The following is a 144,179-nucleotide window of genomic DNA, read 5'->3' as shown; positions in this document are numbered from 1 at the left end:
AGATATCATATATAAAGGCTAGATGTCTTGTTCGATGGAGCCGGACGTCCGCACATGTCGGCCATCTTGCTACGGGGCATCTCGCTCACCCATAACATTGTGTTGTAGTGGTAAATAACCATAACTTGCTCAATTGTCAACCGATTTTTAAACAATCTGGTTTGTTATAAACGTCAGAGATGTAGTTATGACACTGCATAAATTATTCATTTTTTTTAGAAAATAACATAATTATTCATAAGTATGCAGTGTCATATCTACATGTCTGACGTTTATAACAAACCAAACCGTTTAAAAATCGGTTGAAAATTGAGCAAGTTATGGTTATTTACCACTACCAACACAATGTTATGGGTGAGCGAGCTGCCCTGTAGCAAGATGGCCGCCATGTGCAGACATTCGTCTCCGTTGGCCGGCAACGCAGACGAGACATCTAGTCTTTATTATGATATCTATGGTTTTTCCTGCTGTGTTTCTTGGTGTTGTCCTGATCTCCTGAGCCTTGTGTAAGCTTCCTTGTGTTTTGGTCCTCGTGTTCTTGACTTTCTAGTTTTGTGTTTAACTCCTTTAGTGTTTTGTGTTTGTCTAGTTTAAGCCTCTTTTATATTAAATACTCTTTTTGTTAACTACCTCCGATCCTGGGTCCATCTAATTCCACCGATCCTGACACGTTGGGCTAATTCCAGTCAGGAAGCATGCAGATACGACCGGACAGGGAGAATGGCGTTGAAAGCGGCGGGACAGGGACCGACCACATGGGACCGGACCCGGTATTCACTCAGGCCCGGTGAAATCAATGCAGCCATTTCCCTCAGAACACCAAAACCTGCGAGCTGCAGAAAGCATTTCTCTCTGAGGGGAGAGTCCCTCTTTCAAGGCTTCACTTCTCTCTGTGAATCCATTCAAATTCAACAATAAAAGCCCAAAATCCGTCCCCCACAGATACATGAGGACACCCCCCACGGGCCGATGAGGGAGAGAAATCTTTCAGTGCCAGTGTTGCTTCATGCAATCAAATTTTCCCACTTCTCACCGCCTCCTGCGATGGAGACGCTCACTAAAAGAAAATCACAACGTTAGCTCGGCCCTTGCAGTGCAAATAAAGGCGTTGGAGGTTCCAGGCTGGAGGGATGCGCTTCAAAGTGTGTTGATCTGCACAATATCTTCCAGATTGAAACCAGCCTGAAGCCACCTACTGTTCTCTACTGGGGTTTAACTTGAATTTTTACGTTTACAGGGTCATTTAGATTCTGAGGCGCAGAACAATCCCTTGATGTTCTCCGTGAAACACACAAATAAGTTAGATGAAATAGGTCTGATTGTTGTTGAGGCCTTACATTTGTTTTATATAAAATCAGAGTGATGGATGATCAGCAGCTTCCTTTAGTCAAAGTAATCTGATTCATGATCGTAGGCAGAAGTTTTAACATCTCTGGCAGAATATTGCTTCTTTCTCAGAGAAGTGAAAACTGCAGAGAGTTCATACGTGACCCGTGGAAGCTTCATATCCTGAGCAGATCTCCACCTGCTGTGCTGACATTCAAACTCTCTTCTCAGGCCTGGATTAAACCCAGTGTTTATTTCTTCTAAAGTAAATGTGTGTTATATATAGGGTTGCAAAATTCCGGGAATATTCAAAGTTGGAAACTTTCCATGGGAAAATACGGGAATTAACGGGAATTAACGGGAATAAACTGGAAATTTTGTGGATAATTTACACTAACTGTATTTACCTTGTCATATACAGATATAAATATAAACATTTTGTTTTGTCATAGGCTGATTTGAGCCCTGAGGAAACTTTGGGCACTTGACTATATGCTTCTGCATCGTTGTGTCATTCTTAACATAGGTCTTTGCACAGTATTTGCAAATGTACACAGCCTTTCCTTCTACATTGGATGGGGTGAAATATCTCCACACATGAGAGAGTGCACGTGGCATTGTTCTGTAGAATAAGATGAGAAAAAAGTTTGTAAAAAAACACTAATGCAATGCCAGAGATATCAATAGTTAGCCAAACAATTGGAATCGTCTGTAAACATATTTTACAATTGATGGATAAATGAATGGAAATAGGCTAGATGAACAGATGAACAATCCTCAATCAGCATGCTAATATATTTATTAATATATAAAAGTATTAGTGGAGGTGAGGGGCTCAGAGAGTGACGAGGGGGAAGGTAGTGTCACCTTTTTGGGGGAGTTCGGGGACTAGGTAAGATCTAGATATGGCTTCATAAAAGAAATTCTGCTCAGCACAAAAGTCGGGTTTAACATCAACTTCAAACTCTGAACCCACTCATCCCCTGACTTCATGATCCGTATTACCCACACTCCTGAGCAAGACCCTGAGATACTTGAACTCATTTGAGGCAGCTCCCTCCTGGTGCAAAAATCTGTTCTCTAAATATATATCCCTCATTATGAGAGGACAGAGTGGACACTGTAATTATCGGGTCAGTCAGCGGGACGTGATATTCCAGCTCTCACGGGCAGAGACCAGGGGAAACGGTAGGGGTGAAAAGTGAAAATGAAGAGATTAAAAAGGGGGAAAGTAAAGAAAGGTGGAGAAACTATTTTTGAGGGTCTAGAGCAGGGTTTTCAACCGCGGGGTCCGCGGCCCCCTGGTGGACCGCGACGGTATTGCAGAGGGTCGGCGAAATTCGCTTTGATATTTCAACACATTTCCAGATTACTCTTAAATATCGTGAAAAATATCTAAAATGAGAAAAATATGTCTAAAATATTATAAAGGTGCTGGTGATCATAAGGTTAAACTTAAGTATAGGCCTCAATTGCACGTGTGATATTGTATGAGTTTCATTTGTGACATATTCTGCATTACTTTGTCATCTTCCCTCTTCAGTTGTAGCCCCAGTTTATGTTGATTGTTATTGATCACCGTTACTTTAACGTTCTCTCAACATGTCAGCTACATGTTTGTACATTTAAGTCATGAACGTTATATATTGATGTACATATGGTTCTGAGATGCAGTACAACTACAAACTGCATTTGAATTTTGTTTTCAATACTTAAGCACTGAAAATCAACCGTTTTTGTTGTTTTTTTACACAGATTTTTCTAGATTTGTTTGAGGTTTTTAAATAAAACCAACATGGAAAACCAGATGTTAAAACTTCCTTCTATCCACATGCACACACACACACACACGTAGGCACATCAGTGGTCCGCGGATTACTTTCTAGTCAGAATGGTCCCTGGGACAAAACCAGTTGAAAACCCCTGGTCTAGAGGAGGATGCAGTCGTGCAGCAGGGAGAATAAGAAGCAGGATAGCAGGATGAAAAGAGGCATGGGAAGATGGAGAGAGAGAAGAGGAAACATTACAAGTGGAATGACAGTGATGAAGAGATTGAGGACAGAAACAGGAAGAGTCGAGCAGTGAGCGTAATTTGTGAGACCACTGTGGAGCTTAATTGAAAACGGAGGGTTCTACGTCACTTACAGATCTCGCTGGTGCACAATTTAGTTTGTTCCCGGGCTGAGGGAAGTAGCAGGAGCAGCCAAAGAAAGTGAATGACTTGACGTGTTGCCTGTCAGGTTGTGCAGATGAAGACTGTAATCTGGAGCGGCCCGATGGCGCGTTGCACTTCCTGATCGTCCCCACCGGCTGGACAATTACCTTCAATTACAGCGAGCTGACCAGCAGGCCTGGAAGTAATTGGCACATGGCAAAAGCTTTCAACCACTCTTCTTTATTAAATTGAAACGCTAATGTAACATTACATTGGCTTTTGCCATTAGGCCTCTAAACCAGCCCTGGCTCTTTCTATTCTAATGGCTCCGTTGCTCACTGGGTTTTTCACGGATCTGCTCATAAATAAAAATGGAGCGAGCTTCTCTCCGGCTCCACGTCGCTCTCATTACATCGCCCCGGTCCTCGGAGTTGTGTGGGATGTAATGGGTCGAAGTGAAGTGTTGTTTAACTGTTGTTACTTCCCATCAGACGCCAGCTGCATCTCTAACAATCCTCCTTTAATACGACCCGCTCGCCTTCCCGCTGTAAACGAGCTCCAGCGAAGTGAGGCTGAGCCGCCAGGGGAGACGTTTCCAGACGCCTGGAGATTCTTCATATATTCCAGACATCTCAACAACAGGATCCATGCATGTGATGAGTCGTGTCCCAGCCCTCCACTCCACTCAGCCTGTGAGTTGTAAAGGGCATCGTCGTCAAACAGGTTGTTTGTGAGACAGCAACAAACCTCCAGAGCTGGTTGAGCACCGCTGTCATAAAGTGAAATATACAATATATTGTTCCTGAAAGTTACATCATACAACAGCAGCTGGATTAAAACTAGTTTGGTAGTTCACTGACTTGTTATATATTCACCTAATCCATCAAAAGTATTTGACAAAGCCAACGAGGCCAATCAAGCGCTAATATTATATAATTAATGTTAATAATTCATCATCTTTAAATATCGCCATTAAATCCCTGTTATTTCATCCTTAATTCATGTTTTCATCATCTCCTCGGTTTCTCTCCTGATCACAGAGGCAGGAAATGATCTGATACTTTCATCCTCTCAGCTTCTCCCTCGGGGCGATATTAAAGTTTCATCACGTGTAATAAGAAGTGATTTCAAAAGGGTGACGTCACGTATAGGGAAGGTGAAGGGTTCGAGCTGAGCAGCGTCTCAGGAGCAGAGTGACATCATCTCAGTGTTCATCAGAAACAACAGCACCAGGGAGAATAAACCTCTGATCAGCAGCCAGGAGTTAAAGATGTTCTTGTGTCCTGCTGGTCTGTAACTAGGTAACTTCTGATCCAGGATCTGAAACCAGAACCTCAGTATCTGCCTGTGCGTCGCTGGGATCCAGCTGTGACAGGCAATTTAAGGCCAAAGGCTCAGATTAATAGTGTCTCATCCACCGTTTGGCACGTTATCAATCTTATCTCAAATCAAAGTCTCCAGTGAAACTCTCCCTGGACACGTGTTGCCTGTTGAATTGATCTGCTCAGGCTCGTCTCGATTTCTCTTCTGTTTCCATGCGAACGCTGACGCAACGAGCGGGGGGGAGGAGAGAAAACACTCAAAGTGCCACGACCTTGGATGAGCGACAAGGTGGAAACATGTTTATTTACAGACGTGCTAATCATTCATCATCTCAAAGGAGACATGTTCTGCTCATACTCAGGGAGATAGTTTTAACTGGTGTTATGACTTGTAGAGTTTTTCATACTTGTTTGGAAAAGACATCACTTTGCCTCAGACTGTCCATCGCTGCAGCTCCTCTTTTCAGCCTCTGTCTCAAACACTCTCTCTTTGTGCTGTTTACTGCATTAACCATGAATGTTGGTATACTGGTAATTCAAAAGTCTAGAATTTAAAAACTGTCTTCCGTGAGTTTGAAATACCGAAAAAAAAACACCTACTGTAATTTGTGAATTCAGAGAGATTATATCAAAAATTTAGAAACTTGTTGATTTCTCAATCTGAACATTTCCATATTTACAATCCAGACTTGCTATGCTGGCGTGTTTCCGTTGGCTTAACCATAAAATTCAAAATAAACTAGTCTACCAAAACTTAAACAGGTTTTATTTAATAAATTTAATTCCTGTATCATATTCTCAGGATTTGAGTTGTGTTATTTATCTTCAATGGGAGCGTTAGCACAATCATTGTGTGTTTGGTTTTTGACACCAAAAAATAAAATGCAAATAGCAGAGACATCACCTTTGTTGAGCTGAGAGAAATTTGAAAGTACAATGAGTTTAATTTGATGGTGTTAATTTATTCAGATCTGAATGAACATGCTACAGAGCCTCCAACACACTGAATTACATACCTGTGAACCTGAGATGTGAAAAAACACCTGAAGGGTTAGAAAGGAAGATTCCAAGGCCAGAGGGCGAATTGACAGAAAACTGGTTGTAATGTGTTAAACACCAAACCAGTCTGAGGAGCTCGAACTGGGAGCCCATCTGTCAGGACTGTACCTGGGGCTTTGGAACGAGGTAAAGCAGAACATCGCTCGGAGCCCTGAGCTGAGAGAAGACCCCAGAGAGCGGTTGATCACTTCAGTCCTCGGAAACAACAAATCTGTGACAACCCCCTTAAATCCAAGAGGCTGCACAGACATCATAATTGGAAACATGGCCCATGATACAAGCATTCTGCCAATAGTTTATAATATTTAGAGGTCAGAATATCCTAATGTGTGTGGGATGGGGGTTTGGTTTGTACTTGACCTTTACTTCATCACTCTCATTTATGTATATGCACAATATGTCCCTGATTGGAATGATGAGGTTGGATTTCGGGCCCTTGAAACAGAAACCCAAAGAATCCTCAAAGTCAAGAAATCCCCAAACTAAACTATGAGTGTTAACAAAGGGTTGTTATAAAGTCCTCTACTAGTACTCCCCTACTATAATAGATGATGTTTTCTTAACACTTGACATCTATTGCACTTCTGTCCGTCCTGGGAGAGGGATCCTCACATGTGTCTCTCTGAGGTTTCTACATATTTTTACCTGTGAAAAGGGTTTTTAGTAGTTTGTCCTGACTCTTGTTGAGGGTTAAGGACAGAGGATGTCTCACCATGTTAAAGCCCCATGAGACGAATTGTGATTTGTGAATGTGGGCTATACAAATAAAACTTGATTGATTGATACTGGGGACGATTATGGAAATATTTTTGTTTGGGGAACATGACTTTTTGCTTATCTATCAAGTATATTGAGATATCAGAATCAGAAGGTATTTAATGCCAAATAGGTTTACACCTACCTGGAATTTGCTCTGGTTATTGGTGCATACAATGATCATAGAAACATAAAAACACAATAAATACAACACACATAAGAAAAACAATAAAAAACAATATATATATAAAAATATATAAATGATAAAAGATATAAAAAGTGAAATGCAAAATGCATACTGGATATGGGAAAACTTTGACCTGCTCTTGAGGAAAAGGAAGGGAATCTTTAAAAGTCTGCAAGGTCCATACAGTACTGGTAAAAACATCAACTTACCCCCAATGACACCAGAACCAGTACAGAAATTGAAGTTGGCACGTTTCTGGTCATAATTCTGATCCAGAACTGAGAAATTAAACTTCTGGCAAACACAGCTCGACTCACTTCATTTGTTTTAAACTCTCCACAGACGTCGGCTCTAATTCTCTACAACCAGAGGTTAAATCAATGTAGTCTTTGCCGCTGTCAAATTCTCACATCTGCAAATGCAATTATTTCAGTGAAAGGGAAAAAAAAAATCCTGCTTTTTCCGACGAGCGCATTTTCACAATTATTGTTCGGTCATCGAGGTTTGTTTTGACGTCCGCAGGTCGTGAGACACAGAGCGCTGGTTTCACCCTCTGTGATTTCCCCTGTGAATTCAGATCCATAGGAAATGATACGACTTGACAGCTGCGTCCCTCTGTTTGATTTAATCAACTCACTGTTTCATTATTGATTCAAGTAGCTGACCCATAAAGGTTAATAAAAGAACTCTAATCCAAACAGTTGGGACAGAAAACTCATCCCGTGTCAGCACTTGTACAAATGATCACTGACCTTTGTGATAAAGGAAAGTTATTTCACTTTTAATATATGAGTTATATCTTATGTTCACATCTTATCACCATGTTGTGTGTTTTCAAAGTAAAACATCAACATTAATTACTTTGTTTTGCCGTAATTATGTTTATTCTCCCTTTTGCTAATGATGCTTGTTTCTTTCCAATAAACTTTCTTTATCACTCTATCACTTTATCACCTTGTCTTAACTCAACAAACTTTATACCTTAAGAATAAAGAAGGTACATCGCTCAGGTGTCCTTAGGTAGCACTGCAGTTAAACAAAACGATAAAGAGAAATGATTCCATTTGATTTGCATTCCTGTATTTTCAGGCTACAAAAAAAAGGAGTAAATAAGACAGATTTTACCCGACAGAGTAAAAAGATCCAATTAAATTAATTGGCTGTTTGTTTCACACCTTTTTTCTCCTGGTTTTCACGAGACAGAAGGTGGCGGCGTGTCACAGGCTGTTACCTCTAAATATGCTCAGCTTCATATCTGTCTAATTGGACACTCCTGGGGACCTTTGAATACATCGCAGATATGTTATTCTTATTTCTCTCGTATAACTGTTTCACACAATCGTAAAAAACTATCCCCTGGCTCTTCCTGTTTCTTGCTCTTCGATCTCGCCGTCGTTCTATTGGCTGATAACTAATTACGGGGAAATGGGTTTCTGTGGCACATGCTGAGGGATTCGATTGTTGCCTTAGTGGCTGTGTGTTTGTGATGTTTCACGACAACGGCATCTGACAAAACATGTTAAAAAGTCAAAATGATAATAATAATAAGCTGACATGTTTGACTCACTCATGTTTTATTCAGTTCCTCTTTTATTCACTTCTGCGCTGATTGAAATCCTCCTTTTATTTTGCGTTGTTGTTTGTTTTCAAATTGAAGACAAAGGTATTTTTGTGTTTCTTGTTCACGCGGCTACAGAAGTGTCACTCGGAGGAAACGTGAGGATGAAAATCTGACGGCTTTTGACTTGTTTTCGATGTTCAGAGCAGAACCACAGCCTCCTTTGTGCTGAAGTGTCGTCGTCGAGCAGGAGAACAAAGTCAAGACGACTGAGACTCAGCACATTGTGTCACAACACAACTCTGCAGTGCACAGCGCTGGACACGACAATTACTGAACTGTGTTGTTAAAAAACACCATTAAGCCATTTGTGAGGCAGAGAATAATAATTACGGCTATAATTGTTTTTAAATTATTTGTTTTTTGGTCTTTTTTTAAGTTAAGCTTCTGCATCTATAGTGTTTCTCAGACTGGAGGAAATATAATTGCCTCATCTTCGTCATGAAAGGGTCCAGGTTGTGTTTATTAGCAGCAAATTGCACACGTACGTGACAAAACAGAACTCACAACTGTAGCGGTCCAATAACACAACTTTCTGTGTGTTAAACATGAGACTGAAATATTGACAGGAAGTCCAGACGTCTCATTTTGTCGTCCCTGTACATTTATTCACCTCTTATTGAGGATTTAAAATGTCTAAACAACTCAAACAAAGATTTTAAAGGTCGTCTGTTAGAATGTGAAGCAATTAACATGTTTTAATTGTTTTCTAAACGTAACTGATTCAAAATTTAACCTTCCTGAACTTTGTCTGTCGACTATATCAGCATCTAAACTGATTCCTTTGTCAGAAAGTTGGGACACATCTTCTTCCCTGTGAACAGAAAATAAACCTGAAATCCGTCTTTTTCACCTCGTTTTTATTGCATCAGATAACTAATTACAACCAAACTTATTGTTAAAATGAACCTACCATCTTTGAGAACATTTATTAAACTGTCTTTTTTAGTTTGGTCCATTTCTCAAACAAGGGTTTTGATGGCTGCAAACACTTGGTTTGAAACCAGTGGACCCAACCACCATATGAAGTACTTACTGGGTGTTGAGGTTGAGAAAGTACTTTTCAGAGATTGGCTTAAAGCTTTTATGGCAAATAAAATCTCCCACACGTACCTCAGGGGATAATTTCAACTTAATAGCAAAATGCCAGCAAGGTGGAAGAGTCATGAATGCACCTATTACCAAAACCACGAACCAGTGATGGCAGAGATGAAGAGGGAAGTGACCTCACGAGCAGAAACCTGTTGTCCCCGTCCAGCAACACCTCATGAACCCGGTTCTACTTCCTGCTGGTGTTGGCCGGTCCCTGGTCCACCGGGTCCACCGGGTCGGCCCCTCAGCCACAGCGCCGGCTGCGTTTCCATCAGAGGACTCAGGCGGATTCATGACTAATGACGAGGAGCCGCTGTGAGAGCCGGGGAGCGGGAGCAGGTCGGAAATTACTCCAGTCTCTTATTACTCACATAAAAGTGGGACGAGTTTCAATTACATGCACCTCGGGATCCGTGGAAGTAGGAGAGCGAGTGGTGGTGTTGCACTTCCTCTTCGCTGCTTCCTGTGGCCACAGAAACACATTCGAAACCGGTTGATGTTGTGACGCTCGCGGAAAAAAGAAATTACAGAAAACCGTTATTTTCATCTAAATTCTAAATGCAACTCGGCCTTTTTCTCATCTCGGTGCAACAGCTCGAATGGACTCGTGTGTTTGTGCATGAGTGGACAGGATGGGAATTTCCCGTCCGGAGTTAAGCTCGCCTGATGCGTCCACGTGAACTGGAAACGGTTTCATCTGCAATTAATCATCGTGTCCAACCCGGTGCACGGGCGGGAGGAAATGAACGTTGTTGGTATTCTGCGTGTGCGAACACACGTCCGGAGTCCTCTTCAGCGCCCGACACTCTAATGAAAATAAAACAGCATTGTCAAACCAACATCCCTGAGAGTCCCCGGCGTGATCGTAAATCACCAGCAGAGAAGAAGAAGTGCTATTATCTTTCCATTGTAGCCATGCACCCGGCCATGGATGTTATTTTATAATTCCACCCGGCACGACCGTGGTGAATTTATTCCATCATGCTGCCGTGAGCGTGTGCGAGTCTCGGTTGTGTGTTTGTGTGCAGATCTGTGTGCACACAAATGCTTTTAAGGTTTATCAGCTGCTGCTGCTGCTGCCTGAGTTCCTCTCCGACCGGAGATAAAGCTCCGGGGCCTCTGGGCTCAAAGCCCCCCCGCCTCACTGCAGTGCAGGAGCTGGTTGTCATTCAGACTCGATGGCAGGAGGCGGAGAGGAGGCACGCAGGGTTAGATTCATAGCAAGAAACGGAGCTTATATCAGTGAGAGGAAATTGTGCATGTAAGAGTGTTGTGTTCATGCAGTTTACACACGTGAGCGATTGTGTGTGTGTGTGATGCACTGGTTACTAGGGACGGGAATCAGCAGGGACCTCCCGATACGATACTATCACGATACTTAGGTGGCGATACGATATGTATTGCGATTCGATATTACGATTTCCTGGGATTTCTTTTGGTTATTTTTTTTTTTTAAATACTGGACGATGGAAAAATGTTGAATCAAACCTTCAAATACAACAGTCAAATTCACTTAGAGCTTTACAAGTTTTATTTCACATATTAACATTAACTTAATCACTGCCGGGCAGCCAATAGAGAACATAAATAAAAATGTGCCCTATTATTGTATAGCCCCTGTAGACTGCACACAAACTGACAGATTAAGAAATGTAAGCCACTTAGGCTACTTTTAAACAATAAATAAAAGGTAAATTAAATAGAATGAATAAAAGTTTACTTAAAATATAAACTTTGAAATAAACAAAAAGTAGGCTTTTGTTGTTTGCATGTAGGCGATGCAAAGCTAGTGCTTGGGTATGTTTAGATTATTGTGCAAAAACAAGAGCTGGTCAACAGGCTCTGGGGTGATGTTGCCCCCCCCATATATCCCCCCCCCGGTATAAACCAATATATATGTTTATTCACAAAAATCGCGATTTGTAACTGAATCGATTTTTCCCCCCATCCCTAGTGGTTACAGGTTAGTGTTGTTTCAGGTGGAGGAGCAGAGAATAGGAAGCAGAGAGAGAAGGAAGGTTTTCAGGTATTTTGAGGGATTTGTACCCAGCGCCCGCCCCCCCCCCTTTCCTCCTCTGTCTCTCATTCCTCATTCCCCATCGCTCTCCAGACTGATGAATGCCATTCTGCTCTGAAAGCCTCCTCCTCCTCTGCACTCATATAATCAAGGATAATTTCACCTTTCAAAAAGTCCTTGAGCAGCTTGTGTAACTCAGACCACTGGTTTCTCATGTTTTTGTATTTTTTTTGCTGATGTCCTTGCAGGAAAATGGTTGATACAGTTTTCAATGAAGCAGCTTACATGCAAACAAAAGCTGACCTCGAGTGACAGTACTGTAAAAAAAAACAAGTACTCATGTTGAAGTGGGAGTAGTCACAGAATTGGAGTTCAAAAATATCCTCAGTGAGTTAAAGTTCCTGTCCTGACATCGATTCACCCCTGAAGAACTCATCTGTTCCTCAAAATTAACATATTTGAATCCATTTCTTTTTCCCCTTCATGGCCTCAGAGTGATTCGATGATTCGCCTCTTCTGATATTCGCTGATCAATGAATATGCAGGAGCCTCCTCCCACCTCCTCCCACCTCCTCCCACCTCTCAGCTGCTCGCCCGCAGCTCCGACTCACACCGGAGATCGGTCGGACATATTGGAACCCAGAGTGAAGCCAACTGACTAAACTGGTTCCCTGTGACGCTTTATAATTACACTGATATTTCACCGGTCATTACAATAAAAAACACGTTTAATAATTCATCTTTAATATGGGATTTGCTCATTTTCTGTTCTGTCATCCATCCCAATCCCTGCAGTTTGAATCCTGACTCTGAGTGTCCAGTAGTTCTGTGTGGAGTTCAGTGCCTTGCTTAAGGGAAACTCAACTATTCACTTTACCCAGAGTTGCACACTCATCATCAGATACTTGTCTCCCTCTGTGTGTGTGTGTGTGTTATTCCACCTAAGTGACCGGCTCATGAGCTCTTGCTGGTAGGAATCCGATGCCCTAGGGTCAGGTTATAATAAGATGACACTCTCTACCTCTGTGCCTCTTCCCCTTCAGTAATTCCTTCTGACATCACCCGGGCGCTTCCCCACTCTGCCGCTATTCCTCCATCTTGCCTGGAGAAGCAGGCGGGACTGCTGAGCGCCCGTTGGAATGTCAAAGATGGACCCGCGTGTCGCCTTCAGCTGTGGGGGGGGTTTCACGATGAGGAGAGTGCTTTCTAACGACAATAAGAACGAAGGCCGCTGCCAGAAATGCAGAGTGCTTGGCTTCTTATTTGAATAACTCGCCGTGCTTTTTAAACTGAAGCGGTCTGTGCAGGGAGCCAGATGTTTGCCACGGGCTTTTTCTCTCTAACCGGAAAAAAAAACAAACTCTGAATACGCCATGAGAAACAGCTCAGCGTGATTCCACACTTTTACTTTCTTATTACCTGCAGGCAGCCAAACAAAAGAGAGTGACGTGCAACGGAACACGAAATGCAAATACGATTCTGGCCGGTCATGTAATTATTTAAAAATGTCCACTCTATTTTTTCTCTCTGCTCAAATATGAAGTGCAGTACTGTAAAAGCCAGGTTTAATGGGGTCTGGGGGACGATAACAGCGGTGGACAAATGGATTTCTAAGCAAAACAGCCTCCTCCTATGTTTACCAGAGCACAGGAAGCACAGAGAGATAGAGAAACGCTGGCGTGTGGTTCAGAGAGCGTGATGAGAAACCACGTCAGGAGCAGGAGACACGAGAGGAGACAGAAAGTGGCTCCACACTGTGAGAAGTCTCGGCTCCACCTGGTCCCAGCTCTTCACGCCCTGAACTGGAAAAAAGAAACAGCAACGGCCTCATGATGAAGAGACAGCGTGAAGGCTGAGCCGCTGCAAAGTGTTTCCATCGTGAGGAGTCGGCCCAGGGTCCCAGTCAGGATGGGTTTTTCTAAATAGTCTTTGTCTCCAGATGTGCGTGTACACATGCTCCTTGTGTTGTGTCTTTTATGCTGCGTTCACTTAGAGGATTACGTAGGACTCGCTGTCCTCTTTTCAAAAGGTTGGTCCGTGTTCCAGAGAGAAGCTTTGTCCCTCTGCTGCTCAGAGCGTCCTGGTTATTATAGTTCTACGTTTTTTCAGTTTTCAAGTAGTCGTCAGGTTCAGCAGCAGAAACAAGGACAATCTTAACAAATATTATAAATCCAGACCATGAGATACAAATAATAATATGATAAGAAGAATGAAGCTTTGAGGAGCAGAAATGTTTGTCAAATTAAACTATTCTGAAATGGCCTTGTTGAAAAAAGTCGGTACATTCTTATTGATATTCCATTTTATATTTTCAATGTCTGCCTTTATTCTGAAGTACAGATGATTCCAGATGTTGCCTGTTTTAACCTTGTGTAAATAAGCAACTTAAGACTTTCTGCAGCTTTTTGTGACTAAAGCAGAACTTGATATTTTGTTAAAACTTTAATTTAAAACAATATCCTACAAACCACTAGAAAGTATTTGTCTGCACCTGGTGAAAACTGGTTTCCCTTTGATTTTCCCTTTTATCATCCATCCATCTCATCTCCTTTTGGCTCCTCCCTTTCTCATTTAAGCCATAAATCCCATAATGCTTTGAGAGGTGCCTTACCCGCATTCCATAGAAAACTTAAAAAATCTAAAAAGTTCAGTCTAATATTCAAGTGTTTTGACTTTTATCTGATAAGAGTAAACTCAGTAAATGTCAGAACAGTCTTAGAAAACTCACTAAACTCACTGCAAGACACTTTTTCCATTTCAAGACTTTTCTTTCATGCTGATTGCATAAATCATCTGCAGATATAAGGCGAGATGTAAAAATGAACCAGAATCTAAAGATCTTAGATGGAATTTGACATGTAGAATTGGATTTTCACATGTTTAAAAACTCGAATCTCTAAGATTATCGTAAATCTGAGTATTTTCTTTTCGAATGTACTTTAAAGTAGTAAAATATTTATTTATTTTGGATTTTCTGAACATTGGTACAGTATAATCTTGTATTATTAATAACTGTGCTGTTCAACTGAAGATTCAGACTTTGAAAAAGATGTGTGACTTATCTTTTCTTTTTCTTTGTCGTCCGCTCCCGTGTTCCAACACCTCTCTCTCTCCTCTCTCTCCTCTCTCTCTCCTCTCTCTCTCTTCTCTCTCCTCTCTCTCTCCTCTCTCCTCTCTCCTCTCTCTCCTCTCTCCTCTCTCCTCTCTCTCCTCTCTCTCTCCTCTATCCTCTCTCTCTCCTCTCTCTCCTCTCTCTCCTCTCTCCTCTCTCTCCTCTCTCCCCTCTCTCCTCTCTCTCCTCTCTCTCTCTCTCCTCTCTCCTCTCTCTCCTCTCTCTCCTCTCCCTCCTCTCTCTTCTCTCTCTCCTCTCTCCTCTCTCCTCTCTCCTCTCTCCTCTCTCCTCTCTCCTCCCTCCTTTGCTCTCCTCTCTCTCCTCATTCTCTCCTCTCTCTTCTCTCTCCTCTCTCTTCTCTCTCTCCTCTCTCTCCTCTCTCTCCTCTCTCTCCTCTCTCTCCTCTCTCTCCTCTCTCTCTCCCTCCTCTCTCTCCTCTCTCCTCTCTCCTCTCTCCTCTCTCTCTCCTCTCTCTCTCCTCTCTCTCCTCTCTCTCCTCTCTCTCCTCTCGCAGCCTCAGACATTTGGACGAGTTCACCTCAGTCCAACAGACGACTGTCATTAGTGAAACACAATCTGTGCCAGAGTCCCCAACACACTGAGATCAGCAGCAGATTCTCAAACAGATTTCTGTCCCTGTCAGATATGACATGTCAGAGCCCCCCCCCCCCCCAACCCCCCCTGTCACTGTCACTGACCTCTTACTCATCAGGTTAACACATTCTGAGCTGTGTCATTTTAAATGTCTGTCATGTCAGTCTGTGGTTAGAGAATCATCGAGTGTGAGCGACTGAAAGACTTCAGGAAATGAACGAGTTATTAATTTGCCCTTTGCACAGACGTCGTCCTGCTACAGTGAAGTAACCTCCCGTGAATTAACAATATTAATATTACTGCAATATCGTTGATGACAATTTAGGCAACTTTAATCATCTCAAGTTGGCAAATAACCCTGAGGTTGCAGATTGCATTGCATTGTGGGACTGAGCAATGTTTCACACTAAATGTTGTGTGTCTGTATGTGTGTGTGTGTGTCTGTGTGTGTCTGTGTGAGTGTGTGTGGATGTGTGGCCCACGTATTAATCATGTAAATCTTATTACACTGTCACATTAAGTTTCGGATAAGGTTAGGCTTAGATTAAGTCCCCAGGAAATGAATGTACGTCAATGGAGAACTGTGTGTGTCTGCGTGTGTGTGTGTGTGTGTGTGTGTGTGTGTGTGTGTGTGTGTGGGCTTTTTAAGTCCCTTCTCTAAATGTGGAAACCATCTTGTCCTCGTGCAAAAACCAAGAATCCATCCATCTTCCCGTTATGAGGCTCCGCAGGACAATAAAATCAAAGTGCAATGAGCAGACGCAGCTCTTCACTCGTAATTAATTTTCCCGACTCTGAGGCTTCGAGGGAGAAGAGAAAAAAGAAAATGGGAGGAAAAGTCCTCGAGAGCCTTGTCAGGATTATAATTCCTCCTCAGACGCTCAACAAAGAAAAGCTCCTGAAGCTTTATTCTGACGGTCTGCGTCTCAGTGTGTGGACAGACCTGCTCCACCTGATGGACAATGAGCAGCTGTAATTAGATTGACATTTCCTGCTAATAGCACGAGCCTGTGTAATTGCTTGTTGTTGTGAATTGTGATGTTAAGTGTGCGATGCTGGAGGAGCGTGCGTGAGGTAAGGCAGCGATTTTTAAATTCAACAAATTGTGTAAAATGAACTGATCGATGAGATTTTTATAAGCGGTTCATTTATGTCAAAGCAGGAGTGACAGATATAATATGACGGGTTCAGAGAGTTCTCTATAGCGTTGTCCTGGAGGAGTGATAATAGTCTGAGGAGATTGGATGACTGGTAATAAAGAGGTGAGACCAGATTCAAACCTCTGGTGTCAGTGGGAGTGTTTTATTCATAATGGGTGATTCCTCGGTGCATTTATTACACAGATCATCACTTTCACATGACTGGAGTCAATGAATGAGACAGAGAGAGACATAAAGGTGGAGGAGAGATGGCGAAGGAGGAAAAGAGCCAAGTTAAATTACATTTTATATCAAATATAATGTGTTTCCTTATTAATTTGTGTATATATTTAAAACAGTAAAATTCAGGATTATATAGTGAAGCACGCTCTTCTTCACTTCTTCCTCCTGATGAAGTGAACAGGTCTGAGGACAAGAGCAGGAGAGAAGGAATCGTTCAAACTGCGAGTGACCAGATGATTTCTCTCCGTCCCTGGTTACGCATCAGTTGTGTACTTATGAACCATAATGCACCGCAGGTCTGCAGACACACACTTCTCCCGACGGTGATGCTGCACTTCTTCCCTGAGTCACGCACACAACCCTCCTGAGTGCTGCTGTTTCTGGACCACACACACACACACACACACACACACACACACAAACACACACACACACACACACACTCAGGAATCACATTTCAAACTTGACACCCTGTCACCCTCCATGCTGTTGTGTCCCGCTGAGGCCTCTGTCAGCCGTGACTGACAGGACGACGGGTGGGGGGGGGGACGCTGTTATGAGTCATGCCTGGATTGGTGGCCTGGCGGCACCACACCTGGATACCCCCCCGGCTGCCAGCCCAACAACAAGCTGCAACAACAAACCAAAGACAAAAAGGGAACGCAAGTAGAAGGTTTTGATTGGACTTAGGTCCAAAGCCACAGAGCTTTTTGGTGTAGATCAGGGGTTTTCAACCGGTGGTCCGCGGCCCCCTGGTGGTCTGCGATGGCTTTGCAGGGGGTCCGCAAAAGTCGCTTTGATATTTCAACTAGGGCTGGGCAAGTTAACTCGTTTTAACTCTATTGTTTATCCGCCAATTATTTTCTTTTTTCCTGTTCTGCAGCAGTCAGCAACAGACTTTCACAAAATAAAAGCCTGACTTTCACAATAAAACAATAAATAATCAAACCTGAGTTAATGCGAGATAAAATAATTAATCGAGTTAACTCATCACTTGAGTTAACTCGATTGAAACGAGTTAACTTGCCCAGCCCTAATTTCAACACATTTCCAGATTACTCTTGAATATCGTGAAAAATATCTAAAATAAGAAAAATATGTCTAAAATAATATAAAGGTGCTGGTGATCATGAGGTTAAACTTAAGTAGGCCTCAATTGCTCGTGTGATATTGTATGATTATCATTTGTGACATATTCTGCATTACTTTGTCATCTTCCCTCTTCAGTTGTAGCCCCAGTTTATGTTGATTGTTATTGATCAACGTTACTTTAACGTTCTCTCAACATGTCAGCTACATGTCTGCACATTTAAGTCATGAACGTTATATATTGATGTACATATGGTTCTGAGATGCAGTACAACTATAAACTGCATTTTAATTTTGTTTATAATTCTTAAGCACTGAAAATCAACCGTTTTTGTTGTTTTTTCACAGATTTTTCTTTATGTGTTTGAGGTTTTTGAAATAAAACCAACATGGAAAACCAAATGTTAAAACTTCCTTAGGCACGCGTGTGAGTAGGCACATCAGTGGGTCGCGGATTACTTTCTAGTCAGAATGCTGGTCCCTGGGACAAAACCTGTTTAAAACCCCTGGTGTAGATGATGGGATTAAAGGAATATTCTGTGTAATATATCTAGTCAGTAAGCCTCAGTGATTGTTGTTCACACACGACCCGGCAGCTTCCAGCAGTGAGACGGTGATGTGTGTTTACGTTGTTTAGACTCGTCACTGTCACACAAACAGAACTACACACTCAGGGTCTCAGCTCTGACAGCCGCAGGATTCAGGAACATCGCTGTGAACTCGACAGAAAGGTTGACTAAAGGAATCCAGCTCCAGACGCACAAACACTACAACACACTTACAGATGAAATACAATGAAATACTCATCAGGTTAACACATTCTGAGCTGTGTCATTTTAAATGTCTGTCATGTCAGAGTCATTAATTTGCTCTTTGCACAGAAGTCGTCTGCAACAATGAAGTAACAATACATCTCTCTTACTGCAATATCGTTGATGACAATTTATGCAAGTTTAATCATCTCAAGTTGGCAAATAACCCTGAGATTGCACATCTATTGCATTGTGGGTCTACGTATGAGCCATGTTTCACACTAAATGATGTGTGTCTGTGTGTGTGTGTGTGTGTGTGTGTGTGGCCCACGTATTAATCATGTAAATCTTATTACACTGTCATATTAAGTCCATACAACACACTAACAGATGAAATTCAATGAAACTCGTAATCAGAGTTTATCATTTTGGAGCCTGACTGGTCTTTTTGAATCGATCATAATCCACAAAATGAACATCAGCCGCAAAGAAGAAGACTTGAAAACATTCGATTGAGACATAAACTCCTCAGGAAAATGTCTCCTGACTTTTTAAATCAGATGAGAAGTGGAGTCAGTTCTTATCACAGAGCTCCACAGAGTCGAGAGAATATAGAGATTTTCAGATTTGGCTTCACTTCCCGGATCCAGAGTCTTCATCCATCTTCCTCTCCAGCCTGTGATGTGTTCACATAACCGACTGTAGCACCGCCGGCCAAGAAACCCGCAGCTGTGAGCTCATTAGTTTTCGATCCGCGCAGACATGTTGGCAAACGCCGAACATGGTCACCTTGTTCACTTGTTTATTACCGAGAGGAGAAGTTGGCTCGGCCGTAAGTTCTTGGGGCGACTTCGCCGATCGGCGGCCAATCACGGAGCAGCAGCTGAACGTACAGTGAGAGACGAGCCCTGACCCGGTGACAGTCACCTGGCCGAGCCCCCGGGACTCAGATGCTGCTGATCCAATCACCTCATCCACATGGCAGCCCACTTCCCCTCACCTTGTCACCTTGTCCTTGCACACACACACACACACACACACACACACACACAGACACACACACAGTCTCCAGAACTTGTTGTACCCCAGCTGGGACCGGAGACACCCAGACACAGCTCACTGGAGCAGGGACCAAACCAGCACCTGCTGCCTGGCTGGGAGAACACACACACACACACACACACACACACACACACACACACACACACACACACACACACACACACACACACACACACACACACACACACACACACACACACACCATACACTCATGATCTGAACTGTTTTGTCTCTGAGGTTTTGTTTTAAAGTGAATTCTCTGCCCTCCTTCATGAAATGACCTTCACTTGTGCATTAGGTCCTTTTGTTTTTCCCTCTCTTTCATTCTCTCATTCCTCTGGTTTGTCTTCTTGCTCTATTCGGTCTCTTTTCACTTACATAGATAATAAACATCTATCTATAGATAATACACATCTATGCTCAAGTCCAGTCCAATGATTTTAACAGTTTTTGAGGCTGTGACTTGCAAATAGAGATCAAATCTGAGGATTGGGAGCAAATCACTACTCAGAGGCTTGAGAAAACACCAGAGAATATATATATATATGATGTGGGATGTGTCTACAGATACTTGACAGTGATTGGTTTGAGTGGTATAACGACCAGTATCACCACAACAGGTCAGGCTCAGAACCACAAACTAGTTAAAATACATCAAATGAACGTCCTCAACTTCCTGCACCTGGTTCTGAGAATCTGAATAATCCAACAAAGTGTTTGATTCCAGCTGAGTCATCTTCCACATCTGTTGTTTTGGACTAAACTGGAAAGTCTGAGCGTTCAGACTAAACGAGTTGAACATGAAAACAACCAAAGACACAAAAGGTCAATTTCAAAGTCTCTGACAGAACACGACACACACTGTAGATTCAGTCAAACTCCGACCATTCGTTTCCAGGCTGTAGTTAATACAGGAGAATTACCATGGGTGGGAGGTGTGTGTGGATATCCGCTGGCACAATCTTTGTTTGCATTTGTGAGACCTGTGGAGATTTTATTTATTAATTTCTCCCTGGTTCTTCCTGATCTAACAGCAGAGAGGAAGTGTGGGCGGAGGCCGAGCTCCACGGAACAGATCCGGGCCGAGAGCCAAACTGATTTACTACAAGTTCCATGTTCAATCGCTTGAGCCTCAGTGGCCTCAGGAAAAAGCCGTTTCCCGAATAAAATCGTTGGAAAAAAGGAAGGTGAATAAATCTGTCGTGAGTCACGCAAATATGATGCTAATGTTTTCCTTAATCTATTTGGTCGGAGAGTCCAGAGGAGCTGTATGAGTCTTTAATCCTGTTCATGTGTGTGGGAAGCAGCAAGTGGAACTGGTTCCTCTGAGTCCTGCTCCCACTTAGATAATGGATCACATTAAGGAGACAAAGGATTATTTAACCACTTAACCACTGACCTCCAGGGGCAACAACTCACCTTCATAAATACTGCTTCATATGTCTGGAGTTCTCTTTGGATCAGATTCATCATGTCACAAAATTTTATTACAGAAAAGAAAGAAATAGAACAGAAGTTATGATCTGAACTGAGCATTCCATCGTCTCCTGCATCGCTTCCTATGAAACTCTTTAGTAGAACAGGAAAACAAGGAAAACTACAATATAAAAAACGCTATTACTTCACAGAATGTAAATGTATGCAATGAAAACATGTTGGTCATAAACATAATGTCAAAAATGGCGTTTCATTGTCTTGTGCCCATTTTAGAAAGATGTCACCCATTCATGCTAAGTGTCTCAAATTGAGATGAGATACGTTCTGCATCTTGTTGGCTCGATGCTTGGTATTTTAGTTTGTGTAACATATCTTTATTTATTTAACTGAAGAGAAGACGACTCTCATTAAAAGAAAAGATAAATAATGGGATAAATTAACATGCAGGTCGATGCTGCAAAGCCTTGTAAATATGTTTAGTTTTTAAAACGATTTCTTAACAACTCTCCTCTGATAATGTCGGTCTGTTCTGGTTCTGAATCCCCGGCTTCGCGGCCAAAGACGCCCTCACCATGTCTGTGAGGGAAGCATTTGAATTGGAGATGGTGAATCGCGGAGGCATGGCGACACCACATCTGCTGCCCCCCCTTCTCGGTCCATTTTTAGCTCATTACAGACCCCAAGCTTTCCTGGCTACTGTGATAGTCACAGTCAGTGGTCCGAGGAGGAGGCTGGTCCTGCTGAGTGCATGTGTCAGTGCATCCGGCACAACTGCACAGTGCTGCTGTAAAGAAAAACACCGAAATACAAGAAAAACCCATCGGATGAGATTACAGAAGAAAGTCGCTTCAAAACGATTGGAAAAGTTGTTGCTAGAGGAAAAAATATCATGAACAGTCAAAGAACAGATAAAAGTTAGTTTAAACTTAGCGTTAAGGACAAAGGGGCGTAGCCTTCTGTCCGGAGTCTGTGTTCATTTCATCTTTATCTGTGGACACGTTATGAAAGTTTACGGTAAAAAAATTAAATGGACCAGTACCATAAGAAATCGTGGAAATGCAGAGTAGCTAATATTTCAAATGAGACGATCATAGGACATGAGGAACACATTTCAACAATGGCCAAACTTTTTGAGGACAGATTTGGCAAGTTGGTGAGAAACTACATGCGAATATATGATGTTTCTTTCCTTCACGTCCTTTTACTTTCGTGTTATAACCTCGAAAAGTTTGTTGTTGTGATAAACTCTCGACTGTTGCTGCCCTCTAGTGGATAAATCGTTTAACAACCAAGCTATGTGGGCAGTTTTGAAAAGGACGCACGTCAGAATAAAGGAACTCGTGACCAACAAGAGGAAAAGTTGGACGTTCTCCTCTGCAGAGATCAGCGATCACCTTCTGACAAAGGCACCGAATTAGCCTCCTGGAAATCACAGCTGCGAGTAAATGAGGATGTCACTGTAACAGTAGAACATCCTGCTGGTCATTTTCTAATAATAGAGGTGATAGAATAAATCTTAGTGTCCAGATACAGTACGACCGCTGTCCTGATCGGGAGACACTGCATTCATCACTGCAGCATGAAGAGAACTTTCTCCCTCTGGGGCCGTTCATGCTCTGATGTGGTAATTTAGGTTTCTCCAGTGAATGATGTCCAACCTTCTCTTTCACCTGAGCTTTGCTTCAGCTTCTGGATATTATACTGGAATGTTATTTCACAATATTTTTTACCTCTGATGAACAGCAGTCATTTTTATAGATGAAGCTTCTGATTTTAAATTACCCTAAAGCTAATCTGCTTTGAACCACAGGACACAAGGCAGCATGCAGATTTAGTTAAAGAGTTGCTTCCGTAGAACAAACTTCTTAATTCAATTGAACTTGTGGTAGAAATATTTCCAAACTTTTGAGTTCATTCCTCCAAAAGAAGCAAAAAAACAAATAAATGAATAAAGAGACTCACGAATTAGATCAAAATCTAAGAAATGTTATTTTTCTGAACCAAAAGTCAATTTCATTATTCTGTCGTTATCTTCTGTCTTTCGTTTTTAACTTCTGTTGGGCAGAATTGGAAGTTGCAATTAAAACAGAAATGAAAACACGTCATAGATGAACCAAACACAACTAATGACTATTGAAAATCTTTTCTTAGCTTTTATTTTGTGTGTTACTGATTTAAATTGATTTAAGTAAATTGGCTGAACTTTCTTTTTAGATATAAGAGGACACAGGCCGGTTGAGGAAGAAATACCTAAAGCCTGATATTCAAATGATTTAACCACACAGATATTATGACCTCACCTTACATATACTGACAGTGAGGATCCATATCGATGAATTCATGATTTAGCATAAGTGTCGTCATTCCCTAACGAGCCGTACAAGCAGCAGACAATATGTGTTTGTCTCCTTAAAAGCCATCAGTGTAATTTAAATTAAAAAAATCTATAATAAACCAAATGACGACACTCAGGTTTGAGTTTTGAGCCGTGCCCAGTCTGAGCCAGAGGAGCCTTCATGGGAGGCTCCTGATTGGCTGCATGTAAACTCCTATTTCTTCTGCATCATTATTTGACAGAATCTCAGGGACGTGTCCGTCCACTCGTCTCTTTGCAGCTTCCAACTAACTAACGACACCGTGACTGTTCTTTAAAGTGGAAACTCCGTTGACTCCTGGAAGCTGCTGGCATCCGGCCGCCCCGTTGTGTCATATGTCACCTGTGTGCTGGAGCAGGGCCGGTGTAGGATGGAGCTAATGGGGAGGAAGGTCTGCGCCGAGGCATTACTGCCCGTTAAATGCATTGCAAAAGAACAAGTCATTATTGAACAATAGAGCTAATGGAACCTTTAGGGCGCGCTATCGATCAGCCAGCTGCCACTCTCACAGACTAATGTGATCATTAATTCAGCCGTAGCCGGGGAAAAAAATAAGAAATCATACCGTGCCAGTGGCGTGGCACTTACTCCTCCGACGCCTTTTGAGAGAGTTTATGAGAAGGACACCTTCCGACAACACGTTTCCATTTGTGAGGCTGCGGTGAAAGCTGCATGCTAGGTGAACGCTATTTATACCTCGTGTTCACGGGAGAGAGCGGCTCGGGATGAAAGGGCGGCCGCTGCTCCTGCATGGTGAAATGGTTCCGATAATGGGATGGAGGGGATGCAACTGAACTTTGGACAGGGACTAGAGAAGGTGAGAGGTGGGTGTGAATAGAGAGTGAAGGGGGAGGAGAAGAGAGAAGAGGTGAGAATCAGTCTGACAAAAGAGAGAAGCAGCTAAGAGCAGTTTCATCGTGGGGACAAAGGGAGAGAAAAGTATAGGGACCGGAGAAACTTCAACCTCTGAAGACTCAGGTTTCCAAAGATCCTGGAGACATGGAACTGAATGGAAAGCAATTTGACATTGAAAATATAAAGAAATATCCAATATGTGAACATTTAAACTGACATTTTGATGTGACTTTCAGTATTTGAAATGGAGACGTCAGGAGGAATAAATTAAACTTGTTAATAGTTTTTGTCCCAGTTTGACCGAGTTAAATATGTATTTGTTCAGAAAGAAGCTGAAAACAGGAGCTGTCTCCTTTGAGTTTTAAGAACATGTGACTCTTTGTTCTAGTCCATGTTCACTGAGGAGGTGGTCAAGAGATTGTGTCACATCCGATCTCGTCCCTCTGGCTACAAGGAGATGAGATTATTATTTAATTTCGCATAAAAATAAGAGTCACGTTCCTCCTGATCTGTTTCCTCCTCCGACTCTGACGTGAATCGTGGATAACGCCGAATACGTCTCCATCACTCAGGATGTCTGTCCGTCCCTCGGTCTGTTAGTCTGACAGTTCATCACAGAGTGTGTGAGTCCTGCTCCGTGTTTCTCTCTGATAGTCTTTTGAAAATGATTTACACGCTGAACTTTCAACCAAATGTCTGTGTCTCTGTCCCTGTGATCGTCCAGCTGGTCCATGCGAGTCAACCCCGGCCTCTGCCAGCCTCGCCACCCGGTGACACTGATCCCTCTCACTTAGTCATTATCTGGGCAGATACGCCCCAGGCCTGGATGACTCCTCTGTCCTCCTCCGGTTGCTCTTTCTTTCCTCTTCTCTCCATCGTCATCTCTTCACCTCCCTGTTCTCTCCCTCTTCCTCGCAGCACAGACCCGGTTCTCTAATGTTTTCTAGACGGACGTAAACACAGATGGTAAAAACGCGACCTCTGCTAAAGCACATGTGAACTTGTCATTGGATAAATAATTTAGCAGGAAGTGAAATTTATATGCTCGTGTGTTTTTTTTTGGACATTTATAAAGTTTTTGTTGGAAGTGACAAAAATGTAACGTGAATTTACGACATGTGAAACATAAACTATGTAATAAACTTCTTTATAAGCAGATGTGGTTTTAGGAGATTTCACATGTGAAAGGATATCTTGCAAACACGATCACTTCGGGGAAACAAGGAACATAAAATCTGATTTATAGCGAGCAGGACCGAAAAGCTGATGACAGACTTGGAAAGAAGTGAAGCAAAGAAAAATGATAAAATAAACAGGTTTACAGTCACTGGTAAGCAAACAATGTCCATAAATCTAAAACTAGAAATCAAGAGGGAAACACGCAAAACTTAAAAACTCAAATAGCAGTAAAGGGAAACACAGAGGAAACTGAACATAAAGACTTAGGAGAAGGAGACTAAATACACAAGGAAGGTAGAGATGATTGAGCACAGGTGAAAATCACAGAGGAGGGAAATACCACAAATACAGGAACTAAGCGATAGACACACAAGGTAAGAAGCTTAGAAATAAAACAGGAATTAACTTATACATTATCCAAATGATAAATGTTTTGCCAGAACAATAAGAAACAGCCGCAGTCTGGACCTTGAAAAGCTGCATAATAAACTTCACCAACTCATTTCTACTTTTCCATCAAATAAACTTTGCTTCAAATTCTGTGAAGAAAAAATAATAATCCAGCTTTTATTTTCCACTTAAGTGCAGCACCAGGTAACGCTTTTACCTTAAAATCTTTAAATATGGTAAACGGTCTGAACTTAATTAGCACTTTTCTAGTCTGGATCACCACTCTGAGCACTTACAGGTTATTACCAGCCACACATTCATGCTTTCAGGGTTCAGTTATTTTACCCAGTACCTTCTGCATGCAGATTGGGAAGATTGGGATCAAACCGCCGAACTGTTCGACCTTCTGGTTAGAGGACAACCGCTCTACCCGCTCAACCACAGACGCCTTAGAATAGCATCTTCAGAATTAGTGTAGAACAAGTGCAGTGTCTTTTCTAAATATCTCTGTTTCTCTCAGATATTCAGCAAAGAAACTTTAAAAACAAAAAGAATCCTAAACAAAATTTTGTGAATTGTCACAGCGGCAAATAGGAATCAGAAAGCCGGGGATCCTGGGTAATATCCAGCGTTCAGTTGCGTTTCAGTTCAGTTAGTGGAACTAGTTTATTTTGTCTCTACATTAAAACTATTTCCTCGCCCGGACACGGAGCCCAACATAATTAAATCCCCCCGTTTGTCTGCAGAGGGCGCTGTTGCTCAGTAAAAGTCACATGATGTTGCTTTAACTCCATGTTTCTCCTTCAGTTTCCCGGTGTCCTGTAGCTGTGAACACTTTGTCACTGTCTTGGTTTTACTGGGACACATAAACACAACTCGTTAAGCTCGTTAGTAACAATCAATCAAAAAAGTCGTCTGTGAAAAATTCTGCCTGTGCAGAGAATTATATTAATGTATTGTCCTATATATATATATATATCTTTTTATGTTATATTTTCTCTTATACAGTCCCCACTTTCTCCTTTCTTTATAAATGAGGCACATTAGATGTGTGTACGTTTGAGTTCACAGGTTTTTACTCTTCTCCTCTTGTTGTTTGTCCAATATCTCTCCGTCTCTCCCGCTCCTCCTTGCTTTTCGCTAACAGAATTACACAGATAACAGTCCTCGAGAGGGTGCTTGTTCCCACACAGATGAATAGGCAGGCAACCCGGCAACAGATTCACCTCCTCCTGTTCCTACTTCAGAGCAAACAACAAACAAGAAACCAGAAGAAGAATCCTCTCAGCGTCCCGGCGCAGGTTTGATCAAGGCTGCTTCTGACTTTATCAGGCCCACGGGTGCTTTTACTTTCCCTCAGCTCCGTATACCTCCTCTTCAAACTGCACGCTCCTGAAAGAATTAGCAACCTGCAATAACAGAGCGCCGGGGCTGAGAGCTACGGTCTGCTACACAGCGTCAGCTCCACACCCGCTGCTCGGCTGCTTATAAATCTCCTAATAAACATCTGGGTTTTCTATAACGAGGAGGGGAGGTGACACCAGATACTCCCTGTGACACCGGGGCCTTAAGGACACCTAGAAACAACTTAGTGCTTTTTCCACTGGTGTAGACGTGCATGAAAGTCCCGGTGTTACCGAGCTGGAGGTTTATTTGGGAAACTGGCACCGTGTTTCCACACACCTTTGGCCCCGGCTCCCCAGCAGAATTACCTTGTATATACAAGTTAAACCTAAAGCGTATATAGAGCCTGTACCTTTACCTGCTTTTATCAATTACGCCGTGTAACACAATATTTGTGCGCTTCTGGGGATTCGCTGAAAAAACCTATAGCATGGCCTAACCCTGAACTGGAGATTTCTGTTCCCTTCACGAGCGTCTGTCAGCGGTGAATAGCTGGAGTGTGTGTCTGTGCGCTGAGAGCTGGATTACAAATACACCGACTGACATATTAGCTGGTGACAGGATCCATGTCAGGGCGCCGGTTTACGCTTCCAAGGCCGCTGATCCCTGTGCCTGACTGAAAGTGGGTTTACAGGACCCAGGGACCTGGAGTGTTCCAACGTGACACGCTAATGGCTTTATATGTTTAAACGGTGCACGCTCTGGCATTTCGCTGCATGAGGACTATCTGCTAGATCTGACAAGTGGATTCCCCGGAGGACAGATAAGAGCCAATTTGTTAGTCCTGCAGGATTAACTACGCCTCTGCTCTGGATCGTGGCCTTGGCTTCAGAAGTGAAGGACAGAATCCAGCTGTTGGCCTCAGCCTGGGAGTCCGACCACGCGGTGGAGGATGCAATCGCAGATTACGACCGATTACTCATCGATCTAACTTTGTTCCATCGCAGCTTTATTCTGCCCGAGCAGCCGTGACACCCAGAAGTTTGCAGGTTGGACTCAGACGACAGCCCGAGGGTTTGGGTGAAGTGAGAGCTGAACTTCAAACCTCCTTCGGGAATGTTGCTCCTGGCTGCGTTTCCAGCCGAGGCCCATCTGTGGAAATGTGATTATGTTCACTATGTGGGGCTCACATGAGAAATTCACACAGAGACACATTAGTTATGCTTTATGTCATAAACGACGACTGAAAAGCTGCAAAAATCCCCAAAACAAATGAAAGGATCGAGTTATTTCCAAGCAAAACCTTGTTTCTTCTAATTCTGACGAATCAGGAAACCTGCGAACACTGACTCATGATGTACGAACATATTTCCGTGGAGTCGTCTGTCTGTACGTCTGTCAACAGCGTCGTGGAGGTGACCTGTTTTCATCCATTACCTCCCAGACTCAAAGGTAAACACGAGTCTGATTAATCCAAATCAAGAACAGGACATCTTTCTTTTCTTTTCTCCTCAAACAGGAAAAGTTCAAAGTTTCTCTCTCTCCTCATTTATCGACGTAGCGGCTCAGTTTCTTTCCTTTCTGCCAATCCGCCCGACTCGGCACCTTCTCTTCCTGTCCAAGGACGCTTGTGGTTTTTCGAACAGTGGGTAAAGGTCTAGTATTGCCCCTCTGCACCTCTGATTTATGTGGAACGTGGGGTTTTAGTGGATGAATATTAAAACACAGCCGCCTCATTGGCTGCCAGCAATAACAGGCTGACTGGTTTCCTCTGTACGGTTGCTTTCCTTGCAAAGAGGCTTCTGGGACAGCGAGGCCAGCGGAGTCACAATCTGGATAGGATGGAATAATCATAACAATCATCATCACGAGGAGCGGTTCCCATGTGAATGCATTGGTTTTCTAAAACAGAGACAAAAGAGAGAAATGCAAACATGGCTCAGTCCGAACTGGAGCAAGGACGCGACCTCGGGGTCAAAGACAGAGCTTCACCTGAGGAGAGAGGAGACTTGGACGAGGAGGGTTTCCTGTTCCGAGGGGTTTCCTGTTCCTGGCTCCAGAGTCACGCTGACTGTCTTTGTCATCGTCCTTCAACGAGAGGCTGAAACCGACGCGTTCCCGTGGCGATACAGAACGAGTCGACCTCTCGACCTCCTGCAGCCGAGCAGCGTGGTCGTGTGTGTACGGAGTCGAGTGAAGATAGATAGATAGATAGATAGATAGATAGATAGATAGATAGATAGATAGATAGATAGATAGATAGATAGATAGATAGATAGATAGATAGATAGATAGATAGATAGATAGATAGATAGATAGATAGATAGATAGATAGATAGATAGATAGATAGATAGATAGATAGATAGATAGATAGATAGATAGATAGATAGATAGATAGATAGATAGATAGATAGATAGATAGATAGATAGATAGATAGATAGATAGATAGATAGATAGATAGATAGATGGATGGATGGATGGATGGATGGATGCATAGATAGACAGATAGATAGATAGATAAATAGATAGATAGATAGATAGATAGATAGATAGATAGATAGATAGATAGATAGATAGATAGATAGATAGATAGATAGATAGATAGATAGATAGATAGATAGATAGATAGATAGATAGATAGATAGATAGATAGATAGATAGATAGATAGATAGATAGATAGATAGATAGATAGATAGATAGATGGATGGATGGATGGATGGATGGATGGATGGATGGATGGATAGATAGATAGATAGATAGATAGACAGATAGATAAATAGAAAGATAGATAGATAGATAGATAGATAGATAGATAGATAGATAGATAGATAGATAGATAGATAGATAGATAGATAGATAGATAGATAGATAGATAGATAGATAGATAGATAGATAGATAGATGGATGGATGGATAGATAGATAGATAGATAGATAGATAGATAGATAGATAGATAGATAGATAGATAGATAGATAGATAGATAGATAGATAGATAGATAGATAGATAGATAGATAGATAGATAGATAGATAGATAGATAGATAGATAGATAGATAGATAGATAGATAGATAGATAGATAGATAGATAGATAGATAGATAGATAGATAGATAGATAGATAGATAGATAGATAGATAGATAGATAGATAGATAGATAGATAGATAGATACTTTATTAATCCCGTGGGAAATTCAGGTCATCCAGTAGCTTATACATTTATACACTTATACACCTCACTGACAAACATACATAAATCACAGAAACATAGGGACAACATATAACAGACACATGAATGGGTCTGACACTATGGTAAAGAAAAACAGTGATTGTCTCAGTGTCAGTAGGAAAGTGTTATTGTGTTGCTGGAGTGGATAGTACAAAAAATATATATATTAAAACAAACAAGAAAACTAAAAAATATATATATAAGTATAAAAGAGAATATGTAAATTCTGTGCATGGGGCTAGTATAGAGGAATAGGCTGTTACATCTCTGGCTGCAGGACAGACGTCTTTGCTAAATCAGCAAAACTGTGATGAATGTGAAGCTATTGTTGACATTTAACGTTTGTTAGCTACCTGGCTTGGATTCTTCTTCACTGGAGTCTCCACTTCCTCCCACTATGCAGAAATGAAGCAAAATGATCCTGGATACGAAAGATACCGAGTCGATGATGCCTCCTCCACGTTAACAGATGGGACATGCACCTAACCAAAGAGTCAGTGGGCTGCAATGATCTGGTTCTTTTTTCTTACTCCACCCTGGCAGATTTAGAATTTTCCAACTTGTTGTCTTCAGACCCTTCGGATAAGTGCATAGAAGCAAATCATCAAACTTTTAGCAGCTCCCCCGGGAGCCGCAAAAGACTTAATGAAATCTTTATGACACTCGATGTTCAACCGATTCGATCAAGTTCCACTTCAGCTCAGGGTTTGTTTTGGTCTGAAACTCCATTCAGGGAAAAGTCATGCAGCCAAGACATTCAGGCTGTTCCAGGTGTGGACAAACGTCTCTAGAGGAGAAAATTATGAGTTCCTTGGATTCACATTTCACATTCCCCTCCAGATTATGTCTACGACTGCAATGTCTACCTTTTATGCATATGTACTGTAACACCTGCAGAGGTTGTGGTTTAAGAAAGAACATTTTACATCTTTTGCATCTTTGTGCCTAGAAGCAGCTCCCCAGTCCTTCTCACCTCCAGCTGATTGCGACTGAAATCACAGAATCAGGACTCTGTGTGACGCGGGGGGGAAAAACAGCAACATTTCCAAACCAACATATCTCTTTCAGAACACCGTGACTGTTTTCACAGCGAGTGCTTCTAAAAATGAACCGAACCCCCGATGATAAAAACAAAGAGGCCAGAAATGAAAGATCAAGTTCTCTTTGTTTTACCTCCGGGAACCTGATCTGTTGATGGTCAGAAGTGCTTCAGCCACCAATAACTGTTTAAGAGTTTGTGTTGGCAAAGAGCTGAAACCCAAGACGGCTTCACAGAATATAACAATGTCAAGTAAGGTAGAAGATTAGAATCTTGTGGTAAAATAGGATATGTTTATAAACCACAGACTCGGGATATTAGTGTAAATATACTGCATCTATTTTAAATATCTGCTGGAGGGTTGTGTGAAGGGCATTTTCAACTGTTGAGGAATGAGTGACCTTTAACTGCAATCTGGAAAGAATAAGATATATTTAAAGATATATGGACAATTCTTTAAATTAAAACAACAAGACCGATGTTATATATAATAATTAAACTCACTGGTAGCCGTCAGCTGTTCTTTCCTTCCTCTGTTAATATCAGTTATCATAATGGATCATGGTTATTAATTGGTATTTACCAGGTAACGTAAATAAAACTTGAATACATCTGTGAACATGAACATCTGCAAGGGGTTGTGAAGACCACAACTCCCATGATGCATCACTGCTTAACCACATAATCAAACTAGGTGTGTTGTCATGGATTTGATTCATAGTCCTCTAGCGGCTGAAATTACATATTGTACATTTAAGTGTCCAGACAAATGTCGAAGCCCCGAGAGGCTGCAGAGCGGCCGAGGATTCTCTTACACATAATGTTTTCTAAATATAAAGATATTGTTCAGTGTAGCGTTAAATAAATAATAAGCAATCGAGAACCCCACATTCCTGAAGCCGATATGTGCGGGTTGTAGCTGCTGTGCGCGAGGGTGGATGCACTTTAGGGATTATGGGGTGTAAACACATACCTACCCTGGTTTACATGCCAGCTGGCCTGAGGCATGTGAGCTACACTGGAACACATTTAACAAAGACTGCTCCAAATCCCTGTGCACCTGAACACTGGAGCCTGTGGAGCAACAGCAGGATTATCAATAAGACAAATATGCTGACAGCCGTGAGGTAGAGGTCATTCATTACACATGTGTGCAGGCGCAGGCCTTCAACACACAGGTACGTGTATAGTTTGCTTCCCACATCCGTTCTGTCGCCGGAGGGGAACGAGATGTGCCTTCATCTCCTGCCTCATTAGTCTTGCATATTATATATATACACACACACATGTATTTATAAATGCACATACGCGTGTAGAGTAGCTCACACTGGGATGTTGCTGCTTGTTACCAGGACACAAAGATCTCGAACAATCCAAGAAAATACACAAATAAGTGTGAAGTGCTTCTCTCGTCTCTCCGCCAGCCAGTGCAATGCATGATGGTAGATTTTGCTCGTTTAGCCACGATCGGCTGTTCTCTGCTTTTCCCGATGCATTGTGGGAAACAACGAGTGCACGAAATACGCTTCACTAAACATGCAAAGTGGACGAACTCAGCGTACAGTGCATTGCAGTGATTAGCGAGTGATTTGGGACGCGGCCCAGGAAAGATTACTTATTATTTAGGGAACAATATCAAAGCTCTATGATGTCAGCATCCGTTGGACTTGTTCTTGTTGCCTCAGTAATCAGGGGCAGATGCTGCAGTAATGAGGCCAGTCTGTCGACAGCTGTGGGGAGTCGCTCCATAAACGCAGCTGATTGATCGCTTCACTTTGTCACCGGTCTAATCAGCTTCAGATACGTTGACATGAGCACGTGTGTGTGTGGTTGTGGTCCGGCTCCACTGCCATACGTCCGATTAAAGGGACTCTTACCTTTGTTGCATTTTTACACTTTTTGTGGATAAGGTTAAATTGGTATTAATAAGGTAATGACACTCTAAAATGCAAGACAGACCCACCAGGAGTTAAAGCAAACAATTATTTCACTCTCGTAATATTTAGTGAAAACTTCAACCAATAAAATTCTTCGGACCGAAGGACCTTATTGGCCGACAGACCTGTCTGTTTGCTGCATGGAAACAGACAGGAAGCCCGTCTGCTTCTTCTGGCGCATTCGGGCCCGCGTCATCAAGGCGCGTCCTCAACTAGAGGGTTTGTTTTGATTCCACGGCAGACAGTAGCGAGTAGCGACCGTAGCGACCGTAGCGACTGACGATGGCAGACCAAAGTGGTCCACGGCGTACTGAAGCAGCCGCTCCCAGGGGGAAAAACAAAAGAAAAAACACCGCGGATGGGAACGAGGGGGTGGGGCATTGGAGGAAGGCGGGATGATTCGAATGTGCTGTAATTCTCAAATGCAACAAAGGTAAGAGTCCCTTTAAAGGCCAAAACAACACATTGTTAAACAAAATGTCCGTCTACCGGAGCAGCGACAGCTTCTCTCTCTGTTTCCTTGGATCCTCTGTGACCTCACATTTATTCACCAACACCTCCAGCAGCACGTCTACCACTCTCACCGTATTAACATCTGTTTACGTGAGTGTTGTCTCCGTTGTGCGCTACCAGAACGAGAGGTGGTAATGGAAAGGCCGGGAGTTTGATATAAATATCTTTTCATTTCAGTCACAAGACAAATTCAGCAGCAAACGTCAGACTCATAGTTCTAATTGACTTTGGTAACTTATATAAAGTATAAAGTAAAGCATCACACGGAGGTGTTCAGATGAGGACAGGCTCCACTTGACAAACAGCTGATTAGTTTGTGTGTGTGTGTGTTTCTGTCAGTCAACTGAGGACAAGACTGTGTCCCCAGTTCAAAGCTGAAATTGGGGACACAGTGTGTCTTCATGCAGTTTGTCAATATGTCCCAGCCCCGGTCTGTCCTCTAATCAAAGAGGGTGGAACCTTTTTACGATTTCTAAAAAGCATCCTTCGCAGACCGTACTAAATTATTGAACATATCGAGTCTCTCTCTAATGTATTAGCTGCAAGTGTCTTCTGCTGGGCGTCTGATGTCAGATGGTAGTGATGATGGTGCTAATCGAAGATGCGGTCTCCAGGTTTAGGGTCCGAGAGTCTTTCTGCAAGAATCAATTGATTTCATATAAACTGATTCCACGATTCACGGCTTTGGAAACAAAACAAAAGAATGGGGTCAGACTTGGTTACATTTTCTCTCCACATTTCAGCCCTGTTCATCATTGAATGCTTTCTTAACAGTTGCCATGTTTCCTGTTAGCCATGACATGTAGCGTGACCAGTAGGATCCTGCCTGAAGGAGGAGCTAGTCTACTGTTCATTGCTGCCATGAGAATCGTCTTTGTCCTGTCCTGAGTACCATGTCTTGTATTTCTGAAGTGTCTCGCTGGCCGGATCAGATTGTCTCAGGGGCGGTTCCCAGTCGGGGGGGCTGGATGTTCTCTCCACCCCTGCTCTGCGATGTTGGCTTCACGTAGTTAAACATCAGGTGATTCCAAGTACAGGCTAAATGAAATTATCTAATGTCATTACCATTTTTTTCCACATAACTTATAAAATAATTTGACCCAAAACTATGTTGAATACCTCAGAAAGAAGGAGGGGTTTGCAGCGGGGGGGTTTTGTGCCCACAGTGAGTCCCAAAGCTATTGTTCCACTTATGAGAGAATTCCTGAGCTCATGTGCTTTCCTGCTGTTCCTCTGCTCGGTGATTTCCCTGCTGCACAGCTGTAATCAGTCATATGATGTTCCCACTTCCTTGATAGACCACAAAACACCACTTTGCATAATGCCTGGAAAAAATCTCTGAAAGAGACGGAAAATGTTTATTTATTGTCCTGCCGGTGGATTCAGGGTCATTTGAATCATTATAACATAATGTTGGTCAGAAATGAATACTCTCAATGGTCGGAGAAGGAAATTGTTCACTTCATATTGTCTGGTTGCCTTCATGTGTTCTCTACCGTTATTATTGTTTTAGACTTTTGGATTTCTGTTTTCTGAGTGTTATATGTCATATTAGCAATTAGGATACAGCTGTATTTTATAATTATTTAGACTGATTTGACTTTTGTCAGCCGGTGGATTCAGGGTCATTTTAATCATTATAACATAATGTTGATTAAATGAATAGTCTCAATGGTCGGAGATGGAAATTATTCACTTCATATTGTTTTGTTGTCTTCATGTGTTCTCTACCGTTATTATCGTTTTAGATTTTTGGATTTCTGTCTTCTAATAACCATCAAGTCAGGTTAGGTTAGTGTTATATGTAATATTATCAATTCAAATTCTGCTGTATTTTACAATTATTTAGACTGATTTGACTATTTTATGCGTTTAGCTTGAATAAGTTCATGCACATTAAGTCACTGGATTTGCTCAGTCAGCAGAAATATTTTTTGGGACTGTAATTGCTGAATAACAGTAAATTAACATTCAATCTACATGAATCTAAAACAGATAATAGAATCACATTTTTATATTATTTGGCCAAATAGAAACGTGTAAATATATACTATATTAAGTCTCAATGATGGAGCCTTTGGGAACTAATGAGAACATAATAATGTATGTTCTCATTATGTTAAAGAAAAACAATCGAACATATTTACTGATGGAAATAAGTTGCATATAGACATAATTTCCAAAGGGGACGAAGGCAAAGTGTTTGATTGATGGACTGTCACATCCTGACAACGACCTCGTACTTTATAAAATACAACTGTAGTAATTATAATTATTTAACTTAATTTGAATTTTGTCTGCATTCAGCTTGAATAAGTTCATGCACATCAAGTCACTGGATTTGCTCAGTGGCTAGAGATAGTTCTTGGGACTGTAATTGCTTAATAACAGTTAATTAACATTTGTATCTACATGAATCTATAATAGATAATATAATCAAATATTGTATTATTTGGCCCTAATAGAAACTTGTATATTTAAATAAAAAGGCCCAATGATTGAGCCTTGGGGAACTAATGAGAACATTATAATGTATGTTCTCATTATGTTAAAGAAAAACAATCAAACATATTTACTGATGGAAATAAGTTGCATATAAATATAATTTCCAAAGGGGACGAAGGCAAAGTGTTTGATTGATGGGCTGTCACATCCTGACAACGACCTCGTCCTTCAGCTCTGACACAGGAGATATATTTATTCACATCACTGAGAGAAAAAAAAAAGTTCTTACATTTTCAAAAATAGCTTCAACAATTATCTTTCAACCCCTCGTACTTAATTCCCTGTTTAATTCTTACCTTTACCAGATTAATCTCCAGCCATATATTTAACTAAATTTGCAAACCCATTAATTACTAGTCGTCTGATCCTATTAATTTTCTCATCTCAGAAACAGTTTGAGGTAAAAAAACTAAAAAAACAACAACAAAGCGATAACATCTGAGGCGTTCACATTAAACAGAAATAACAATATCCGTCACAATATTTAATGATTTTGCATCTTTAATTTGCAAAAGTCATTAGTGGTGTGATGTGCCTGCTGTGCTGAGGTGTCAGCAGTGAGTATGCAAACCATGTTGTGTATCAGTCTTTGAACAGTGTGTTGTGTCTCTGCACGCCACCAGCTGAGCTGCACATCCACTGCCAGCATCAAGTCCCAGTACGGCCTTGTGTGTCTGTGTGTGTGTGTGTGTCTATTTCTGTGTGTGTGTGTGTGTGTGTCTCTTTGTGTAAGCCACTGTTTATCATTAGGCCTTGGTAGACAACTCAATATGTTTGCGGTGGTTGACATCTCTGTTGATGGGCCCTGAGGTGATCATGTGATACTGTTTTACTGTTTGTGTGCATTTGTAGTTCAATCCCCCCCCCCCCCTCCACACCCACACATACACACACACACACACAGACACACACTCTGTGATTCTGTTTTATCAACACACAGACAAACTACTGGGTTCAGTTCCAGGAGGAAACAAGAGCCACACAATCAAGTGATGAGCCACACACATTAAAAACATTAAAAACATTATGTAATATCGTTGTTTATATTCCATATGGTTGTTTTTAGTAGCATAAACCTTTTAATAATACTAATCATATTTACCAGAATTTCAAAATAAAGTTCTGTCCCTTCACTGTAAAGTGTATGGATATTTTCCAACTTTATAGATGTGTGCACTTATATATTTACCATTGTATTAATTCATCGACTAATTTTAATTGTAGGATAAGTAGGTACTTATGAGTAGGAACTCTGATACTACAATGAAAACACATTCCAACATTTAAATAAATACTTTGAATATTTGTCTAACCAACTCATTTCTAACTCACTAGAATCTGAACATTCCAAGTTGTTCTAAGAAACGATATCCTGGAAGATTTTCAGCTCCATGAAGATCCAATAAATATTTCATTAAAGTCAGGTACAAGTAATTAAACATCAGGATCCGGGTAATTCACTTAGTTCCAATTGTGATACGATATTGTGTTTTCTCCCTGCTTTGTTAAAAGAAGCTTTATAATCAAATTACTTCTTTTTATTGGATCACATCAAGTTAGAAACATTAATATCCAAGATTAAAAGGTTTATTGTACTGAAGCCTTATCTCCACAGCTTGCTTGTTTTCTGTAACTAAATCTTTGAGTTCAGAGTCTTGGTGATATTTAGATGTGAAGCTTTGATTGGCCTGGTCTCCATCTCTGCAGCTTCCACACCCTTGTGATGACTTCATGTGAAAAAGCCCCTACTGGCTTCTTCAATAATGTCATCATCCGGTGAATACCAGATTTTTCAGGAAGACAAAACTGGACGAATACAAATGTCTCAGGATGAGAAAGAGGAGCCACTAACGAAGCAGATGAAGATGTCCACTTGGAAAGACGAGAAGATTTGAGAGCTTTTTAAAATAAGGGTTGTGATACACGTCATGTCCGGCGTCCTGCTGCTCTACTCAGGCTCCGCCCCCTCGCCATTGTGAACAAGTCTGACCCGGAGAATCTCCTGCTGCTTCTTCACATAAGAAGAAGTTTGTAGGACTTAAATGTGCCTGTTGACCAGAATGAATACATTGCTCAGTATCTGCAGAATCTATAAAGAAGAAACACTTTTAACCTAATTAACCATTTTAACCAGCTTAACCAGATGAGCCAGTGTTGCCTTGGCAGCTGGTTTCTGCTGCTGGACGCTGGCCCCATGCGGAGAGGAGGGGTCACCGAGTGAATCCGGATTGTGGGAAGCACCTGATTGGGTGGAAACGTGCATTAGTGTTAGGGTCGAGTAAACTTTTCAAATTGGGACGAGCCGCAGCTTAGGCTTCAATCACCGGGATGTAAAACGTAACCAGTGTCCTCTCACGGAGCTAAGGAGAGCCGTGCCACGACCTCTGACCCCTGCTGCGCCAGAGGTCGCCACGCTCATGCGGAATTAAGAGCTATTAACTCCGAGGTCATTGCTAATGAGGACCCCTGTCTGGACGTCCCAGCACAGCTCCGTCTGTGGAATGCGGACGCCGGCTCATGTGCTCGGTGAGGAGTTCGCACCACCAGCTCTCGTGACGCAGGATAAGGTGACAAAACATTAACACAACACACTGAGGCATGTTGGAGGGTGTGGGGAGAGATTTAAGTCATTAGAAACAGAAGTTGGCGGTGATACAGTTCAACAACAGGCTTTTGTTCAGGGTGATGTTTTTGTTTTTCATCCTCACGCTGGATTTCCTTTAAATCCGCTGTTTCCCGGCAGCAGATGTGCCCTAAAGCGTTTGGTGACCTCTGACCTCGGCTGTAGTGATATCATCAGGTCCACATCTCCCTTAAACCAGAAATAAGAATAAGAATAATAACACCATACAAGTATTTTAACAATACTTAATACATACAATACAAATAAAATACAATAATAGGTCTAAATGTTGTATTAAATGTTGATACAGGTAAGTTTTAAACAAATCAGCAGATATTTAATTCATACACTTCATGAAACACCTGTAACCATTATGAAAACCATAAAGAGGAACATAAATATTGAATCATTTGTTTTTCACATGAACTTTAATCGTCCATTTCTGATTCGACCTCTCTGACCTCACAGCTGAATCATCTGATCATTATTTTCATTCAGTTTTTGATTAACTCCTCATTTCTTTCCTCCCCTCCGGGTCTGAAGAGGTGGGGGGGGGTGGAATTAGACGATTGTTTTTTCTGTTTGTGCTGTGATCTCACGCCAGCCTGTGACGCTCGTGCTCAGGCACCAGGAGGCGCTGCAGCCAGGTCACACGGGGTCAGTTAGTTTGAGGACTATGGGATGAGAATGATGTCAACTCGTGTGAAGCTCTGCTGTTGTTTCAGAGACGAGAGACATGAACACTGGACGTCACAGTTACATATTATTATTAAATAATATACATAAATGCAATAAATTGATGCATTGACAAATAAAATATCTTAATTCCGCTTAATTACCCTTAAAAGAAAACTACTGATTGGTGAATTTGTTATTTACTCTTCTGTTGTATAAAAACAGCAGTGAAACAAAATCACAGCCTGGTATCAAACCATCACCACCACCACCCCCCCGCTCCGGCCATGAGATAAGTCACTGTTTACATTCCTCTGTTTTCAGATGATTAAGGTTGATTAGCTTAAGTTTGTGAACTTAGCTTATCTGAACCAACACGGTGGGAGAGAGGAGAGGAGGTTTGTGATTTCTGCTCCTGTCACTCATTCCGATACAGAGACGTAAGAGACTGTGAACACAGCCGAGTCAGGACGGGCATTTAAAACATAAAGACACAGAACGAGTCTTATTCCAACGTGTGAAACAGTTTTTAGGATGATCTAGAATTGTGTCCTCGTGATGCTGACATTTCATTTAATTAACTTTTCTACCCAGCAGCGTTTGAAAAGGCTTTTAAATGTTTTTTCTCCTCACACATTCTGCTAGAAATGTGTGAAATTGAATTTTAAAAAGTAAGATTTAATGGCTCCTCTTACATTTGTTATTTCAGCTGTGTTGCGAGTGTAATGAAAATCCAGACGAGACTTCAGACACTCACATGTGCACTTCATCATATATAAACTGTACGTGTCTCTTTTGGCCGGATCACAAATCTAATTACAATCTCGTCCCCGGCCGCATGGAGATCAGAATCGGGCCTCCCACACTCCAGAGGAGGGTCGGAGCCTGGGGCGGCTTAATCCAAACACCAGAAGAAGAACTTTTGTAGTTTTAGTTACAATGAGAAGCATTAAAAAATCATCAGTCAGTTAACAAGTACACATAAAGAAACACAAAGACACGAATGACTTGTATTTATGAGCTCAGAGTGAAATACAAGTTTTACTGTATAATTTCCAAACTTCCACTGACCTAAACTTGCACAATCAAATGTGACTTCAGTATACAAACTTTCAGAAGTTGTCCGCTAGTTGTGCTTGTTGTGTGAAATGTTCCCCTGGTCCCTGGGAACCAGACGTGTCAGTTACGCTGCAGCAGACTCGTTTCGCTTCTAAACAAAAAACACACACAACCTCAGCTCGGTGAAGCTTCCTGGTCCGATCGCTCCGATCCAGGCGGTTGATTCAGAGTCGGTCTGTAAACTCATCACACGACAGGAAGATTCGTCCACGATATCTGTTTTTGGATCAGTCTCGGATCGACAAGGGTCCTCACGACCGTCAGGAGCTTCTTCTGGTCTGAGACCAACATGAGAGACAAGATCTCTGGAAAAACAATAATAATTTGGTAATATTTGTGTTTGAATGTGTGATGTCCCCCTGCTATAACCCCTCCAAATCAGCACCTTTGCATATTTGCACAATTCACACAATTGAACTATTGTCACACAATTGAACTGTTGTTGCTCTATTTTTCTTAAGCTTGAGCTGTATATATATATAATTTTTAGATATATACATTTTATTTTCTATTTTAAATTTTTGATATTCTATTTTATAGATAGATAGATAGCTTACTTTATTCATCCCCGAAGGGAAATTAAGTCGTCATAGCAGCCGGTATATTTGAATACAATACAATAGAATAAAATAAAAAATACTGAGGTAGAAAGAATAAAAACAGAAACATAATAAAACAGATAAATAGGTAGATAAGGTGCAGTGGCAAGATGATGGTAATATATTTTATTCTATTTTATACTATTTCTATTTTATTTTAATTTTTTTTACTTGTGCATTGCTAGAAGAGAGCCTGCGACTCAAGCATTTCATTGCCAGCGACTGCTTAATGTTATTGTTGTGCATTTGATAATAAAAATCTTGAATCTTGAATCTTGAATCTTGAATCTTGAATCTTGAATCTTGAATCTTGAATCTTGAATCTTGAATCTTGAATCTTGAATCTTGGGGCAGGAGTCTGTCTCCGGGTCCTGGGACGGCTCTGACCAGCGTGTGTCATCAGTGGATCTGCTGCTGCTGCTGAACCTGTGACAGTTGCCTCATAATGGATCGCTGGCGTGGTAGAGTAAACAGTCCGGGGCGCGATCTGTGTGCAGGCGAGGTCACACCTTCTGATTTATTGCCTCAATGATAAATCACCTCCTCTCTCATGGAGGAGGTCACTGTCAGATCCTCTTGACTGAGCAGGATCTGTGGATTCAGCTGTGGCCTCCTGACCTGTGGACGGGCCGGAGCTTCAGTGCCAGTCACAGACTCCTCTTACTCCATGTCACTCATCTCCTCCCGCGCCTCCTCTAAACCTTTCCCTCCCTGCGCCTCCTCCTCCTGCTCGACTACACTGAATCCTCCATCTATCTTGTGCTCCTCGTTCTCGTGTTCCTTGTCCTCCCTTCACCCCGACATGTCTTTGTCCTCCTGCTTTTTATTTCTCCTCCACTTTCTGTCTCAGATTTCGCAGAAAACCTCGTTGCCCTCTCCATCATTCTGATGCTTCTACTCTTTCAGCGTTTAACCTTCTCCTCTTCTCCTCTTCCACTTCTCACTCCCTCTCACCTCTCGCTGCTCCTTCTCCTGTCATTGCTCATCCTCTCTCCCCAGTAACAGGTAGTAATGGTGTCATTTCCCTCTTCTTCTTTCTGTCGTATCATACAGATGCATATGTGCACGTTGAGAGTTAGGAACATATTTTTATACCTTTTATATATTTTTATATAGATATGTTTATGTCTAAATAAATGCTACCTTGTATAGATACTAGAAAAAGTGAGTAAATAAGAAGTGAATAGTGAGTAAATATATATTGTTTTTTTTATTATTATTATTGTTTTTCTTATGTGTGGTGTATTTATTGTGCTATTATGTTTCTATGTTCATTGTATGCACCAATAACAAGAGCAAATTCCAGGTAGGTGTAAATCTACTGGGCAATAAATACCTTCTGATTCTGATCTGATTCTAATATTTGAGAACTTTTTATCATCAACAATGATTTTGGCAAATTAACCACTAATTATAGTTTAAAAACAACTAGTGAGTTACTTTTTAAAAGCCTCAGATCTCTTGTCAATGCTCCCGCTCTTCTATATTGAGCCTGTGACACGGACTAGGACACAACAACTGTGAAATGTGTCTGTGGTTGTGCCTATTATCAGTGTGATGAAGTAAGCAGTGGAACAATAAAACACAACTGACATGTTGTGATAGGCCTATTTATTGTCGCCTCAGCAGGAGTTTAAATCAAGCACCGAGTCAGTAATAGAGTTTTGCTGTGTGAGATGAATAACAACTGATTCTCAGACATTTACCAGCTTCTTCAGAAGATTATAATTATGCTGGAGAATGTGGAGAATGGCTGAATACATATTTGTGTCCTTGACTTTGTTCCCAGGATAAAAACCTGGTGTAACTCGGACTGTCGACCGATGTGTGTGATTGGAAAAATGCTTATTGACCGAGTCAGAATCGAGTGGAATCGAGTGATGGGTCATTTGTCTGCTGGAGTCTGTCTCTGTCCATTTCACAGGAGACAGAATTGATTTACCTCATTATTAAAGTAATTAGTTACACTACTAGTCATTACTATAAAAGTAGGGGGTTACTATACAACAGACAAACCCAACGCGGCCCTGTTTATATTATCTGTTATTGTATTTTCTTGTTTTCATCCAAGTCCTGAACGGCTTATTGATAGAATTTCTTCGTTTGAGACAGAATATTTTTTAAAACCAAGGCAGAATTTGTAAAATAGTTCAGCTAGATGTGAAATAACCTAAAACCTGATCGTCCAAATGCCTCCAAATTCTAGAGAATGTGATAAAAACATATTCTTGGATCCACAACTTTGTCCAGATCTCTGCCAAAATCAAATCAAATCAAATCAAATCAAATCAATTCAAATCAAATTGTATTTGTATAGCCCATATTTACAAATCACAATTTGTCTCATAAGACTTAACAAGTTGTGACATGCTCTGTCCTTAACCCTCAATAAGATAACCACCAAATTTAATGATTTCTTTCTTAGACAATGTTACATCCTTTGCCCTTATTGTGTGGAAATCCATACACTAGTTATTGTCTAATCCTGCTGACAGACTCACAAACACACACAGTGGTGCAAACTGTGAGTGTCATTCCATGATCAATGTGGCTGATCAGCTGATCTCTGTGTCTGTGACGGGAAGGAATCACTGTGGAGATCTGTGTTTGTGTTCCTGCTTCAGTTTCATGCAACATACGTGATTGTATTGGTATGTGTGTGTGTGTGTGTGTCTGTGTGTGTGTGTGTGTATCACCGGACCCTGTCATTCGATTACAGGTCACACTAATCTAATCATCCAGCTGTGCGCTCAGTGAGCATGTGTTTATGAAGGAACTGTAGTCCCAGTGAACGCCGACCTCGGTCTGTCAACACGTTACCTTTTGCTCAATGACAAGCTGAGTCTGGAGCGACTGATAGCTGCCGGCTGGTTCCCAGACTGATGACTGAGGGAGAGAGAGAGAGAGAGAGCGGCCTCTGCTTCAGCCCGGGCACCTCGATGCAGACGTTTAAACACGAGGTCACGCCCGGCCTCCCGTGCACGCTGCACCACGCACATCTGCATCTGGAGAGCTGGAGGACGTCCAGGTGTGACTGAGGACGGAGGCGTCCCTGAGATAAAGCTGTTATCAGTGAGACTTACGGGACAAGCGACTCGCCGCTGCTCCCTGAAACCACATCGACAGGAAACGTGTTCTCCCTCAGATGAACTGGGAGGCGTTTTCCTCGGCTTTATCATTCTGGGCCACGGCTTGTGACGGGTTCAGCGGCTGATACAGATTTTCTCAGGCTCAATCCACCGAGCGGCTTGAGGTTTAAAAAAAAAAAAAACGATCAATACTTTTCATTTTTAACACAGAGGCAATATCGAGCGTCTGAAACGGGCTCTTCAGCGACTCTCTCCGCCGCGATAAGAGGCGTATTATTTTAATCATCATCATCATCTTTCATTTGCTCCTCTCTTATCTGTCGCAAGAAAACGGTTTGAGAGAAGGCGGCAATAAGAAAAAGCTTTCGGGAGCAAACGGCAAAACCAGTGGACTCACCTCTGAACCATTCACTTCTTATTCTGTTGAATTCAAGCCGCAGCTAATGGGATGACATGCTGATGCTAGGTTGTGAAATCACAGATTTAATTAAAAACCCTTTTTCACCGTGTTCCACCCCCGACTAATCATGCAACCACTGCTTCTAATACCAGTAATTGCAGCTGCAGTTACACTCTACAGAGAGAAGTGAATGTTGTGTAAGTGGCTGTTGTGTTCAGGAGCATTGATTCACTCCCAAGTCTTGTGGTTTTTTACTTGCTGCTAACAGGCCACATCACAAACGGGGTGCACGGGCGTGTTAGGGTGCGGTCTCGCATATTTTGCATTTCCCGTGAGGAGCGTGGAAATAAAAGCTCACATGGAAAAACTTCCTGAGTCCAGGTCCCAGATGAACCAGAGCAGGTCCATGGAACTAATGTCACAGTTATTTAGATTCTGTATCGAATAAAGATGGAGTCTTCACGTCCTCCTGGAAACGTTTGGAGACAAAGTCTGTGCCGCAGTGATCGTGATGCAGAGCCGCCCTCGACCAATCACGAGCCAGTCTCCTCCGTCTGTTTTTTAGTTTCAGGTCCATGTCCCGGCTGCTAACATGGAGGAGATCCAGATGACAACTCGAGCTGCTGCTGAACTTTGACCTGCAAATGAGGAACAACGTCAGTTTGAACCATCCGATGTAATAACAGAGAGGCCACAAGACAATGTAATGGTCATATTATCATAAGTAAATTATCAAACGCATGTATTCATAACCACACACACACACACACACATGATGCAGCCGTAATGTCCCAGAGAACAATGCTCTGATCATGTTTCCGCAGCCTGATGTGAATCACCAGAGTCTGGTTCCATCACAGTTTGTCAGGAGCCACAGAAACAATGGAAACTGCTTATTGGAATTTTATTCATTGACCAAATTGGCAGAAGAAATACAAACCATATTCATGAAGTGGCAATAAGAGACGGAGGCAATACAAAGTTAATGGCCGTGCTTGCGCAGCAGGGCTTATTGTTTCTCTGGTGTAATAGACTCTCAAGGAGAAAGTATTTCTCAGAACTGGTCCTAATGCTCACAGAAAATCACATAATTATTCTGATAGATGGAACCGGCTCGGGTGCTTTTGCATTTTTCTTGAATTTAATGTTTTCATGGTCTCATAAGTACCAGATAAACTAAAAGCTATTTTTTGTCCTACACTCTTAAATGTCTGTTAAATTTTTCTTGTAAAAAGTTGCATGTTTTTTCACAGCTCATAGTCATTATTCAACTGGTTTAACATCTATTTCAAGTGTTTCTCTCCGTTGTAATATAATTAAAATAAAGAACAAACACCTTACTGTTAGTTGCATCATATATTATGGTTATATGCACATTTAAAAGAGCTACAGTATAAAATAAAGTGTATAACCAGCATATTTGAGTTGGATATTGAAAAGAACTGGGTCTGAACAACTGGTTTTAACCGATGGCTGCCGGGTAATATTATCGATCTTTGTGTTGGTGTTGTATTGATCCAGATTGGTTCAATTCTGACCCAGTTATGTTCAGTGTGTACACTAACACCGGAAGATAGTGTATCAATAACTTTAACTTTCATATCGTTCATTGAGCTGCTATATGAGGATTTTCTGTTTCGTTCTGTCATTGTGTATTTACCATATTTATGTTTCTGGCTGTTGACTGAACAAAGTGAAAAACCTGGTTATTTATTATTACATTAAACCACAATTTCATGCAAGATTTGATTCCTCAAATAATGATTTGTTGCAGCCTTACAAAACCATATTTAAGTGCAATACAGATTTTTATTTAATTTGTATTTATGTGATGAAGAGCCCTGGAGAAAAGAACATTTTAGAATAGAAGTGACAAAAACATTCCTGGATCTGCCTCTTTGTCTGGATTCAATCAGAAGCTCTCGAGTCGTCCTGCTGACGAACAAACAACCGGTCAGGGGTGAGAACATAACCTCCTCGTAAAAGTTCTATTCAATAAAACAATTTGCTTACTGTGAAAATCACTGAATTGAGCACTTTGGAGGTAGTTATTAAAGTAAAGACAAACTTTTTAGTTCTACTTCGCAGTGTTTTGTGACAGGAGCCACTGAGCAGGTTGCACTATAGCTGCGTGAACATTTCTTTGTGAAGCTTCAACAGAAAGACAAAGAAAAGTCTTTCAGCTCCACAGCCTCTTTATGAAGAAGACAAATATAATGGAGTCGCCGCTGAGTCGTGACTGAGGCGCCGCTTATACAGGCGAGACAAGAAATACACAAGACGGTTAAGGAGAATTGCAACTGCAGGGGCGAGGACTGTAATTTGGCCCCTTTGTTTTCTTAAAGGTGACAATAGAGACTGATTGTGTCAGTTTAAGCATCATCTTCATCGTCTGGTTGCGTCTCGACCTCGTCTTCATCGCTCCGAAAGAAAACCTTTCGACTCTGGAGGCAGAAGAAGTTGCCGCTCGGCTGTTTTCTCCTTTGTTTTTTCATGACAAGTTTACAATAAGCAGACGCCTCGGTCCCTGGACCACTGATTACCTTGAGCTATCACCGCTGCTCCCATTCAACCTTCATGGTGTGACACAAACCAGAGGCCGAGAGGAATTCACTCACGCTGTGGAGGAATCCTGCAGGTAAATGTCAAAGTCAAACGTTTCTCTGCTAGTAGAAGGGAAAGAAAGAAGAAGTGTATTTATAGATTGATGAACATGTTCTTTTGAAACATTCGCTTTCTGTCCAGTTTAAAGATAACGTCGCCCAGAGGAGTCCTGCTCTTCCTCCTTTAAAAACAAATGACCCCGGCTTCCAGCCCCTCACAGATTCAACCAGTAATCCTCACTGACAGTTCACCAGCGAGAGCTTTCACGACTGGGAAGGAGATTAACTAAACAAATACATCACCTTCGGAGGCTAAATCTGTCTTCAAGGAGACTGGTGAGAGAAGCGTCTCTGCGCCGGGGAATAAAGACCAGGACTGAGGCGAAGGTGTCGGTTTGTGTCACTTGGAAATCACACATTTCATCTTCACAGCCAATCCCTCTGTCACTCACCGTTGAAGCGTCCTTGAGCGTAAGCTGAAGAAAAAACATATTTTTCTGCCGGGGGAGCTTCCACACCTCTGGTTTACACATGACCTTTCTTTCTGACAATACAGGGGAATGAATAAAAGCGAGCTCGCACCTTATCACCCTGAGATGGAGCGTTGAGGTAAAATGCAAAGAGACATGTGATGGTTTCTTCCTCTCGTGTCATATATTGGTTCTGAAAGGTTAAAAAGCCTTAAGTCTGGGATGAAGGGTGAAAAGACAGATTCTGAAAGTTCTACAACGCAGCAAAACATGTTAGAAAATGTAAACTGTATTGTGTGATGCAACTGTTGAACAACTGAACAACTGAACAGCTGAAGTCATTTTCTATGTTCTTCTTGCAGAAATCTCAGTTGATGATATATATTTAAATAAGTGTTTGATAATTCAAAATACGCTTTATGTTACAGTCTCTGCTTCCTGCTGTCAGGAAGAGCAAATAATGGGTTTTTCAATCAGATGCAGAGCTCTCACTCGACACCCTTCGCTTGCACTCGAAATCTGAGCGATGTTCCACCTCTGCACAGAAGTGGCCGTGAGTGTGAGGAGAAGAGCTGAAGCTGAAGAGCAGGAAATCCATCTAAAGAAATCCAAGGACAAGCAGAGGCTGTTGGAAGCTCAGGGTTTTGAGTGACAAATCTAAAGGCACTGATTCTCAGAACGACTTGATTCATTTACTCGTTGCTGATTGGTTAACACCTTGTGACGCACCCACCACACGGGGAAACCACGCCCCTCGAAGCCTCTTGGCACACATTTTGAGCAAACATGTTGTTCAACGTGTAAACTTCCAGCATCAGAGTCGTCATGGTGATTGTTATCTGTTCAGTGGGAACAGGAATCGAAGACTTCAGGTAAACACGATAGTTTCCTGCGATGCTTTGTTGTCGTCCCGCTTTTTCCCTCTTTTATATTTGTTTTTCAAAATCAAACCAACCTGTATCACGTCTCTTCTCTTTATTGTGTTCCAGCGTCGTCACCTATAAAAGACTCCACTCATTTCCTCTGGGAGTCGAGCAAATTGCTTCTTGTTTTCCTTCTCGTATCTTTTCTCCTCCTCGCGCAGATAAATGCTCTTTCAATTTTGTTCGCATGGGTTTGTCTTCACAGGACGTTTACGATGATCAGAAATCATCTGCTTTTGTTTTATGAAAAAGAAGCACAACTCTATATATATATATATATATATATATAAAACACTATATATACCTCTATTTTGAAGGCCTCTCACTAACCAAAGCACTGGAGGGAAGTCTCTGCCTCCTGATGTCACTCCTGCTGCACTTGTGTCTGAATAAAGACCCTAAAAATTCTACGTGAGTAAGAAAATGTCCAGGTGCTTAGATTTGGTTTCACCCACTGTTGGAGGTAATTGAAAAATAGCACCGTTAGTGCTCAGACACTAATTAGGGCACTTACCGCCTGCTTATACAGTGTTAGATTACATTGCTTAATAGAAAATCCAGAGGAGCCAACATACATAAAGGTGTCTGTCTGAAAAGTTGTAGATTTTTATTATCTGATTGTAGCTTTCCTCCGGGTTGAGGAAACGGCGAAATGAGCCGAATAAAGTGTGGAACTCTAACAAGCGACAGAAAAAGAGCTGCGATGCTGGAGGAGGAGAAAAGACGATGAAGAAAGAGAAGTGGAAACGAAGGAAGTGAACCTCAGAACAGTTCACACGATTGAGAGTGATCGTTCAAAAGCAACAGACGGGTATTTACTTCTAGTGGGTGAGTAAGTGGGTTGTATTGTTTCTTGTGTTCAGATTAAAGCTCTTACGTACAAGATGGAATAAGTGAAGGAGCAGATATTTTAGCAGCTGTCTCTCTCTCTCTCTCTCTCTCTCTCCACTCAGCCCTGCCTGTGCCGCTCGGCCGAGCCGGCACACAGACGCCATGTGATCCATCAGAACCAGACCCGGCCAAGGCAGCGTCACCTCAGCACCACACTTCTCCGCAGGCTGTCTGCTAATTAGGAGCGGCAGAGAGTTGTGGAGAAGCTGAGCTGTAATAACGTCTACAAGTCATGCATGAGCGCCCGATGCGGAGCGGTGATATTTTAGCCGGAGCTCGTTGAGGGGAAGTTTAAATTCGCCCGGTATATCAAAAAGTTTGGCTCTAAAACAAGAGGTAACTTCCACCGGGAGAAACACAGAGTTAGAATGAAACATGAAAGTTAGGAGCAGTTGTCATTGTCGTTGATGAAATGTGGACTAAAGACACCAACACTTATTTATTGTCAACACTAGATCCGAAAGGGAAATTCTCCTCATCACGTCCCAGTTGTGTTTATTGATCGAAAGAAACCAGATGACCAACCCGGTCTATAATCACTGAAGAGACATCGGTGGAGATTTTATTTAAATAATAAGCTCGTTCTTTGAGTTCGTAAACTTCACGATGCCAGAAGAAGAACAAAATAAAGGGATGAGAGCACAGGAAGTAACCGTGTTGTTAATACAGGGTGGTAGCAAATATTTAAACTGTAACCTGGCAGAACTGTTTTTGTATTTGGGCGTAATTTCTGAATGTATATATAAAAAAAAAAACTACAGTATTATGTTGAATACAGGTGTTGCTACATTATGCATTTTACTTTGAAATCAACATCCTGTCACATCTACGGGAGACAAAAACAGTTATAGGGACCATGCATCATCAGATTTAAGACATATATCACATTTGTCACTTTTATATGTGCATGAGTACATCTACTTCCTGGAGAGGTGCCGGTAAACGCCGATGACTTTCAGGTGATCCTCGGCGTGACGTCATCGACAGTTTCACGATGATTCGCTCGCTCCCAGGATGCATTGCAGGATTCCCTGGTCTAGAGCCACAGACGCACTCTAAAAAAACTGACAGCTCATGTTTAAATTAGAATCTGAATCCACGTTAAAGTTCCTCGGCTTTATGCTAAATGTGAATCACATGAGGTTGATTGTTAAATTGATGCTCTTTCCCTTCAGGCAGCACAGAGGCGTTTCAGCTGGATCCTGTCGGTGTCTTGATTCTGACGTTCAGAATGAGACTGAGCTCTAAACATCATTATTGTGATGGGATGATGTCTCACGTCTCAAAGCTGTTTCCTTCTCACTGTAGGTGAAATCTGCAATCGCTGCTTGAGTGCTGTACTTTAAACTATACGGCCCGAAACACTTAGATTTTATGATCTTTTACGACGGCATTCCAAAAACCATCCACATTAATTTGCAGCTTTAATCGGCTTCACTCTCTTCCGAGGGTTTTCCAACACATTCTGGAGCCTGGTGCAGGACTTTACTTCCATTAAAACCTGAGTGAGTTCGTTCACTGGCTGATGGATCCCAGCGTGCAGGTCATCGCATGAGGCTCCAAGTCAAGTTCCTCCACATTAAACTGGGAGATGCTTTTGTTTATGGGCTGATTCATACGATTTTTGGGATGGACTCATGATGCAGAAGAAGGTTTATTAACAATAATACAAAATAAATGTTCTGGTCTTGATGAGGATCTGGTCCTAAGAGGCACAAACTTTGACAAACAGACAAAAGTTTAGAATCGCAGATGTGTCTCGGTGTGAATTTCTATGCATAGCTTTCGTCAGCAGTTCTGAATAAAACATACGGAAAAAATTCAATCTACAAACTGCTCAAGGCAAAATTATTGGTTCACAGATTCAGTTTTTAAGAATGTTTTGACTTGTCTCCTCGATCTCGACTGTGACGCTGGAATCATTCGTCATTTATATGAAAAAATATTCAAAGGTTCATTGAAGATGCATTTTTATTAAGAAAGAATTCAATGTGAAACTTTTTAAAAGACACTTGACGCAGGAAAATATATCACGACCCTGAATTATTAATCCACTCACAAAACTGAACCTTTGTTTCTTATGTCTTGACGTTAACTTTAGTTGTATTAACTTTAATATACAGTAAAACCTTTTTAACTGCTCTTTTTCTTACCTTTGGGTTTTGGATATTATATTTATACAATTTTTAAATGTTCTTTTCAAGCTTTTAGTTTATAGAAAAAGTAAAGTGTCATATTTTATCATGTGTTTTCATCAATATAACTTAAAGAGTTTCATTTTCACACGGACTCAGCCAGAGGGGGGGGGATCAGATATCTGAGTTGGACGATGTATTACCCCCCCGATCCCCTTTACAGAGACCTGTCAAGGTGTCGACCTGCCAACACATGATCCCCACCCCCCCCAAACCCCCCCCAGCCCTTCTACCTCATTCATCCCACGGAGACACATGAGCTGATGAATCCGTTTCCATCGTTGGCGTCAGATCCATTCCCCCCCCCCCGATGTCTTGTTATGATCAAGTACCCACTTCGGCTTAAAATGCCTCAGATCAGAGGCTAATGAATAAAAACTGGCTAAGCTAATATCCAGACGTTTTCATTCGATGAACTAAATGGAGCGAGAGCCGCTCGTACGATTCATCGCTCGGACGGAGGAGAAGCAACTCGAAATGGTCGTTCTCTCTCTCTCTCTCTCTCTCTCTCTCTCTCTCTTTGTCTACAGGTGCCACGGGCGGCCCGAGGGCTTTTTATTATGTTTCTCAAGTGGAGCCAAGACCTGCGCTCAATACATATGTTAATCTCCATCTTTCTTTATTCCTCTCCCCAAATCTCATCTCGACTCCTGCAGTTTTTAAAAATGAGCTTATTCCACACGGGCAGAATTGTGTTATGAGAACGGGGGGGTTGGAGGATTGAGAGGGCAATAAGGGCGGATCGATAAGTATCTCCAGCTCCCTGAGGCGGACTCGGCTGTGATTTGGATGAGACCCTCTCGTTCAGTGGGAGCCGCTGACAGCTCGGTCTGTTCCAGGATCTGGATCCAGGCGGCAGAGCCACTGATCCTGGGTCAGACCCGCTCACCTCTCTGTGAACTGTATGAATCAGTGCCGTGCACAGATCCTCTCGAGGGGCCGAGGGGAGACTGATGAAGGGCCACGTCTCCCGCCTGCTATTCAGTCCCATTGTCACATGAGAAAAGGCCTCTGAGGAAACCACAGGGGGGGGGGGTTGGCTCATTGAGCAGACACTTGGTTTGGTCACTGGGACACTTTGGGAGACGAAAGGGTGATTGAGTCTCGGGTCAACTAGATGAATATTGTTGATCTGCCACAGGCGCACTTTGATGGACTCGGCTGTTTAGATTCACTAGAACGGTTATTTGATTACTTCAAGGAAACAAAAGTTGACCAAAGGGCATCCAGGCTGATTAGAAGAGCAACTTAATTGACCAAAGGTTGCACATTACTCTCCTGGAGGTTCAAGTTGGTTGAGCACCATGTCACGTGGGTCAACCAGGAAGACCCCAGAGGCCCCCGGGGCACTTGGGTCCACTAGAGCGGCACTTGAGATGAGTGGAAGAGCCAATCGATGGAGGCTGCATTGTGGTTTCCCTTCTTTTCACGTGCTCGGCCAATCACGAGTCAATCTCGGGCGTCAATCGTGATGTTTCACCTCATATTCATAGCTTCAAATAACTCATCAAAACCGAACTTATCAGAAGAAGGAAGCGGCTCAGGGGGAGTATCCAGACCCTTTATTCATCCAGCACTTCATGGTTTGTTAGTATAACTTGGAGACACTTACAGGGACGTGATCTGTGTCCTCGGGTCGACAGAGACAACACTTGGATCGGTTGGAGACATTTTTGTGATGTTATGTCATTTTAGTTTGTTATTTCTGTCTCTGGTTTTTCTGTTTCCTGTTTTATTTGTGGTCTTGTGTTCCTTGGGTGTTGTCTCTGTCTTCATTTCCTGTCTGGGTGATTGTCTTCCCAATTCCTCATGTGTTGCACCTGTGGCTAATCACCCCTGCCTTCCCTGTGTCTCTTTATAAGCTTCTGTGTTCCCCTTTGTCCCTTGTCGGGTTGTACTCGTTTTCATACGTCGTCATATATGGTTTGTCTGTTCTGCTGTCTCGTCAGCTTTCACGTCCTGGATCCTTTGTGTTTTCCGTGCGCCTTGTCGCTAGGATATGATCCATGTTGTGTTCCTGTTTCCCTCCAGTGTCCCATGTTAGCGTGTTATGTTTTGTTTGTGTCCTGTTTTAGGACTTTTGTTACATCAAATTACCTTTATTTTATCACCTCTGCATCTGGGTCCATCTCTCCCTTAAAAAACCGTGACAATTTGTGGTGAACCAGAGGGACGAGAAGGTCGAGTTGAGTGAACTCAGGGTGACTGGGGGTCCAGGGGAATCTGGACTGACGGCTCTGAGCGACCCGACAGGCACTCGGGTCTGACCACAGGTGCACTTCACCGATCACAAGGTCACAACGGGACGGATGCTCAGGCCGAGTAAAGAGCCACTCGGGGGTAATTTGGAAAGGGCAAAGGTGGGCGGCCCAACAGAAGGAAACTCAGGGCCACCCAAGTCCAGATTGGGCTGTGAACAAACCTGAAGCACGAAAAACCTGGAAGATAAAGGCCACAAGAAGGGGCACTTCATCTTCAACTCCCCACCCCCCCTCTGTGCACGGCACTGGTATGAATGTACAGATCTGGTGAGAACCTCCCCCATCAACATAGCTGGCATTCCAGTGTCAGCGGTGTTTAGTTTGAACGACTCTAAGCAGAGCGAGCTCCACGGGTCACAGGCGTTACTTACCTCCACGCAGGGAAACAGCGCTAAGACAACATGCAGGGAGGGGCGGAGCTAACTTCTCCATGAAAACACATGAAGGGTGTGTGTGTGTGTGAGTGCCCGACCCTGCACACACTCTCTGGCCTTTGTATGCAAGTGTGAGCTTGTGTATTTGTGTTTGCAGAGGTCATGTATACAAAAAGAGTTCAACCAGGTGCCACACACACACACACACACACACACAGACCCACAAGTGCAGATTCGACAGGAATAACTCGGACCTCCCACGACTTTCAGCGACCGAGTTGTCATCGTGCATCTTCCTCAACCCCCCCCCCCTGTCCAACTCCTCTTTCACTTTAACTTGTGTATTTTTCCATCATGGCTGAATCTTGTATTAGAGGCTATTCCTCTTCTTTCTTTTTTAACTTCTTTTTATTTCCTTTTATCGAATACAGTCATACAGTACATCGTTCTTAACATGAAATTAGGTGCCTCGGGTACAAGTCTTAGGTTAGATAGATAGATAGATAGATAGAGTACTTTATTCATCCCCGAAGGGAAATTAAGTTGTCATAGCAGCCGGTATATTTGAATACAATAAAATACAATACAATAGAATAAAATTAAAAATATTGAGGTAGAAAGAATAAAAAACAGAAGCACAAGATAAAATACAATAAAATAGGTAGATAAGGTGCATTGGCAAGATGATGGTAAAAGTTGGGGTTAACTGTCCATGTATGTCTCGGGTCTAAGCCATCATGATCCAGGTACATCAGAATTAAGTTATTGATTAGCATTGTCCACAAACACAGTACATCTGACATAGCATTACATCAAGACAATATTCTGAGATAGCATGGCCTGCAGATGTCCATTGCTTAAAAGGTAAAACAAAGAGAAAACAAAAGCAATATATATATATTTTGCTCATATCAGATGGAAGTGTAGAGGAATCGGGGACCAGTTGTTTTTAAAAACCTCTGTTTTCAGTTGTAATAGTGCAGTCAAGTGTTCCATCCTGATGCTCTTCCTCTTCTGACCTCGACACCTCGGTCCTGAGGCCGGCGCTGCAGGAGCCAGCAGCTGGGAAGCTTCTCGCTGGAGTTTCAGACGGAGCGATGGAGAAGGAGAGGCGGAGGAATGAAGCGCTCCCTCGGGGGAGAGATAAACATTTACTTTTCCATGAGGGCGACGGTAATCGCATTACAAGCAGCGGAAAACAAAAAGAAAAAGAGAAGGAAGTGGAAGGAAGTGGAATGGGACAGAAAGGGAAGTACACGTCTCATCAGGCTGTTTATGATGCAGAATTTATTCCAATTACAGAACAGAGCTTGTTACACATGTGATCATAACCAGCAGCAGACATAGATCTGTAGCCGGGGTGAGTTCCTGCAACAACCTGTGGGTTTGAATAAGAGAGAATAACAATAGCGAGCTTTGATTGGTTTAAAATGAAAAGTTTAATATCGGCTCAGTCTGATCTCATTTGGAAGAAATTGATTGCAATTTGTTTTGCATCTGATAAAACGTCCGTTAACAGAATCCTAACCAGAGCAGATGTAACTTTACTTTGACCTTGACATTTATGATGAATTGATAATGTGACTGTCAAGCTGCTGCAACAAAACAAGATCGAAGAGGGCGACTCCACTGAGAGAAGTGAGTCTATTAGAGAATGATTTATGACGTCTGTAAACATTTGCCAAAGGAGTTTATGTCTCAATCTCAAGTTTCAAGTCTTCTTCAATACAACATCATGTTCATTCAGTAATTTATGATCCATTTTGGGAACTAAATTAAATGAATACAAACATTCTGACAAAGAACCAGACGGAGGAAAATGTAGAAATCTGACATAAACACATTTTTAATTGATATCACATTCATATGGTAATGCTACAAATTCTGCAATCTGTATATATAAAGAAAAGAAAAACATAAACAACACTTTAGAGGTTTAACTATTTGTAAAGCTATTTCATCTCCTATTATACATTATTATTATTCAGCCCTGGGTAATAATTGTGAGCAACAAAAAGAAAAACACATTTAGAGAAAAGTAGTTTGTGTTTTCAGAAATATCAATGGATTTATTACAGATCCTTTTCTTCATCCTCTTCTCCTTAATTTCTCTGCTGTTTTGTATTATTTGGTCTTTGGACAAAAAAAAACAAAAAAAAAGATTTATTCTCCTCACATTAACATCAACAGATCTTTGTTGAAGTCTTCAGAAATTAATACACAAAACAATAACAACTGGAGAGGGTGCAGCGAGACAACAGAAACAATTTGTTCTTGGCCCGAGTTTAGTTAGGAATATTGAAATGGATTTTTTTTTCTGGGCAGAGCCACAATCTGTTTACCAGCTGCTGATGGAGGAGGAGGAGGGGTGTGCGTGTGCGTGTGTGTGTGTGGGGGGGGGGGTTGTGATGTCTGTGTCACAACGTAAACACACAAAACACCAAAAATCTGAACAACCTGCAGCTAAAACTGTGATTTACTCTACATATAGCACGCTCATTCATCATGTGCGTGTGTGTGTGTCCGTGTGTGTGTGTGTGTGTCTGTGTGTGTGTGTGTGTGTGTGTGAGACTCATAAGGCCATGAGAAACATTAGAATGCGCGGCAGTGTGTTGTGCTCGCAGCCCCACTGACCCTAATTTATAATGACTCCATTGTCTTGGGGGACACAGACAGATATCAGCCATAAATGAAGTAGGACAGGCACTTTAGCTGCTGAGATGAGGTGATTATAGCTCGTGGATTAGTCTGCTGCCTGGGCGAGGTGATGATCAGCCACACGCACACACACACTGAGACAGACACACACACACACAAGTTCACATGCAAGGGGTTGTATCTGCTCATGGATGCAGTGACAGGTCACACGCGTGTACCCAGTGACCTCACCACCACACCCAAACAAACACAGTGTGTGCACAGGGTTTACTGTAACGCCCGGTGGAAGATGATTATGATGCTGTCGATCCTCAGTGATTTGAGGAAGTGTGTGTGTGTGTGTGTGGGTCTGTGTGCGTGTGTGTGTAACAGAGAGGGTTTCATGACGTCACCGGTGAAAACAGGTTTATTTCAGGAACTCAGGTTTCTTAAGTTTAAATCAAGCTATTTTCAGATGTTTGCTGTAGTTCATCTTCTACATGTAGAAGCAGCCGGAGAATGTTCCGGGTCAGACTCGCCAAATCATAACTTTATATGTTCATTATTTTATATTTTTTGTAGTGGGTATAGGAGAACACTCATATATACGGGACTTGAATCTCTGATGTCATGATGACAAGCAGCCGCAGACGGACAAACAGAGATCAGTGAGTTTGTCTCGTGTCCAAACCTGAGCTCACTTCAGTTTGTACCGAAACCTTTTTCTGAAGTTTAATAGCCGATGTAGTTATTCTTTATGCTAAATGTTTAAAATATCCTGTGTCTCCCAGTCGAACTCTGACCTCTAACCTGCTCATGGAAACTTGAATCTGCTTCAGTTGGTAAATATTTTTACAATTGAAGCCTGTTTCTCTGCTGCAACTTTATGAAACACTCGTCGGCTGTAATCGTTTTTAGAGCAGAACCCATCTGTGGATCCATTCAACTCCGTGAGTCCTTTATGTTTTTCATATTAACGGTGAATCAAACTGGGATGAAACCAGCGAGCTCCACCTGCCCAGCTGCAAACTACAGTTAGAGAACATCGAGCAGCTACAGAGCCTGAACTACAGGAAGATAACACAGAACACAAATACTATACAAGTTGAACAGCACCTTGGTATTTTCTTTATTTAAATGTCATCTTGTAGCCACATTTATCCCATTTTTCATGTTTCATTGATTTCAATCATTTGCTTCTACTGTGTGTTTTACTTTGAAGGTAGTTTGTGCTTAAACTTGTAAATATAAATGTATTATAATGTGAATACAACAACAACAGTAAAGGAGGATGTGTATTTACAGCACCACATTGTTTGTGCTCCTCCATCAACCATCTGGACGTTAAAGATATGAGCACATCCATCTTCAGAACCTCTTTATTGAAACCTATTGCCTTGAGTTTACTCAGCAGCATCTAATGATCCACTGTGATGCTGTTTGCACCTCTTAGCTCCCGTGCTGCTAAGTCACAGGCAATAAAGTATTTGATGTGGTATCAACCCGTCGCCCTTTTCTCTTACACTTCATTCCAGAGCTTGTGTCCTGCTGAAATAAAAAAGATTCACCTCATTACGAGAGGAATTACCCCGACTCGTCCCTTATAGAAGCTGTTTCACTTCATTGCTCCACGAGTCCCGACACTGTGTGCACGCAGCGGGCGTATCAGGGGCCAAACAGATGGAGAGGAGCCGTGGAGCCGGCGTGATGGAGTTCACTGAGCCTGCTCCGGTGGAATAAATCAGGCTGTTTGTGAACAGAAGCCACCGTTTGAGGAGACTGTTCAGTGTCTCCATAAAGTTTACAGCCCTGCAGCCTGAGCCCAGACCAGCTTCCCCAGTGGTACTGTTGTTACGATGGAGGATTAGCTCCACGACCGGGCCTGAGCTTCATGCGTCTCTGCACCGACTCACTAATGGAGCATCTCCCTGGTCCACCCAGCTGGTGTTTATACAGACTGAATACTTCATATTCCTCTATCTTAACACCCAGCAGAGGATAGAACTGCCTCCTCTTTAATGAGCAGGGCGTTAAATTCCCACAGAGACTCGTTGTGTGACCTCGAGATGATTTCAGACGTGACCTCTGGAGCATGTTTGCCGAATTGGGTCCAGAGTTTCTGCGTAGTTTGTCTTTCACACATGAACAACACAGCAGGAGATTCTCCGAGCATTCATTGCAATAGTAGAAACTTAAAATATTAATATTAACCAACCCTAACCCTCTGGAGAATAACCAGGGATCTCTCAGATCCGTCTGAAAACAGCTTCAGACAGTGATTTTCCTTTTTAAATAGACTTTATTTAGTGACACAGATTGATTTCACACAGGCCTACATATGCAAAAAGCTGGGAGGGAAACTTGGTAGAACCTCCTCATGATCGATTAAAGATAATAACAGTCAACCGATACCATTATGATCAATTATAAGGTGATTACATGCCACTGCTTAATCTTAGTCTTTTAAGTTCGGTTATCATTTATCTGAAGACAGTGTCACTAACTGCAGTTTGATGCAAAACTCCAGCACAACTTGAAAACTTGGCCTGTTTTCCTTTGAAAACACAGTGAGATATTACAGATTTAAAATTAACATCAAAGTTAAAACCAGAAAACTTAATTAAAGCCCCCAAAACATCTTGTGACAGCAACATCTGACAGTTTGGCTGCATTTTCCAATGGTCACTATTTAATGACTCTCACTGAAAGAAACCAGCCACATGATGTCTCTTTTTAATTTCAGATATGCTTTTACTGCATATATCTTTAGTACATTCTTGGTATTCAGAAATTTTCTATGTGCTTATTGGGGGGTTATAGGAAGTCAACACTGAGTTAGAGGAAGATCTTTTTTGCAGGAGGTGTTTAAAACCATTCATAAAATCTCCATATATGTAGTTTCTTGCTTGTCCTCTTGATTTAATCCATCTCAAACCTCCTCTAATCCACACTGCTTATCTTTCAATACTGTGATTTGTAATACTATGGTTTTTAATCTATGGTTAATGATATTATGGTTTATAATATGGGTTTCCCACGACCACCACTACGTGGCGCAGTGAGTCCTGCTGCCTCTGCAGATCTCCAGCCCTGGAACCTGCAGGAGACTCAGTTCCATCAGGACTGGGAGCTGAGTTGAATCTGTGGCCAATAAAAGTGCTGAGGACATGAAAGCTGATGTTGTGCATGACCATAAACTTCTGTGGTTATTAAGTGCAGAGTGGAAATATTGTTTCCAAAAAACAACTGGAAGCTGATCCAGATGAGCCTCCTGTCAGCACACTGGTTTCTCTCCCAGTCAAAACCAGTGTCCTGCAACCGGTTGGAGCTATAGAATCAATGTGAGTCAACTCGTAAACTTGGTTCATTTGCAAAAGGAAACGTTTCAAGACAAATTACCGTAACTGGACAAATGTTCGAAAAAGGGAAAACTTGGACAAATTGGAGCTTGTGATGGATTTGACTTTAACCGGTGGAAGGAGGCTCGTTCTGCGGCGTGTTGATGAGATGAAGTGGGATCACTGGGATGTGTGGCTCGGCCTGGGAAGCTCGGATACCCCCCCCCCCCCCCCCACTCCCCCACCCCAGGAGGAGGGCTGTTGTTTCTGTAAGTGAAACGCCCGTCATTCAAAATCCAAAGCCAACTGAGATCCGTGCGCAACCGTGAAACTGCACACTGCAAGAAGTGAGACAAACCTCCTCCTGGAGTAAAAACTAAAACCTGTCTGTCTCTTCAGGAGGACATGAGTCTTCTCATACGTGTGAACAACATGAGGAACATCTGCATCAAACCAGCCAACTGACAGAATGAGACCCAACACATTAAGAAGAGACTTAGAAACATTACACCCCAATCACATGCATCATCGTTGTAACAAAGTGATTTATTTTTTCTCTATTTTTGAAAAAGGTTCAGACCGATGGAGGAAAGTAGTGATAAATGTCACCAAAAGTACTTCAATTAAGTTGAATTTAAGCACAATTTAAAGAGATTAACAGAAATGAATGAGGTTAACTTAGTTTAACCTCAGTTGACAAGTCACCAGAGTTACTTTTACTTTTACACACAACAACACACACACACAGCTGTTTTCCTTGTTAATGAATATTAACGGTCACCGCCTATTCCAGAAAATCTCTGCACCTTAGCACTGTACGTGCCCATAACTCTCTCACTGTATATATTGTTTCGTTTTATATTGTTTTATATATATTTTTTTATTTATATATGTATATATATTGTTGTTTAATGTCTGATTGTTATTTGTGTGCACCAACCACACCAAGGCAATTTCCTGTATGTGAAAATACACTTGGCAATTAAAAGAATTCTGATTCTGATTCTGATGCTTTAATATATCTGTTTCCTACCATCAATGTTGTGAAAATCATTGTTTATTATTATTGTGAGGAATAATTAACATTGACGTGATCAGACAGTCTCTTCACATTTATTATTATTATTAATATTAAAAGGTGTCAAACAAGTAGCCCTTCTTCGCACTACTCAGTACCTTCGATTAGCTCTCAGTCTCAAACAGGTTGGTGACCCCTGCTTTAGAGAAACCAGCTCCAGGGATTTGAAGACTCCTCTGCATAAGACTTTTTAACTCCTCTGAACTGCAATAACTCCACCAAACCAGCACCCTGGCATATTTGCATATTTGCATATTTGCACCAGCACCGTAATAAGCATATTTGAATATTTGCACTACTGCACAAATTGAACTATTGTTGTTTTATCAGAATCAGAATCAGAATCAGAAAGTATTTATTGCCAAGTAGGTTTACACCTACCTGGAATTTGCTCTGGTTATTGGTGCATACAATGAACATAGAAACATAAAAACACAATAAATACACCACACATAAGAAAAACAATAATAATAATAAAAAAACAATATATATTTACTCACTCTTTACTTCTTATTTACTCACTTTTTCTAATATTTATACAAGGTAGCATTTATTTAGACAAATATATCTATATAAAAAGATATAAAAGATATAAAAAGTGAAGTAAAAGGTGAAATGCACAATGCAAAAAGCAAAACAGTGAACAGTGTCAATTTTTCTCTTCATCTGTAAAGATATATATTTAGATATATATATTTTATTTTCTATTTTTAATTTTTGATATTTTATTCTATTTTATTCTATTTTATACTATTTCTATATATATATATATTTTTTTTTTGGTTGAAATTACTGAGCATTGCTTATAGAGAGCCTGTGACCCAAGTATTTCATTGCCATGTTATCTCTGTGCATTTGACAGTATAAAAATCTTGAATCTTGAATCTTGAATCTTGATTTCTTGCAGCGTGCTCCGGCTGGCACGGTGGGGGGGTGGTGGAGCTGGAGGAGGAGGAGGAGGAGGTGGAGGAGGAGGAGGAGGAGGAGGAGGAGGAGTGGGGGGGTTGGTCTGTGGGAGCATGGCCGCAGCAGCAGCAGCAGCAGATCGCTGATTCCTCCACATTCACACAGCACCTCGGACCGGAGCTGGAGCGGCTCGTCCGGACTGATCCTCCCCGGTGACGGAGCTCTACGCACGGCGGAGAAAAGGTTCCATTCCCCCGGAGAGTGTTCGTGTTGCTCCGCGGGAGAGGAGCGAGAGGAGCGGGTTCCACCGGAGCTGCTGCTGCGGGGAAAGAGCGTCTTCTTTCCGGCGTCTTGGTGGCACAGATCCCGGGTCGGACACGGAGGAGACGCCGGGACTGTGTCTTCGCTCCGGTTGCCTTTTTTTAAACATTAATATCTTGGAACATTTATCCTGTGTTTTGTTGTTTTTTATAATATTTTTTACTTCTGTGGACACACGTCGCTTTCTCTCCGGGAGACTGAGCGAGTTGGAGAAAGTGTTGATCCGGGGGAAGGACGCGCTCTCCCCGGGTCCCGGTGGATGTTCCTCCCGGTTCCCCCGGTTCCACAGAACTGATTCTTCCTCCAAGTGAAGGGACACGATCTGAACAAGTTTCCACAGGGAGATTTTCAACATAATATTGGTGTTTGCTTCTAAAAAACACCCGAGGAAGGAGCTGCACCTGTGGACTCTCATCCCGGCGTTTCACCGCCACATCCCCGCAGAACCAGGACCAGAACCAGGAGGTACCGGGTCCACTACCGGGACTTCCAGTGCCACTATGCCGCAGGTGGACATGCTCCTCTTCCTCCTGCTCCTCCTCATCGGGGTGTGTGTGCACGGCCAGGACCCGGCTTCCAAGGTGGTGTCCGACCGATACGCCGTCAACTGGAACCGGACCAACCCCAAGTAAGTGCCTCGATCGCCCGCTTGCTCCTCCGGGACACACCGGTCCTCTGGAGCTCCTTCTCCCCGGGGCTCCAGTCCCCTCTCTGCCCGGGGGACGCTGCTCTCTGCCCGGTGGAGTCTGGTTGTGTGAACCTCTAGAAATCAAACTGCTCAAAGCAAAACCTCCACTTTACATGTGCACATTTATTTTTTAATAAATATCATTTAATTGCATATATTTCTCTAAATGCTTCTCACGTTGGAACATTTTGCTCTGAATCACCACATTTATAAACTGGCTCCCCGGGTCCTGCCCTCGGTTCCCGGTTCCTCTGGTCACCGGCTGATTATTGTGATGACTGATATTTAATAATGCTGACTCATCTTTTTAATCAGGTGTGTTTATGATTCACATATGATACTGGAACAACGCAGGTTTCCGCAGCTTTTTTACGCGCTATTACGCATTAATAACACTCGGGTTCTGATGGTGGAAACAGGAGCATGTGGACGCACCAGGAGCTTGAGAGATGTTCTCCTGCTGGGATGAGATGATGCTGGTTCGCTCCCAGTCTTCTCCCAGTCGATTAGAACTGACAGAGTTGTGTTTTTGTGCCAAAGCTCCCGCAGCCTCCTCCTGATCCAGCGGGAGCCTGGAGATATGAATGCCAAGTTATGTCGAGGTTATGCCGCTTATTATCTGTGGGAGCATCTCGGTGACACACTGCTCCGCAATCATCTGCTGATAAAGTGAATTCCTCTTGTGTTGGTTGAGTAGAATCCTGCAGTTGGAGAAGTCTGGTTTCTGCCTGGTTCTAATTATCACAAGTTTTCTGCAGAAACTTTTTGGATTTGAGCCCAGATTCCTCCAGTGTGGATACAAAAGTGACATTACTCCTCCCTGGGTGACTCAGTGGCTCCTGAGCTTAGTGATACACTGTGCGTGTGTCTGTGTGTGTGTGTGTGTGTGTGTGTCACATAATTGTTGTACTTGGCCAGCAGTGCCATCATTTACCAGTATTAGCCTCCACCACAGTTTCTGGGTGAGTCCAAAAAATATGCACAACATTTGTTTTCAGAGGTGAGAAACTGGTTGGTTGGGCTTCGGTTGCTGTGTGTGTGTGTGTGTGTGTGTTGTGTAGCAGCGCCCCAGTGGAAGTGTGTGTTCACAGGGTTTATTGTGCGTGGAGGAGTGGAACTGACAGGATGTTAATGACACAGATGCAAATGTGCTGCTGGTGTGGAACATGAAAGGCTGAAGGTTCCTGATCGGGATCATCACACAGATATCTGAGGCTGATAAGTCCCACTGGCATTGGAAGATCTATATTTACAAAACAATCATTGGGCGACTGCCACGATATCTCTCCTCTCTCAGCAGCTGGAATTGTAATACCCACAATACCTGCTCCCAGAGCCGGCTTTCATGATATCTGCCTGGTGTTAACACTAACTTGGGGAAGCTGCTTTCTGTTATAAGGCAATGAGGTCCAAAAATCTTTAAGGTCTCATGTACAGCTGACTTCTCCTCTAGTGATTGTAACTGCTAGTTGACTTGGCCATAGTATTTTATACTGACACATTTTTTTTTTAAACCTTGTATTATATTATAATATAATATAAACTTGAATACAGGCTCAAGGCCCACAGAGAAAAAAAACAACAACAATACATACAATCAATACATTACATCAAAATATACAGGGAAAGAAGGGCTAAAAAAGGCCAGTGTTCCCAGATCCTGGATGTGTATTTGACAGAGGGTCTGTCATAATAAGATCAATAATAAAATTTGTAGAGCGGTCCAGCCGACTCATAAACTTAAAAGTGAGGTTCCTCAGCAAGGCCATGCAGGTGGTTCGACCCATGTTACAAAACATCTCACTGGCTCTAGTACTCCTGGGTTTCTTCAGGAGTATATCCAAGACAGTCATTATAGGTATAGGTATGTATATATATATGCATATTTCATTTTTTATTCTTATTTATTCAATGTATCAACTCTTTATTGTTCCCTCGGCACTCGGGTCTTATTCCTCAATGTGTTTTCCGAGGCTTAAATAAATATTCATCACTCTCAGGCTGCAGGTTGTTGTTCTCTTCAAACAGTTCCCAGTTCCCAAGTCTGGTTTCTTGGTTGCCAAGTGTCCCCTCCACCCCCCCACTCCCTCCACTCCCTCCACCCCTCCGCCCGGCCCACCCGGCCCACGCTGGGGCAGACAATAAGGGGGTCCACAGGGGTATTTCAGCCGCGGCCAGGACCCAGCGTGGCGCCCGGCCTTGTGAGAGATCCACACATGCTGAGGTCACACACTCGCTGGTAACCAGGCGAGTCGCAGGGTTAAGCAGCACAGAGGGGACCGTTGTCAGGGTCACAACCGGGGCAGTACCGCCGGCGGCCTTGGGGGCCCGGTGACGGCCCCCTGATCCCCCCCACCCCCCCTTTGTCTGGGCAGAATGCAGAGGCTAAATAAATGAGTAACTCTAAATGACTGTCTCCTTTTTCTCATTCATGACTTTAATCTAAACCTGACCCGGGCCCTGGATCCCCACTGGTTAATGGAACCATTCTCGGTATTTGAGCCCTGGGAACCTGCTGTGGTACAGTCCCAACTTCCAGATGAGCCTCTTACCCCCCCCAAACCCCCCCTCCTCCTCCTCCTCCTCCTCCTATTTGACCAAAGTATAGGAGAACTGGCTTTCAGAGCAGCAGTTCATACTCAGCCATTCATGAAATCCTCTACAGGAGCCGCGGAATTGAAAAGGGAAGTGAATCGTGAAATATGGAAATGCGTTTGACATTTTCATGTTTTTCTGTTGTTTCAGTCGGGGACAGAAAAAGAGCCTTTTTTGTAATTTAGATAAACGTTTGTTCATGTTTGCTGTGCTTTCATCTCCGTGCTCTGATGCTTGTTGCTGATTGGGCCTGGGAGCGGTGCGGGCGGGGGGGATTCAGAGCCCAGAGGACTAAGAGAAGTCTGGAGTTTGAAAAGCTTCCACGGTGACAGCGAGTAGCTCTGTGCTCCGAGAAGCTACTTAATGGAATTAAATGAAACTCCTGTATCAGAGAGTCTGTTTAGAAACCTGTAGAAGCACATTTCCCAGTAATTACTCTCGGTTTCTAACGACTAACCAACAAAAAAACACCTTAAACGGCCTCAGACGACTGTGGTGCTTTGAGTAGAGTCTCCTCAGAATCAGATCATTAGAGCAGGTTTTCAACTGGTTTTGTCCCAGGGACCAGCATTCTGACTAGAAAGTGCCTAAGGAAGTTTTAACATTTGGTTTTCCATGTTGGTTTTATTTAAAAACCTCAAACAAATCTAGAAAAATCTGTGAAAAAACAACAAAAACGGTAGATTTTCAGTGCTTAAGAATTGAAAACAAAATTAAAATGCAGTTTGTAGTTGCACTGCATCTCAGATCCATATGAACATCAATATATAATGTTCATGACTTAAATGTACAGACATGTAGCTGACATGTTAAGAGAAGGTTAAAGTAACGGTGATCAATAACAATCATCATAAACTGGGGCTACAACTGAAGAGGGAAGATGACAAAGTAATGCAGAATATGTCACAAATGATAATCATACAATATCACACAAACAATGAGGCCTACTTAAGTTTAACCTCATGATCACCAGCACCTTTATATTATTTTAGACATATTTTTCTTATTTTAGATATTTTTCACGATATTCACTAGTAATCTGGAAATGTGTTGAAATATCAAAGCAAATTTTGCGGACCCCCTGCAAAGCCATCGCGGACCACCAGGGGGCCGCGGACCCCCGGTTGAAAACCCCTGCATTAGAGTGCAAGCGAGGCTGGAAACTGGGAGGAATCCAGGGTTCGGATCTAATCATGAAAAAATGTGATTCACCCAAAATCTGTTCAGAGGTCGAGGCGGAAAAAAGTCTCTGTTTTGTCTGTTGTGCACTCGTGTGGTTTCCACTGCTGGCTGAGGAATGAAGAGTAATGTGTAGCATCCGCGATATTGTTTTTAGTTTATACAACAGCAAATCATAACATATGTTATCTCAAGGCTCTTTGCAGAAGATGGACTGAGACCTGATGGGATTTTACATGGAAATTAAATCTTCTCTTCTCTGCTCATAGAAGCACAAAGAGATTCATCAGGAGCTGGTTTCACTTCATATGAAGGCAGATAATTATCAGGGTTGAAAGGTTATAATAACTACTGGTTACATGCACCAAGGACATTCTGGTTGTGTGTTTGCAGGATTATGCAAAATCTGTACAGACGATTTTTTATTGAAACTTGGTATAAGGTCGAGCTGTGAGTCAAGGGAGGATTCACACAACTGAGATCTTTATGAAAAGATATGTGGCGTGTGTGGAGGACTTCTATTGTACATACATTCAATTAGGTGCAGATCTGGGTAATGAACTGAATATATCTGATCTCAATACATCTATATTCAATATGAGGATTATGTGGCTCAGCTGATACAATAGAGTGTCTGACGTCTGTCTGGAGGAGGTGCAGCAGCAGGACATCTTGTCCCATTGAACTGTAACAGTGGAAACTGGTTTGTTGCAGTGGAAGAATCCTTTGTTTATGACTTTTTGACCTTTATTACCTCACATCTGTCTGCTCAGTAAAAAGATAGAAACTTATAATAAAAGGCTATGTGGCAAAACAAAAATGTAGTGGTAGACACAACGTATTTTCAGAAATTGCAATAACAGAGTGTAACTGCTGTTATAATGCAGCGAGGGTCATATTGACAGAAATCAATAAATGGTTAGTAAATTATGAATAAAGTCTTTAGAGTGTGAAGTAGTATTAACTACCTGATAATATCTGAATTCTAACATAATAATAAACACTTTATTAATCATTATTTAACATTAGTTACAACTTAATGTGGCACATAGAAAAATATAAATGTTGATTTTGACATACACGATCAATACTAACTGATTTATGATCTATAAAGTATAAATAAACAATATCGATGAAGCCATTAATGACTTACAAACTTTTAATGTTAAAAATATGTCTGTGTCTAGATTCAGACCCATTAAAAGAACATGAAACACGCTTCTTGTTTAGCACGTGAAGCCTCATTAGCGGATTAATTAATCATTAATAAAGTCATGGTGAGAGTTTACAAAGCCGGCGTTAAGTCGGGTTTGTACATAAGTGGCTTTAGAGCCATGAAATCAGAGACCTGGGGAAGAAAAGCTGCAGCTTCTCGTGGTGGAGACGTCATGTGAGGAGAAATGAGTCACAGATGTTCCCTGTCAGAAAGCGAATGATGGAATCAAGTGTGCGAGTCGGGTATTTACCGCCGCTCTGACAAGGAGCCGTTAGTGACTCTGCTGCTCACCAGCTCTTTAGCTGCTTCATTAAAACCCGCCCGGGTCCAGATGGTCGGCACGCGGGCGGTGCCGCGGCCCGAGGTGTTTATTTGTTGCTGATAGGTGGGATCAGCGGAGAATCAGGGGCCGGGTTCCGTCCCTAATCTCCCGAGCTGTTTGTGTCTCGGCCGCCATGGAAACCGATACCTCTCGTCATCAAAGCAGCTCATTGGGTGGGACTAAGGACCTGACAGCTGGGGGGGGGGGGAGAGGGATCCCAGGATCCAGGGAGAGCAGCGTCACCCCAGGGGTTTCCTCTAAGCTCTGATAATGCTCCTCCAAAGCTTTCCCCAGCAGATGCAACATATTTCTCCAGAAGACTCAAACCATCTTCTCTGCGTCGTCTTTTCATGTTTGGTTGAAACGTGGTTATTGACTTTAAAGATCCCTCATCTGATCCAGACCTTCTCCTCTGCTGATCCAGACCTTCTTCTCCCTCACGGGTTCTTTCTGGCCGAGGTGATTGCTCACGAAGCTTCATGACTCTCGACACTCGTGCTCATTTCTTCTCAAAGCAGAATAACCTCCACTATTTGCTTTTTCTAACACTGCTCTCTTTTTAATCTCCACTTAAAGAAACAATGCTCCGTTTTCCACTCGGTGGTGAGCTGGTGTTGTGATAGTTTCCCAGTGGCTTTGTGAGTTTCCCAGTTTGCATTGTTCCCAGTGTTTACCCTCGCTCGCCCCTCTCTGCCTCTCCCCTCTGCTCCCTGCTGCTCGGTTCCGCTCGGATTAAAAACCGACACAAAAAGGCAACCGCGTCCAAATATTGACCGGGTCCCAGGACTGCAGCTCGCTCCCAGCGCCCGGCGCACACGGCCTGAAAGACGCCATTGTTCCCGCCCGGTGCTCAGCGGCCCAACGCCGTCTCTCAGCTCTGCAGAGAGGAGACGGGAGAGAGAGAGAGAGAGTCTGGAGAGAGAGAGAGTGCATATGTTATCCGAGGTGCGGCTGGTGGGTCTGCAACAGGAGGGGTGACACAGTCCTGAGGGGGGGCGGGAGAAACTTCCGCATTAGAGGCCAGAGGCTACAGGGTCCCGGGGTGGGTGGGGTCAGAACCAGTGTTCCCCCCCCACCCCGAGGAAGTGTCAATCTCTGACGGCATCAAAGAGAGTTGACTGGAGGTGGTTTCCTTCAGGAAGCATCAGACTGAGGATGAGAGGCTTTTTATCTCAGGTTGACCTTTTACTACTAAGTGCCCGAGCATTAAGTCCCCCCCCCCCCCTGCAGCAGTATAGTCTCTCAGCGCACCAAGTGAAGGAGAATCACATCCCAGATATGATCTCAAAGTATTTCACGTACTCAATTGTACTTTACAGAATGAAGTTAAAAGAACGAACAGTTGCAGCAGGACAATTAAGCAGTGTTTTCCGCCAGGGGCTATGTGTGGGTGGGGTGGGGTGGTGGTGGGGGGGGGGTTAGGGTCAGTTGTCCTGTGGGGACGCCCGTCATTCCTCGCGCTCTCTACGACCCCCGGCCTGCAGAGAGAAGCCGCCCGGACCCTCCCTCCCTCCCGCTCCGCTGCGACTAATAAGGCCGCAGGTCCTCAGGCTGATTGACAGGAACTAGCGTCAGGAGGCTGCTAATAAGTGCGGCGGGTTTATTGGTTCACGGCAATAATTCTCTGCACCGTGGATTCGGCACATGTTACCGTGTGCTCCGATAACTGTGAAGACTGGTTCGCAGTTTACGATGCATTCTGCACCACGGGAATATCCAAGTTTCCAAAAAGTGACCCAGGTTAGAATGATTAAACTGAAGTTAGCTATAAGAAGAATTTTCTATAAATTTGTTAGTATCTTGCAAGAAGATTACAGAACAAGTCAATTCAAGAATTTTACTAAAATCACGTCTCAGTATCTTGAAATAAGGCTGAATACATTAAATTGCTTCATTGTGGATATGATATCTGTTGTTCCTTTGCTTGTTTTATTTTGAAGATTTTACAATTAATACATTTGAGCCCTAAAATCTTGTTTTCCTGAATCAGAGACCAAATCATTCCCTGTGATTTTCTGCCAGTATCAAGGAAGAACTCAACTGTTTGGAGACAAATGAACCTAGACGTTAGAAAAGCAAATTATTTTCTTCAAATTACAAGAATGTTCCAAGTCTCAGTGTCTTGGAAGGATTTTTTAAAACAAAATCCCCCAAAATGACTCTGTCCTGATTTAGAGAAACGGGAGAAGTAGCTGGAGCAGAAGGATCATCTCATCAGAATCAAACACAACGAACTTTCCTTCAGGATTTTCTTTTAGATTGTGGAAAACCTTCTCTTTGGAAAGTAGCATTTCTTCCAGTTGTGTTAAGATCATGAAACAGAAAGTGACCCGATGAGATGCTTTGTGTGGAGGTCAGATTCTGTGTGTTTGGCTTCCTGTGTTTGATATGCGCGACAGTCAGTGGATTAGCTGAGGCCTAATCTCACAGTCTCACTCGGCTGCACAGAGGTTCACTTTTCTGCTGTTTTAATCTTAGTGGGGTTTTTTGTGTGTGTGTGTGTGTGTGTGCTGTTTAAATGTGAGTGGTGAAATGGCATCCCCTGTGTCTTTGTAGGCACCGGTGAGGGTATTAGCAAAGAGGCTCTAAGGGGCTTAAGAGGTCAGCCTTCCCTTTGTGTGGAGACACAAAACACTTCCTGTGGGACCCTTCACCCCTCTCTGTTCTTCTCTCAGAAAGCCAGGGCCTGCCTGACCATTCACATTAATCAGTCTTAGCTCCTAATGACTGCAGTAAAGCTTCTGAAAAGTGCCTCCAAAACGCTCCTAAAGAGCCACTAAGCCGCTAACAGCCCGGGCATGAGTGCCGCTGCTCGCCGGGCAGCGCACCGTGTCGGGGGGGTGGCAGGGCGGGGGGGTGGCGGCGGGTTCTACGTTCCAAACGGCCTTAAAAACGGTGAAAGTGAAGTTTAGATGGTTTGTCAGGAGCTGCTTCGGGAGCCGGAGCCAAAGAAAACCCGGCAACTGCTTCTCGAGTTGCATCTAAAAGGTTTCTGGTCGAGAATTCACGGGAAAAAAATGAGGAAAGTTATATTGTGAAGCTTAATGTGTCATAAAGGAGAAAATGACTTGATTGCATGGAAAGAATTGAAGGTTTTGATTCCTGGTTCGACTCCGAGCCGAGCAGAGGATTTACTGCACAGATTCTGGAGAATGTCTGGAGAGTTGGGTTTGGAGATTTTGCGGAATCAGTCTTTCACAACAACGTGAATATGTCCGCAGCATTCAGGCGAGGGGCGGAGTCTTAAGAGAGCAGCGGGAGGCGGGACATGACCTTTTCTTCCAGAGTAGGTCAGGGTTGTAGAACGTCCTCGTCTTTCCAATTTGCCGTCGGCATCTTCTACGTGTTTGTCTTCTTCCAGCTGCATTCTCACAGAGACCCAGTCTGACATTTTCTCTGGAAAATTACAGGAAAATGTCCGTACTTCAGTGCAGGTCTGAAAACAGCTTTCGTCTGTTTCCTGTCTCGTCGTCTTTATCTCCGTCAAAACATAGTCAAAGAAATCTATAATAAAATATTGAATAACAGAGTGAAAACGTCTCTGGAGATCTTTAGGGTTTTATTTGGGGTTAAATATCGTCAGTTGAACCTGCTCAGCTTTGACTCGGCCTGTGATGTCACTCGTTCTACTCTGTGAACATGTGCTCCGTCTCTCCTGCTTTGAGACAAATGGAGTTAATGAGGAATCTGGCACATCAGTGGATTGGAATCATTTGTGATTCCACGGCTGAAATGTAAATACAACCTTGATAAAGAGCAAATGTGATCACTCTGACAGTCCGGGGCCAAACCTCCGAGTAAATGTTTCTGGAACTATATTTGGGTCAGTGCGGCTTTGGATCGAGGCCCGAGACTCGAAGTATGCACCTCCTCATCAGGCCCGACGTTTCCTGATCTTAAACGGCTGCTGACTTTGAGTTTCTCTGTGTATCTTGGAAGAAATTAGACAAAGCTGATGTGTGAGCGGATTACTTTTCCACTGAATCACTTGTGATTCACAGAGCGATAAAGTTCCCTGAGCTGAACACACGATCCCCAGTTTGTTCTCGTAGCCGCGGAGACGCAGCAGAACGTCTCCGATGAAGCAAAACATGCCGTCGCTGCTTCTCTAATTGCTTTTGTTTCTCCAGTTCAAATGTCTCGTGTAATGGTTCGGGTATGAGCGTTTATCTGATGATGGTTTGGAGCTGTGCTTCTCACACCACAACACAGGAGAAGTTTCGGCTTGTTTTGCCTCTTTCAGAATCCTGCGGTGGGGGGATATTGAAACGAGCCCAGTGTTATTTATCTCCGGGTGAGGAGCGGCTTGTTGTTCCCTGAACTCGGTGTGACTTTGCGGGACCCTTCGTGTGGCTCCCGGCGCCGCCGAGACCCAAAGTGTTTCCTCCTGCTGGATTTCTGCTCACTCGGTGCTTTGGGACACATTCAATATTAAAAACGCTGTTTGTGATCTCACGATAGCGCCTGGACAAACCTTCACACGCAACCAGGAGAAATCCAGGTCAGGACCGCCATGACTTTAATAGAGAGAGGTCGACGTGGTGTCGGCTTCTCTTTTTTTCCTCCTGAAGTTCTCTCCTGGCCCGTGCTGCTTCGCTGATGAGCGGCTGAGATTAAATAGTTTTGGGTATTTTATCATCCTGCAACTTAAGCTGCCGGGTCATTAATTGAATTCTCAGACTGCCAAGATCCGAACACTTCCCACTGACGGACTTCTCCCGTCTCGCCGGTTCTCTGGCGTGTGTGGCGGAGCGGGAGGCGCAGGCAGCCATTTTCCAAAATTTGACTCCATTTTGTTTCAGGGAATAAAAGTAGGTTACGAATCCTGGGGATGTCACATGAGCAGTTTATGATCTTTCTGATCTAATGAAAATCTTCTCGTGAAGTTATTGACGTCTGTGGTAGAAATCATTCCTGTCTGCTGCTCCTTTTGTTTTTTCAGAGATTTTCCTCAAGCTCGAAAAAAGTCTGTCAGAGAATTTCAGTTATTCTGAAATCTGATCAGCTTATTTAAATATTTTATTCATTTCTTTAATCCTTTTTGTTCACGCTGCTGCACTGAGCTGTGGCCTGAGATTCATAACTCTTTCTAGAAATTAGAAAATAAAATCTGTTTTTATTTCTATTTGAAACAAGTTTTTCGTTTGCAAAAATTTAAATTTCTTGATTCTCATTTATTGCAGAAAAAAATATAAAGGTCTGCATTTCTGAAAATGTAAATCATCATTCTAACTGTGTGGCAACTTCATATTCTAAAACCTGGACAGGTTGATCAATGAAGGCAAAAAATACTGCAAAAATACCTTAGTCAAATTAGTTACATTTTTGTTTTCCACAAATAAATCTGCAATTGGCGACGAGATTCCCTAAAACTATCATAAAAATCTTGCTGCTGAAACATAATCCAACCACGACACTTGATGCGTAATAAGCAATAAAGTTGTAAAACTATAAAACTGGAGTTAAAGTAAATTTGACTGTGTAGTTTTTTGTCCAGTTTTCAAACTTCTTTGAACAAGTCGAACTTCTTGAGTTTTCTCTTGACAGATGTTTGAGTTTCACTCTTCAGACTCCTCCCCTTCTGTAAAATAAACAAAACAGGACTAATGACCTTGAAACAAGATCAATAATCAAACTCAATTGTGTTTTGATTTATGATTACTAAAATAAGCTTGTAGGGCCTTGCTGAATCAGGCCCTTTGACCCACTAACACAATGCTGATGGGACGAGCGGCCTTGTGTTTGTTGATGGCGTGTGCCGCCGCCGCCGCCACCGCCCCATACGAGCCGGTGCGGCGGTGCTCATATCAGTGGTCGCGGCGGCCGCGCGGTGGGAGCACACGGGCAGACGCTGCGAGCGCTCCAGCCGATGATCCCCTTTTATGTCTTGGCTCCATCAGGGCCCTGAGTTATTCTAGTGCATAATTGATGGAGGAGTTAGAATAGCAGAAGTAATGCGATGAGAGGGTGCAGCCAGGCGGAGCGAGGGATCGCGTGCGCCGGGCTGCAAACATTGCAGGGGACGAGAGGAGGGCATCTGGCGTAACAGGTCCCAGGGCTGAGTTGACACAGAATATGTCACCGGCTCGGCCAATCGCAGCGCTCCCCCTTCTCCGCCAATGAGGCGGCTCCACTTGAGAGGAGTACTACGTCCTCGTGAATCGGTGGAAAAGAGACTCTTCGGGTTGTTAGTGTTTCTCGCAGCCTCTTATTTAAAAAGGCCCTTAAGCTCCAGTTGAATCTTTGTAAACTTCAGATTATTCACTTTTTTTACTGGAAATTCCACTCTGACTTCAAAGCAGTGTTGTAAATCACCTCGGGGTTTTTCCTCTTGTCCTCCCTCAGAAGGTTTTCTTTGTCCCCTGGTGCGTCCTCTGCGGTATCAGCAGTGACAGGGTGGATATCACACCTAGACGAGCAGCTACAAAGAGAAGCTAATGGCCCAACAAGTCCGTATTGTCTGTTTAACAAAAGCTACAAGGTCACAGATAACCTGGCCCGTCCCGCTTCAGAGAGACGAGCAACTCCGAGGGAACAAATAAAACTCTATAATAAAAGGCGACAGGTTTCACCCTCCGTCTCCCTCCTGTCATTAATTATTTTAATTTGTATATTCAAGAAGCTAGTGAAGCTAAATCCACTCCCTACAACTTCACAGGAATAAAATTTGACTTTAGATTTGGACTGAAGATTGAATAGTTGCATTTTCTTTACATTTTTGGATGTAAAATATTTGCTTAATATACATTTGAGTGGTTATTTTACGTAAATATTTACGATTCAATACAAACAATTTTTTTAGAAATGCCCTTTTACCCGAGTCAATCGCTTTTTTCGTAATTTAATTCTACATTTTTATAACAAATACAACACAGCACTTCAAAAAAAAAATCCCCTTTAAGTCGTGTATTTTTAGTCATTTCTAGTCATTTTATCTCTAATTCAATCTGCAAACTGTATTTTCCTGGAAATAAAATCTCCCGCTGGTGGAAAATCCCCTCGCTCCCGGTGCAGCTCGACAGACGAACAGTAACGGGAGTCAGTATCTTGAAATACAACAATATGAAGTTACAATACAACAAGAAATACTTAGATTTAAACTTAGATTTTTGCTGAAACGCGACCTAATTTCAACAAGAAAAACTGAACTTCACTTATTTTAAATATGGTTTTACAGTGTAAAAAAGAGTGATGTGCGCAGAAATATCAACTTACAAAACACTTTTATTTCCTATTCCACAAAAAACATGTCTCACACACACAGTGTTTGTCGTGTTTCAGTTAGTTTTGTGTTTTTGTGCAAAAATGTGCACAGCTAATGTGATTTTGTTAAAATTTCATGGGCAGAGAAAGTGTTCTTATAATTATCTGTCCAGCGTAATGAGAACAGTGAGGTGTGCAGACCTGTGTGTGTCTATGTGTGTCTGTTTGTGTGTCTGTGTGTGTGTGCAGACAGTAGCCGGTGTTTGAAGTCGGCTCTCGAACACAGACCTGTCCAGCGGAGCACTTAGAGGCCACTGGACCGGGACTGTGCCTATTAAGATCATAAAATCTGGCTCATAAAGAAGTTTTATTTGTTTCCTGAGTGTGCCGGCTGCTTAGGTTTCCATCAGAAGTCTTTATGGCTCACTGCTCATATTTCTGTCTCTGGATGGAGGTGATATTAAGTTTTACTGGACTTTCAGTTGCAGGAACCTTGTCACCAAAAGTTCACCAGTGAGTTTTTTTGGTTAATGACCATTTTTTCCCTTCTAACCGCAGTTTGATTCTGAGCGATAAATATTTCTGTCGTGAGGTGTGATTTTACGGCAGGTGTTTTATTTCGGCGTCACCGTGAATTAGTTCAATTTATAGTTAAATACCGGAATCAGTTGTAAATTATCCCGCAAAAGAATGTTTTTTAATAAATATAACCATAGATTTTATATCTGCATAAATATCCTTACATATACCTTGATATTCAATTCATCTGACATACGTGATACATACCCATTTTTATAAATATATATTTTTATTCATAGTTACAAAAACTATTTAGATTTCGTGTTTCAAATTTTCTTTAAATTAAATCTTATTTTAAATGTGTTTTAAATTTTTTAGCATATCGTGTAAATGTGTAACTAAGTATGTACGAATATTAAAGATACTTGATCGTTATACTACTAAAAAAAATACTCCATTAAAAATACATTTAATATTAGTGTTTCAGATATTTTATTGTTATTCATTTGTCATTCTTAATACCTCTTTATCAAAAATAGCATTTCTTACTTCCAAACTTTCTTCAAAGCTAATAATATTTAAAATGTTATAAAATCTAAGCATACACGTTAGAATTTTTAATCATATTTTATTTTTTAAAGTAAAACTCTTTACTTCCATTCAATCTGCTATATTTAGCCTAATATACAGTATTAATGTTAGTATAATCACATGGATGTATTATTTTTATGTACACGTCAAATATGAAATTACTTTTACCAATGTGTATAATTACATTACAGTTACATTGAGTTAAACATTAAACGTATTTAATGAATTTGAATCTTGAATATTGACTTTTACGTACAGAATTGATGAAATAAAAACAAATTGTAAAAGGAAAAAAATCCAAATAAACATGTGCAATAAATGAAATTGCCTCGTATCGGCCAGAATTGTATTTATTTTAATTTTTTTAAATTGCTTGATCATTTTTGGCATTGGAGCAGTTGTAGTTTTGAAAGTTAAACTAATCCTCAGTCCTGTGACTTGAGTTTCTCATAAATTAAGGGATCAAATAGTAAATTGTAGGACGTGCAGCCACTAGCGGGTAGAACCCGGCTCTGAAGCCGCCGTGTGGCGCCGGCGCCGGGTTCCACTCGTGTCGCTTTCCCTCAGTTTCACACATTTCAGCCTTTTTGATAACAAGCCTGAATAAAAGGGACGAATTGATCGAAAGGAGAGAAACACACGGGCCCTGATGTGTGGAAGTTGAATTCCTGTGACTCCCGTGGGTCACGTGGTCCAGAAGAAGAAGAAGTGCTGGTGAGGTCTAGACACGCGATACACGGGGGGGTTGAGGAACACGCCGGCGGAGACGTCACGCACGTTTACCATCCACCAACCCACTCCGGTGTGGAGGCAGGCCTGCTCTGGAGTTTGCCCAGCAACCCAGTGGTGTAGTGGGAGAAGTGGTGTTGTGGTGCAGCTTCACGGGTTGACACACTTCCCGACTTGTCCAATCAGAATATACATTGTTTCCTGATCATACAGATGTAATACAATAGATTTAAGTTTAGTTTGACGCCAATCATTTAATAGTTATTCCCTCTTTGAACTTTGACTTTGAGGAGAAACTCTGCAGCAGCTCAAAGGTCTTTAAACATTCGGTGAAAATTGTGTCTTTAGTCATTTGGGGCCAAAAAAAAGTGTTTCCAGAAAAATTAGGTTACAAATCCTCCGTCCTACAGTGAAGAGGATATGCTAATTCACCCCCCCCCCACCCCCGACCCCCCCTCCCTATCCCACCGCAACACCACCACCATGAAAAGAAGAAGAAATCAGGGGGTTTGTCCTCCCGGAAAAAAAGTCACCAATCAGACCTAACCCATTACGGCGTGGCAGCCAATGAGGCGTGGAGCAGCTGCGCCTCCATTGGCCGGCTGAGCGCAGATCACCAGAACTGTGCCAGATACACCAGGGTAGAAATAACCCAGAATCCCTGTTGCCTGGAGGGAGTGGAGCTCTGACTGCAGCGTGCCGGATCCACGCTGCAGCAGCCGGCTGCTTCGAACTGGGGGATGTGAAGTTAAATGCCAACAACTATCTGAATAAATCACTATCAGTATGTTCTCCATGCATCGGGGCAAGGACACACACACACACACACACACACACACACACACACACACACACAACCACACACACACACACAGAGATACAGTGTCCACCACAGTGTAAATGTTAGAAGGTCACAGGGAAGCTGACATTGCTTTCGTGCTCGCTCATTATCTTTCTTTACTTCGTGCTTCTTACTCATTTTACAGTCACTCTCAGTTTAATATTTCATACAGAAAACCACAAATATTTGTTATAATCTCACAATTTGCATGTAGGAACTATTTTAATGTGTAAATGGGACTAAACATGGAAAAGAAATCCTCTAAATTCGATGTAGTGCAACAAAAATGTAAATATAACTGCAAACCTGTGTTGTAGCACTTCATCTATCTATCTATCTATCTATCTATCTATCTATCTATCTATCTATCTATCTATCTATCTATCTATCTATCTATCTATCTATCTATCTATCTATCTATCTATCTATCTATCTATCTATCTATCTATCTATCTATCTATCTATCTATCTATCTATCTATCTATCTATATATATATATATCTATCTATCTATCTATATATATATATATATATATCTTTCTATATATCTGTCCATATATCTATCTATCTATCCATATAGCTATCTATCTATCTATCCATATATCTATCTAATGGACATATCTGTATCTGCGTTCATGTTTGCTGATATAATTTATATAAAATATCTTTTTTTCTCAATTCAAGTTCTATATTTTCGGTTGTATTTGCGTTTTCTTTTCATTTATTGTTATTTATCGAAGGTTAAACTGTAAAATATGAAGCCTTAATTACATTTTTTTTGTTACAAAGGTTTGATTCCGACATCTTAGGAATCATTTTCAAATTTTCTTTATACATCTGCTGATATTTAAGGATAAAAAATGTCTTCCTCCCTCACGTCGGCCTCGGTCTGTCTTCACGAACAATACCGTGAATGTTCCTTTAAAGAACCGGGCGGTGTATCACCTGATCTAAATGTCATAGTACACGCAGCTCAGGTTCTCTCCGTTGATCCCGCTCTGCTCTCCCAGGCCTCCAGATGTGCGTCATCCAGCTGCTGACTCCTGCTGCTCTGCTCTCAGATACCAGAAGAGCGATTCATCTTTCTCACGTTTCACAGCTTTCCTCCTGAAACCGACACTTTCCCTCCCCGGCCGCTCAGCTCTGAGTTTTCCTGCTCTCGGCCTCTTCCTCCCTGTGAGAGACGCTCGACCGCTGGACTCTGCTCGTTGGCTGCGATCGGAGCGAAGACACTTTTTCTCGATTTATTCGTGAGTCGGAGTCGATTCCTCCTCTGCGTCTTTTAGAGAAAATCGCTTGGCTGCACAGAACGAGGTTCAGATGCTGCACAGATGAACGCCGGTGCTTTGGTGACTTGAATTTGGCGATGTGCTCTGTGGTCGCCGACACACACGTTTAATCTGGTGTGGAAAATGAGTCTGCAGACTTTGGGGAGACAGAGTGATGGAGCACACACATACTTTTAACACACATTACACACAGCGGCCATGCATGCCTGCACACCGAAGCAAACACACACACACACACACACACACACAGATGCAGACTTGTGAGCAGGGTGTCGTATATTCATCCTGTAAGTCAGCTGTTTGATCATAATTTGTGATTAATCAGCCATGAGAGCTTTTGTATTAAGTGCAGCTTTTCATGTCGGAGTAATTGCAGCCTAATCCGTCTGGCCTTTCCCGAATGCTTTCTAGTTTAGCGGAGCAGATGACACCGAGCAGGGTGGTGGCAGGGGGGGGTGGGGGGGGGGGGCGACGCTGGTCTCTGATGGTTCCACAGCCGGGAAGTCGCTGGTTTTTTTTTCTCGTCCCAGTTTGTGTGTCCAACGAATTCCTGCTTCACGGATGAATTGTTTTGTCTCGGAAGGTTTTTTTTTTTTCATTCCTCGTCTGAGTTTCGACTTGTGACAGTTTGTGATTTCTAGTTAATTTGAGGAGGTGAGGAGCCTGAACTCTCCTGTGTCTGTTATTTAACGGCTCAGTTGTGTGGGAAGACGTCGGGGAAACCAGAATATTCACTTAAGATGCTTGTTATCGGCTCCAGCTCCTCCTGCAACCCTCAGAAGGATCAGGGGTAGAGAGGATGTAATATATATTTTAATACAAAGTTAATCCTAAACTACATTTTGAACCCTGGGCTCACGAATCCGAGGTTTAAATCAGTTAAACGATGATTCCTGTACCTTCCCTCGTCATGTTTCCTTCTCTTGTGTTTACTCTACATCGTCTTTCTTTCCAAAGCAAATCAATTTGAGACTCAGTTATGATACTAAACCACATCGAGTCCCATCTACTCTCCAGAAATTTGTAAAGCTCCCTCGTGAATTCACAGTTAAGGCAAATTCATAGTTTGCTGATGGTCCTTGTGACGTAAATGGCGCCGTTCACCCGAGTCTCCACGTGCACCAACATCTGTGACCTGAACCGAATGGAACAGTGGGCATGTAAAGACGTCGGGGAACCAGAATATTCAGTTAAGATGCTTGTTATCGGCTCCATTTCCTCTTGCAACCCTCAGAAGGATCAGCGGTAGAGAGGATGGACGGATGGATGTTATATATATTTTAATACAAAGTTAATCCTAAACTACATTTTTGAACCCTGGGCTCACGAATCCGAGGTTTAAATCGTATTAACTCGGATCCACATGGGTAAAATCTGTAAAAAAACACAAACGATGATTCCTCTTCCTTCTCTCGTGTTTACTCTACATTGTCTTTCTTTCCAAGGCAAATCAATTTGAGACTCACTTACAATATAAAACCACGTAGAGTCCCATCTAATCCAGAAATTTGTAAACTACATTTTGAACCCTGGGCTTACGAATCCAAGGTTTAAATCAGTTAAACGATGATTCCTGTTCCTTCCCTCGTCGTGTTTCCTTCTCTCGTGTTTACTCTACATCGTCTTTCTTTCCAAGACAAATCAATTTGAAACTCACTTACAATATAAAACCACGTCGAGTCCCATCTACTCTCCACATCATTCACAGTTCAGGCAAATTCATAGTTTGCCGATGCTCCTTGTGTCGTTCACCCGAGGCTCCACGTGCACCAACATCTGGGACCTGACCCGAATGGAACAGTGGGCATGTACGTGGGACTTGAACCAGTTCGTGGACAGTGTGGTCAACCCTTCAGAATCCAGATGTTCCCTCAGAGCAGGATCTCAAACATATGTTGGTTTCTTTCTCTGTTGCATATCACTGCAGGTTGAATAACACCTGCACACGTTCCTCTATGTGTCTGAAACATCCTCATGAAGATCCCTGCCACTAAAAGGCCTCACTCTGCCCCCCCACCCCTCCCACCATGGTCTGGCCCTGGGCTCACTGCTCCCTCCCCACAAATGTTCCTCCTCCTGCCCCTTTGTTCCGCTCCAGAATGGAGTTGACGCGTGTGAAACCGAACGTGATACCAGGGGCCCGAGAGTTCATTATTCGCCGCTGTTCTCACGGAGCGAGTGAAAAATCACCTCTTTGTGCCGGGGGAAGAAAAGAGGCTTCCTCTGACCTCATGGCTGCGCCGTGTAATGTCAAAGGGCCCCGAGGTTTGTGCGGTGTAGCCACACCCACTCTGTTGTGGAGCCGCCGTGGAATCCGACCAGGGTTCCCCCGGTCCATGAGAGAGAGGGAGAGTGAGAGAGAGGGAGAGAGAGGGAGAAGCAGCCTCTTGTAAACAAATGTTTGGATCCCACATGTACACCACACTAATTGGACCTTGGCTCCTCTGAGGATTCCTTTTTTCTCTTCCAAATCCGAATAGTGCATTTTCTGCATTCTCTGCTCACTGTCTCCTTCAGACCACACTCACTCTCCAATTAGGCTCCTTCTTCTTCTTCTAACGGACATGTTAAAGATTTCCTGCTCGCCACCGTCGCTCTGTGCAGCATCAGACCAGTGGAAATTATAGGTTTTATCCACTTCGGGCTCAGTCTCTCTTCTGCTACAGGCTCGGTTCAGACCTGGCATTCATTCCACATCGTCCTGGGTGATCCCATCACGCACGGACTTCACAGATAAAGGTGTGAATGCAGCCAAGATGCTTAGAACGTGCAGGGATCCGACTGCTCAGACCACACAGGGCCACTTTCCCTCAGAAGCATTTATGCACATGGATGTAATCTGAAGTTCTTCGTCATTTGTACGTCAGCTAGCTTTGTCCAGAATATCTGAAATAGAGACAACGTGAAACATCTTATTTGGCTTTGAACACGTCAGGGAAAAGACCCAGTCTGAGTTATTTTGATATCTTCCCCTTTTTCAAGTTTCTAAGGCACCAGATGTGACAAAAGGCTGCCAACACCTTGGTGATGTTAGTATGAACAAGGATTATTATGGAGCTAAACGCTTGTGGATGAAGATCATTTTAGTTTTAAAACACTCTTTTAGTCAGAAAACCCGTGAGTTCGGAGGAAACCGGATCAGGTGTGAACATTGCACCGAGCCAGTGACCTGATCCAGATCAAACACGTCTCTGCTCCGGGCTGAACGCTAACAGATGACTGGAGCCAGCTGCCTATCAGGTGCTCATTAGAGCTGTGGGTGGTATGTTCATCTGCACATGTCTGTAGTTATGAGCTCCAGTTTGGGCCCAATACCATGATTGAGAGGACATTGTGACGTTGGTGAGGGTTAAGACTTGGTTCTAAACCTACCTTTTTCTTCTCAAGTGATATTTTTCCATTATTAAGATCTGTAAATCTTCATTTTGTCCCACAAACCAGCCAATGAATCAATTATATAAACCAGCTGAAGATACTGTATAAAAAGATAATTTAGATTTATTCTAGCTCATCAATCTGCCCTCAATCATTCATGTATTATATTTTATACTCTTTCGACTCTTAGTCTTTGAAAAAACAAACATAATTAAGAATCCTTTTTGCAGCAGATGTAAAACAACATGAAACTTTCCATCTTATATTCTTGTTTTTCAAAGCCGACGTTAATTTAACATCAAGTGGATTTTTTCTTCTGGGGTTTTTTTCGCGCAGTAAAATCCTTTAATTCCCCCCCCCCCCCCCCCCACTGATCTCATTTCATCTTCAAACTACCTCTTTATGTCGTGGAGACACTGGAAGTCGTTTCTAGAGAAGCAGTGAAAAAAACCCATTAAGCGTTTTCCATCTGCTGTAACACAACTGGACTTTGAAGATCGTCCTCACACACGAGCGTGACCTGAAAATGAATTCAGCAGCTGTCGTCAAATCCTGCGTTTTGTTTCCCGTTCTGACTTCAAACTTCAAACCCGTGTTGTTCCCTTTGTTTTTTAAGACAGTGACTCATTTCTAGAACATTCTTTGACGCAACAGGACCCGGTCACTTTGCTCGGTGACACGCCTCGGCGGCTCGAGACCTTCTGATGCGTTTCCAGCCTCTGGTTCACAACCGTGTGATATACGAGCGTGTGCTTTAATCACTCGTAATCACGCCAGCGCTCAGCCACTCAGCCGGCGCTCTCCTGAGGTCGGTCTTGGACGCCGCTCCGATGTTCCATCCAGCTCCTCCCGTCCTCTCCCACCTCTCCCAGCTCGCGGCGCCTTGTTAGCCAGGAATGTGGAGACGCCGTGTTTCTGCTAAAGGAAACCTTCATGGGAAAAACGCTGCTTCTTCTGTAGGAGGAAGAACCGTTAATGGATTAAGTGGCTGCAGTTTTCCCGCCCGGGGGCCAAAGCCTCCATCGTACCCCAGTTTATTCAACCTGGACCCCCCCCACCACCCCCTCCTCTGACTGGCTAATAGCCGCGGCTAGCGTATAGCTCAGCTTTAGACCCTGGTCCGCTGCCATGAACTTGGCTTTCCTGCCCCTCTTCACCCCATTCATGTCAGCAGGCCCTGGCGTTCTGGTCGGGTCTTTTAAGTGTGTTCGCTCTGGCCGGCGATGAAAGGAGTCGAGGGAACACGGGATCTTAAATCACTTAATGAGGGGAGACAGGCAACGCTTTTGTCCGGCTTGTTCTGGAGCTGCGTCCGGCCAAAGGCCTCTAACGGGCTCTGACACCTCGCTCGGCTGTGTGTGTCTGTGTGTGTGTGTGTGTGTGTGTGTGTGTGTGTGTGTTGCTGCATCACCCGCATCCGCACAACTCCTTGTTCTACATCTCAGCATTTTATTCCCGTTTCCTCACCGGCTCGGCTTCGCTTATTCGGTCTCAGCGTATCTTGTGTGTGCGGGCGGCTGGGAGGGATATTTGTGTGTGTGGTGAGGGTTAAGTGGGGGGGGGGGGGGGGGGGGGGCGGAGGGAGGCTGTGACGGTGACGAGGACCCGGCTGCTCCCTGCGGGTGTTTGGCCTCGGCCTTCACTTAGCATGTGCTGACGGAGCCGGAGCATGACGGGAAAACCCAGAGAGAGAAATAAATAAACAAGTGGCAGCGGCAGAGTTTCCCGTTTGCACTTTCTTTCTCTGCTGAGCTAATGAACAACACACAGTTCTATATTAGTAGTAACAATACTCTCTGTGCATACTGTAATCCCTATTAACAATGGATTTCATTTATTCAATATGGACCAAAACACCATCTCTTTAACCCCCATGTTATAAAAGGAGGTTTACTTGATTCATAGTCTGGACTTGGAGCTTCTCTTTGGTTTTTCTCGCCCAGTTCGGTGGTTTGTGTTTGATTATGGTTTTGATTCATGATTGGTGAAACTCCACCAGAGACGTTTATTCACTCATGAACTCTGCAGACGATGAGGTCAGACATGTATAAACTCTAAACACGTGTAAATGCCACGGAGAGGATCACAGGCTGGTGTTTACAGTTCACCAGCATCGACCTGCATCACCCGAGGATCTGTAATCTCCTCATCTCTGTGGTTGACTCCTCGTTGTCTTCATAATGTCTGAAAGCAGGAACTTGTCTTTATTTTTGAGTCATGTTCAAAAACCAGACTACATTTAAGTAATTTACATTTGTATTTATACAGTTCCACAACATACATTATCTCAAGGCACTTTACATTAGTCAGGTCTAGACTTTTCCCTGATAAGATTGAAGATCGGGGTCAGTTTTAAAAAGCGGTGATGTCACAGACCAGGAAACCCCCCCCCACCTCCCCTCACCTCCTCCATCCTCCCTCCAGCCCCTCTCTCTCTCTCTCTCTCTCTCTCTCTCTCTCTCTCTCTCTCTCTCTCTCACCTCCTCCAGCCTCCTGATGAGCTCCACCTCTCACTCCATAACTCACTCACTCCATTTTCACTTGCTGCTCTTACCACTCTCCCACGTTCTCCCCCCCCCCCAGCTCCCCCCCACTTCCCTTCCTCCCCTGTTTCCCTGTGAAATTTCCTACTAGGTGCGTATTAGCGCCGGGACTTTTTTGCTTTGACACTTGTCCTGCTCTCTCTCTCTCTCCCTCCCTCTCTCTCTCACTCACTCATTGTCTCTTGCCATCTTCCACCATCTCCCTCCTCTCTGTCTTTTTGCACATGCTGCACACACACACACTCACATTTCACACATGCCCGCACCCCCACTGACGAGCTGGCAGGCTTGTGTTGGGTTACAGGACGCCACCCTTCACTGACTCTCCTCCGTCCAACGTGTGCAAAGGAGTTTGGTGAACTCGTCTTCATCAGAACCGGAGCTGTTTCCCGGAGGCCGGCGTTCGGGCTCTGGCTCCAAACCAGCCCGGGATGAACTATTAACATATCAGCTGTAAACAGTTGTTTTCTGCAGGAGCGGTTTTGCATGTGTGTATCGTTGGTGTGTGTCTGTGTGTGTGTGTGTTGGTGCTGCTCTCTAAAAAAGCCAAGACTTACACACCGTTCTCAGTTTAGCGTCACCGCAGCCGCTTCTGGGCTGTTAGACCTCACTGTTCCTTTCAGCTGGCTTGGGTCCGCTTCCTTTCACACTCGTCCAAAACAAGAAGAATGCCATGAAGTTCCCATGGTAAATCACACTCACATTTACATTTCAGGCCTCATCCAGAATGCAATGAATACCACGGGAGAGGCTGTATTCACAACCACAGCAGCTGCATCACAACACAAAAAAAACATAACTTTCTGCTCTGGTGTTGCCATCGGTAAGAGTGAAAGGTTTTTAAAAGAAAAGTTTATTCTCCTTTTCGAGGATCGGATTTACAACCTGGTGAAGTTGTGCATGAAAACAGAAAACCCTTCTGATATAAAAGCTCCAGATGAAAGATTTTATTCACCGTATTTGCCTTTAATTTTGGAATCGGTCATTCAGCCATTTTCTTGCAATATTTGTGATGCAGAAAGTAGAAGTGCCTAAATTTAAAGTTATCAAACCAGATCGGACGAGTATTAGTTCAGTTGAGAGATTATTCATCAGCAAATATAGGAAAAGCAAATAGAAAGGGATGAAATGTAAAAATTTACATATCGAGTCCCATCTTATCTAAACAAGTCACTGGCTTTTCTCCCAAAACTAAACTTACCTGAGTTAAATGTCTGTTAACACTTGAGTGAGGTGCAACCTTATGCAGACGATGAACCATTATTTATTTCTATTGTAGAATCATGAAATATTGTCATTGAAATACACGAAGAAGCTGTTTTAAGCTCTGTTTTGTTAAAAGTGGTGGAAACATGGACCAAAAGGTGATTATCTGAAATGAATGTTATATATACAACACCATGCAAAAGCCAATGTTGTTTAATTAAAGACATTTCAACGTTTAGGTTAAAATCAGGGTCTATTTATTTAAACACTTTATTTAGACTCATACTTGACATAGACATGTTATGTCAAAGTATTTCTACTCTCTGAAGTTTGTGTCACTCGTGATTTACATTAGATTTTTAAACATTGACATCATTGTCAGAATCATATATTTCTCCTAATTTGGTTTCAGACCAGAACACATTTACAGTGTAAAATATATTTACACTGAATTAAAGCTTTAAAGCAAATACTATTTCAACTTAATAGCAGAATTGTTATCATCTGCTGCTGCCAACTCTTTTCTGATGCTAAGATTTCATTTGAACATCTTGTATTTCTTTGGCCATTATGAATAAATTACTCCTCTTAATAGGCCCCAGACTTAGAGATGTAGAAGTTGTTTAACACAGTAACTCAAGGAACTTTATTTTTAGTAAACTCATAAAGTAGAATAATGTTTTTTTCTTTTATTCACAGTAAAACGATTCCGATCTTGATGGAAATGCTCGACAACTCGTTTCTAAAACATCCTAACACGTTGAAATAAACAAACACAAACACAGATGGAAATCACCGGTGCACTTTTCACGAGTCCTTCGGGATGTTTACTCCACTAAATGCAAAGTTTGGGTCCAGAAGACAAATACATACCAACCCGACCACAGCTCAGCCGAGTGGCTGCCGAGGAACAAATCCTGTTTCCAGAGCCTGGGAGTTGTTTGCCAAGCGGCTCTCTGCCTGCGCTGCCACATCTGTGCCCACTCAGAGTTCCCCTGCTGATTTCTCCTCCACAACACATGTAGATATGTTTTCAATCTCCCCGGCTCAAATACAATAAGATCATGATTTTTATCAGTTTTCTCTCCAATCCGTTCAAGCTGGGATTTTCCCCGGCTTTCATACTCGAGGTTCTGTGAAAACATTCAGCAGTTTTGACTTGGAGGGTCTGAAACGACCGAGTTGGCAGCGGCGCTGAGCTCTGCAGCACTTGGGTAAATATGGATCCGTGCTTGTGCGACCAGACTACAAAAAGACATGTGTACTTTGCTCTGCAGCGGCTTTGCAGGCCGGCTGAATGGGGGGGGGCGGCTCGCTGGGACGGGCGAGCATGAGAAACCTCTGACATGAAAGCCATCGTCCGCTCACCAAGGAAATTCTGCTGACACCTAATCACAAAAAAAGAGAGAAGTGGAAAAAAAAAAGAAATCTCGGCGGGTTATCTGGAGGGAGCGTAACCTTTGTGACACTGATAGGATTCTACACAAAAGACGGAGCTTTGCTTGTGCTCGCTGCACAAACACAACTTCGACAACTGTTTCTTTTTTCCCGAGCAGCTTTCTTCGGAGCGTGTGAAGCAGCCGAGGTGATGGATGTCACGTTGCCCTCTGTCGCGGCTCCACTCGCCTCAATGGAGCTTCCTGAGACCTGAGTGGAATTGATGGGGAAACGAACCCAGATCTAAAACAACCTATAGACTCTTGTCTGTTCCTTTTCTCGGCCTGGATGTCGAGGTCGGACTGGAAGTCAACCAGTGAAACCATTAAACTTTTAAACATTGACATCATTGTCAGAATCATATATTTCTCCTAATTTGGTTTCAGACCAGAACTCATTTACAGTATAGAATATATTTACGTTAAATTAAAGCTTTAAAGCAAATACTATTTCAACTTAATAGCAGAATTGTTATTGTCTGCTGTTGCCAACTCTTTTCTGAGGCAAAGATTTAATTTCATTTCATTTCTTTGGCCATTATGAATAAATTACTCGTCTTAATAGGGCCCCAGACTTAGAGATGTAGAAGTTGTTTAACCCAGTCTCTCTCTTCTTCTCTGTAAAACACCTCAGCGTCTGTGTGTCTCCTCACCTCACGGGGGGGTTTTCCTCATGTCAGGCCGAACACGGGATTCTCTTTAACCCTTGAGCAGCTGAAAGCTCCTCTCGACCCAGACAGACACACAACTGTTTGTTTTATTTTACTATCTATGGAAAGAGTCTATTCCTGGTCGAGGTGTGAGTCCAGGATGATGAGGTGTTTAAATCAGGGGGATGAGGGTCGACCTCAGGGCTCTGGGGCGCCGCCCACTCTGTCTGGACCCCCGAGGGACCGGGTTTCACTTTGTCCTGGTCGAGAGACGTGAAAGAAGTCAGTACAAATACGTTCTATGAGTTATTATAGGTGGAGTTTTTAAATTTTAGAGACATTTCCCGTTCTATAAGATTCGTACGTCGCACAATTGTATTTCATGTTGTAGATTTGCATGTTTTTAATGGTGTTGTGACCTCGGCTGATGTGGACGATGTGTATTCATTTGGTGTCAGCTTTGACCTACATATTTGCACTTGTGTGTCTGTGCATGTGTTGTGTGTGTAACGACTTGTTGTGTGTTGATCACAGCGATCAGTCTGAGATCTGGTTTATCAGTCGAGTTGAGAGATTATTCATCAGCAAATATAGGAAAAGCAAATAGAAAGGGATGAAATGTAAGAATTTACATATCGAATCCCATCTTATCCAAACAAGCCACTGGCTTTTCTAACAAAACTAAACTTACCTGAGTTAAACGTCTTTTAACACTTGAGTGAGGTGCAACCGTATGCAGACGATGAACCGTTATTTATACAGACAAACAGGAAGCTCCTCACCACACTCCAGTCTCGATGTGAACAGATGATGTTACTGGAGGTTTTTTCTGGTAGTTTCTTCCTTCTCGTTGTATTACATCGTGATATTTTGTGGTGTTATCCTACAACGTTGCAGGAGAGATTACCTGGAAGGCATTGTGTACTTTTCTTCTTCCACAACAGACGCTTTCATTCATCCGAGTGCATATCATCTATTTTGTGCTTGTGCGACTCAGAAGCTGTAACTCTCTCTTGTTGCTGGTTTTACTGTCACACACGTTACTACCACCCTGTAGCTGCTGAGAGGGAGATGAGAAGTTTGAACATCTCCTTCATGTGTGAACAGGTGATGTGACTTTACAGCAGCTACACAACACAACCCACACCTACGAGCTCCTTTAAAGCTATTTAAAGTTATTTCAACCGTGTCAGGTGGAGAAACCCAACATGGCTCCTGTCTCCTCCTCACGTCATCCTGTGCCGCCATGTCAGCAGAGGTCACCCGGTCTTGACCCCGTGACCCCTCTGTTCTTCAGGGGTCCACAAAAGCTTCAGACGTTGCTCATATGATCGCTGCTGACAACAGATCCTCCCTCCTTACCCCTCCTGCCCCCCCACCCCCCCATCCCCCCCCTCCTTCCACCCGTCCTGCAGCCATTGTCTGGATGTCAGCCTGCAAACAAAACGCCTGTTCATACAGCGCCGGAACAAAACACAGCATCCTCCATTCACACTGCGACTGTCAAACACTCCACCAGCGCTGCCCTGGCCTCACAGGCCCGGCCGGCTTGTTCCTTTCTCTCTTTCTCTTTCTCTCTTTCAGTTTTTTTTATATCGAGGGCAGAGAACTTCTCACCCCAGATCAAAGAGGGTATCATAGCAAACATGGCAGAGATCCCGTCCCTGATACCCACTCTGTGTGTGTGTGTGTGTGTGTGTGTCTGTGTGTGTGTATGTGTGTGATTTGTGCATGCAGGCTATGAAAAAGCCCATTGTGGTCATGCCAGTGTGCCTAATTAGTGTGTACACAACTATGTCAGTTGTCCTGTGATCTCCTCTTGTGTTCTACAGTTTTATGGTGCCCTGTTGTGAGCGGAGTGGGAACACTGGGGGACGTGTGTGTGTGTGTGTGTGTCTGTGTGTGTGTGTGTGTGTGATTGTGTCCTATAAGTGTTATCAGAGACACACATCAGCGTTCCTGTCTGTCTGCTTGCGGTCTCATCTTTGTCTCACCCGCGAGCTCAGCGTCTCGGATGCCTCTTGATTTACGGGGACTGGACCCGGCGGCTCCAGGATCGGGTGGCGCTGCCGCCCGGCGTGCCAGCCGAGGGCCCGGGGAGCCGGCCTCAGCTCGCAAGTTTACTTTATGCCCCTTTAATAACTTACGTTTATTGCTTTATCAAGTGCTCGGGGGTCGAGTTTCTGAAACGTCTCTCTCTGGACTCAAGTTACTCGATAGATAAAGTTGATATTGCCCAGAAGATTTCACAGGGTTTTCAAAAAGCATTTCTCACATATTTTTCCACTTTTTTCCAGAAAAGTGTGGTAACAATAATCACAAGTGAGGGAAGAGTTACTGGAAAACTGTGGGAGGAGGGAGTTTCAGGAATTAACTTGATCTTTTTTGCATCTTGAGGAGGAATTAGTTTTCTCGTTGGGAAGGAGACGTGTTGACAACCGAGCAGAGGAGCGGGGGGGGGACGAACATGTCGGCCGAGCGGCGTGAAGAGAACGTGTGAGCTCCACACATACTGTACATATGTGACTACCACAAAAATAAACAAGAAAGAATTCCTGAACTCTCTGAGTGGTCCTATAAACCCCGGTGGTTTGACGACGCTGAACTTTATTTGAAAAAAAATCCAAAGACAACCTGCAGGATTCATTGCCTCCCTAAAAAACTGTTATGTCAATTTATATAATCTCCTTTTAAGTTCCCATGTGCAAAAAAATGAAAAAAAGTGTTACATTTTAAAAAGCAGAACCTTGAAAAGAAGAACTTTGATATGAAACGGCACAAAAATGCATTTCCAACACCGAGGGACGACCGGAACCAACACAGAAAAAGAAATGTTTCTTTTTCCGAGACTTTCAGGCAGAAACACTTTGATGGGTCCCATTGTGACGCGGCTCGGTGAGTTCAAACTGTTGGAAGATTAACTTTGACTCGATCAAATGTTTTCTGTCCCCCCCCCCCCTCTCCTGTTTGCGCAGATGAAAGAGCTGAGTCAATGGGCTTTGTACTGGATGAGGGATAAGACTATTGTCTGGATTTCGGCTTTTGTCAAAATGGCCCAAGAATTCTCAGTTTACGTTGTGGGACTGGGACGTCGCTGCAGAGTCTCTCGTGTTCTGGGAACTTCTTCTTCTTCTTCTTACGCCTTCTATCAACTGAAGTTTTAAATAACTAAATGTATTTAAATGGCTGCGTTTATTTGCAGATGGAAAAGTCTTCATTTCCATCGCGGTTAACGGTTGCAACTCATGTATATTCAGATAAACTCGAGGATTACGTGCTCAAAAAACACCTTAAAGTCAAAGTAGCAATGAAAAATACAACATCCTGGATGTTTCTCAGTATTTACTGTTCCCTTATCTCTCATTACATGTGAAGTATACATAAAACCACCTCTCTGTCTTTATCCTGTAAATCAAAAACCATGTCTGACGACTTGTTGTGCATCAGGGCCGTGATGAGCTGACCTCTGACCTCGGATGTAGCCGACAGGAACTTGCAGATCAGTGTTATCTTATAGTTGTTTGCATACAGCTGATGAACCAGATTAAATAAAGATGGACGACATGACTGCTCCACGAAAAGTGAAGCAAAAAATCATCTTGACTGCCCCCTGGTGGTTGCCTGTAGGTCATAACCCCCACCTCCCCCATGTTAGCAGATGGGACATGGAACACTCAAAGAAAATGTTCAATAATTTTAGTTATTTAACGATATAAAAGCACAGACATGACATCATCTGTCAAGATGTATTAGTTATTAATCATTTTTGTACAATGGCAGGAAGTGGAAATTGGTTGAAGTCTAAATTCGTGATTGAGCCATTATCCTCAGTGCTGACAGCTCTGCACCTTCTTTCCTATTCTCACTCCTTCTTTCTCTCAGCTCTGTTGCGTCATCATATTTTTCGGATCATCTTAATGAATACAGAGATCAATCACGTGTAAGGATCTGACTCAAATCCCTCTAACAACCCTGTCACTCTGAAATACGTTGAATAACCACAGATAACGACCATCTGCCTTTTGTTTTACTATGACTAGCAGAAGGAAGTTTACTGTTAACGATTCTGCTTATTTAGAATGATACAGATCTTGTTTAAAAAACCTTCAGGCGATAAACTGTAAACACTATGAGTTGGGTTTTCCCCTGTCGACGCCCCGCCCTGCCCTGAAGTGTGGGCGGAGTCTGTGCTGCAGACGAGCCTCCAGGCCGATAATGCAGATGTGTGTTATCAGTCTCTCTGGTATGGCTGTCTGAGTGTGTGAGAGTGTGTGTGAGTGTGTGTGTGAGTGTGTGAGAGTGTGTGTCCTGCTCTATCAGCACTGAGATGTAAGAGGGACTGACCTTATCAGGGTGTCGCTGCCTCCTCCTCATCCCACCCCCCCCCCCCCCCCCCCCCCATTCCAACTCCTGAGATCATCAATAGAAACACACCCACCCAAACAAAGCAGAGGAGGGGAGCGGGTCAATACATCCGTCACTGATGCTCTTTGAGAGGACAGGACTCCTGCCCGTGTGCGCTGACGGGTCCAGACAGCTGATATTGATAAAACACTTGATGTCAATATGGCCGAAGGAGTGGGAGGGACCCGTCATTGACCTGTGGTCACTTCCAGAGAAGAGCCGCAGTGACAGAGGAGTTTAGTTTGCTGTTACACTCCTGTGGTCCTGCTACAGCTCAGTGACGCACTGGAAATGTGGTTAAAGTCATCTTTGTTGTCATAGTGATTGTATTTCACATCACATAGGAACATTTAAGATCAGTTTGTACATTACATTTTGGCAAAATCTTCATGAATCCGGCAATATATGGTGTTTTATAGTTTAAGATTTTGTTAAACGGTTATATAGATGGATCTCCCCCTTTTAAAGAGGCTCATGTTCAGGTTTGTGATTAAAATAATTATCATTACTTGCTGTAATGTTCAGAAAAAACATAACTTTCCTTAGACTGTCCATTGCTGCAGCTCCTCTTTTCAGCCTCTGTCTCAAACACTTGGTTTTTGCTCCTGTCTCTTTAAACAACTCCCGCCCTTCTGATTGGCCAGCTGGGTCACTCTGTTGTGATTGGTCGACATCCTCTGCTCTGGCTTTACCTGGTTTATTTAGGGGGCGTGCCAGATTAGCCGCTGGGCGTGTGTTAAGTAAATGTTGGGTATCGTGATGTCAGACAAATCCTTGAAGGTTTGAGTCGGGTTACTGACCAGCTGTTTCAGAACTTTGTGGTTTTTAACTTTTTAGATTCATAAAATGCTATAGAACACACAAGAGGAAAGAAACATCATGTGTCTGCTTTATTATCTCTGGTTGGACGTTATGATTTATTGTTATATTTGCTTTAAATCAAATCCCTGGTGTTGTGGTTGGTTGCAGTGAATAATCAAACTAGTTAAACACACAGTAAATACAGTTTGAAGGAGGATGTTCCCGGATAATTCTATCACATTAATTCTACGTACAGAAGTAGCGGTGATAAGTCGTAGCACATGTTGTTAGCGCCGCTGTTCCGCCCCTTTTGTAAATGTCCCCTCTTTAAAGAAAGCGATCACATCAGCTCTTATTTCTCTGCTGGGAATTGTTGTCGGCGGGTTTCCAGCTCGTGTCTTTGATATGAGTCTCTGCCCCATTAGAGGAGGATTGTTGAGGTCTAGCTTCTCCGAGCTGGACGCAGGCGACTGGAGGCGTTTGATTTAAGAGCGTTATTTTCACCCCACACTTCTCCGGCAGAGGAGAAGGAGCCGGCTGTAATTTACGTCCTTTCTGCGACTGTGCGGTCGCGGCGCTCATCTGTTTTACAGCACGGAGGGGAAGTCGCTCTGTAACCCCGACACACGTGTGACTCGTTAGCTAACATGGCTATTAGCCACAGTTAATGTTCTTCTCTCCGAGCGCCTGCGGAGAGAGAGACACATAAATATCTCTCCAGTGGAAAAACCAGGAGCGAGGACACGTGACTCGCTTCCTGTCCAGCAGCTGACCAGCTCAGCACTTTTTGGGCCGTGACACAGTCCTTGACACGCCTCCTGACCGCCGCTCGGAGACGAAGGGACGGTCCCGGGTGTCACTTGGTCTTGATCAGCATGAAATTTACGGTGACCCGACCCCGGGGGGGGGGGCCATCAGGGGGTTTCTGGAATTATCCCAGGTCAGCTCCTGGTGGGAGGGACGGCTGGAGGTCAGGGTGAGGGATGCAGGTTTATATAGCCGCAGCTCCACGCTGCACATGCTCTTTCTCCATTTAGCTAATGGCTCTGCTGTCATAAGAACCCTCCTCTCAGGCAGGAAGAGTTACGGCCTCATTGTCTCCCGGCTGAAGTCGTCTCCCTCTTCAGAAGCTCCGAGAGGAAGCCGCGGGTTCGATGCTCGAGTGTTTGACGTCCTGAGCGCTCGCGGCTTCAACGTCACATCGTGTGGTTCGATTCCTGCGAGAGCCGCTGTGTCCTTGACCGAGGACAGAGAAGACACCGGGGCCTTCGGTTAAAATAACTCATCGCTTTTGCTTTTGACTTCAGCCGTCACTCGTGGCGTCCGTTTGTTTGTTTCGCTGCAATCCGTTTCTCAAATTTAGTTCCTATTCAAGGCGAGAAATAAACAACGATTTCATTAGCATCCGGCGGCTACAGCTCCCATAAGGCTCCCGCAGCGTGCCAGTAGCTAAAGGGCAACACATGCTAGCCCTGTCACGTAGCGTCATGTCATTTGAAGCCTGCGGCCGCCCCCCCCCCCCCGATGATCCACACTGACAGTGGAGTGGAGGTGCATGTGCCAAGTGTGAGGAAACTGGTTGTTTTCTAGATCATCAACTTGTGTCGGGGGGGCAGACGCTGTCACATGACGACACTTGATGGTGAGTGGGCTCACAAAAACAAGAGAAAACTGTCATAAATGCAAAACAGAAAAAACAAATTATTTACAGTTTCGATTTCTGCTGATATATTTACAAAAGTAAATTTCTGTGTAATTTTGAAGATGAATAATCAGCGTTTTGGTGAAGTTAGTGTCACACAAGGAACGATGGAAGATAAACTGTAAAATGTTGGCAATAACAAACACAGTAAAAGATTGAAGATAAGTTTAAAAATGATTATAGACACTAACAGAATCATGGGACAGAAGCAAAAGCATCTCTTATATATCTCATTCATATCTTTGTATTCGTTTTTATACTGAATTATTTTTTTCATATTTTTTACGTAGATATTTGTAGACAGCACCAGTTAAAGACATATAGATAAATAAGAATTGAATTATATTGATAACTTATTTTTGCATGTGACAATAAAGCCCTTGTTTATAGTTTCAAATCTAAATTAAGGTGGAGAATTAAATATTAATATAAATAATTGCCTCAAATTAAATTTTAGTCTAGAAAATGAATTTTAGTCTAGAAAATAAAAATAAAAAATATTTAAATTAAACGAAAAATAAGGTAATCCACAAAAGTTAAAATCCCATCGTGCAGTAAATATTTTGTAATATTCTCCAAAAATATTTAAATAATATTTGAGATTTGAACTACAGAGTAACTGACTTAAATCCATGTATTAAAACTCCAACCCCCTGACAGCCCATGAGCTTTATAAACACTTAATACACGAGTAACAGGAGAAACACGGCGTCACGCAGCGTGAACGAAGTGGAGCTGGAACGACGTGATAAAAATTCATTATCCTTCAACGCAGGTGAGCACATGTCGGCTCGTTCAGTCCAACATCAACATCTGTGCCACATTCCTCCCTCGTTCACACCGGGGCAGAGGCTGGACTCCAGCTAACCCCGAACACTGAGGATTAGCAACGCCACGCTGGCTAACGGCACAATACCAGCGTGTTGAGAGGAGCTAACACGCCGTGCACGGGTTGTGTGTGTGCCGAGCAGGTGTGCCGGGGAGAAACAGTGCAAACACACACACACTCACACTGGCTGAATCCATCATGGCCTCCTCAGACGGGCGCACACAGGGCCGACGGGCGGTTGTAGATGGACGCCGGCCGTGTGGCAGCGAGCGGCACGGTCATTAGAGGGAGAGGGCGAGCGGCAGCGGCGAGCGAGCGAGCAGGAAGTGAGACTGAGAGGGAATAACCAACGCCTCCCGGGAGCCGTTTGTGTCCGAGGCTCCGCGTATCACATTACGAGGAACATAAAATTTTATATTGTCTTAGATGAGATTTTAACTTTGTTTTAGACCAGGTCTCGCCCCAGGATTAATGTTGGCCCCCCCCCCGGACGAGCATCAAGCCGACGCCCCCGATGAAAAACTCGACTGAAACGGAGGCTAATGACACGCTCTCGGGCGGCGGGACGTCTCAGGTGGCGAGCGAGAAATGATCAGGAGAGGAAGCAGCTTTTCAGATTCCTGATCCACGTCTTCTCTGTCGGACTCGAGTTTATTGGGGTTTGCTTTAATCAAATGCAGTAATTTCCGCTATTATCCTCTGGTTGAATCGCGTTGAGGTTTATTTGGAAAGAACATGAAACAACGGGTGTTTGTCTGTTTATCGGAAACACCGGTGGTCTTGTTAATTTCCCGCCTTCCTGCAGCTGCTCTTAAAAAATGAGAAGATACAGCAAAAAAATATGTGAAATGTAGATTTAATTGAACACATCAAACAGCAAATTAACTTTAACGACTAATTTGGTGCTCGCTGCAAAATATTGGACGCAGAACTGTTTCTTTTATTGGAGAAAGTCTATCTGGAGATTGTCCTATAAACTGATGTGATTAGATACATAATTCCTCTGTGAGCGATAAAAACACGACTTCTGTGACACCGGCTCACAAATGAAACGTTCGAAGTCGCACCATTAACCGATGTTTGTCACTTAAAACACAGAGTTTCACAGGATTCGTTACAGTGCTAATTCAAATGCTTTGTCTTTTCCTCCTGAGAATCTCACGGACTCGTCTGATGTCTACTCTAAGATAGAAAAGTAAAGGAGTGAGAAGTTTGCAGAAGTCTTGTTTTAGTTTGAAAACTCAGGGGCTGTTTTGGAAAGATGCAATCACGCTCACAACCGCTCGCTGAGTCTCTCTGCTCGTAAAGATGTGGCCTCCTTGTATAAGAGACATAAAAAAGCTCATTAAAATGATGATCAAATCATTACTCAGCAAATCCACACAACATTTACCATCTTATAACTTTGGCTTCTTCTGCTGAAACAACTTCATGTAGGAATCATGAAATCTATCTCAGGTCTCGTCACCAGGAATCTGAAAATCACCAACAACACCCGGCCCTTTAGTAACATATGTCGCTGGGAATTTATTGCTTCAATTTATTTTTTTATGCGAGTGTGTGTTTTCCCTTTGTGTGTTTCAGTTTCTGTGTGTGTATGCACACCGTGTTTATTTAGGCAGTAAATCCCCGGCAGGCAGGGCTGAGCCTGGCAATAGGTCCGTGTGTCGGGACACACTCATCGGTGTTTGGGGAAAGGATTATGAGGGATGAGAGATCCACATTCACACAAGAACAGGATGAAGGGAAGAATACGGAGGGAGAGCGTCCGTTTAGAGACAGCAGGCGTGTCCTCCTGTCTCCTCCTGTGTCCTCCTGTGTCCTCCTGTCCTGTCTCCTCCTGTGTCCTCTTGTCCTTTCCCCTCCTGCACCGGTTATCCAAAGGGCCTCCTGGTGCCATGCTCTACCGGTGGAGCCGTGCACGACCCTCCACCCCTCGTTAGTCCATGTCCTCCTGTAAACCATCAGAAGAAGAAGAAGAAGAAGGCGGAGCTCCGAGCGGCAGCTGCTTCTCCACGGTCGCACCACATGTCTCTCGTGTGTTTGGAATGTCCACACGGTGTCAGCAGCCTGTGGGACAGTGTAACATCAGATGTTTTACAATGTCTCTGGACAGTAACACAACGGTCACAGCTAATGTTTTTACAATAACAGCAGTAGACAGTGAGAGTCATGAGATCACAAAGTGTCTCTCTGTGCGTTCACAGGGTCGTTCCGCTCATTGTTTAGGTTTCACTCTCAACATCTTTGTGAAGTCTGGAAAATGTCCAGAGAATTGCGTGTCTGCACATTCTCTAGTTTCAAGAACATAGCAGGAGATTTTTGTTCATCATATAAAATCCGGCCCTAATCGTCAAAGGCTCTCGAATCTCGTGGTCATTTAAGGTTAGCATCTTTTTATCGGCATCTTCTACGTCTAAGACTTCTTCCTGAAGATGACTCGGACATTTGTGTCGACAAAGTTAGCAAATAAAGCTGTTGAAGAAGTTGGAGTTAACATTGGACTTGGATTCAACAGGTACATAGAAAAATGACACAACAATCATTTATCAAAAATGTGTTGCATGTGACTAAATAATCTCAGCTCGGCGTCGAACCACAGGAAGAGGGAGCCGTGCTTTCCGTGTCACTTCCTGCTCTATTCTTTTATTCATCCCATCTTCACCCCCCCCCCCCCGAGCTGTCAGGCCCAAATCAGGAGAACAGATGAGAAGCAAATGGGTTTTGTCCGGCACACATGAGGCCGGGAGATACGCTTATCAGGGAGGTGGTGGTGGGCTTCACCCAACACACCTCCTGAGCCACAGCTGCCTCCTTCAGCTTCCTCCTCCTCCTCCTCCTCCTCCTCCTCCTCCTCCTCCTCCTCCTCCTCCTCCTCCTCCTCCTCCTCCTCCTCCTCCTCCTCCTCCTCCTCCTCCTCCTCCTCCTCCTCCTCCTCCTCCTCCTCCCTACCTGACTTTTTATCTGAGGAATGCTGGAATGCATGGAGATCAGAGATGGAGGGATGAAGAGGGAGAGAGGGATGAAGGAGGAAGAGTCTCCGGGTGCTGACAGGCCGGCTCTCCACGCCGACACCTTCTCCAGAGCCCGGGCGGATTAGAGCCGCGGTTGAAGCCCCTCCTCCATGACTGCCAGCCCCCCCCCCGTCCCCGAGCCCTTCATCCTCCCTCACCAGCCCCTCCCTCCCTCCCTCCCTCCCTCCCTCCCTCCCTCCCTCCCTCCCTCCCTCCCTCCTCTGCCCCCCCGACCAGCCTCTGCTCCTTGCTCTTAGGGGACGGGTACAGTCCGACTTATCGCAGCTGTCACACTGGCATTCTGCTGATTTTCGGCTGAATGGAAACCGAAGCTGGCACTTAGCGGCTTAAATTAAAAAACGCTCCAGCAAATTTGCAGCCCCGTGGGGGGGGGGGGCGACCAATAACGGCCAAAATTGGTAAAAAAATTAAAATAGCAATGTGCAAAGTGCCATCATGTGCAGAATTTCCACTGCTAAGTTATTTGTGTTTTTAATCATGGTCTCGAAAAGACACATGTTTATATATAAACTACAAATATTTACTGCAATAATGAAATAATTATTGGCGCTGCTTCCATTAATGAAATCAGACTGGTGATGTGCAGATGGTGCATGAAAAAGTGAAATGCAAAGAACAACCACCTCCAGGCTTTAGTTGCAGATCAGACAGATCTGGATCGGTTTCTCCTCCTGAAGGTCTAACGCCCTCCAGTCGCTCTTTGTGACTTCGGATCGATTCTGATATCAGAGTTCCTGCTGCTGAATCATCATGTGCGGTCGTTTACCAGCGTCAGAGAAAAAACCTCCGGACAACCAGCGACTCTCTGAGCTCAGAAATCCACTCGGGGCCATTTAAAAACTCATCGAGTGTAACATCATCCCGCCGTGCAGCGTTCACTGTCAACACCGTCCACTTAGCTCGGCCACAGATGCTCATATCGGCCTGTGGCATCGAACCTGTGACATGTCGTTTGTGGGCCGGTGCCGCTGACCGCCGGGCCACCCCCGACGCTCCCATCCATCCAGGGCCGAGGTACTGAGAGCTTCACTCAGGACCAGAGGCCCGGGAGTGTGTGTGAGAGGACGCTAGTGAGTGATTGAACGCAGCCTCCTGTGATGTGAGTGGCAGGAACTCACAACTGTGTCAAATACCAGCTGATGTGCACGATGACTGATTCTGCTGAAAGACAAAACCCCAATTTGAGGCGTTCAGGGAGAGTGTGCGCATGGAAATCTGAGGGTTTGTGTGTTTGTGTTTGTGTGCACACATCCATGAACTCCACTGCAGTGTTAATGAGAGGTAGAACAGCCTGGAGGCGTGTGTGTGTGTGTGCGTGTGTGTGTTTTAACAAGTACTGTACGAGCTCTCATCTCCGGTGTCAGATCAGCGACGCACACACAGGAAGCAGCGAGCTGAGTATTTATTCCAAACAGGGGGAATTCCTCTTTATGAACGACAAATACAGGATGAGACAGCGCCGGAAAAGAATTTCAAAATTAAAGACCGTCCCCGAGATTCATTAGCAGCTGTTAGGAGTCGCTGGTTGAGATCACACGTGTTGTGTCTTTCTGTTGAGTCGTGTCAGAAAAGCACGAAGAGGGCGGATACATGGAGATACCACACATACCAGCACAACCAGTCTTCACAACCTGTTCATACGTTACCTATATTACTTAGATTACAATATAACTATATACACATGAACAGAATTCAAAGAAATAATGATATTTGACCTGCACTACATTTGAGGACAATGAACGACCTTCTGCCAAACGAGTATTTAATGAATAAAGAATCAATTAATCACCAGGAAACGTTAAATAGACAAAGATTTGTCTTAATGACGCCGACAGGGACAGTTTATTCTCAAACATGTGGTCAAACGTAAACAGAGCGTTGCAGACGATATACAAAGACACGACAAGACATACTGCTCCACGCTGAGTAGACTATACACACACTGCCACATATAAATATTAAATTCTTTAAAACTGAGTACATGTTCTATGTACTACACACGTATAAACACTGTTAGTGGACACATGTTTGTGCACATAAACCTCCGAGAAGTAAATTATCCCCGAGCCCTGGTCTAATATCTCCTCCCTCCCCTGTCTTCTCCTCCTGGGTGAAATGAAGCCAAGTGAGCACAGCTGGTTTGTGACCCTTCAGTCCCCCCCCCCAACAGCATCTCTGCTTTATTATTCCCTGCTAAATAAAAAAACACGATAAACAAGATCCACTCTTTACTTATAACGGATTCTGTATGGGACTTTGTTCCATCCTTCTGCCAAGTTTCGTGGAATTCGTGAAGACAGAACCCACAGATCCAGATCCAGAGGCTTTTAAAACAACTGTAGTCCAGGGAACACACACTTTTTGTTATTTCTTTTATTAATAGTATTTAAATGATGACGGGAGGGGTCACAGATCTCCGTCTGATTGTTGGAAAAGGTCGCGAAGGTCACGCACTCATGAGCTGTCTGTCACAAACCTGCTTCACATCTGCTGCCGAGCTGAAAGAGCAAAGTCGTTCCCTCCAATTAAGATCCACACATCAGCGGCGGCTCTGACCCCCGAGTGTCCGTCTGTGACCGGGCACGTGTTCCCGTCTGTCAGGCCACGCACACGCCATCAATACATACTTATCACACGCTTCGTGGTCGTGTATTTACAATTGTGAAATTTGAGAATGTGAGAATTTTCTTTGGAGTTTGGTGCGTATTAAACATAGTATGTAGAATAAAAGGGAAGAAGCACGAGGAGAACGATAGAGGCGTGTACACAGTGCAAAAGCGATAAGAGGGAAATATATCATTAAAGCAAATATATAAAAGTATATGCAATATGTAACAGATTTTGTAGGAAAAAGATGTGCAAGGTTTACAAGTGGAAGATGTGTTGCAGCACATAACGTCTCTGACCTTGCATAAATAAATAACGTAAATAAATGTACTTCATGTTTATTGAAGCTCATGTTTAAATAAAGGTTTTTCTTTTTTTTTAAAGCTAGAGCCTTTAAATTAAGCCTCTCGTTAACTACTTCAAAATGATTATAATCCAGACCCGACTGGACGTGGTGACTCGGGTTTCCCCCTCAGAGATGTCGCTGCTGCAGCCGCTGGCCTCCGGCTCTTGTCACCTGACACCATGTGCACGCCATCAGGCCCCCGGCCGGCGCACTGCACAGGACCCGGCGCTGCCCGGTGACAAGTGTGGAGGGACGAGAGCCAGGAGGCAACACAGGAATGCAGCAGACGAGTTGTGTACATGTGTTTGTGTCTCTCATTCCCTGCTCGGCTTCAGAATCTGAGGGATTTGTAGTCGTCTGCTTGGTGAAGTCGGTTTGCCGCTGGATGAATCCGTGTCTCGACTCAACCTTCACTTCCTTTTCATATCACGCCAGCTGCCCCGGTGCACATTCCTCCTCAAGTGGCGTAATTAGAATTTATTAAGAGGGAAATGTATTTGCTGGGCTGTTTATTAAAATGCATGTTTCTCTGCAGCGTGAGTCACAAACACCAGATATTTAAACCTGATGCAGATTGAACCTGAAAGTAGGTCTTATTCCTAACAGAAATTTGCATCTTTATTAGTTTTTACCAAAATGAGCCGGGGAGCTTCATTAAAAAGTGTTTTTTTTTTGGTTCCTGGAGTTCAGAGCCGGTGTCTGTGCCGTCACTTCTGACCCGAGTCTAATCATTTGAGGGATTATGGGGATTTGAGTCTTTACCTGCCGTGAGAAAAGTCGACCTAATCAGTCTGTCTGGCTGTGACGGCCTCGGTGGCCGCGTTGCTCCGTCTCATGTCGGGCAAAACCTAACAGGCCCGGACACGTCACGCACACACACACACACACACAACCACAACCACACACACAGGCAGGCAGGCGGGGACATACTTTGTTAAATACGTATGTTCGGCCTCACACACCCACTCAAACACACAGAGCGGTCGGTGAAGCCACCTGTGTGTGTGCTGTGGTCGGCTCGGAGACGTTTGCTTCACCTGACGGACGATCGCTCACGTCTCAGCCTTTGTTCAGGAGGATTAGCCCCCCCCCCTCGCCCCCCCCCCCCCCCCCCAGGGCCTCGGGTTTCTCTCCACCGGGTTTGGCCTCAGCTCGCGCCCAGCGGCAGAGGGAAGGTGCTGCCGTGTGACCTGCGGGTGTTAAACTGAAACCTCTTCTCCACCAGCGAGCTGACCCGGCTCTGCTGTCGGGGACAGGTCCGATGTGTGAGGAGACGTCTTCACCCTCAGAGCCGAGCCGGCGCTCCATGACCTCACAGGGGGCGACAGCAGCAGTCAGGGTGAAACTCAGATGTGTTCAATTTGTGTTGCAGCAAAAACACATGGACAGAAATCTTTACACAGTTAATAACTTTGTGAGAATCGTTTTATGTGGAGTGACCTCTCTGTCAGTTGTCGTTACTTGAGTTTAAGAGATTGATCTGTGAAGGGACCGAAGGATATAACTTTATTTAACTTTCCTTTAATTTTCTAGAAAGAATCTAATTTCTATGATTTTTCCCTTAAGGATGAACATAGTCTGATACCAACAGGAAAATGATTTAAATATTAATTATAGAATCTACAGTAGTTTTGAGTCAAAGAACAGCAGGTAGGTAAAACATGCTAAATATTTAATTGCAAATTGACTTTAAATAGCAAAACTTAAGTGTTAGGAATCTAAAAATATTTATAGGAATATGAATTTAATTAAAGTAATATATACAGTGTAAGACAGGAAGTATGAATGCAGTGTGAATTGAGGATTAGTATCTGCAGCGTTGGATTGTCTTATGGAAATCATCACCATCCTATAAACTCAACACAATCCCAATAAATGTCTCAGAACTTCAGCTCCACTTTCACTTTAATGAGACACAAAATACTCAGATGTTTCTAATTATTTATTGGGAAATCACAGACCCGTTGGATTAAGCGTTGCTGAAAATAGTTTTTATAATAAAATAGTCAAACAATGCTTTGATTTGATCTTTGCGACTTCCACACGCTGATGTAGTTAATTTGGACGAGTTGATAAAATGGGAAAACTGGATATAACAAAATGAGCTTTGATCCCCTTCTTTGCTTTGATGAGTTATAATGTAGAGTAATAATAACCAGAATCTGTTATGTCTCCTGATAAAATCACATTTACATCCAGATTTTCATTCTCTTTTTTTCTATCTGAACTAAATTACACACAATCAGATATCCGTCCTAGAAATATGCTTTTTTCCATCAAGATCCTTCAACTATTCTCATGGAAATTGAAAATGTGTGAACATTTTTTCTTAAAGTTAAAGAAAGTGATAAAAGAATCCTGGATCTATCCGTTTGTTTGTGTCCATGTCAAAACATAACGGGTTCTGTTATATGATTTCCTTCCAGCTTCAAGTCAGTTTTTAAACAAACATCATCTCTAACGAAGTTTTAAAAAGTTAATTGTTTCTATAAGGAGTCAAAGAACTTGGTAACTACTTCTTCTCCAGCCAACGAGAGGAAGTCATGTTTGTGTCATAACAGTTTAACACCCGGTCTTGTTTGTGTGACAGTTTCCTGCCGTGTTTTATAAACAGTTGAAAAAATAATTAGATTTGATAACACGGACACTTTGACGGCGGCTGTGTGTTGAAAACTGTGTATTTATTTTCCGTGGGTCAGTTTGATTTTATAAAATTCAACTCTCGGTTCAGAATAACATGAAAAAACGTCCAAATGTTTGCGTCTCTGTGATACAACGTCTCGGCTTCAGCTGCTGAAAGCCGCCCTGTCCCTGTAATTGGCCGATGTTCGGAGAGTAAACACTATCTGAGGAGTGTTGAGCCTGTGAAGTGTTGTGTGTGTTCGGTGTGTGTGTTGTGTGGGTGTGTGTTGTGTGTTCAGGAGTGTGTGTATGTGCTGACTGACGCTGGTTCGGAGTGATTTTAAACTCTGGCTCTTTTCACCTAAACTGTCTCCGTGCTCGCAGCTCGTTTCCCTCCGTGGTCGGACCTCAGCTGGTGAGTTGGATTCACCGGATCTCCGACAGTCGACAGAAACACTTGTTCAGCAGATGTCACATCAGCCTCAGCTGCTCCCGGCCGCGGCTGCGCTTCTATCCGAGCCGAAAAGGCGTCGGATTCTCCTGACGTCTTGATTTGAAGTGAATTTGTAAAGTTTTTAAGTGTAACGTCAGACGTTGGTTCAGTCATTGGGTTTATTTCCTGTCTCCTGTCTTCCAAAGAACAAAAACTAAGAAAATTACCAGGATCACGAGGGCTCCGGGGATATTGTTACCGTGGTTACAGCTTTGTTTTAAAAAATCTGCGCCGTTCAGAATCCTCCAGTAAAAGCAAACTTTAGAAATATGAAAAGCATTCAACAAAGGGCGACTGTCAATATTCTTTACAGGTTTAATTCTGCTCTCGACTGAACTCAGGGCTCATTTGGTTTAACACACTGTATTTTTAAAATAGAAATAGAATAGGGTTGACTGTGATTGACGTTCCTGTTCAAGTTTGAAATGATATTAAATCATCTATCCATCTTTTCCTTATACAGCTGATCCTCCTGAGTGTTGCAGGGACAAGAGTCCGTCCCCTGCTGACATCGGACGAGTGTCCATCCTGGTCGTTTCTCCACCGCGCCCCATTAATCGCGCCCCATTAATCATTAAAAGTATTAAAAAACAGTGCAGCATCGTAACCTGCTTGTAATAAAAACATGATTTCCTCTGTTATTGAGCCGCCGCCCCTCCCTGGACGAACATCGCTGACATTGATCCGAGTCCAGCTCTGCTAATTGGTGCAGAGATTGAACCTGTAGCTGTTTTGATCACCGGATGGTTTCTCCCACCGCTAATCTGCTCCTCTCCTCCGGGCTCGGGCGCTGAAGGACAGGAAGGATGTGCATTAAGGGCCAAAGTACTCTGCGTCGTAAAAAACCTAATGACAGCGTCTGGCGATGATGGCGAGCGGCGAGCGGTCCAACCTTGTGCCGACAGAACATTATTTGAAGACACCGTGAGTGGTCGTATCTTTTTACAACGTTCTCCTAATGGCTGTGGATGAAAATCAAATGAAATCACGGCACACGTGATGACGCTGCTCTTTCCACAGGGTGATAATGGCGGTCACATGCCATTTGGGACCGGGGGGGAGGGGTGCAGGGGGTGGTGATTGCAGGGAAAGGGCAGAGGGGGGGAAGGAAGGAGGATTAGGAGTTGTATTAAAATCATTACGGCTTCAGGATTACGATGGCAGCCCGGGGAGCGTGAGGAAGAGGAGGCGGGAAGAGGGGATGAAGAAAGGAATAGTGTCAGATGAGCAGAGAGGTTAAGATGGCAGGTGGGGGGGGGGGTGAGGGATGAGAATGCCTGTCATTCAGTGCACTGGAGTATATTTATCCAGCTCTCGAACCCCCGACACTCCGGAATATGTTTCTGTCTCTGAGCTCTCTCTCTCTTTCCTCTTTTTAAACCTTTCACTTTCAATGTTTCCTCTCTTCTGCTCCCGTCCCAGGAAGGAACTCATTAATATGATGTTTCCTTTAAGGATGAACATAGTGTGAAACCAACAATTAAATAACCAATTATTTTAAATATGAATTATAGAATCTACAGTAGTCTTGAGTCAAAGAACAGCAGGTGCTAAATATATTTAAAAAAAAACGACTTTAAGCTGCAAAACTTCGGTGTTAGGAATCTAAACATATTTATAGAACTAAATGCAAAATAGCAGGCTTCCTGTTGTGTTTTTCCGATTGCACCTAAAGACTTTTTTGTTTGTCTGGTCATGATACACCTGTATATTGATTTTTGTGAAGACGTTTCAGGGGTCTCGGGGGGGGCACCGTTGAGCCATTTTGCGACGCCCATTGAAAATTCCCTCAGAATACGTACATTTTCACCACTTTCTAACTTTCTGCAAATTTTGGTAAGAATTTGAGCATGTTAAAGCCCTCAAAAAGCCAATTCATTTGCCTGAATAATAATAATAACAATAATAATCCTTACAATTTCAATAGGGCCTCACCTGACCTTTGATGTCAGTGCTCGAGCCCTAAATATGAATGTAATTAAACGAATGTATACAGTGTAAGACAGGAAGTATAAATGCAGAAATCATCACCATCCTATAAACTCAATCCCAATCCCAATAAATGTCTTAGAACTTCAGCTCCACTTTCACTTTAATTAATCACAAAATACTCTGTCCCTGTTGGAGCTCTCTCTCTCTCTTTCCTCTCCTTCCTCTTTTTAAACCTTTCACTTTTCAATTTTCTCTCTTCTGGTCCCCTCCCAGGAAGGAACTCATTTATATGGTCATTTCGAAAACTGCAAAAAAAAACTTGCCCCAGAGCCAATGTACACATATATACGACCTGTGAATCTCCTGGGTCACAAATCACTTGTACAGAAACACTATCTCTTCCTTTGGCTCAATAGTCTCCTCATCTGTGTTTGTTGGCGTCCATTAGAAACATTTCTCTCTGTTCGAGCTCTTTTGCCAAATCCTGATTTCCGTGTTTTTGCACCAACCGGGCCGGGTGGTGTTTCAGCGACAGTGAGACGGAGCGTTGGGCTGCAGCAGCATGAACATCGGGACCTCCACTCCGATTATAATTACATCAAGTGCTGTGTTAAACGAGGTGGCCCAAGGTTCAGCGGCCGGACCCTAATCGCTGCAGTCTGCTTTCCCCAAATCTCCGACCCAGGCAGCGGATTCGGTTGCTGTGAAATACCTAATCTAACCCAGGCGCTCTCTGTACATGTAGAATCACTCAGGGTGGTGTAAATGGAAAGAAAAAGGGAAGTTCCCCACCGCGAGCTGGAGGTAGAGAGAGACACACATCTGTCTCGTGTCTCTCTCTCTCTCCGCTCGGTGAGCTGCCGGGGCGAGAGAGGCCCGGTGATCTCAGGGATGGGGAATCGGCCGGCGGTGAGGTGATCTCTCAACAGCGGCTCGATCTGGACTTTACGACCCGATCCATCATCACATCCACACAGTAAATCCTTCCTCACGCTGACATGTGGTTCCCATCGAGCGATTCCAGCGGAGGCGGCGCTCACCGTGGCGTGGAAGGCGGGTGATAGCCGAGCCGGGGTCAGGCGTGAGGGTCAGGGAGAGTCGGGCGTGCACGTGATGAGTCCTGGACGTGATGTGGATCTAGTTTATTCAAACCTTTGGCAGATCTGACTGTGAGTGGGTTTGTTTTGGTTCGATGCCGATCGGCTGTCAGGAAGCAGCTGGGGATGTTGCTCTTGGCGAGTCGTCCCCCCCCCCGTCGGCCCGGTGGCTCCGGCCCTGGTCCAGGTTCCTGATTCTCCGTCCGTGGCCTTTCGGCTCAGAGTTACACGAGCTGCGTTTTGCAAAGTGCACGTGGGCGGAGGGATTTGTACGTGTGCTGTTTGTCTTAGTGTTTGTTTATCCAGGCGACGCCCGGTTTGAGGCTCGTTACCACCTACGATCTCTAACTGCTGCTAACAACTGTATTTAAGCATCTGCTTCCTAATTAGAGTAGTTAAGAGAAACATGTTTCCATCCTCAGACAGAGGAGGCGAACAGGGTTTCAGTTCAGTTCTTACAATATTTCTGCAGGAGCGTCTTTAATAGAAATGGTCCCAATGGAATCAACCAGGGGAATAACGTCCTTTCCGTGAAATGACCCTTTTAACAAATCTTAATTTCGTCTCTCGTGACAAAAGTTGTATTCTTTAAACTGAATTATTCATCAGTAGTGCCAAAAAGAATCCCTCTAGATCCGATAAAGATATTTAACGTCCGTGTAATAAAATCAACGAATGTCCGACTGCAGTTGTTGTAGGAATGTGTTTATTACTCTCACTCATATTTCCAACAATGTCGGGGATTCAAACCAGCAGCGTTTCAGATACCTCCATAAACGTTTAGCTCCCACTGTGTGCAAGTGTGCTTGTGTGTGTATGTGTGTGTGTGTTCCCACCCTACACACTCCCATGTGCTTGACTCTCTGCAGCCTCTGAGGTTTATCTATGCAGCAGCAGTGGGAACCCGTTTGATATGCATTGAAATGTGTCCAGTGAAGTCCCCGAGTCGGGTGATTACCTCACGCCTGCTCGACCCGGCGCTGGGCTGAAGATGTGAATGAGCGGCGGCGGCGGCGGCCTCCTCCACGGGCGCTCGCACCGGAATGCTCCTCATGCAGCAGGTGTGAATATGAAATACGGCTTCTTAAGGTGGAACGCTTGAATCCGAGCCCGGGGACTTCTAAAGGCGGTGGTGTGAATCCGAGCCGGGCCTCTCTTAAGGCGGTACGTGCAGATCTGATGGACGAGACTATGACAAGCCACCCTGTGTGGAGGGGGGGACGGGCCCGGGGGGGGTTTTGGGCCCCTCGGGGGGGCAGATTGAGCAGGCCAGGTGGTACGGCTTGGCACTGGCATGTGGAGAACTCGGAGGACACGTCTATGTTTAGTCCCTTACATGATGTTACATGTGCTGTTTTTCCTGGGCCTGCTGCAGGATGTAAAGGAGCCGGAGGAGCTGCGCCTCCTAAGTGGATCTGCTCCTCCTCCTCCTCCTCCTCCTCCTCCTCCTCCTCCTCCTCCTCCTCCTCCTCCTCCTCCTCCTCCTCCTCCTCCTCCTCCTCCTCCTCCTCCTCCTCCTCCTCTTGTCGCCCTCAACACGCTCTCCACACTCCTGCTAGTGACCCAGGGACGATAGTATGAGTGTGTGTGAGTGTCATACGCTGTAAAACATCTTTTACAATTACCACTCAATTCAAACTTCAACCTGCTCGTCTGAATCCCTTAGTCCCGCCTACATCAACACCTCCACTGCTGCCTCGTGAAGAACGTTGAGTCGGGACATTTAGCGTTTGAGCGGTTTTCAGACAGGAACTAGCGGTGGAGGGAGCGAGGGGCGGAGCCTGTAGAGCAGCAGGAGGCGGGACATGAGGTTTAAATTCTGCTCTTATCAGCAAAAGCTCTGGAATCTCCTCGTCTTCTTCACGTCTTCTACGTCTCCGGCTCCTCTTCTTCCTCCTGAGATGCGTGTGTCCTTCACACCAGGAAGTGAAGGAGCGAGGGGCGGAGCCTGTAGAGATTCAAGATTCAAGATTTTTATTGCCAAATGCACAGAGATAACATGAAGCAGTCGCTGGCAATGAAATACTTGAGTCACAGGCTCTCTTTAAGCAATGCTCAAGTAATTATCAAAAAAATAAAATAAAAATAGAATAAAATAGAATATCCTATTAGCAGCAGGAGGCGGGACATGACGTTTAAATTTTGCTCTTATCACCAAAAGCTCTGGAATCTCCTCGTCTTCTTCACGTCTTCGTCTCCTACGTCTTCTTCTCTTCTTCCTCCTGAGATGCTTGAACCCTTCTCACCAGTCGCGTGTCACCACTCTACATTTTTAATATCTATTGCATCATCTCCAGAGCACCGGTGGTCGAGGTCGCCCTCTCACCTGTAGCAACAGGCCCACATAGCTTTTCTAAACACCGTCCATTGTGAGCATCATAAGTGAGGGTTTAGAGGAGTGGGCGGGGCTAAAGTGCGCCTCCTCTCTGATCTGCTGTCACTCAGCGGCTCGGCCGAGCGGATCCTGAACCTGACGTGAGGATCCTGGTAATTTCAGGCAATTACAGGCGATAAAATCCACAGGGAAGTTTAACCGGCTGTTAAAACCCGTTTATTAAATGTAGAATTTAAGGAGAAACTGGGACGTCCGCCTTCTTTACAAGTCGCCCGCCAACGCCTTCAGCTGCCTCCGTCCATTAGGAGACGCCTCGGGCGCCGTCAGACACGTCCTGTTGTCAATGCCCCCCCCCCCCCCATTGCGTGTCTGCTTTGCCAGAACCTTTTTTAGTTGCGTCATTTTTCTCTTTTGAAACACACAGAACAGTGACAACGATTTCTCTACATCGTTCTTTTTGTGTTGCTTGTTGTCGAAGGCCTGTTGAGACATTGTGTGTGAAAGTGGACCAAACAAATAACCACACACAGACTCATAGACACACACACACACTGACGCAGACACACACACGCAGACACACACACACATACACACACACACACACACAGATGCAGACACACACACACACACAGACCTCCTACCTCCTCTACAGGACCTGTGGGAGTTTTAAATCAGGGATGTGCTCTCTCTCTCTCTCTCTCTCTCTCTCTCTCTCTCTCCCTCTCTCTCTCTCTCTCTCTCTCTCTCTCTCTCTCTCCCTCTCTCTCTCTCGCTTCCCTCCCTCACATTTTCTCACATCATTTTGGCTTCTTCTTTCACATTTCTTCCAATAGTCAATCTTTCACTCAGCCACTTATTCCCCCCCCACACACTCTCTCTCTCTCTCTCCCTCCTTGTAAACCATGCATGTAATCTTCTCTCGCCCTTTCTCGCCCCCCCCCCCCACTCACTCAGAGCCTTGAACACAACAAGTTTTCCGAGGTTGAGTTTTGAGCTTTTCACCGTCGTCTCCCCACAGAACGACTATTACTCAACCAAGCTGCACTTTGATGTGTGAGAGACCTCACTGGTGGATAAGTGCTGGCGTTGGTGTGTGTGTGTCTGTGTGTGTGTTTGTGTGTGACTGTGTGTGTGTGTGTGTATGTGACTATGACTGAGGGCTTTGCTGGCTTGTCAGGGGCGGGTGATTGAGTCCAGACGTTGTGGGTTCCTCTCTCTCCTCAGCGCCCGGCCCCTCCCTCCTCTGGTTGTGGGTTCAGAGTGTGTTGGCCCCGGGCGGGGGGGCAGGGGGGGGGCACGGCTCCCTGGGGTGCAGTAAAGTGATAGGGCAGCACGGGGGGGGGGGGCTCGGAGCGACCCTGGGGAGGCGGGTCGGAGGTGAGAGAGTCTCAGGCCTGGCTGCTGCTTTGTCTACTCCACATCTGGGTTTGTCTGTGCGGACGTTGTTTATCTGATCATAATCGATCCATAATGTTAGTTATGGATTCAATTTTCACATTTTCATGTAGATAAATCCTGCGTAGATCTAGAGTAAACAGATTACACACGTGCAGCAGCAATCCAGAAATAATAAACACGAATGATAGAAACTAATAACCAAAAATATCTAACTGCAAAGACACAAGAAGAAGTTTGTATATTTGCATTTACTGACTTGTATGGAAACGACTGTATGGACATTTGTATGTTCTTAGTTTAGTTTACTTTAGTTTAAAAAATACACAAATACAATAATACACATTCTATGTATGAAGAAGAAGCAGGAAGAAGGACATCTTGTATCAAACTGCCCCTTGCATACAAATATCTTTATTAAAATAAACACATTAACATATAATTTGATTGGTAGATTCTAAACCAGAAATCAAATTTAAGATAATAAATTTGAGAAACAAACCAGAGCAGTCAAGTTTTTAGGAAGTTTAGCAGATTATTTTATTAAATAACCCAGAGAGGAGTGAGGAGGAGGAGGAGCTTAGTAAGAGGAGGAGCTTATTGACAGGAGCAGGATCCAGTTCACAGGGAAGAAGCTGGAAGTGGTTCCTGGGAAATTAAGTGTTTTGTTCACGGGCGTTTTAAACTTCACCTTCCGTCCCTCAGCAGCTCCTGAGATGGACGACAGCGAGGTCACACACGGGCTCTCCGGCTGAATAATGGGCTGTCGCTGACCTTTGACCTCCGCTCAGAGTCTAGGGCGTCAGATCGATACCGGGCGAGCGGCTCCACTGGCGAGCGCCATCTCGGGACGTGCAGCGCTGTCTGTGTCCTGCAGCGTCCGCACTCAATTAAAACAGTAATTAATTCAGAGTGATCGTCAGCATAGAAACACACGTGATCAGAAGGTGAAGTGTGTTGTCGTCCATGTTGTCCCTCGGGCGCCGCGGTTCTGCTGCCGGGGCTGATGGGAAACAATCGAGCGGCGACCTGCTCTCGACCCGTGTGTGTGTCTGTGTATACACACACCTGCATGTATGTATATACACACACAGGTACCAGCGCTGTGGCGTTTGTCGGAACGTTGTGTAGTTGTTGTTAAACCGCGTCATAGCAACACGAACAACCATGTTTGTCACACAGGGGTTTATGAGTGTGACTGTCGCTCCCCCGGGGTTTTACACTGAGTGAGTGATGGAGCCCTGCTGTGTGTTTGTGTGTTTATGAGTGTGTTTGTGTGTGTGTGTGTGTGTGTGTGTGTGTGTGTGTGTGTGTTGACTGACACTAACCCCACGCTGCTGTTGCTGCTTTGACCCTTGTAAAACCGGAATAGAGTCGCCAATAATTAACCTCATCCAATATTCACGTTCAAGTTTCATTCCACTCAAATCGAATCCGAGTGCTTGTTGTGTAGTCGTAGAAATACACACAGTGATGTGTGACGTCTCAGTATTTTGTTATTCAGAGTTTTAATATAAGTAAGTTGATATTTATTTGGATATTTGAGATTAGAGGATTAATTTGTTTCCAAAAACCACCACAATAAAACGTGTGTAGCTCACCTGGACCTGAAGATGATGTCAGATTAATGTTTTTAATCCATATATTTGTTCACATGACCTCATCCAATATTCACGTTCAAGTTTCATTTTCACTCAAATCAAATCCGACTGCTTGTTGTGTAGTCGTGGAAATACACAAAGTGATGTGTGAAGCCTTAGTATTTTGTTATTCAGAGTTTTAATATAAAATAAGTCGATAATTATTTGGATATTTGAGATTAGAGGCTAATTTGTTTCTAAAAACCATGATAATAAAACGTGTGTAGCTCACCTGGACCTGTAGATGATGTCATATTAATGTTTTTAATCCATATATTTGTTCACATGACCTCATCCAATATTCACGTTCAAGTTTCATTCCACTCAAATCAAATCTGAGTGCTTGTTGTGTAGTCGTAGAAATACACAAAGTGATGTGAGAAGCCTCAGTATTTTGTTATTCAGAGTTTTAATAAAAGTAAACCGATATTTATTTGGATATTTGAGATTAAAGGTTAATGTTTCCAAAAACACCACAATAAAATGTGTGTAGCTCACCTGGACCTGTAGATGATGTCATATTAATGTTTTTAAAACATATATTTGTTCACATGAACTCCTCCAATATTCACGTTCAAGTTTCATTCCACTCAAATCAAATCCGACTGCTTGTTGTGTAGTCGTAGAAATACACACAGTGATGTGTGACGTCTCAGTATTTTGTTATTCAGAGTTTTAAATTAATTTAATAGAGAATTCAGTAAAAGAAAGTCGATATTTATTTGGATATTTGAGGATAAAGGTTCATTTGTTTCTAAAAACCATGATAATAAAACGTGTGTAGCTCGCCTGGACCTGTAGATGATGTCATATTAATGTTTTTAATTCATATATTTGTTCTCATGACGTCATCATGGTGTAAATATTAACATGTCTGTGAACTCAGATCCCAGAGAAGTGACCGGATCCTTCTGCTCAGTATCTAGTTCCTTTAATGCGTCTGTTCTCATCATGAAAGACATCAAACAGAAAGAGAGGGTCGGAGGGAAGCTGGTGTTCAGTTGCATTATGGGAAATCCACGTCTGACTCATAGCAGAGATTAATACTCTTGAGTAACTTTCCTCCTTAGCTGTAAATGTTAAGAACACGTTGTCCTGGAAAAGTAAAGAGTTTTTTTCCAGAGGGTTTTTGTTCTCACAACATTTCAAATGTGTGAATTCAATCTTTAACACGAGCAAATCATCATTAATTATCTTGAATTAATGATCATTTAATTAAAGATAATTCACATGTGGTGCATGCTACACAGTGAGCCAGCAGAACTCACACACAGCTTCACACAACACAACGCTGTGTGTTGTTCTCGTGGCACATTGTGCGTCTGCAGCTGCACCGAGGGGACGACTCAGTGATTGGCACAGTCCGGACCACCAGGATCCACGAGCCCACCCCCCCCCTCTCTCTCTTTAGGCCGAGGTGCCTTCTTCTTCTTCTTCTTCTTCTTCTTCTTCTTCTTCTTCTTCTTCTTCTTCTTCTTCTTCTTCTTCTTCTTCTTCTTCTTCTTCTTCTTCTTCTTCTTCTCCTTCTCCTTCTTCTTCTTCTTCTTCTTCTTCTTCTTCTCCTTCTTCTTCTTCTTCTTCCCACAATGTGTTTTCAATCTGAGGCCAATTATTCACCTCCTCTGGTTTTTGTTCCCAGAAGGAGAAAAAAAACAGAAACAGGGAACTGTCTCTGTGTTGCTGTCGAATCCCCCCCACCACCCCCACCCCCTTCCCCCCCGGCAGACACACTATATGTTTAAACGCCGTCCTCGTGCATGTGTGTGTGTGTGTGTGTGTGAGACGCACTCGGACAGATGTGTGTATATAATTAGCTAACTAAGTAATAATGGCTTTAACCTCCCAGAGGCGAAAAGCCTTGACTGATGGTGCAGGTGGAGAGAGAGGCTGATCGAACCCCCCCCACCCCACCCCCCAGACCCCCATCTGGTGACGTCACACCACACGAACCAGGGCCTGATACCCCCCCCTCCCTTGTGGCCCCACAAGGAGCTCCCCCTAGAGGCTGGGTTTGGGAACTGCGGAGTTTGAATGGAGTGTGTGTGTTTTTTTAAGAAGTCATTTTGTACACATGGTTTTTTGTGGAGCAGTAAATTGAAGGATTTGATATAGAAGCAGCGTGAGGTCTGTGGTTTGTGTGTCTGTTGGACTCAGTCAGCGGAGACAGTGTCATGGTGTGTGTGCGTGTGTGTGTGTGTGTGTGTGTAGTGTGTGCGTAGTGTGTGTGTTTTTGAGCTGAAAGCATCTCCTTCTCTTTTCTCTCCTTCTGGAAGAAGCCTGGGAAGTTGACCCTGGTCTGACCCGACTGTTCATGAGGAAAACAACAGGAGGTTTTCTCCTCCCTTCTCCTCCCTTCTCCTCCCCCTGTTTTTACTTTCTCCTGCGCTCCTGTCTGCATTCTTCTCCTCCGAGTGCATTTTCTTCTTCCCTTTTTCCTCCCACCTTCGTCTTTCTTTTGTCTTCTGTTCTTCTACTTTCCTCCTTTCTTCACCCTTCTCTCCTGTGCTCTCACCTCTTCTCTTTCTCTATTGTCTTCTACACTTTCTTTACGTCACTTTTCCTTTCCTCTCGTTTCCTCTCCTCTTCTTCACTTCCTTTTCTCCTTTCCACTCACTTCTCTCCATCTCCTTTCCTCTGCCTAACAGAACTTTCCCTTTGGTTTTCGGTTGTTCTTGAATTTTTGAAGAAGACTTAAACTTAAAAAAACGAGCGAACAAACTCGCTAGTTTTTGCTTCTACGTTCCCTTTCTTCACTTTACTCTCCTGTGCTCTCACCTCTTCTCTTTCTCTATTGTCTTCTACACTTTCTATTCGTCACTTTTCCTATCCTCTCGTTTCCTCTCCTCTTCCTCACTTCAGGTTTCTAATTGCTCCCTTTCTCTGTTTGCTCCTTTTCTCTTTCCCACTCACTTCTCTCCATCTCTTTTTTCTTTCTGCCTCACAGAACTTTTGCTTTGGTTTTCGGTTGTTCTTGAATTTTTGAAGAAGACTTAAACTTAAAAAACGTGAACGAACTCGTTAGTTTTTGATTCTACGTTTCCTCTCTTCACTTTCCTCTTCCTCTCAGGATCGTAGCCATCGAGGACACAGAGGAGTTTTTCATGAGGAACTTTTCTAGAAGTGTTCTGGGATTAATTATATTTCGTGCTGTATTTTTATATTCCGTATATTTGACGGCTTTGATGCCAGTGTTATAAAACCTGTGCACACCTGACATGTGACAGGCGTGTGAGAGGAAAATGAAGGTTTCACTATTTCACTCTTTCACATTTAAAAACAGTTTAAAGTTTCCAGTAACTTTCCTTCCACAGCTCTCGGAACGAGCTGCCAATTAAAGTTCCTTCAGTCAGAGTTCAGTGAGTTGTGTTTATAATCACTTGTTGATTGCCAACGGAAACTTCTCCACTAATGGAATAATCACCGCCTTCACGGAGGCTGTGTTTGTGTTTGTTTGTCCGTTATTTAGCAGGATTAGGTTTCAACCAAAAGGTCGATCGAGGTCAAATCACAGTTTCCTATTCTCCTCCTCAGCCTACGTCCAGCACTTTAACCCCACCCCCCCGCCCTCTCTCTTTGTCCGTACGTTACCTGCGCCGAGCCAAACACCAAATGGGCCTAAAGAAAGCAAACAAGTCGGGGGGGGGGGGTAACAGATAAGAAGGATTATCCTACAGATGTGAGCTTTGTTCAGAGCTCCAGCGGCTGATTCATCGATAAGCTTCCTCTAACTGGCCGTGAGTAATTCAGCCAATCAGGGATCATTAATCCCCAAGACAAATGGATTCAGATTGTTTTCTTTTCTTTATCGTTATTATTTCTTTTTTGGATCGTTCTCTCCGCCTCCTGCTATGAAAACACAACTGTTGGAATTGCACCCGATCAGCCGCGTGAAGGTTAAATGACTCAGCAAATAGCCGATGACAACGAAGCCATTTAGAGAAAACAGATGAATAAATCTCGCCGGTGATGAAAAGGAAGAAACCCACGACGCTGCTGCAGATTACCAGCACCGCCGGAAGGTTTATATCTGGGTAAATGAAGGAAGGATGGAGAGGTTCTCACGCTTCGGTTTGGCTAGGGGGGGGGGCACGGATGGATCAGAGGCTCATGGTGGAGATCAGAGTAGAACCCAGCAGGAGAAAGTCTCTGGCGAGTCTCAGTTAAAGAGGAGAACAGGAGGCGGTGAGGAGCCCGGTATGTCTTCGACCACATCTCGAGTCGGCCGCTGTGTTTATGGCTCCGTGTCTTATCAATATTTCATTTCTGCCACTCGCAGAGCGTCTCGCAGCAAACATCTGGTGAACATCTGGAACATGGGCCGGGTCTCACTGTGCATTTTATCGCCTTTTGTAACAAAAGTGCAGTCGCTGCTTCGGTTGTGTGCAGAGACTCGTGTGTTCAGCTGTATTGATCATCAACAGCCAATAATAATAACTTCACTAAGGAACATTTTTTGTGATTAATGAACACACACACACACACACACACACACACACACACACACACACATACACACACATCTGGGGAAATTAGAAGTCCATCCACAAACTTCCCTCTGGCTGAAGGACGGAATCCAATCAGATTTCAGTTTTGGTATTTTTTTGAAAAGCGCTTCTTGTTTAATATTCCCTGCCTGATTTTTATCATACTTCATATTATTTACATATTCATTCACATTCCCTCATATGTCAGACGCACTTGGATCCTCTGTAAGAGTTTCACAGTGCACAATGGTACAGTGACCACATGATATCAGGCTAATGGAAATTGTTCTTTTTGGTTTTGTTTGGTTTTGAGTTGTCGATCTTTCAGATTGTTTCCCTCCCAGCACAATATACTGGAAGTGAGTTACATCTAGTTTTTGGTATTCACAGTTTCAAATGATATTTCAAATTCTAGAGCAACTTCCTGTTTAAATTATGTCTCAATTTGTCTGAACAGTGTCATCGTCACTTTCACAAACTCGTTTCCCACCTTTCTCCTCCAGAGGTTTGAGTTAGAAATTCTTCTCTAATCCCGACTAATCTCACTCGTTCCTCCCGGGTCACGTTTGATTGACGGCCGCTGACACTCGCCAGGTTGAAGCTAACACTCGAGGCTTAGTCCGGACACGAGAGGACAAAGCAGAACGCTTGTGGGGGCGAGGACACGATACCGTGCAGCCGCTTGACCCCTGGAGGTCATAATATCGGCCTGCAGCTCCGGAGCAGGAGGCCGATCTGGTTTGAGAAAACAAGAGCTTGGGTTTCTCCTTCTGACCGGACTATAATTAGAGAGGGAAAGAGATTACAATATGGCCGATGATGCCACAACACACACACACACACACACACACACACATCCGCCTTATCATCAAGGCCCGGGACCCCCACCCTTCTTGGACTCTTATCCCGCACTCACGCCTCAATTCTGTGTTACATTAACACACATAACAGTATATCGCACATTGCACATCCACATTTCTCTCCTGTTTTGCATTTTACTCTCTATTTAACTTTTTATATATTGTATATTTTTTCGTTTTGTTTTATATACAGTTATTTCTTTCTTATGTGAAGTACTTATTGTGTTTTTATGCTTTATGTTAAATGTATGCACCTATTTACCAAAGAAAATTCCAGGTAGGTGAAAACCTACTTGGCAATAAATCCTTTCTGATTCAGATTCTGATTCTGAAGTGCTCAGCTGGGACTGGAGCTAGGAGGAGGAAAACCTGTTTGAGGAAACAAGAGCTTGGGTTTCTCCTTCTGACCAGACTATAATTAGAGAGAGAAACAGATTACAATATGGCCGACGATGCCACAACACACACAAACACACACACACACACACACATCCAGTAGGACGGCCTCTAATCCGGCAGCACATTAACAATCTGTGCAGTAACAACCTGATACCACACACCTCTCTTTCCTCCCGGAGCCCGAACGTGTACGTGTCATCGGCAGCAGCTGCGGCTCCGCCCCCTTCCCTCCCTGTCACACCTGGCCTGGTAATATCCGATATGTGACCAGCGATGGCCTAACGTCAGTGTGAACCCCCCCCCCTGTGGTGCGGCGGCGAGTTCACTGGTATCACTGGTATCGGATCGCCCCCCCCTGCTGCATGTCGGGGGTCCCTGGCTCTGCTGTCGGACCCCTCGGTGTGTCGGGGGGGGGAACAGAGCCGGAGCATTGAAGACATCCGCAGTGTGATACTCAGTGAGGCCGTTAGCAGCGACGCAGACACACAACCATCCGGCCCCAGAACCCTAATCCGTCTCCGCTGAAAGACTCAGAAACTGCAACCTTATACGGCGCCGTTGGGAATATGTGTTTCCAATCACTGGAACGAATACCTGGCATTTCTCGCTGCCGCTCTTTTTTTTTTCCGCCCTTTCTCCCGTCCGCTCGGTTTACAGTAAACACCGGGCGGCGGTAGAAGATCTGTGGAGTCGATGGTTCACTTTCCCAGACTCTCGGAGAGATTCCACCAGGGGCTCCTTCATCAAGCTGTCATATCAGGCTAATGAAAATCTCATTCTGCAGAGGGAGGGATCCTCCTAAAGCTGCTACAGGCTCGTGCTAACCAGGGGATTAGCCCTGTAACGCTAGGGGACTTTAATTCCAGCACCGGCATAAGTCATCACCGCTGAGCACTAAACATTGATATATGGCTCAGGACTGACGAGCGGTGTGTGTGTGTGGTGGGAGGTTTGTGCCGCGGCATGGCGGGCGGGGGGGCTGGGGGTCTTGCAGGGGGGGTTTCATCGGGGTCCCATGAGAGGCCGGGGATGATTGTGACTGACGTGATGAGACCCGGGGAATGAAACCAGAGCAGCCGCAGCGTGAACGTGTGTCTTTTAAAAGTTCGGCCTCAGTTTGCGAAACGCATTAAGTCGATTTTCTTCTTCTGTTGTGGCTTCGCTGAGATACTCAAGGTTTCTTTGTGATTCCGTAGCGAAGCATCGAGGGCGAAGGACACAAATCATCATCTGCAGACTATAACTACTTCTTCTGATGTGCCCTTGAGTCTTAAATGTGCACAAGCCACAGAGCATGATGCTGCAGGGAGAGGAAATGTGAACGATTAATAAATCATTAGGAAAGGTCACGATCACATGGTTGTTTTCTGTATGAAGCCGTTGTGGGAATAATATTTGCATCTGCACCTCGAGAACCACACGACCGACTCCAGATCCATGACGTTTGTTTCAATGCACACAAACACAATCTGTGTTCACTGTGGTTTGAGCTGATTCCAGAGTCATGTTCCTTCTGCGTAAATGAAACACGGGATCGTATGAATCTATCTCTCAGAGCTCCGGACCTGAAAACCTGATTTACAGCTTCAATGTGTTTTTTCTTGAAGTCGATGAAACGCAGCTCTTGACCCTGTGTAAGTGTAACATCAGAACTGAAGAAGCTTTGTAACATAAAGACATCTTCAATATGTGCAGTTATACCTTTGTGCTTAGAAATACCTCGACCCTGGAGGACTGACCTCACATACTTCTGATAAACACCTTTTACTGTCACTGATAGAAATGTAGTTTGCATCACAGACGTCTTTAAATCATGAAAATAAGGACTCAAGACTTGAGATTCACTGAGGACATCACTTTAGGACCAAAATATAAAACTTTGAGAGGCAGAATATTTAATTTCAAGGTCTATAGATTGAAGGAAGTTGGTTGGGAGAATGTTTTAAAATCTAAATCTTCAAATACAATTTTAACTGTGTTCACACACGTTAAAGCTTGAGATTTATTTCATCAGAATACTTAGTTCTGTTATTTTGAATAACAGATTCTCCCGTCAAATAACTTTCAAGTTGATGAACAACAACTTTTATGCTATTTCCTCCCCAAATATTTAAATATACTTCTCTCTGCATACGTTCTAAATTCCTCCTCTCTCTCCTCCTCCTGAAGGTTTTACCGGGGCGACTACCACATCGACGTGTGCATCAACGACTACCTTGACGTGTACTGTCCGCACTACACCGGCCCGGTGGCGGACGAGCGGGCCGAGCGCTACATCCTCTACATGGTGAACTACGACGGCTACAGCTCCTGCGACCACACGGCCAAAGGCTTCAAGCGCTGGGAGTGCAACCGGCCGCTGTCGCCCAACGGGCCGCTCAAGTTCTCCGAGAAGTTCCAGCTCTTCACCCCCTTCTCCTTGGGCTTTGAGTTCCGCCCCGGCAGAGAGTACTACTATATCTGTGAGTATCCACTTACCACGCTGGAGTAGCTGCAGAATCGATTGTACTGTTTTTGCCCATAATGTTGTAAATGGCCTTGAAAACTTTGTGTTTTATTCCTGATTTACTCAACTGGGAATTGAGCTTTTTATTTAGACAAGGCTGTTGAACTTTTCACATTCCTCAGCCCTGGTATCAGTTCTGAAGCTCAGGTGTTATACCAGGATGAGTGAGAGACACCCGGCTCCTCCCAGGTCTTACATCAGCGCCTTGGTATCGCTTTCAATCTCGGAAACTTGTGAAAACACAGCAGCGGTGTTTGGGTTTTGTTTTGAAAGTCCTTGGAAAGATGGCTGAGCCCAAACATGAGCCTGAGGGAGCAAAACATCTACTGTCCAGGTCTCGTCTGAAGCTCTCCCTCCGTGCTGCTGACTGGCTGAGCTCAGCTTCCTCCTCCTCCTCCTCCTCCTCCTCCTCCTCCTCCTCCTCATCCTCATCCTCGTGAGAAGTCTTGGGAAAACAAGCAGCTGGGAAGTCATGTTTTCATAAGTGAAGTCAGTGCCCTGCAGGGGCAGAAGCGAGGGCCTACATGAGATACAGCCGGCTCCACGCTAGATTTGAGGAATTTAGCCGTCACTTGCGGTTAGAGGAACTTCAGAAGTTTTACCAGGAAACCAACCGTCAGGAGAGAAGGTGCATCGCGAAAATATCAGATCCCGGGAAAAGGGATTTGGTCGAAAGCTTTTCAGCCTCAAGACTCAGAGCAGGTGTTTCAGAAAAGCTGCTTTAAAATCAATATTCCTAAAGAAATTACATCAGCAACCTGTCTCAAGTTCTAACGTTTTATTTAAATTTTAACAATAAGATTGATTTGGTTATTTTGGGGGAATTTTTCACTTTTCACCCAAAGTTGAATATTTTCCTTCGTCTAAATCTAAAATAAAGTCGATTTCTTATAATTCTGGGAGTAAATAAATCTCCTTACATCTCATCTACATCATCAAAATCTTCCCGATGCAAGTTTAACTGAATCTAAATCTCTTCACTACGTGTTTCCGATGGATCTGAGACTGCGTGACCCACTGGATGAAATATGACTGTTAGTGGAAGTTGTGGTTTTTCTGTCTGCCAGAGAAGAGATGACGTTAGAGCCTTTGGATGCTGATAAGAAAAAATCATATATTGGCTAAGTCCGCTTCATTTGTTCCGTTGGCTCCGGTTGATGTGAAACGAAAGAGAAGACGAGTGTCTCTGAGAGTTTGATGAAGATTGATCGTCTTGAGATAGATAGAATGAGAGAGAGAGAGAGAGAGAGAGGGGGGAGGAGAGGGAGAGAGAATGGTAGAGAGTGCATCCATATGGCTCTGAGCAGTTTCAGACCATATGGACCGATCTCTCTCTCTGACTCAAATTCGTGACTCATCCATCAGATCATTGTTCGGCGAGGACACGTTTTTTCCTCCTGTGAGAAGACGAACAACAAGAGACACCTCAGGGAACAAGGCTCGACCACTCACTCATAGAGACCAACATGAAACCAGTGTTTGTTCTCATTGTGTGGAGTTGTGTAGTTGGAAAGAGGAACTGCTTGAGGAAGAGTAAGAGTAAAACTACGACAGCATTATGAACTTATATGATAATACGTCAAATTCATGCAGAAATACTTAATACACATTCACAGACCTGGAAAATACAAACTTTCTCTAAAATACTGTGCCGACCTGAAGCAGCTGCAGAGTTCATAATTCTCGTCCTAATAAGTGAACGACTCCTCTTACATAACAACGTAATTGAATCCATTGTTAATAAGAGATGTTTATTAGTGCAGCTGAATGTTCTAACAGATTTCTGCTGTTTAATCCTTTTGCTTTAACAAGTTCTTAGAATTTCAGGCTCGGTTTTGTACTGAAAACATGTTCTATCCCCACAGGCTTGAACTTTCTATTCTCTCTCTCTCAGAGAACAAGATATTAAAAAATGCAGTTTCCTATAATTTGTACTAGAGTCTGACGTCTTTCCAGAGCTGTAGATGCTCCACCCGTCGTCAGTGACTCTCTAAACGGTTCCCTTTGATTAACTCAAAGTTTATTTCATCCGTTACTCCCTCAGACTTTTTCTTGGAAGTCTTGAAATGTATATTAATGCAGTAAGAAAAGAAACACGTTTTCCCCAGATGGATCCTTGTTTTTCTTCCCATCAGCGTCGTCCAGATCCAGAACCTCAGAGGAGGAGGAGCTCTGTGTTTTATCAGCTGCTGGAATCAGACTCACATTACGTGTTAACAGTGTCTTTCTTTATCAAAGCCAACAATAGCTGATAGTTAATACCTGTGTTGTACAGATAATACGCTTTGGGAATCTGCTAAGTGGTCATGTAAGTGACACAGACGGGAGGTTCACGTCTGCTTGTCTCCGTGAAGACAGACGCTCCTTTGTCCTCTGTCCTGGTGATTGTCACTTGCCCGAGGCATGGGTGGGTGGGGGGGGGAACAGGAGGCGGGGCCAACGTCAAATAGATGACACCTGCAGTTGGCTACCGGCCTGTCCGTCTGGCAGACAGACAGACAGACAGACACCCGGGGGAAAGCCTGGTGTCGGATCAGTGTTGCGGCTGGTCTTATGGGGGTCAAAGGTCACCGCCATGACGACGGGGTCTGCGCCGCGAGCCCCTCGTGGCCTCGGAGGGCGGCGTGTTGTTCTAACTGAGCCGCGCTGGAGCTGGGGAAGTCTGATCCTAATCTCGGGGGATAGAAATCCAATTTTCAGAGGAGACAGTTGAGAGTCTGGCTCCCCCCCCCCGTGTGAGAGGGATGACTGTCTCCGTGCAAAGCCTCGGACCCTCGGACCCTCGGACCCGCTCGGCGCAGCACCGGTTTCCCTTGAGCTCCTCGCAGCCGGAAGCAAAGACAAGGTGGTTTTGTTCGCCAAGATAAACTGATCATCGCTAGGAAAACACCAGATCTCACAGTGTTAGTGTCACAGTCTCGCTGATTCACCTCAGAGTCACACCGAGGCCTGGAGCCCGGCGTGTTCGGTAACGTGTTGCCGACGGCGTGATCACATGACTCAACGTGTTCAGTCTGACTCCGAGCGTGTGACCACGGGGTTCAACACGGCCGCGGCGAGGCGGCGGCGGCGTCCGGACGACCCGAGTGTAGAGTTGCAGGCGGAGCTGGAGTTACAGTCCCGGTGAAGCACGGCTCTGTGTGTGTGTGAGAGTTGCTCCGGGACAGAAAAGCCAGACTCTGACCTCCGTGGCAGACATGAGAGAGAGAGAGAGAGAGAGAGAGAGAGAGAGAGAGAGAGAGAGAGAGAGAAAGCAGCAGAGACAGTTGGATAATTGTGTGCGTGCTGGAATCTGTGATGTGTGAGATGAGAGAGAGGGGGATGACAGAGGAGGAGAGGAGGGAAATAATAAAAGGAAAGATCCTGCAGCAGCTGCAACAAGAACAAACAGGACAGAGTTGGAAAGGTTCATCCACACGTCGACCTTTTCTTTTTAAAACTCGTCTCTGTTGCTCTGTTTACTTTGAGAGTCGGAGAAAGTTTTGAAAACGGCCTTTAGACAATAAATCTCTCGTCTTATTTCTCGTTTGTGGTTTGGAGAAAAACTACTTCCTGTTTACACCTGCTCACACGTTTCTAAAGTGCGACCGTGGTCATGTGATCTGCACTTTCAGATGTTTTGTCAGTAACTGATCCAGAGATCGATAAAGAATCAGGATGAAGCCGAACATGCGTCTCTCGTGGCGTAGTCACAGATCCCTGATCAGCAGAAAGTGTACAGACGTGTTCAGAAACAAATATTATATTTATAGTGTCGTCAGCCTCAGAGAAAAAAAAAGAAATCAAAGCAGATAACGACCACGAGACGTCTGCTGATATTCGACTCTGCAATATCCTGCCTGCACCACGATCACTTACCGAAGGAAAACAGGAGCGGCTGTGTTTTATTCCCCTGGAGACCGAGGTTTCTCCTCAGTGGATTTCAACCTTTTAATGTCGCGTTTAGATGAAATGTCAGCTACTGTTACCGCTGCAGCCAGCGTGTTATGTTTGAGGCTTCCATCTTTACTTGGTTTTAAAGAATTAAATTAAAAGTCACATCATACCTTCTGCAGTTTACTGTGGTTTAATCTCAGCTTCTTTTGTCTTTACAGAGACGTTCATCATTCGTAAGAACAATAAGACCATAACTGGGATTTCAATATTTATCCATCTGACACATGTAGTCGGTTTAAACTGGTTTCAACGTGAACTTAAAGCTGCAGGAATCAGTTCTAAAGCAAAGTCATGAGTCTTAAATGTTCATTATCAGCTTTTATGCTCCAATGAGCCGTGCACGTTCTGATGCTTTTATTGTGAAACCTCAGGAACACACACGGTGTTTAAGGTCAGACGTCTCCCACTGTCACTGTTTGTCTCAGGCTGTTTAATGAAGTCTGTCAAAGCTCCGTGTCTGACGTGTCCTCAGGGTCTGAAGCAGGTGAGACACATTCACAGGGAAGACACATCACGTTGTGTTGTGTTGTGTTGTGTTGTGTTGTGATGAAGTGATGCACGAGCTCAGAGGCTCTGCTCATTATCGTGTCACTGATCAATAACACTGATCAAGTATTGACAGCTCGTCAGAAGTGAAGCCTGGTTACATCTTTAATATGATGCTTTATATTCATGTAACACATCTGGCATTTAACCAGGGACGCTTATATTAATAATTTGATAATATAAGAACATATAATCTTATAAAATCCACTTAATACTTTAGAGTTAAACCAGCTGTCAGTTGATGTTGTTGGACACGTGCAGATATTTTCTCTCGACCTCTGGAGCTAATTTCGTTTTTTTGCAGACATTTGACATTTGACATTTTCATAAGAACATCAATCATCTGCAGCCAGAGATGAAAGATGTCCATCAAACATTCGTCTCATACAAATTCATCTCTTACGTTTAGTTTCTCTCGTCTCCAGGAAGCAGTTATGTTTTTTAAAAAAAGCTAAAATCTCTGTCGTTGTGGAAACATTTTTCCATCTTACATCCTTGGCTGTTTGTGAATTTGTATGAAATCCATTTATTGACAGGACAGTGTGAATGTGCATTGTTTCCATGGTTACCTGCAGTTTATATTTCACTCACGGATTTAAAAACACTAATTGTAAATATCAGTTTCTGGAAAATTAACTGAATTATAGAGCTACAGCGATAAATTGAACATCAGTTTGTTTCTGAACTGTAGAAATCTGCAGCTCTCCTCTGTTTCTTATCGTTATAGATTTAATATTTCTGTGGTTTGGATCATTGCTTTGACAGAATAAGTCTCCTTGGACCGAAGGGACACTTTTCTGTGACAGCTCTATAGATAAAAGACTTTTAATATAGTCAAGTTATCACAGGGAGATCCGTTCAAAACCAGTAGATCTGTTGGTTGCAGCAGGACCTGCAGCTGTGGACAGTTCTGTTTCTGTATTTCCTTTCAAGCAGCTGCTCGTCCACACGCAGGAGTTCACAGGTCGACTTTTTAATGAAGCAGTTAGAGAGAGAGATTCAGAAAGAAGAGTTTAGTCCAGTGGAGATCAGACACAGAGCGTGAGTCAGTGAGTCCCAGCCTCGGTCGGGGGGGGGTGAGGTAAGTTACTCGACACCCGCTGACACAGACAGAAGCAGCGTGATTGACACTTGCTCCTCTCTCGTTTATTTCCCTCCCTCTGCTGGTGGAGGTTTTTAAAGATGGTTTTTTATCTTCTGCGCTCGCCGCCGCCGCACGCCATCTGATGGAGTGGCTTCTGAAACCAGAGACACTGGAAACACTGACATGGTTTACTTTCATCCGGGGAATTCACCGCCGGGGCCAGAATCCATCACACGGAGCGTCTGGCTGAAAGGATTGAGGAGTGTAGGAGTGTGTGTGTGTGTGTGTGTGTGTGTGTGTGTGTGTGTGTGTGTGTGTGTGTGTATGTGTGTGTGTGTGTGTGTGTGTGTGTGTGTGGACAAACTGTGGACACGTCCGAGCACAGATGCACATACTCAGGAAACCACAGCCACATAAATGCACGTAGACCCAACACACGGGCGAGCATATCCAAACATGCACAAGCTTGTGGTTGTGTGTGTGTGTGTGTGAGTGTGTGTGTGTGTGTGTGTGTGTGTGTGTGTGTGTGTGTGTGTGTGTGTGTGTGTGTGTGAGGCTCGGCTGGCGGCAGGAGAGGTCAGAGTATCAGTGCCAGAGGTGTAAAAAGTACTGAAATATTGTCCCCAAGTAAAAGTACCTTTACTTTGATGAAAGTACAAGTAAAAGTACCCATCTAAAAATCTACTCAAGTAAAAGTAAAAAGAAGTTCATTTAAAATGTACTTTAAGTAAAAGTTACTTAGTTACTTCCAACAACTTGATGGGGGCCGCTGCTATACAGTGCAAAAAAGGACAAGGGGTCATAAATCCAATCCAACAACAGTTATTTTTAATTATAGGAGAATCTTTACAAATATAAGTGCAATGACATTAAACATGTCAAACATTAAACATTTAAACATGTCAACACAACATTTAAGAACTTTTGGGAGAACATGTCAAGACATGAACCACATGACCTTGCCTTGAACTGTGTTTTTTTTTTTACTCAGTAACGGATGTAATTTCCAATGTAGCGAAGTACAATACTTCAAAATTTACTTAAGTAAAGTAAAATTACCCATTTCAAAAACTACTCAAAAAATTACAAAGTACACAAAAAAACTACTCAATTACAGTAACGTGAGTAAATGTAATTCGTTGCTTTACACCTCAGATCAGTGCACAAGAGGAGGAGAGGTGGAGAATATCTTTTGCAGGATGAAGATAAGAGCGGAAGAAACATAAAAATGTTCTTTTGACAAAAGTGAAGACAGGAGCTGAGTCGTTGGTCACAGCTGGAGACGTCCTCAGCTCCAAAACTAATTAGTTCTGTTAGTTCTGCAAAACAATCAAAGCAACAACTCACGAAACAAAAAGAAGATGTTTTTTTATAAATCTCCGTCTTTAACAATCAGAGAACAGAGTGAATGAGGATCTGCAGGTGAGCTCAACGACAGCCTGTGGCCACATTAGACTCAAGAAATATGAGGGTGACATTGAGCCGCTTCCTGTCGTAAAGCACGGAGCATAAACGCTTTTACACGGAAGACGAGAGGGAAGTGGAGCCGAAGCCCTTCAGACTGTCATTAAAGACATGAAGTGAAATGAAGAGGAGCTGTGATGAAGAAACAATCGACCTTCACTCAGAGTCTAAGTCTGAGTGAAGGTAGATTTCCGAGTGGAGACTTTTCTCCGGTGAAGAGAGAGAACGTCGAGTGCGACTTGGAAAACTCTTAAAAACCGGAGTCAGACTTCGGATCTTTGGTTTATAAAGTGCATTTAAAAGCTGTTTTATTTATATTCTTTGTGTTTGAAAATGTGGAAGTGAAGTCTGTTGCTTTGTTTAAAATCTTAAAGTTTTGTACTCGACAGCATCAGAGTCATGATTTCATTGTTTTGGAATAAAATGGTTCCATTCATTTCACTGTTTAATGACGCAGACGCAGATTAGATCACGTTCAGTGGGTTTGGAAATGACCGAGTGTGTAACGTGTGTTGCTCCCGTTCGTCCACAGCCTCCATCACCGACGACAAGGGGAGGAGGAGCTGCCTTCGCCTCAAAGTCTTCGTCCGGCCTCAGAGTGAGTCACACACTGTTGTGTTGTGTTGTGTGTCTGCTTCGTGCACGTGGGGACGTTCCACTAATCTTCACATCTGCTCTTTGTTGCCCTCAGACAATTGTGTGAAAAACTCCGGGAGCGTTCAGGAAGGAGTCGAGTTCGACGACAACAACCACAACTCACTGGAACCCAGAGGTGGGTGGCAAGATAATGTGATAAGTGTGTGTGTGCGTGTGTGTGTGTGTGTGTGTGTGTATGCACGTGTTCGCGTGTGTGTGTGTGTGTCCCATCATTTCTCTTTTTTATTTCCTTTTGAATTTTCTCTTGTTTTCTTTTCATTACTTCATTATGGACGACCGGTTTGAAGCCGAGGTTTAAGAATTGAAGAATTAAATTAAAAGCAGAACGACTCTTAAAGCTTCTAAGCCGCTAAAAATCTCACAAGTTGATAAAGATATTGATGAAGAATAGTTTGTTAAAACAAAAACCAGGAAAAATCAGTGATTCATTGAGCTGTAGATAAACATTACGGCTGTTAGTAAACTATTTATTCTGTATAAAGTAGATTCTGAGTGCGGTGATTGACAGCTGGTGGCGTCCAATGGGTGCAGGTCGCAGGTGTAGGTGGGCGTGGCTTAGAGGCTTCAAAACAGCAGCTCACAAACCAATGGATGACGTCACAGTGACACATGAATCTGAGCCGTTGTCACTCTATTAAACTAATGATCCTTCCGATATTGGTTTGTTTAAAAGTTTTTATATTTTGGTTTATATCTTCCTGTAGGGTTTCTAATTTACGTGAAACTTTTATTCGGCTGCTGGTTGATTCTCTCGCCTCGTTCCACCTCCTGATGTTCGCCTGCTCTCGCTCACACTCGTTTTTCTCTCCGCTAACGCTCGTCTCTTCCTCCTCAGACGGAATCAGCCACGAGTCTCCGGAGCCGGCCCGGAGGGACGTCAACTCCGCTGGGCGACGCCACACCTCCGTGCTCCTTCTCAGCTCCGCCCTCATACTCCTGGCGGCCATCTTGTCTTTATAGCACCTGGTCTGAGGAAATCGCCATCCCTCCTCCCACCCCATCCCCCTCCCCTCTCCAGGAATGGACTGTCCTGATTGGACCACAGGCCGCCCTACCCTCCAACCCCTCTCCCCTGAAGGAGCACTTTTCAAAACAAAACAAAAAAAAGAATATAAAAATGTAAAAAAAAAAACACTGAGTCTCTCTCGGGGGAACGAGAGACGACGGGACTTCGACGCCGAAGCCGTTGTTGTTTTTTGACTTTTTGGAAAATGCCAACTAGTTCGATTCCGGACTTTGCGGCTCCCGGGTGCGAAGGTGGTCGCACCGGCGCCGAACGAGTCTCTGACCTGTCGCCTTGCTGCTGTTCACGGTCTGCAGATATTACACATGTATCTGTGTCCAAGAGAAGCACACACACACACGCTTTTAAACACACACACACATTAAAACACAATCAGTTCCCAGTTCACAGCAGGATCAAGAGTTTACAGACGTTTGACATTTTTGTTTTCAGAACCCCCCCTCCCCCCAGCCCCCCCGCCCAACATGTAACATGATTAAATCTCACGTCAAAGCAGAGAGAAGGTTTTTTAAAGAAGAGGAAACACAATGAGGATGCTGTTGCTAGGAGACTGTTGCCAAGCGGTTTGATGACTTAACCTTCCTCTCAGGCTGGAAAGGACTGTGGAGAGAGTTTAAAAAAAAAAAAGAATTAAAAAGAAGTTTAAAGAAGCACTCATCTCTTAGTGGTTGTTTAGGGGCGATTTAATGATGGATTAATGTATTTGTCTGTTTTTCTTTTTTTTTGATAAATCACATAATTCATAAGTGTAGCAGCCAACACGGGTGTACAGTAAACTATTTGAACAGAGTGTAGAAGTGGATTTGGTAATTTTGCCAGGCGAAATGTATTTTCCTATTTATTGTGAAGTCCTCGTGCTTTTTTCTGTTTTCTGGTTCTAGTCTGTTCGTACAAAGTAGAAAGGCAATAAAAAAGAAAACCACCTAACCCATTACAGTTAGTTCACGTTACACAACGTTCATTTGATACAATCACACAGAAACCGTTTGTGTATCTGCTCCCATCGAATGCTCAAGATGGATTCTAATTGTTTTTGTTTTTTATTTTTTAACCAAGTCCAGGAAGAAAAAAGAAAAGAGCCGTCTGATGTTCATCAGGGTGTAGAAGTGGTAGAATATTTGTGTTTTTTGTCATTAATGAATGTCACAAATGTCGTTTTTACTATTACACTATTGCTTTTGTGAATCACTGTCATAACACAACTGTTGTATATATAGAGGCAAATTTCCTACAAAGTTCAGGGATGTGTCCGTGATTAACATGAGGTTTAAAAGATGATTTTAGTCTTTTGGTTTTTTTTTTTAAACGGAGGGGGTTTCTCCTCTGGTGGAACAGCACAAGTCTCCTGTAGCTGGAGATGTTTCCGTGGGACAGGAAGTGGGTTGCAGAGCAGGTGGCGGCGGCGGCGGCGTGCGTGTGAGGTTGCGTTTCTTTGATGTCATGTAAAGCGGCGTCCGTACAGAAGATCCACCAGGGGCCACCTCGGTTATTTCTGGGATGAAACATCGACCAGCGGGGGGGGGGAGATGGGCCAGACAGAGCGAGGTGTCCGGTTGCCCCCCTGGACCGAGTGAAACCGAGACCCCAGACTAGGGGGGGGGGGGGAGAGGAGGAGGAGGAACGTGGAGCTGCGTGTTGCTCCTGCTCCGATCGATACTCACGTTCTCCTCCTTCTTCTTCTTCTTCTTCTTCTTCTTCTTCGTGTTTTTTTGTTTTAAAGACCAGATGCAGCACTGTTACCTTCACACGCGCTCACTGCCAAACACAACCTGCTCGTCTGCTACACAACACAACACAACACACACGTAGCTCCCGCTCATTTCACTGTGCACAGCGGTTTAGGGCCACTTCTGTGAGATTAAAATCGTCATTTTGATTTAATAATTCTCTTTTATTAAAGTCATGTCAGTAGAATAAAGTTGAGTTTTACCATAAAAAAAGAACATTAAGGTTGTGTAATAGAGAGAAAAGGAATAATAATACTTTTAGAAGAAGAAGTCATACATTTAAAACAAAGTAATTTTACAATACAAATAATATATGAATAAAGATGTAAATCTATTTAACAAATATTCATTATTATAAGAATACAAATTATTTCTCTCGTCAGTGGCCCTAAAACCAGCGAAACTTCTCGGTGTCAGCGAGATCCAACCTGAACCCTGATGATGTCACTGTGATGTCATCAGGGTCAGACATTAAAAAAAAAGATATTACACAATATAACATCAAATCTCAAGTCAATGAGTTTAAAATTTAAAAAAAAGATCTCAAATAGTCACAGAAATCTCTGATATTACTGAGTCTCAATAACCTTGTATTATTTCTTATATTCACTTTAAAATTATTTCAATATTAAATCATTTTAAAAACAGTAAATCTCAGCTGAAAGAGGAAATAACTTCCGGTGATGACGTTAAATTTATGATTATTAAATGAAGCATGTTGAGGGTATGAACTTTATGTGTTTCCAGCATGTTGATTATCAGGGAATGATTTTTAATTTGAGGGATAAAAATGTAAAAAAAACTATTTTCCTCCTGACACCTTTTCCGCCTGCGTACATTTCACGATAAAAGTCACTGGAGTCCTTCGCCACGACGTCAAAACCCGATCAGTTTGTTTTCGTGGATACTGTGTATCCAGCAATTAGCCTGTTGTAACATATACGATTTTAGATACTTCCCCCTTTTTCACACCTCTTTTCAAGGAACGGTTTAACTGACACATTAATGTTCTTAGCGAGAAAAAAAACAGTCTGAAACGTTTGATATAATAAATGCTTTAATTCATTTTATATGTCTTTTATATGAAATAGGAAAAAAAATGACAGGATCGTAATGGCGCCCCCTGTGGGCACGTGTGTCAGTGCGAGGAGTGTGGCGCATATCAAACATTCAGCGTGGTCGGGCGGCGATCGCGAATCAAAGAGAAGAAAGATCGGAGAATCTCCTTTATTTAAAAAAAGATAAAGAATCTGCTTTTGCTCATCTTGAGGTGCTCGTACGTTACGGCCTCTCGCTAAGTTCTCGTCCCGCCGTGAAAACGCTCGATGTGTTTGTTTGTGGATGAAAGAAAACGTGTTTTCCACATCAGATATCAAAGTTGTTTCTTGTGTGCTAGAAGTAGGACGATTCCTCACGTGGTTCGGTTCCACGCGGCCGGAAGCTTCTCTCCATCCCGAGAAGGGACGAGTGCTTCTGTCAGCGTTTGGGAAACTCGAGTTATTCTCGCCACGTGATGTTTCCTCAGCCGAACGCCACCGGGACGTGCCGCAGCGCCGCAGCTTTCTGTCGACATGGTCGTGTTTGAACCTTGTGCCTAAACGAGCTCCGTCCTCTGCTGTTTCTCATCCAGACTCCTCTGCTGTCGGTTTCCTGCTCAGTCCCTCACTAGACTTTTCTACAAAAAGGCCATTTCTTTGTAAATACACGTGTCGGAGCAGCTATGACTAACAAGATAAAAGCAAAGCAACAAAAATGATTTAATAAATATTTCTTTGTCGTTGTAATCCCTGTGTCTGGTGTTGTTTTATTAACGCGGATGTTAATGAGTGACAGTTTGTGAAATGGAGGTTGTCACTCGCTGCACAATCAGAGGGTGAGCAGCTGCTTCTCTATAATCTGGAGGTAATTCACAGGCTGAAAAAACAGAAACAGAAACAGCTTCAATTAATCTTGCGGGAATGTGCAGCGCTTCGGGAGCTCTGCCCAGAAACCTGCTCCTCACCTCCTCTGCTTCCATTCCTCACTTCCACCTCCTCTGTCTCCTCCCTCTCCTCCTCTGACTTTGCCACCTTCCACCAGGACGCTGCACCGAAGCATTTAGACGGCGCGCTGTCGTGAAATCTTCAGGAAAGGTCAAGAACACGCTGTTCTCTGGTCAGATGTAACTAACAAGCTGATTTATCGATGGTTATAAAACGCAGCTGAGGAGTGAAATCCAGTCGTGACCTCCTGGTGGTGAAGGAAATCTTCTTCCATCTCCTCAGGACTCCAGCGGTTCCTCCACAAAGTTCACAGAGTCACAAAAGACACAGAAAATAAAACTTCCTTGATTTTATTCCCTTTGAACGGATGAAGCTACAAAACGAGAGTTCTCCAACTTTTGTGATGAAAACCTGATGGTGTCATTCATTAGACCCACAGGCATCCATAAAGCCATGGAAGATTTAAACTCTTTAACATTGTGAGATTATTTAAAAATGTCACTAGTGAGGAATAATTCAGAGATCTTGATGAAAGAAATCCGATAGATTTAGGAGGAATGTGTGAACTTTGGTGCAGCTTTATTACATTTAAGGGGCAGTTGAGATATGAGCGCTTCAGAGTGAATTCTAGTTTTAAATGATTCTTGGTTGAAAAACTGCAAAGCAACTCAGGAATTCAAACAAATTCCCACCACAGCATTATTTTGTCTGTTTGAAGAACGTGTCCTTCAGAGTCTCTGTCTGAATCCAGCTCAGGGTGAAGTAAACACACATGTCCCTGTTGTGTGTCTCACAAACATCACGACGGAAAACACAAAACATCCAAGAAGATTCCAAGAGAAAAAAACAACTGATAAAGAAAAGTGCGTCTAGTTCACAGGGATGTTGAAAATAAACGGAATCAGCTGCAAGGACAAATCCACTGGTCACACTTGAACTGGTTGTTTTTTTATCACGTTGTATTTGTTAATATCCTTGATTTGATTTTTGCATGAATATTTATAGGTTACTCTGATTTATTTCTTCTATTGTTTGACCTGTGCGTTAAACTGGTGACAGAATAATCAGAAAAAATACTTTTCCACATGATAAATTCACATAAGAATAACATCAAGTTGGAACAACAATTTGGAAAAGTCGGTGAAAAAATACACAATTAAAAACAACATCAAAAATTAAAAAAGGTTATAATTCCATTTGAAAAAATGTCATTTATAGCAACATCACGATTAATATTATACATTGTTATATTGCTTATGCATTGTGTAACCATTTTTACTTATATGATAAAAAATAAAAGAGATGAGGGTTTGAAGAAGAGTTTAAAATCGGAACCTTCAGTCAGGAGCAAAAATCTGACTTGTGACGTAATGTTTTATAAATTATTTAAATCGAGTAATATTAACATTTTTATCTTCATAGAATTTTGCATCATATTGTCCAAACCTGCATCTTTTTAAATGTTCAGGTCCAGTTTACAGAGTTATTGAGGTTATATCATTATTTCATAATAGCCCAGATCTTGGTTTGCTGTCTCCTCCATGTTGACAGCTGGTGCTCGGTGGGAATGTGCAGAACTGGACTTCCCACTGATAACTGCTCTCCTCTTATCTGTGTTTTGACTCTGATGGATACAAACAGAATCTGTCACTTCCTCTCTCCGTCCCCTCTCTCTCTCTCTCTCTCTCTCTCTTTCTCTCTCTCTCTCTCTCTCTCTCTCTCTCTCTGTGTCCTCGGCTGTGGACGATTTAGTTTTTTTCTGCTCGAACGCTGTCATGAGAACAGCACAGAGGAGGAACCGTGCAGTCATGGTTACCCCTCGTCTCTCTGAACGTTCACTCAGTGTTTCCCGGAGTGAGGGATGTTTTGGTCCGATCCCGGAGGATAAAAGCAGGAACCTGTTGACAGGAGCAGGATAATCTTCAGAGAATCACAGTGTGTCTGCTCTGCTGTTGGAGAGATTAACGTGAGACTCTCACAGATTACCGTGAGGGACGTGTTCTTAAAAACTCATCTGTGCTCTTTCACTGTGAATCAAAGAAAAGAGACAGTTTTATAACCCTGGGTGGATATTTCTGTTCCTTTTTTTAAAATAAGAACAAATCGTAATCCTTTCTAAAGTTTGTGGTTTCTCCTCCAGTGGACAGTGACGTAACATCATGGGAGAGTTAAACCACCTGAGAGCGTGCGGAGGAAACCATTACTTCCTTTTAAACCAGTAAAAGAGAAGAAGCTGTTTCCTGTCAGCTCTTCCATCTGCAGCGCGCCTCCCTCCGCAGACGCCTCAGCAGGGGGTCCGAGGTGCGTCACCTTTATTAACGCCGCTGTGAAGAAACCTGCCACCTCCAGACAACAGGAAGTGGAGTCTGAGATAAACTGGAGACACTGAGTGGACAAAACTATGTGGACAGCGTCTGCTTCTCATGCTCTGGGTTCTTCTGGGGAAACGTTAATCCGCTGATACGACACAAATCCATAAAGAATGAATGGAGGAATTGAATGGACCTGAACTCCAGCTCATCCAACAGCGTGAAGGTGATCTGGAGCTTATGGAGCCAGATGCTATCACCAAACATCTGCACCACATCAGGAGCAAAATCCTGTGGACGCCTTGGTCTGGTTCTTACTGTTTAACTAATGTCGGCTGTAGTGTTTGGTGTCCACACACTTTTGGCCACATGGTTTATTCGCTTGCCAAGCGTCCGACACACGTGTAGAAAACACTTTGATGGGTCTAATCACTGCAAAGCAATGAGTAAATTAACTTTATTAACAGAGTTTTCCAAGTCTTAGTACTCGGAATCGATTCACTTTCTCACAAAGCTTCTTTACATATTACTTTTCACATCAACAGTTTGTCCTTCAGCTTTTCTGACTTCACAGATTCACTCAGAACAGTTTATTTCATGTTTGATGAGGATTCTTTAAACCTTTCACAGTGTTGTCTCCCTTTTGTGTTGCTGTCTTCCACTGTGGCATCGGGTTAGTGGCCGACCCGCTCTCCCTCCTGTGCCACAGCCACTCAGGAGAATTGTGCTAAATGAATTAAACCTGTGGGTTCGACTCTGGCCTCAGCGGACATGTGCCGGGCATCCAGACACAAGCCCAGCTTCCTCTTTAAGTGAATCTCTGTGAAATCAAACGATCTCTATAGGTCACTAGTTAATAGGTCACTTCCTGTCTCCGGCTGCTCCTCCTCTCACCGGAATCATGTGGAGGATTTGCAGAAAACCTCCTGCTGTGTTGTTCATGTGTGAAAAGAAAACCGGACCCGATTCTCCAGACTTTTTAATATTAATATTGACTAATTTGAGCCTGTGGCCGTCATGAAAGATAATCATTGGATCTGGTTCTGTGTTTGATTAAAGCTCTGAATGACTGATCGCTCTTTCAGGTTGTATCAAATAAAAGAATCACAGTTTAAGGGAAACGTAGAAAAGTTAAAGGTTTGACACCTTCTAATTCATAATCCTTCATTCCTCTGATTCATTTCCTCGTCTTGTTGATCTTAACAGCGTCTGGTGTTAATCTAATCTCACAGGGACATCTCCAAACTTTCATTCCACTCATCTTTGATTCCCCTGAAGGCCCGAGCAGATGGAAATCGGTCGTCTGATGAATAGTGTTTGAGGGAGATGAGATATTAATATCAGGAGCCAAAGAATCGCACCGCGTCACCTTCGACCGAGAGGCGGACGAGCCCATTTCAGAAATCATCGCTAGAAAAATCATCTCGGCTGCGTGCGTGTGGTACAGCGGAAAGGCCGTATTACCCAACTCCCCCGTTTTCCCATAATAGAGACCGCACAATAGCTCGCCGGCCAATTCTCTGCCCTGCTGTTAAAACGGAGCCCTATTCAGTTTTATGTAGGCCATCTGTAAGTCTACTCAAACCTAAAAATAAATACTGAGTGGAATAGAACATATTCATTGCTCCGTGCTCTCGCTGTACAAGGCTCCGAGCTGAATGGGCTCGCTGAGAGGAGCGAGCCAGAGAAAACACTGCGATCGACCCAAGGCTGCTGCAGCCGGCCGAGTCTAATACTCAGACAAATACAGGAGTGAATGGTAAAACCCATAGCTGAGGAAAAAGAATCAATATTGGCAAAACGGCCCAGTGTGGAGCATCCCGTCTGATAATCAATCTTTCCTCTCTCTACAGTGGTTCTTTCCATCTTTCCCAGTTTGTGTGGTTTTCCTTCTTTGAACAGACGCAGTTATCGGAACAGTTTCCTCAAACACTGTTTATTTCTCAAAAAATAGATAATTGCATCGTTACTAAAACTGATTGTGAACAAAGAGTTTGCCATTTCGTCTTCACAAGACCTTGTGCTGACATTAGTTTATAAAAATATAAAAATGTAAATTGTTAAAATGCTACTGTTTCATTGTACATTGACACAAAAAGAAATTTAATTGAAATATTGCAACATGTGTGACAGTGTACATCTTGTCTAACAACCAATAAAAATACATGTAAAAAAAAAAAAAAAAAGTTTTGACTTTATTCTCAACATTTTAACTTTATTCTTGAAAGAGAAATTGGAATAAAAATCTTCTTCTCCTCATATGTTTTGGCTCTAATGCTCCTGCAGATAAGAGACCATGATTTTGATGTAAGTAAATACTGTGATATTAGATGAATGAAGAATTAACACTGGGAAAATATGTAGAAAATATTTAATCAAGATCTTAACTGTCACTGGATCTTGCTCTGATCGGCTTTTTTAAAAACATACATCAGAGCTGAAAGATTCAGATTCAAGGAGAGTAAAAGAACTTCTCCTCTTGTCTGGAGATGCAGAAGAAATGTGTTTGTTATTCATTACAACAGATGCAACACATTGATTGAAAGGTGACTCACTCAGAATCAATGGGACACTTTTCTCTTCTGAGCTGAACAAGTTCACCAGGATTAGTTCAGCTCTTTATTAACTCACATCACGAACCTCTCATTCCAAACTGCAGTGTTGTTGAAACTGACTTCTCATGATCTCATTAAATCAAATCCCACTTGAAGGCAGCAGCAGTAAAGGCACCAGGACATTTATGGACGGAGAGGAAACACGATATACAAATAAATACGATTCTGCAGATGTTTTATGCTCATGTTCACAGCATCAGTTTAATAACTCATAACCCAGTTGGACGTGTGAGTAGTAGTGAGTTGTGTTTCAGTAACAGTTACACAACAACATGAAGCCGAAAACACACGGGAAAAGCACGGAGCTGCAGGCACCACAGAGGCAGGTGTTCTCCCAGCCCGGGGCCTCGGGAGACACACACACACACACGCACACACACACACACACACACACACAACACACACACACACACACTTACTGTTACTGTAATGTAGACACACACTTCACAACAATGTCACTGTTTGCGCTCCCAGGAGCCAGCTCAGAGACAGGGCAGCTCAACAACACACACTCTCACACACTCACACACACACACTCTCACACACTCACACACACACTCTCACACACACACACACACACAACCTGTCGCTGTGGAGGTAACCTCCTCCCGGGCAGAGTTAGTGTGCAAAGTGTTACGAGGTAACTGGAGCAGTTCTGGAAATCAAATCTGGAGCATCCGATCGTAACTTAAGGCAAATAATAAAAATCTTTTTTCTTGAAGACAGTTTAAACGCAGGAGCTTTCGCCCTCAGAGAGAATCGTTGTTTTTGAAGTGGTTCAGTCGCTTTGTGACTGAAAACACAATAAAAGTGCGAGCAATGAAAAACTGAGCATTTCGTTTTTTTAATTTTAGAACATGTCACGATTCATTAGCTTGGAGCTCTTGAAACTGTCCATGTACGAGCTGATTGAAGTCGTGTCCGTCCAACTGGAGACTGTCTGTCTCACAGACTGTATATAAAGATGCTATGATGGCCATAGCAACTGGATCGCCCCCTGGTGGCTGGCTGCAGAAAAACGTCATAAAGCCTGCCTCCTCCATGTTAGCAGATAGGACACCAGAGCAAACAAAGAAGAAGTACACATCTGATGTTCTCTAAAGTGGTTTCTGGCATTTTCAGATATCACACTGATGTTTGTTCCAGTTTCTGATGGAGTTCGGTTCTGATTGGTTATTTGATGATATAAAATCAAGGTGAACCGTCATGATTGACAGCTGAGTGTGACTTTTGATTGGTCGAGTGCATGTACGGGTGGGACGTCACAATCACACCAGCAAAGAGTTCCTGGAGAAAGATCCTGGAATCGTCCTTGTCCCAGCAGCTTGTCCCAGCAGCTTTATAAGGACATTCATGACGGAGATGTTGACCTTTTACTTGTGAACGTCAGCTCACATGTTCCTTCTTCTGTGGGAACGTACAAACACACTTGTGTTAAGTCGTCCCGGCTCAAACTCGGGCCGGGATGCCTTCTGAATTTCAGCAGATGTTATTGTTAATGGCAGCGGTGGAAGTGAGGAATGACTCTGAGCTGAAGTGCCAGCGTCTCTCTGATGCAGACCAGGATATAAACTGTTTGTCGGCCGTGTTTAAATATTTGTCCGCCTGGTGAAGTGTCTGCAAATGTCAGTGATGAGACCACGGAGGACCGAGACTCCAACTGACCCGCTGGGCCAAAAGAGCATGAACGTGGCCGTGGTTTTAATCAGCTCCACACATAATAACTTATTTTATTCCGTGAACAGTTTCAATTTGTGTACGTGAAGAAACCTCAAGGCGAGGGACAAGATTTGGGGGTTGGATGCTCTCTGGTTTTGACCAATCACATTTGAGCAGATTTGTAACCAGCGATCGATGTGGTTGTTTAGCTTTGAGAACTTGTTGTGTTACAGACTTCCAGGCAGAATGGCAGCCTGGTGTTTCCAGTCCTTTACCTGACTCTCATAAATACCTCGTCCAACGCCCAGATGTGCTGGAATCTCGCAGCTCTTCCTGTTTTACTTCTTTACAGACCGGTTTACTGCCTCACATCCACGCAGCTGCGTTTCCTTCGGTGCAGGAAGCTTCCTCTCTGCAGCTCCTACAGCTGCTCACTGTTTACAACGTGATAATCTAAGAGACCGAAACTGTCCTGTCAGAACTTCTGTAGAGTAAAAAAACTCACCTCATCATCGTGACCTGTATGAAACCGTGCCACATGCACCAGACACTCCAGATGTTGTGGGAAGAGGATCTCGAGATAATTCTTAAAATGGAGTTGTAAAGCTAAATATGCCTCATACCCCTGGGATTAAAGGGAAGTGAAAAGTCTCATTATAAATATAAGTATTCACAGTCTGAGCTATAGAGAGAGGTTTCGGTTTAAGAGGAAAGATTGTGGACATTTTGCCAGCATCGTTACAGTTGGTCCAACAGAAATGGTTCCATAATTACTAAATGAAGACAATCATGGTCCCCAGAGTAGGAATCCTTATGACCTTCATGATCCAATGACAACCGCGGGTCAAAATCTATAGTTTTTGCTGGAAAATGTTTAATTAAACAATAAAATGATTGAGATTAATACATTTATAAATGTATGTGTATACCTGTTTACATACAATTTGGACATAATCACATTTTTTAACCTTTAAATAGACTTATGTACACCCTGCTAATTTGAACCTGGAACTTTACTAGACAAACAAACAAATGCAGAAGGCCTAGGTAAGTCAAAATATTACTAGATTTGAAAATTAAAGTTGAGCATTAAGTGGCTCTAGACAACTTTTGCAGAAATTTTAGGAAATATCAAATAAAACCCCTCAGACGACCTGTGGAAGGGGTTGGATTTTTCTCAGACATTGTGGCTTTGTACACAAACCCCTTAACACACACAGACACACACACACACACACACACACACAAAATAAAACCCACAAAGCCCTGCAGACAGACCGGAGCACGTTCACCCTCAGCTGGTGTTTGGTCTTCGACATTCCTTCTTTTGTGAGCCGCAGTTTGAGTTCCCTCTTCGGACATTTTGACATTCCTTCCTTTTACATGCCTTTTTTTAGCTCCTAATTATCTCGAATGTTTTTATTGCCGGGGCTAATTAGCATAGCTTTACAGTGAGGTGACACCTGGTTCTGTTTCCCATGTGGCACTCACCGTGCGTGGGGATCAGGACTGTGCACGGTGGCTCGCCGACGCCTGCTCACACGGTTTGATGGATGAATAACCGCGGCCCATTAGTCAAGCATGTGCCACTAAGAGGCACCACTCCCAGGGCCGGTGGGGCCGAGGGACACAGCCAATTATTACAAATGAAAAATCTAACTGCACTTAATTTATTTTGTTTCAGTCTGAGCATTTGGCCGCTCTGTGTTGTTTCCTTGCGTCGCTCCTCCAAACTGTTTAATCATAGGATATTTAATTTGAACTGATCATTGGGATTTGTCATCAAACACCACCTGACGTGTGGTTTAAGACGGATCCTCCATATTAGCGGCTGTGACGTGTTTCATTTGACCAGACATCGTCCAATCTGCACAAGTTTCATCACCAATTACATGACAAAATTCAACATAATTGTTTTCATGTCCAGTGCACTTGTGTTGTGGTGATTACATACCTGCGTTGGCTTTCTTTACCCATCACCTGTTTATGAAGACAACACTGTTCCTGAGGGAGGTGCGTTTTGCTCTGAAGAAAAATTGCAAATGCAAATGTATATATATGACGTGACAGACACATGGTAGATAATAAAATACTCCACAAGTGGCTCTCATCACCAGGAGCTTTTCCACTTAAGATTTTCTGTGGCTTTCATGAACTAATTCAGAGTTCATCAGTGTTGAGACATGGTTTGTGTGCAAAAAGCAGGCCTCTCTTTCAGCCTAAATGTGTGGACAAAACCTGAAAGCACATGTTCTTTGTCTTGAGAAAGCCGCATGTGCTGGAGCGAACTCAATCTCCCAAGAAGCCACAGGTTCCATTGTTCTGAGACATTCAAGGAACTCAGTCTCCCAGGGGGCCACAGGATCCTTCTGCTCAGAGCATCTTCACACATAGGTGCGACGTTCTACCAGGTCAACTCCAATTGGTCACTCTGGTCACCTGACCTGATTCCTCCAGCTCAAATCTTCTCTACCCAACAACC

The 144,179-nt window shown here is 43.4% G+C and overlaps 1 protein-coding gene across 1 annotated transcript; it reads left to right on the top strand.

Annotated features, from left to right (window-relative positions):
• The first annotated feature begins 62,960 nt into the window (after nt 1-62,960).
• Nucleotides 62,961-131,756, top strand: LOC133009658 (ephrin-A5b-like). The gene is made up of 5 exons (XM_061077195.1): nt 62,961-63,454; nt 122,358-122,650; nt 130,257-130,322; nt 130,416-130,496; nt 131,217-131,756. The coding sequence occupies exons 1-5, from the start codon at nt 63,327-63,329 to the stop codon at nt 131,339-131,341; spliced, it is 693 nt and encodes a 230-aa protein (XP_060933178.1). The 5' UTR covers nt 62,961-63,326; the 3' UTR covers nt 131,342-131,756.
• The last annotated feature ends 12,423 nt before the right edge of the window (nt 131,757-144,179 follow it).

This window comes from Limanda limanda, chromosome 1, assembly GCF_963576545.1.
Source record: "Limanda limanda chromosome 1, fLimLim1.1, whole genome shotgun sequence".
Lineage (NCBI taxonomy): Eukaryota > Metazoa > Chordata > Actinopteri > Pleuronectiformes > Pleuronectidae > Limanda > Limanda limanda.
Note: the sequence above shows the minus strand (reverse complement) of the source record. Positions and strands in the feature narration are given on the sequence as shown.

Bases quoted from the DNA above. Each gene is read 5' to 3' on its own strand.
- LOC133009658 (XM_061077195.1), top strand. From the start codon at position 63,327: ATGCCGCAGGTGGACATGCTCCTCTTCCTCCTGCTCCTCCTCATCGGG. The intron at 130,323-130,415 runs GTGAGTCACACA...TGTTGCCCTCAG, and splicing joins AGTCTTCGTCCGGCCTCAGA to ACAATTGTGTGAAAAACTCC. The intron at 130,497-131,216 runs GTGGGTGGCAAG...CTTCCTCCTCAG, and splicing joins CAACTCACTGGAACCCAGAG to ACGGAATCAGCCACGAGTCT.